At 42.0% G+C, this 131,121-nt stretch overlaps 3 protein-coding genes and 1 pseudogene across 13 annotated transcripts; 3 read left to right on the plus strand and 1 right to left on the minus strand.

Annotated features, from left to right (window-relative positions):
* Nucleotides 1–3,895: 3,895 nt before the first annotated feature.
* On the plus strand, nt 3,896–27,342 carry GEMIN2 (gem nuclear organelle associated protein 2). Of its 10 annotated transcripts, XR_013396248.1 has the most exons (11): nt 3,896–4,094; nt 4,449–4,533; nt 7,911–8,000; nt 8,436–8,495; nt 12,555–12,668; nt 15,137–15,181; nt 18,399–18,467; nt 19,499–19,620; nt 22,127–22,237; nt 23,767–23,825; nt 26,846–27,342. XR_013396248.1 is itself a non-coding variant. In XM_077940937.1 (10 exons), exons 1-9 carry the CDS (start codon nt 3,958–3,960, stop codon nt 22,191–22,193), a joined length of 789 nt encoding a protein of 262 aa, XP_077797063.1. In that variant the 5' UTR covers nt 3,896–3,957; the 3' UTR covers nt 22,194–22,237; nt 26,846–27,342. The 10 variants fall into 10 exon arrangements, 8 of the variants coding, with proteins under 8 accessions (XP_077797063.1, XP_001092707.1, XP_014999087.1 ...); XR_013396249.1 differs by lacking the exon at nt 15,137–15,181; XM_077940937.1 differs by lacking the exon at nt 23,767–23,825.
* Nucleotides 27,343–39,589: 12,247 nt separating this feature from the next.
* On the minus strand, nt 39,590–63,030 carry TRAPPC6B (trafficking protein particle complex subunit 6B). Of its 2 annotated transcripts, NM_001261238.1 has the most exon segments (6): nt 42,520–42,796; nt 44,460–44,553; nt 46,924–47,007; nt 51,074–51,191; nt 52,250–52,317; nt 62,651–62,992. In NM_001261238.1, coding segments are annotated over 6 exon segments (477 nt in total). In that variant the 5' UTR covers nt 62,732–62,992; the 3' UTR covers nt 42,520–42,764.
* Nucleotides 63,031–68,703: 5,673 nt separating this feature from the next.
* Nucleotides 68,704–76,318, plus strand: PNN (pinin, desmosome associated protein). The gene is made up of 9 exons (XM_002805022.4): nt 68,704–68,847; nt 69,523–69,594; nt 69,975–70,043; nt 70,849–70,921; nt 71,029–71,123; nt 71,277–71,352; nt 72,535–72,690; nt 72,768–72,906; nt 73,880–76,318. Exons 1-9 carry the CDS (start codon nt 68,735–68,737, stop codon nt 75,244–75,246), a joined length of 2,160 nt encoding a protein of 719 aa, XP_002805068.3. The 5' UTR covers nt 68,704–68,734; the 3' UTR covers nt 75,247–76,318.
* Nucleotides 76,319–112,514: 36,196 nt separating this feature from the next.
* On the plus strand, nt 112,515–112,987 carry LOC100426297 (transmembrane protein 92 pseudogene; annotated as a pseudogene).
* The last annotated feature ends 18,134 nt before the right edge of the window (nt 112,988–131,121 follow it).

Here is a 131,121-nt window from a genome sequence, read left to right on the forward strand (position 1 = left end):
AGATGGCAGTGTACTAAGACTAGGAAGCAAACTGGATCTCTCTGCATTTAATCTTCATTGCCTCTCTCTAATTTATGGTCAGTGGGTCATAAAGACTCACAGGAACCTTCCCTGGGACTTTTTTTGTTGTTTTTTTGTTTTGTTTTTGCTAATCTTTACTCAGCTGTATCTTGTACAGCATAGAGATTTAGAGCAATGGCTTGGTGCTGAGGATAGAATCTCAATTCCATTACTTCCTTGTATGATCTGGGTATGTTGCACAGTTTCTTCACCTGCAAATGAAGATAACAATAGTAACTACCACTTAAATTGCATGTATTGTGAAGATTAAACGAGATAATCCATGTGAAAGATTTATCCCTGAGAAAGAGAAAAACAGCGCCAGAGAGCTGGAATGTGGCAAAACCCTGTGTCTCCTAAAAATACAAAAATCAGCCAGGCGTGGTGGCCTCAGAAGGCTGAGGCACAAGACTCGCTCAAACACAGGAGAGGCGGAGGTTGCAGTGAGCAGAGATCACAACTGCACTGCAGCCTGGGCAACAGGCGACAGAACAAGATTGTGTCTCAAAAAAAAAAAAAAGAAAAAATCCCACCTGGAACGCCTCTTAAAATGTCAGTTTCTTAGCCCCACACCCCATCAGCAGAAACAGAAGCTCTGGAAGAAAGAGCTATAAAATACAGGACTCTATATTTTAAATAATTTCTTCCAGATTTTTTTTTCTTTTTCTTTTTTCTTTTTTTTTTTTTTGGAGACAGTCTCACTCTGTCGCCCAGGCTGGAGTACAGTGGCGCTATCTCGGCTCACTGCAACCTCTACCTTCTGGGATCAAGCAATTCTCCCATCTCAGCCTCCGAAGTAGCTAGGATTACAGGCACATGCCACCATGCCCAGCTAATTTTTTGTATTTTTAGGAGAGACGTGGGGCGGGGGGCTCTCACCATGTTGGCCATGCTGATCTCGAACTCCTGACTTCAAGTGATCCGCCTGCCTTGGCCTCCCAAAGTGCTGGGATTACAGGCTTGAGCCACCACGCCCAGCCAGATGATTCTTATACACACTAACATTTGAGAATAACTGAGCTCCTTAAAGGGACAGAAAACACAGAGACATGGGAGACTGAAGCAGGTAGATCATCTGAGATCAGGAGTTGAAGAACAGCCTGACCGACATGGCAAAACCCATCTCTACTAAAAATACAAAAATTAGCCGGGCATGGTGGCGGGTGCCTGTAATCCCAGCTCCTCAGGAGGCTGAGGCAGGAGAATCGCTTGAACCTGGGAGGCAGAGGTTGCAGTGAGCAGTACCACTGCACTCCTGGGCGCCAGAGCGAGACTCCGTCTCAAAAAAAAAAAAAAAGAAAAGAAAAGAAAATACAGAGACAGAGATAAACTGCAGTCAGCTGTGTAAGGTTGACTTAACAGATGCCTCCATATCATCAATAAACAGCCACGTCATCAATAAACACACAACAGAATGTTCTGTTCTCACAATCCTCATGTAACTTCTACAGCTAACCAATTGTGTGAGAAATACTGAAACAAGAATTTTTCCATCATAAACTAAAAACAGGTGATAAATCTCTAAAAACAGGGCACCAGAAGTAGTTCAGTACCTTAGGAATATTTCTTCCTGGGAATAGATGAAATGTTATTGTAGTTTCAGAAGTTCACCTTTCCAAATAGTAAGCATTTTTTCAGAATAACTTCATCAGCCAAATATAGCTTATCTCATGTGTTCCATATTTCACGAAAGCATTAACAAATACTTCGTGCAATTTCTGAAAACTCCGCTCAAAATCTCATTACTAATTCTTTTAAATCAAATTAGATTTGAAGTAGCACGAAGCTATATTATTACCTCTTCTTTTGGAAAATAATTTATTTCCCAGGACAACCTTTGTTCCATTCTCGTATTGTCTCCTTTCTTCCTTAATCCTTGCGTAGTTCTGACACATACTTATGCACAAACTCCAATGTTAACCATTGTTCCACTGGTAGTTAATTCGCAAGGTAACCTTTTCTCCAGAAAAAATTGAGAGAAAATGCTAATAATTTACAGTAAAAAATAAAAATAAAAATATATGTATTTGTGGCCTGGCCCAGTGGCTCACACCTGTAATCCCAGCACTTTGGTAGGCCAAGGTGAGTAGATCACTTGAGTCTAGGAGGTCAAGGCTGGGTAATATTTTATTTTATTTATTTATTTATTTTGAGATGGAGTTTCACTCTTGTTGCCCAGGCTGGAGTGCAATGGCACAATGTCGGCTCACTGCCACCTCCACCTCCTGGATTCAAGCGATTCTTCTGCCTCAGCCTCCCAAGTAGATGGGATTACAGGCGCCCGCCACCATGCCCAGCTAATATTTTGTATTTTTACTAAAGATGGAGTTTCACCATGTTGGCCAGGCTGATCTGGAACTCCTGACCTCAGGTGATCTGCCCAGCTCAGCCTCCCAAAGTGGTTGGGATTACAGCGTGAGCCACCGCGCCTGGCCAAGATTCTTTACAGATGCAAATTTTCCCCCACGAAGAACAGCTTTGCAGGGCCTTTTCAAAATAGGGCAAAGAAACATGTTTTGGGGTAAAATATTTTTTTCTTCTTCTTTGTCTCATAATGTTATGCTGAAGTGAGGTTGAAAAGTAAATCATGATATATAGGGTTAAATAAAACCCATCTGATGAGAATTTATGCTTTGTAGGGCATGACTCCCCAGACCCCTTAGATAGGAATTTGGGCAAAATAAAAAAATCAGTTTAGTCCTCAAGTCACTACTTTTTCATATTTGTCCTTGATTATCACCAAAATGTTGGAGGACAGGAGTATTTCTCCCTATTCTCTTTTAAGTCTGTTTTTCCCAAAACCAGTGAAAATTTGTTAACCAAATAACTGTAGTCTGCAGCCAGGTGTTATCTTTCCCAGTGTCCCAACTGTTTAGTTGCAGTTCCTAAGCATTAAGTACTTAAATAAGCTAAGGACTATCCTCACTTTATCTTCAATTTAGATTTACATCCTGGTTTAAAATCAGTTCCTTGCAAGCTAAAGGCAGTGCTATAAATAAAAAAATTTTTTTAAACCTTCTAAAATAAACATAAATGTTAGAAAATAAAAGTCAATTGCATTCACTCAATTGTATTTGTTTAGAAATAATCAGATATTATACTTGTTTCTTGCACATTCCTGCCTTGTTTCCTCACCTATGAAATGGAGATAATAATACTATCTACCTAACAAGACTGACCTAACATTTTTAATTTCTGGGTGTTAGCATTAGTTTCATTTTTTCACTATTTGTATTTAAACGAAGAGATTTTTCTTTAAAACGAAAATTAAAAAGTGCTGGCTATTCTAGGAGTAATATTCATTCCAAATAAACATACAGTGATCTTTGAAGTGGTCAAGCACTAGAAATTCCTGTAGAAAATTAATTTTTCATTCATTTGGCATCGGATAAATCTAGGTTGGAATTGGTTCTTCCCCTTTGGAAGGTCAGTCCCTGCCCTAAGAAAGCGGAATATTACTACCCACTTCACAAGATTGTTCTAAGAATCAAATGAGAAAATGTGTGTGTTTATTAAGGGTTTAAAAATTTAGAGCTCCATGAATGATAATTACCGTAATATTGTTCATTAATTCAAAAAACATTTCTAAGGATCCCTCACTACTAGAGATGCATAAAAGTTGCTAACCCTCGGCCTTTACCCAGCGTTAGAAAACAAAACAGAGGGTAAAAGACCCAGAAACGCGTTCGAACCAATTCAGCTAGGAATTAAATTCTCAGATCCTTTATTACACCACCGGAGCCTTAACCTTGAGGCAAGCAGCAGTTTGTTCATGCGCAGTTAACGCTCCCTAAACTGCCGCTTGCTCAGCTCCGCGCCTAAGGTGTCTACTTGTGCGCCTGCGCTGTGACCTAGAATGGGCGCAAGCGCTGAGCGGAACTGGCTGGTTTGAAAACCATGGCGTGGGTACCAGCGGAGTCCGCAGTGGAAGAGTTGATGCCTCGGCTATTGCCGGTAGAGCCCTGCGACTTGACGGAAGGTTTCGATCCCTCGGTACCCCCGAGGACGCCTCAGGAATACCTGAGGCGGGTCCAGTGAGTGATTTGGCCCTGGGCGGGTGGGCTGGTCTTCTGCGCTGCCCCTGGGTACAGCCCCCGGTGCTCTATTCCCGTTCCAGTCTCTTGCGAGTTCGGGTCTATTCAGGATTCTGGATTACATCCTAACGTGGGCGAGTTTCTGTTGAACGTGATTGCACGTATCAAGATGTGTGCTCTTAGATTTGTTTTCGATCCAGATAATTTCAGAAATATATTGTTTAGTTCCTCAATTGGAAGTCTGAATTTTTTTTCTAATTTCACAATGAACTGTGGAAGTGGATCGCTCGTTTTACTACACCTGAGCAAAGCACAATAGAAATTTAATTTCTCGCGTTTATTACTTATTTGTAGGATCGAAGCAGCTCAATGTCCAGATGTTGTGGTAGCTCAAATTGACCCAAAGAAGTTGAAAAGGAAGCAAAGTGTGAATATTTCTGTGAGTTTTATTAACCGTCTGGAGCTTACCCCCAATCCCCCAGTTAAAAGACTAACGCTCCCTATAGTATCCAACAGTATCAATTATGATGTAAGATTTGACTACTCGCTGCAAAGTTAGACATTCGCTTGTACTTTTTCCTCCAGAAACACAATTGGCATTTACTGCCTCTAAAGAGGCTTTCTGTAACTCTAGCCTTTGTGGAGGCTTGCCCATCTTACTTCAGGGACATTATCCAGTCCTTTCAAAGGAGTCTTTAAATGGGTTACTTATGCTATCTTTTTTCTTTTTGCTTGTTTGTTTGTTTATAGAGAGTGAGTCTCTGTTGCCAGCAGGTCTGGAACTCCTGGCCTCAAGGGATCCTCCCACCTCTGCCACCCAAAGCATTGGGATCACAGGCATGAGCCACCTCGCCTGACCCCTTTATTTTTAAGGAACCTTTTTCCAGTTATTGGATTGGTGTTTAATCTTAGTTTAATATAATTTAATCTGAATTTGACTAAATTTCACTTTTTTTAATAGAAACCCAGATGTCTTACACATTTTTTTTTTTTTTTTTTTTTTTTTTTTGAGACAGAGTTTCACTCTTGTTGCCCAGGCTGCAATGCAGTGGTGCGATCTCGGCTCACTGCAACCTCTGCCTTCCGGTTTCAAGCGATTACCCTGCCTCAGCCTCCTGAGTAACTGGGATTACAGGCGCTCGCCACCACACCCGGCTAATTTTTGCATTTTTAGTAGAGACGGGGTTTCACCGTGTTGGTCAGTCTGGTCTCGAACTCGTGACCTCGTGATTTGCCCACCTCTGCCTCCCAAACTGCTGGGATTACAGGTGTGAGCCACCATACCCGGCCTTACTTTTATAGCTATGTGCACACTCTGGACATTTTCATTTATCCAGCACATCTTTAATTAAGCAGAGTACAGTGCCGGGCCCTGGGAATACAACAGAGGATAAGACAAAAACGGTTCTTACCCTTGTAGAGTTTACATACTCTCCTGAGGAAGACAGAGAGTAAACAAGCGAACAAATAATTACATATTGTGATTATTGCTATGAAGAAAATAAGCATATATAATAATACATGACAGAACTACTGTAGATAGAGGAATCATAAAAGGACTCTCTTTTTCCCTTTTTTTTTTTTTTTTGAGTCTCTATTTTTCACCTAGGCTGGAGTACAGTGGCACGATCTCAGTTCATCACAACCTCCGCCTCCCAGGTTCAAGAGCTTCTCCTGCCTCAGCCTCCTAAGTAGCTGGGATTACAGGTGTGTGCCACCACACCCGGCTAATTTTTGTATTTTTAGTAGAGACGTGGTTTTACCATGTTGGCCAGGCTGGTCTCGAACTCCTGACCTGAAGTGATCTGCCTGCCTCCACCTCCTAAAGTGCTGGAATTACAGGTGTGAGCCACCACACCTGGCCAGCAAAGGTCTCTCTAAGGAGGTGCTATTTAACCTAAGCTCAAAGGAGAGTGGCATTTTATTTTATTTATTTATTTTTTCTTTGAGACAGAGTCTCTGAGTCTCACTCTGTCACCCAGGCTGGAGTGCAGTGGTGCAATCTCAGCTCACTGCAACCTCCGCCTCCTGGGTTCACACCATTCTCCTGCCTCAGCCTCCCAAGTAGCTGGAACTACAGGTGCCTGGAAGAGTGGCATTTTAACTAGTTGATAGTAATTTCCTTTTCATGTTCAAAGTAGTTGTTCTAACTGATATTTGTAATCAGGAAATTTTAATTCAGACACTATAATTTTTCTTATAATTCCTCTTCAGGATTTTTTAGTTGATGGACATTTAATGGAACAGAATGTCTTAATATACCTAATTTGATGGATTGATTGATTGATTGAGACAAGGTCTCGCTTTGTTGCATAGGCCAGAGTACAGTGCCATGATCATAGCTCACTGCAGCCTCGAGCTCGTGGGCTCAAGCCATCCTCCCACCTCAGTCTCCCCAGTAGCTGAGACGACAGGCATGTGCCACAGTGCCCAGCTAATTGTATTTTTTGTAGAGACGGGGTCTTGATATGTTGCTCAGGCTATACGTGCTGTTTTAGAAAATAGAAGTATGGTTGGGCACAGTGGCTCACGCCTGTAATCCCAGCACTTTGGGAGGCCAAGGCAGGCGGATCACAGGAGTTCGGGAGTTCAGGACCAGCCTGACCAACATGGAGAAACCCCGTCTCTACTAAAAATACAAAATTAGCCGGGTGTGGTGGCACACGCCTGTAATCCCAGCTACTCGAGAGGCTGAGGCAGGAGAATTGCTTGAACCCGGGAGACAGAGATTGTGGTGAGCCGAGATGACGCCATTGCGCTCCAGCCTGGGCAACAAGAGCAAAACTCCGTCTCAAAAAAAGAAAACAGAAGTAGGCAATTTAAAGTTAAATGTCTTTAAGTACATCTTGCCCATACCAAAGTTCTTATTTTTTATTTTATTGATATATAATAATCATACATAATTTCATGCTTTATCATGTGGGCAAAATAATAATTGTACATATTTATGGAGTACATGTGATATTTTGAAACATGCATACAATGTATAATAATCAGAGTAATTAGGATATCTATCACCTCATTTATCATTTCTTTGTTTTGGGAACATTCAAATCTTCTAGCTGTTTTGAAATATACAATAAATTACTGTTAACTGTAGTCACTCTACTGTGCTGTTGAACATGAGAACTCATTCATTCTCTCTAACTGTATTTCATACCAGAATTCTTTATTTGGGGTATATCTCTCTTTTTGTTTCTGTTTTGCTATTCTAGAAAGGCAGGTAGGACTAGATATATCCTCCAGGCTCCTGTCATTTAGATTTTATAGACACTCCAACTATAAACCTTTCCAGATTTCTCTGATTAAGGTGACTTAAGACTCTTTCTCTAATGTTTTTAACTGGAATATAAATAGTAAAGTGAAATGCCTACTTTTTTACATCTGCAAAAAGTAGTTTATTTTCTTGTATAATCTTTTTTTTTTTTTTTTTTGAGACGGAGTCTCACTCAGTCGCCCAGGCTGGAGTGCAGTGGCACCATCTTGGCTCACTGCAAGCGCCGCCTCCTGGGTTCACGCCATTCTCCTGAGTAGCTGGGACTACAGGCGCCCACCACTATGCCCGGCTAATTTTTTTGTATTTTCAGTAGAGACAGGGTTTCACTGTGTTAACCAGGATGGTCTTGATCTCCTGACCTTGTGATCCGCCTGTCTCGGCCTCCCAAAGTGCTGGGATTACAGGCGTGAGCCACCATGCCCGGCCTTTGTATAATCTTTATTATATACTTTATCTTGGTTTTATTTTGCTTTGCAGAGGCATGAGATTCTAGTTTTGACACTACTGTTGATCCTAATATTTGTGAACTTGATCTCTAGCTTTCAGGATGCCAACCCGCCCCTGAAGGTTATTCCCCAACACTTCAATGGCAACAGCAACAAGTGGCACAGTTTTCAACTGTTCGACAGGTAAGTGTCATATTTAATCTGATTAAGCCCCTGTTGGATTTATTTCTGTTCTTAGACTGTAGCTGGAAAAATAAAATTTATGATCCTAAAGTATACAGAATATTCATGAATTACTAAATTATTATTATAATCATTAGACATACAGTTTGAAATATTTTCTAAGTTTTGTTTATTTTTATTTATCTATTTATTTCAGTAGTTTTGGGGAACAGGTGGTTTTTGGTTTCATGGATAAGTTCTTTAGTGGTGATTTCTGAGATTTTGGTGCACTCGTCACCCAAGCAGTGTACTCTGTACCTAATATGTGGTTTTTTATATCTCACCCCTCCCACCTTTCCCATTTTCCAAGTTTTAGATGGTTACAATTTTGTGCAGAAACTGATTTCAGTTATCCATTTTTTGAGGAGTACCGCCTAATGTCTTTTCTTCCTTTAGAATGTGAACAAACATAGAAGTCACTGGAAATCACAACAGTTGGATAGTAATGTGACCATGGTATGTAAGTTTCTCAGTTTTAAGTTGTACGATGCATACCTGATTGAAAGGATCTATATTTACTTCCAGTCTTTAAAGATTCACTTGCCTAGTCAGTTATTTTCATTCTCTTCAATATACCATTAATAGTAACAATTCCATTACGTTAGTAACCTGGAAAGTATGATTTTCATGACAATTTTTTTTTTTTTTTTTTTGAGACAGGGTCTTGCTCTATCTCTCAGGCTGGAGTGCAGTTGCACAATCATGACTCACTGCAGCCTAGACCTCCTGGGCTCAAGTGATCCTCCCACCTCAGCCTTCCAAGTAGGTTGAACTTAAGGCGCGTACCACCGTGCCCAGCTGATTTTTTAAATTTTTTATAGAGACAAGGTCTCCCTGTGTTACCCAGGCTGGTCTCTTGCTCCTGAGCTCAAGTGATCCTCCTGCCCTAGCCTCCCCGAGGGCTGGATTACAGGCATGAGCTACTGTACCCAGCCTTTCATGTCAATTTTAATTCATAATATCTTGGGGGAATTTGGATAGGTGACTGTTAAGCTTCCACAAGTTTTTAAGGATTCTTCTAGACATTTACTTTCTAGGAAATAAATACATTTTCAATATTTACAAAAAAATTGAATAAAGACTTAATGTATTTTCCTGATGAGGTGATGGTGGCATGCAGTAAACTCACATTTGCAGAATTTGTGAATGAATGGATTCTGCTTCTGCTTAATGTGATGAGTCTGCATCACAATTCCAGTGACACATAAGTGAAACTTGTCATGTATATTGTCATGCATATGTCCTTCATTTTATCAGTTTAGATATAATTTTTTTTTTTTTTTTTTGAGACGGAGTCTCACGCTGTTGCCCAGGCTGGAGTGCAGTGGCGCAATCTCGGCTCACTGCAAGCTCCGCCTCCTGGGTTCACGCCATTCTCCTGCCTCAGCCTCCTGAGTAGCTAGGACTACAGGCGCCCGCCACGGCGCCCGGCTAATTTTTTGTATTTTTAGTAGAGACGGGGTTTCACTGTGGTCTCGATCTCCTGACCTTGTGATCCGCCCGCCTCGGCCTCCCAAAGTGCTGGGATTACAGGCTTGAGCCACCGCGCCCGGCCTAGATATAATTTTAAGCTCTTTAGTAGATATATCAGGACTACCAAATGAAAAAAGGAGTTGGAAGGATGATACATTGTCTCAGGACAGTAGTTTTTAACCTTTTAGGGGATTTCATATTCCTTCATAGAATCTAATGAAAGCTATTTATGTTCAGAGGGAAAAAAAATGCACCTGTGCACAAAATTTTAGTTTCAGGTAGTTCATAGATTTTAGATTTTAGAAGCTTCCTTTAGGCGGTGCTTCCTGATATCTTTTACATGGTGACACATTAGAATAAATGACTGCTTGCATATTCTTCCTGAAACTAGCCGAAAGCTGAGAGATTCAGTATATGGCATCTCTGTATGCTTCTGCATACCATTTGGAAGCTCTGCTCCAGCAAAAGCGTGAAGGGAAGTAACTTATCATTTGCCAAAGGTCACTTAACTCGCAAAAGGTATAGCTAGTTCTTCTATCAAAGAAGCATGGGCACATAAACACACAAAAGGTATGCTTAGGGTTCAAACCCAAGTTGGTCTGTCTCTAAAGCCTGTGTACCTTTGACTAGGCAATGGTGCCTTCCTAGTACCAAGGATGTATGTATGTAGTTGGGACAGGGCTAGGTAGGTAAATATATTTTTTTCTCACTTAGTGGAAGGGCTTTTGGGTACATGTCCACTATCTAAAAAAGAAGCCACATCAGTAACATGACTTGATAAAATTTTGTCAAAAATGGAAATGACCTAACATAATTGCTTCAGTAAACTATGGTCCGTCAGAACAGTGGAATATTAAAGTACACTCTGAGCCAGGCACAGTGGTTCATGCCTGTAATCCCAGCACTTTGAGAGGCTGAGGCAGGCAGATCACCTGAGCTCAGGAGTTCAAGACCAGCCTGGGCAACATGGCAAAACCCTGTCTCTATTTAAATTATTTAAAAAATGAAGTACACTCTGATGGCAACTGTGTGAAAACATAAACATTTGTTTATTAATTGATATAAGTAAGCATGTACTATATTTAATAATTAGGATATTGAGTACTAACTGAAACAGAAACAGTTTCTGACCTGATGGAATGATAGGAAAAAGTAGATACCTTATTCCAAGACAAGACAATAGGGTTTAACTTTGTAGTGGTCTCATGTTCATCATGAGGTTTTATTTTATTTTATTTTATTTTTTATTTTATTTATTTTTTTGAGATGGAGTTTTGCTCTCATTGCCCAGTCTGGAGTGCTATGGCACAATCTTGGCTCACTGCAACTTCTGCCTCTCGAGTTCAAGCAGTTCTCCTGCCTCAGCCTCCCAAGTAGCTGGGATTACAGGCACCCGCCACTACACCCAGCTAATTTTTCTATTTTTAGGAGAGATGGGGTTTCACCAGATTGCCAGGCTAGTCTCGAACTCCTGACCTCAGATGATTCATCCTAAAGATTTAATGAAAGCTACTTATCCCTGGGTGGGGATAATACACCTATGCAGAGTAATGTGCAAGGTGATATGTACAAATAAAAGTTGTTTTGTTAAGAAGGTTATATTGAACTGAATGCTTCTCCCAACTAGTCCTGAATTTTCTGTCTGGCAGCATGAGTAGATCTGTTTCTTCTTTGATTGGACAGCCCTTCAGATATGTGAAATATGTAATCACATCTCTTTACATGGGATAAACATCCTTCATTCTATTAAGCATTCTTGGTGCATTTTTCCTCCATACTTATTGCTGTCTTTATCATCCTCTTTTGGACACACCTTTGTCTGTCAGTGTCCATTAAAGTCTTGTCCAAACTAAACACATCTTGGCTGGGCACTGTTGCTCACACTTGTAATCCCAGCACTTTGGGAAGCCAAAGCAGAAGAATTGCTTGAGGCCGGGAGTTTGAGACCAGTCTGGGCAACATAGTGAGACAACTATCTCTACAAAAAAAAATTAAAAATTATCAGGCATGGTGGCGCGTGCCTGTAGTCCCAGCTACTCAAGAGGCTGAGGTGGCAGAATTGTTTGAACCCAGGAGATTCAGGCTGCAATGAACTGTAATCACACTTCTGCACTCCAACTTGGGCGACATAGCAAGACCCTGTCTCAAAAAATGTAATAATAAGAAAAAGCAACATATCCCACATATTTTGTAGCCACTTAGGCACTATGTTTGTCAGGGCTGCCATAACAGACTAGGTGGTTTAAACCACAGAAATGTATTTATTTTCTCACAGTCTTGAAGGCTGAAAGTCCAAGAACAAGGTGGCAGCAAGGTTGGTCTCTCTTTTTTTTTTTTTTTGAGGCAGAGTTTCGCTCTTGTTGCCCAGGCTAGAGTGCAATGACACAATCTCGGCTCACTGCAGCCTCCGCCTCTCGGGTTCAAACGATTCTCCTGCCTCAGCCTCTGGGTAGCTGGGATTACAGGTGTGTGCCACCACATCCGGCAAATTTTTTTGTGTGTATTTTTAGTAGAGGTGGGGTTTCGCCATGTTGGCCAGGCTGGTCTTGAACTCCTGACTTCATGTGATCCGCCTGCCTCAGCCTCCCAAAGTGCTGGGATTACAGGCATGAACCACCACACCCGGCCTCATTTTGGTCTCTTCTGAGGCTTTTCTCCTTGGCTTGCATAGGGCCACTTTCACCATGTCTTCTCACGTGGTCTTTCCTCTATGTGTGGGAGTCCCTGGTGTCTCTTTGTGAGTCCAAATTTCCTCTTAAAAGGACACTAGTAAGATTGGATTAGGGCTCACCCTAATGGCCTCAATTTAAATTAATCACTTCTTTAAAGGCCCTGTCTCCAAATACAGTCACATTCTGAGGTACTGGAGTTTAGGGTTTTAACATACAAATTTTGGGGACAGAGATTCTCCCCATAACTGGCACCCTATCTTTGGGTTGAGGTAATGGGAATATGGAAGGCCTTAACTTCTTTTTTTTTTTTTACTGTTCAGTGTAAAAATTAATACACAGGAATAAATCAGTTTTCTTTTTTTTCTTTTAGCCAAAATCTGAAGATGAAGAAGGCTGGAAGAAATTTTGTCTGGGTGAAAAGTTATGTGCTGACGGGGCTGTTGGACCAGCCACAAATGAAAGTCCTGGAATAGATTATGTACAAGTAAGGGCTGTGTGGATAAACAGAACAAAAAGCGTTTTAATTTTGGTGCATCACTTAATATAAGGGGTCAGCAAACTCTACCCTGGGCCAAGTCCAGTTCATGGCCTTTTTTATATCCATGAGCTAAGGATTGTTTTTAGGTTTTTAAAGAGTTGTAAAAAAGAAACAAATAATATGTGGCTGAGACTTTATGTGGCCTGCAAAGCCTAAAATATTTGCTGTCTAACTCTTGATAGAAAATGTTTGGCAACCCAGACTTAGTTTATTAGCTCTTCAACCTAACAAAGCAGCTTAGTTTCTGAAACAGTTTACTGTGACTTTTTTTAGGTTGGCTTCATATCCCTTATGTTTGACTTGGTAATCATTTTATGAGTTGGATAAGATTCAGGGTGTTTTAAAATGACAAGGCATCAGGCAAACAGTGTTATGAGTAGCCAGGGAAAAAATGGAAATTGACACAATTAGGTGCTTTAAAATGCATAATCACATAATATCATTTCATGGGCCTGTAAAAAAGTAAATAATATATTCTAAAGATGAAATTTTAAGGATATCTTTAAATTCATGTGGCTGTAGTCATAAGTTATGTAGCCAACTCATTGTCCTTCAGGATTTACCTGCCCCCAAGTTTGCAGGTGTTCCTTTAAAATCCAGTGTATGCCTCTGCATTAGCGCTTACTCCCTATAGCATGTCGTTCTCTTCGGTTCAACAGGTATTTATTATTTGCTATATGGTGCCACATTGTGTTTTTCCCATTTAAAACTAATTTTTCCCAAAAATGTAAAGAGCCCCAAGAATCAATAAAAAGACCAAGAATCACCCCTCCCCTGCCCAAGAAAAAACAGCCAAAGGATATAGATACCTCACAGAAAGGAAATAAAATTATTCTTATATGACAAGATGCCAAAAATCACTTGTAATAGAAGTATAACATAACTATGCCAAGGTGCTATTTTTCAGGTAACATATTGGCAATGAAAGTTTGATACACCATATTGACAAGAGCTGGGAAAACAAGCACTCTTAGACATGGTACAGTAGTGTAAATAGACTCAAATCTTAGGGAAGTTAATTTGATACACTTTCTATGTAACCAATTGATCTTTTGGATGATATCCTTAATATATGCTACATTTCAAAAATAGTTTATATATATATATATATATATTTTTTTTTTTTTTTTTTTTTTGAGACAGGGTCTTCTGTCATCCAGGCTGGAGTACAGTAGTGCAGTCATGACTCATTACAGCTTCAACCTTCTGGGCTCAAGCAATCGTCCCACGTCAGCCTTCCACGTAGCAGGGGCAGCACGCACCCACCACCACACCCAGCTAATATTTAAATTTTTTGTAGCAATAAATTTTTTAATTTTTTAAGATAAAAATTTTTAATTTTTTTAAAAAAATTTTTGTAGAGAGAAGTTTTCGCCATGTTGCCAGGTTGGCCTGGAACTCCTGGGCTTAGGTAATCCTCCTGCTGGGATTACAGGCATGAGCCACCATGGCTGGCCAAAAATGGTTTTTAATTTAATAAGGAAATAAAACTTACTTATTTAGCTTATTTTCAGAGAATACATACTAATAAAATACACCGTGTTTAAAAAAACCCTTAAGAAAGTAAGCGTTTAATGTATATCCTCTTAAGTTTCTCACAAATCAGTGGTATTTTAATAATTAGGAATCACAGCCTCAGACTCCAAAGTAGACTTTTAAAAATTGAATCAAATTAGGTTTGAAAAATGTCATTCTAATTCAAATGTCCTTAATTCTTGAAAATGTTAGCTTTAGCTGAAGATTTTGAAATGGTGTGTACAACATATTAATGTCATCAATATGTTACAGTTTTATTGAATATACTTAATAAGTTTTTTCAAGTACTATCATTTAACAAAATTTTAGTCTTTAACATTTTAGTTACTAAATCATACTTTATTTAAAAATTTACATATTCAGGCCAGGTGAGGTGGCTCATGCCTGTAATCACAGCACTTTGGGAGGCCCTGGCAGTTAGATCACTTGAGCTCAGGAGTTCCAGACAAACCTGGGCAACATGGCAAAACGTCATCTCTACCAAAAATACAAAAAAATTAGGTGGGCATGGTGACATGCACCTGTGGCCCTAGCTACTAGTGAGGCTGAGGTGGGAGCATCACTTGAGCCCAGGAAGCGGAGGTTGCAGTGAGCCAAGATCGCGCCACCACACTCCAGTCTGGGTGACAGAGTGAGACCTCATGTTAAAAAAAAAAAAATTACATATTCAAATTTTAAGACATTATTTTCTTCCACATTACCAACATAGTAGTTTCCGGAATGTCTTACTGTAATGGACAACGAAAGAATTTTCTTTTATTTGTTCTTTGTTTCTAAACAACAGTGTGGCAAGAAATTCACCAGTTTGGGGGAAAAAAAAAAAGAAGCTTTTCTTTATAATACCATTTAGTAAATTTCAGTCTCATTTTTTCTTTCAGATTGGTTTTCCTCCCTTGCTTAGTATTGTTAGCAGAATGAATCAGGTAAAATTAATAATAAAGATATATGCATTATTTCATTTGCATTGTGTGTGAAAGTATTTGAATTATTAATACATTTACTGAATTCTTATAGTATGCAAGACTTTGTCCTAAGCTCTGTAATGGTTCTTATTTAATCCTTACTACAACCCTCTATGGGGAGTTGTTGATATCTACTTTTTATAGATGAGGAAACTGCATTTGAGGTTAAGTAACTTGCAGGTGGTTTTTCAGCAAGTAAATGGCAGTACTGGGATTCAGTGCCAGGTAGATCTAACTCCAGAGCTCATGCTCTGTCTTAATCATGGTGCTAGAGTATTAATTTCTGTAGATTTCAGTTATAAATCTTAGATTCTGGGATTTGAATTAAATACAAGGTCCCTGACTTACAATGGTTCAGTTTAGGATTTTTTTTTTTCTCCACCATGCCTGGCTAATTTTTGTATTTTTAGTAGAGACAGGGTTTTACCATGTTGGCCACGTTGGTCTTGAACTCCTGGCCTCAAGTGATCCGCCCACCTTAGCCTCCCAAAGCGCTGGGATTACAGGCATGAGCCACCATGCCCAGCCAATTTAGGAATTTTCAACTTTACAATGTGTTTATCAGCACATAACCCCATTGCAAGTTCAGGGGCATCTGTACTAAGGTTAGATTGTTATTTCTAGTTCTAGATGTCCTGTACATTCTATTAAGATTGAAATATGGGCTGGGCCCAGTGGTTCACTCCTGTAATCCCAGCACTTTGTGGGGCTGAGGTGGGTAGATCATGAGGTCAGGAGTTTGAGACCAGACTGGCCAACATAGTGAAACCCTGTCTCTACTAAAAATACAAAAATTAGCTGGGCGTGGAGGCGCACACCTGTAATCCCAGCTACTTGGGAGGCTGAGGCAGGAGAATCGCTTGAACCTGGGAGGTGGATGTTGCAGTGAGCCAAGATCGCGCCATTGCACTCCAGCCTGGGCAACAGGACGAGACTCTCAAAAAAAAAAAAAAAAAAAAAAAGATTGAAATACATAATTTCTTGGACCAAAAGGGGAGAATTATGGAGTTTGGTTCTTTAGTGTTTTAGGAGCAAGGACTCTATTACTCATTTTAAAAGCAAATAAAAATTTAATTTTATCTTCACATAGCATTGGGTACCTTTGGAAGCCTATTTTTTTTTTTTTTTTTTTTTTGGCAGGGTCTCATTCTGTTGCCCATGCTGGAGTACAGTGGTGTGATCTTAGCTCACTGCAGTCTTGTACTCTGGGGGTCAGGCAATCCTCCCACCTCAGCCTCCTGGTAGCTGGGACCACAGGCGTGTGCTACCATGCCTGGCTAATTTTGTTTGTTTATTTTTGGTAGAGACAGGTCTCACTGTGTTGCCCAGGCTGGTCTGGAACTCCTGAGCTCAAGCTATCCCCATACCTCAGCCTCCCAAAGTGCTGGGAATACAGGTGTGAACCACTGGGCCCAGCCTGTTGGCCATATTTTTTTTGTGGGCTATATTCTATTGGAAATAATACACAGGTTGACAGTTTTACTTAATCATTTGCATTAAGATATTGTAGCAGTCATACTAAAGTCCATCAGTGTCATTTTTGTTGTAACCATCAACTGTATTTGAATAAACCAGAGAATATTTTCAAGAGTTTGATAAATCCATCTGTATAGTTTAAAAACATCTTTCTCCAGCTAATTTTTTCTTCAGATGTGTACTTTGATTTAATTTGGATTTGGAAATAAACTAATGGTTTGTTTTTTTTGAGACGGAGTCTCTCTCTGTCGCCAGGCTGGAGTGCAGTGGCACGATCTCGGCTCACTGCAACCTCCACCTCCCGGGTTCAAGCAATTCCCCTGCCTCAACCTCCCTAGTAGCTAGGACTACAGGTGCACACCACATGCCCAGCTATTTTTTGAATTTTAGTAGAGACAGGGTTTTACCATGTTGGCCAGGATGGTCTCGATTTCCTGACCTCGTGATCCACCTGCCTCGGCCTCCAAAAGTGCTGGTATTACAGGCGTGAGCCACCACGCCTGGCCAACTGATGGTATTTTTATAGATACATCTTTTTTTTGAGACAGAGTGTCGCTCTTTTGCCCAGGCTGGAGTGAAGTGGCGGGATCTCAGCTCACTGCAACCTCCACCTCCTGGGTTCAAGCAGTTCTCCTGTTTCAGCCTCCCGAGTAGCTGGGATTACAGATGCCTGCCACCATGGCTGGCTAATTTTTGTATTTTTAGTAGAGATGGGGTTTTGCCATGTTGGCCAGGCTGGTCTCAAACTCCTCGCCTCGGGTGTGCCATTGTAACAGGCCTTTTTTTTTTTTTTTTTTTTTGAGACAGAGTCTCACTCTGTTACCCAGGCTAGAGCGCAGTGGCACAGCCTCGGCTCACTGCAACCTCCGCCTCCCGGGTTCAAGGGATTCCCCGGCCTCAGCCTCGCGAGTAGCTCGGACTACATTCACTCACCACCACACCCGGCTAATTGTTGTATTTTCAGTAGAGACAGGGTTTCATCATGTTGGCCAGGCTGGTCTCAAACTGACCTCAAGTGATCCACCTGCCTCGGCCTCCCAAAGTGCTGAGATTACTGGCATGAGCCACTGAGCCTGGCCACAAATACATTTTTTTTTAACCTTGTGAAGTCTTTCAAGTAGTTACAAACTAAATTATTAATAGTTACAAACTAAATCCTGGGATTTAAACCAAGGTGTTAGTTGATATTTGAAAGTGTGAAAATATTTGTTTTAAAAGCCTCACTGGAGCCAGGTGCCGTGGCTCACACCTGTGATCCCAGCACTTTGGGAGGCTGAGGCAGGCGGATCACCTGAGGTCGGGAGTTCCAGACCAGTCTGACCAACATGGAGAAACCCCGTCTCTACTAAAAATACAAAAATTAGCCAGACATGGTGGCGCACGCATGTAATCCTAGCTACTCAGGAGGCTCAGGCAGGAGAATTGCTTGAACCCAGGAGGTGGAGATTGCAGTGAGCCAAGATCGCGCCACTACACTCCAGCCTGGGCAACAGAGGGAGACTCCATCTCAAAAAAAAAGCCTCATGGGATAAGCCATCTAATCAAACTAATTAGAGTCAAAAGAATTAGCTTTCTTTGAAAATTTAAAGAATGAGGCCATTTTTAACATCGGAGTTGCTTTCTAAAGAAACTTAATGAAACTCATGTTCAATTTGTGTTTTATTATTAATACAACTCTTCTCCACCCCCTCCTTTTTTTTAGGCAACAGTAACTAGTGTCTTGGAATATCTGAGTAATTGGTTTGGAGAAAGAGACTTTACTCCGGAATTGGTAGTATTGCATGTTTTTCTTTTCATAATGTAGGCAAAAATTAGATGTTTTGGGTCAACTATGAGCCACATATACAGTGGTGCTACCATAGGATTATAATATCGTATTTTTACTGCACTTTTTTTTTTTTTTTGAGACAAGGTCTCGCTCTGTTACCCAGAGTGCAGTATTGCGATCATAGCTCACTGCAACCTTGATCTCCCCAGCTCAAGCAATCCTCCTGCCTCAACCTCCTGAGTAGCTGGTACTACAGGTGCACACAGCCACGCCCAGCTTTTTTTTTTTTTTTAAACTAGAGACAAGCTCTCACTATGTTGCCCAGGCTGGTCTTGAACTTAGTCCAAATGATCCTCCTCGGCCTCCCAAAATGCTGGGAATTACAGGCATGAGCCACCATGCGTGGCCTTTTGTGTTTTTTAAATAGAGATGAGGTCTCACTATGTTCCCCAGGCTGATCTCAAACTCCTAGGCTCAAGTGTTCCTCCCATCTTGGCCTCCCAAACTGTTTGGATTACAAGTATGAGCCACTGAACCCGGCTCCTTTCCAGTGTTTAAATATGTTTAGATGTGGCCAGGCACAGTGGCTCATGCCTGTAATCCCAACTACTAGGGAGGCTGAGGCAGGAGAATCACCTAAGGCCAGGGAGGTTGAGGCTGCAGTGAGCTATGATTGTGCCACTGCACTCTAGCCTGAGTGACAGAGTGACACCCTATCTTAAAAAATATATGTTTTTTTTGGATGCACAAATGTTTACCATTATGTTACAGTTGCCTACAGTATTCAGTACAGTAATGTGCTATATAAGTTTGTAGCCTAGGCGCAATTGGCTATGCAATATAGTCTAGGTGTATAGTAGACTATACCATCTAGGTTTGTGTAAGTACACTCTGTGATGTTAATCCAGGGACAAAAATCACCTAACAACACATTTCTCCGAATATATCCCCCTTCATTAAGTGACGCATGACTATACTTATATATGAGATATGATGCTACAGTATTTATTTATTTTTTATTTATTTGTTTTGAGATGGAATCTCCCTCTGTCACCCAGGCTGGAGTACATTGGCGCGATCTTGGCTCACTGCAGCCTCTGCCTCCTGGTTTCAAGCGATTCTCCTGCCTCAACCTTCCAAGTAGCTGGGATTACAGGTGCCTGCCACTATACCCGGCTAATTTTTGTATTTTTGTAGAGACAGGCTTTCTCCATGTTGGCCAGACTGGTCTTGAACTCGTGACCTCAGGTGATCTGCCCATCTCCACCTCTCAAAGTGCTGGGAGTACAGGCGTGAGCCACTGTGCCCAGCCAATGTTTACATTTATATATGTGTATGTGTGTGTGTATATATATATATATATGTATAATCTGAACTATGCTTGTTTGTAGTCAAACACTAGAATGTAAATCAATATACTACTTCCTTCTTTGAGAAAAAGTCAATGAAAGAGTTGATATATATCCTGGTACAAGGTACAAACTCCTTATCTTGTTGCAGACAAGTGTAGAGAATATTTAATATCCGAATGCTAGCTTTACATAGTAAATGTATCCCTTAAAATTTGAGTCAAGTTGAAACATATAATTTTTTTTTTTTTTTTTTTTGAGACGGAGTCTTGCTCTGTCACCCAGGCTGGAGTGCAGTGGCCGGATCTCAGCTCACTGCAAGCTCCTCCTCTCGGGTTCACGCCATTCTCCTGCCTCAGCCTCCCGAGTAGCTGGGACTACAGGCACCCGCCACTTCGCCCGGCTAGTTTTTTGTATTTTTTTAGTAGAGACGGGGTTTCACCGTATTAGCCAGGATGGTCTCGATCTCCTGACCTCATGATCCACCCGTCTCGGCCTCCCAAAGTGCTGGGATTACAGGCTTGAGCCACCGCGCCCGGCCCTATAATTTTTTTTTTATAGAAGAAGAATTCCACAATTTGTAAAAGAAACCTGGATTTGAATCTTCTTGTGTAAGAAAGTCTTAACTATTGATTTGGGTTTGCCCGAGGAAACCATCTTAGTGTGTTGTATAAATTGCTATTTAAATTTTGTCCTAATATTTTTTAGGTTTCCCCAAAGTGATATGTTGCTCAGAATAAATGAAGTTGTATATAGTACTGGTGGAAATACAAATTTGGTATAACCTTTCCAGGATACAATCCGGTGATCATATCTGAAAAACCTTGATGAATATACATACCCTTTGTCACCATTTTACTTGCAATACTTAATAAACTTTCCCCATGTTGTTAAATGAGATTAAACAAGGAGATGTTATTAAATACTCTCAACCAGACACTTAACATTCCCTTGTTAATCCCATTTAACTACATGGGATGGCTGAGTGGGGTGGCTCACTCCTTCAATTCCAGCACTTAGGGAGGCTGAGGCAGGTGGATCACTTGAGGTCAGGAGTTTGACACCAGCCTGGCCAACATGGTGAAACCCCCATCTCTACTAAAAATACAAAAATTAGCTGGGCATGGTGGCAGTCACCTGTTGTCCCAGCTACGCAGGAGGCTGAGGCAGGGGGATTCCTTGAACCTGGGAGACATAGGTTACAGTGAGCCGAGATGGCACCACTGCACTCCAGCCTGGGTGGCAGAGTGAGACTCCATCTCAAAAAAAAAAAAAAAAAAAAAGACAAAAACAACATGGTAAACATTTTATTATGTATTATAAATAAAAAAGATGGCTACAAGATGATATTACAACTGATGAAACTGTATTGAAAACAGTTGTACAGCCGGGCACAGTGGCTCACGCCTGTAATCCTGCCACTTTGGGAGGCTGAGGCAAGCGGATCACTTGAGGTCAGGAGTTCGAGACCAGCCTGAACAACACGGTGAAACCTCATCTCTATTAAAAATACAAAATTAGCCGGGTGTGGTGGTGCATGCCTGTAATTCCAGGTACTTGGGATGCTGAGACAGGACCCAGGAGGCGGAGGTTGCAGTGAGCCGAGATCACACCATTGCACTCCAGCCTGGGCAACAAGAGCGAAACTCCGTCTCAAAAAAAAAAGAAAGTCATACATACAAATAGGAAAAACAAGAACATTTTAAAAGTGAGTCAAAGTTTTATCCGGAATGTTGGGATTGCAGGTTTGTTTTTTCTTGTCCTTGTGGTATTCTTCACAGTTTTTCTGCATCAAATATGTGTTCATTTTGTAACTGAAAACCCCATTTTAAAAGGGAGTGAGGATACATTCAGCCTGTAATAGTATTTATAGAAGTGTCAAAAGATTATTTCATCTGTGGTATAGTTTGTATGTCCCCAGAGGACAAAATTATACAATTATAAAATGATTTATATATCTGTCCATACAGAACAAAGAAAAAATCTTAATTTTTTTCAAGTATTTATATTCATCTTAATGTAGTTTTCTGCTTACAAATAAGAACTTCCTGTCATAAGGAATATCTGAAACAAACTCTTTGGAGATCAGGGAATATTTTGAGGTATCCAGTGTCCTGTGTCTGTAATTATAGGATACAAGAGATAACACCTGGCTCTCCAAATGAGGCTTTGTTATCTATACCCAAATATAATATAGTTAAATGTTCTATGAATTTATTCATAGCAGATAATCAGGCATAACATTGGACATTTAAAAAATAAACTTCTGGTTCAGTATTTGTCTAAATGTTACTTTTTTGAATTTTTTTTTAGGGCAGATGGCTTTATGCTTTATTGGCTTGTCTTGAAAAACCTTTATTACCTGAGGCTCATTCACTGATTCGGCAGCTTGCAAGAAGGTGCTCCGAAGTGAGGCTCTTAGTGGTAAGTTGCAACTTACTGTTTAAAATTAAAAGCACCCACCAATTTATATGGTGGTAAAGAAGGAGTTCAGTGAAATAAGAAAACACATGGAATATTTTATTGGTTGCAATTAGATTTGTAAGCCCAAAATAATAGTAGCTTAAATAATATGGAAATGTTTTCTGACATAAAGAAAGTCTGGGCTGGGTGTGGTGGCTCATACCTGTAGTCCCAGCACTTTGGGAGGCTGAGGTGGGTGGATCACCTGAGGTCAGGAGTTTGAGACCAACCTGGCCAACATGGTGAAACCCCATCTCTACTAAAAATACAAAATTTAGCCAGGCGTGGTGGTGGGTGCTTGTCATCCTAGCTACTCAGGAGGTTGAGGCAGGAGAATTGTTTGAACCCAGGAGGCGGAGGTTGCAGTGAGCTGAGATCGCACCACTGCACTCCAGCCTGGATAACAGAGTGAGACTCTGTCTCCAAAAAAAAAGTAGGTAAAAAAATTAGATTTTTACTAAGATGGCAGTAACCTAGACCTTTGAGTTTTGTCATATGTGGCTTTCATCCTCATGCTTATCTCATGATCCAAGATGGCTGCTGTAGCTTCAGCCATTTTTTTTTTTTGAGATGGAGTCTTGCTCTGTCACCGAGGCTGGAGTACAATGGTGCGGTCTCAGCTCACTGCAACCTCCACTTCCCAGGTTCAAGCGATTCTCCTGCCTCAGCCCCTGGAGTAGCTGAGATTACAGGCGCCCACCACCATGCCTGGCTAATTTTTGTATTTTCAGTAGAGACATGGTTTCACCATGTTGGCCAGGCTGGTCTCGAACTGCTGACCTCAGGTGATCTACCCATGTCAGCCTCCCAAAGTGCTGGGATTACAGGCATGAGCTATCACGCCTGGCATATATATATTCAGTAATGAATACATATAAGAACAATAAGAATCCTGTGTCTTGACTATACAGTGATGAATATATATACATTATATATACACATATATATTCTATATATCCTCACATATATTGTATGCATTACATAGAAACAAGAATCCTGTGTCTTGACTGCAGTGATGAATATATATTCATAGATGTATTATTTTAATATATATTTATTATATATGAATATATATTCACTATAGTTAAGGCACAATATATTAATATATTATGTATTACATATTAATATATGATACATATATGAATATATATATATATTCATCACTGTACAGTTAAGACATAGGATTCTTATTGTTCCTCTAGTAGGAACCAGGGAAAAATTTCCCCCAAGTTATCCCCCTTAGATTCCTCAACTTTTTTTTTTTTTCCCTATTCAGAATCTTGATTTAAAAGATAGTCTTAGATGTTTCTCAAGGAATCATTAACTCCACAGTTTTCTCCTTTTTCTTTGAGGGCTCCTGTTTCCACATGATGATTACTGTCATATAATAAAGTTTTCATGTTTCATGTTTTACATCTTCATAGGAAATTTATTTCAAAAATAATAGGAACAGACAATATTTAAATTTTTCTTTTTTTTTTTTTTTTTAGGATAGCAAAGATGATGAGAGGGTTCCTGCTTTGAATTTATTAATCTGCTTGGTTAGCAGGTATAGTTAATCCTTGGCTTCTTTGTTATTTGTATATCAGTGAGGTCAGTGAGGGTAGGATATATTTATTACATTTGTTTTTTGTTTGTTTTTATTGAGACCGGGTCTCCCTCTGTTGCTATAGTTAGGGTGCAGTGGCACAATCACAGCTCACTACAGCTTTAACTTCCTGGGCTCCAGCAATCCTCCCACCTCAGCCTCCTGAGTAGCTAGGACCACAATCAAGCACTACCACACCCAACTAATTAAAAAAATTGTTTGTAGAGACAGGGTCTCACTATGTTGCCCAGGCTGGTCTCAAAACTCCTGGGCTCAAGTGATCTTCACACCTAAACCTCCCAAAGTGCTGGGATTACAGGCGTAAAGCCACTGCACTCAGCCTGCATTTTTTTTTAATTGCCTGTGTCCTGTGTTCATTTTCAGTTGTGGCGTATTTTTATTTAGTATCTGTTTGATTTCATTTCTTACATAGAAATTCTTCTTGGAATTTATTTGAAAACTTTTTTTGTTGTTTTGTTTTGAGACAGAGTCTCACTCTTTTGCCCAGCCTGGAGTGCAATGGCACCATCTCAGCTCACTACAACCTTCACCTCCCAGGTTCAAGCGATTCTCCCGCCTCAGCCCCCCAAGTAGCTGGGATTACAGGCACCCACCACCATGCCCGGTTAATTTTTGTATTTTTGTGGAGATGGGGTTTCACCATATTGGCCAGGCAATAAAACACACACATATTTATTTTAGGTCTCCTCCTGGACATATTTTTGTTGCATAGATCAGTGTTTTTATTCCAATGCCAGTACCTTTTTAAAGCTTTGTAATATACTTAAATATCGGGAAGGCAAGTAATCTTGTTTCCATATTTTCACATATTCAATATCTAGTTTCTTGATCTACAATAATTATGCTGCTGATGATAATTAATATTTACTGAGCAATTTGTGCCAAGCATTTTTCTTATTGAGGAACCCATTTAATCCTCCTGAGGTGGGTACTGTTACCAGCTTACAGATGAGGAAACCATGGCAGAGACAGGTTAAATAACATTACTACCGTCACAAAGCTAGCAAGTGTTAGAGTTAGGATCCAAACCCAGGCAACTTTGACTCCGGAGCTAAGCTTTTAACTATGCTGATCACAAATGAAGCTAATACCTGCCTCATCTGTTGGTAGCAGCAGTTAAATGGGATGATATAACATTGCCCTAGTTACTTGATGTGTAGTATCTCTACTCTTTACAACAGCTCAGAGTTGTGTTTTTTTGTTGTTTCTGTTTTAATAAATTTTTTCCTTTCAGCTCTGTTGGATTTGATTTTTTTGCTTTTACAGATAATGACACAGATTCAGAAAGGTTAAGTAATTGGTGGCTCAGCAAACCAGTAATTAATGAAACCTGAGACAAGTATAGTTTCTGACTATCTCAATTGAGATTTTACAGTACTATGCAATTATGAAAGCAAAAACATTCAAGTGTATTTTTTGCCCTCAAAAAGTTAGATAAAAATGGAAAAACTTCTAGACTACAAAAGGTTCTGAAGGTAACACTTTACAAAAGAGGACATAAAGACTTGAAAGTTTAGGGAAAAAAGGACCGGGCATGGTGGCTCATGCCTGTAATCCCACCACTTTGGGAGGCTGAGGCTGGTGGATCATCTGAGGTGAGGAGTTCAAGACTAGCCTGGCCAACATGGTGAAACCCTGTCTCTACTAAAAATAAAAAATTAGCCGGGCCTGGTGGTGCATGCCTATAATCCCAGCTACTCAAGATGCTGAGGCAGGAGAATCACTTGAACCTGGGAGGCAGAGGTTGCAGTGAGCCGAGATCATGCCATTGCACTCCAGCCTGGGCAACAAGAATGAAACTCCATCTCAAAAAAAAAGAAAAAAAAAAAAAAGAAAGATCACACCTGTAATCCCAGTGCTTTGGGAGGTCAAGGTGGGAGGACTGCTTGAGTCCGGGGGTTCAAGAATGCAGTGAGCCATGACAGAATTTGATTAGTGATTTTCCTTTTTATTTAATCTTGTAATTACATAAAATAGTTACCTTGCCAAAGTTAAAATTGTAATTCAGGGTACATTTGGAGTATTTTAGCATCCATCTTTATCCTCATTATCCTCTTTTCTTCTTTCTCCTCTAGTTAACCATTTTATTACTAATTTTTGTTTTATCTTTTCATTCATTGTTTCTTTTTAAAAGTATAAGTAGGCCAGGTGTGGTGGCTCATGCCTGTAATCCCAGCACTTTGAGAGACTGAGGCTGGAGAATTGTTTGAGCCCAGGAGTTCAAGACCAGTCTGGGCAGTGAGCCAGGATCATGCCACTGCAGTCTGGCCTGAGTGACAGAGTAAGACCTTGTCTCAAAAAAAAAAAAAAAAAAGGCCGGGCGCGGTGGCTCAAGCCTGTAATCCCAGCACTTTGGGAGGCCGAGACGGGCGGATCACGAGGTCAGGAGATCGAGACCATCCTGGCTAACACGGTGAAACCCCGTCTCTGCTAAAAAATACAAAGAACTAGCCGGGCGCGGTGGCGGGCGCCTGTAGTCCCAACTACTCGGGAGGCTGAGGCAGGAGAATGGCGTGAACCCGGGAGGCGGAGCTTGCAGTGAGCTGAGATCCGGCCACTGCACTCCAGCCTGGGTGGCAGAGCCAGACTCTGTCTCAAAAAAAAAAAAAAAAAAAAGGAAAAGAAAAATATAAACAAACATGTATATTTGCAATCCTACACATACTCACATAAGGTAGGTAGCATCCAGAACAGTGTGTTCTGTACTTCGTTTTTTTCACTTAATAAATCCTGGAAATCATACTTTAGCAGTATAAATATTTTCCTCATACTTTAGCAGTATATTTCCCTTGTTTCCCTTTTTATGGCTTCATAATTTTCCACTGTGTAAACATACCATAGCTTATTTAACCAGTCTCTTATTGATGGACGTTTGGGTTGCTTGTGGTCTTTTGCCTGTTAAAAATAGTGCTACAGTTAATATCTTTATACACAAATTGTTTTTGTTTTTTTTTTACTAGGTATTTTGACCAACGTGATTTAGCTGATGAGCCATCTTGATGTAGCTGATCTCTCAGGGATAGAAGATATTTCTCATGAAGGCAGCCTAACTCTGAGGAAAGCAGTGCCAATTCAAGTACAGATTGCAACACATCTTCAACACTATGTGAAGGGTTCACATCTTAACCTATGCAATTCAGATTGATACTCAGAATATAGGTTGTATTGATTTGAATATCTGAAATATCAATGGAAAATCCCACTCAATTTTTGATAAACAGTTTGAACAGTTTTCTGTAATCAAGCAGCTTGCATAGAAATTGTATGATGAAATTTTACATAGGTTCTTGGTGCTGTTTTGTTCTTTTTTTGGTTTTTGTTGTTTTGTTATTTCTTTATATACATAGAAAATTTTATTGAAAATATGTTTTGGTTACTAAAATTTTATTTGAGTCCTAACAAAAGACAATGGATGGCCTTAGCATCAGAATTAAAATAATCTGGATTAAATGGCAAATGTGTTCATAGTCAGCAATAAAATTAATCAAACAGTACTTCTTTTTTTTTTTTTGAGACGGAGTCTCACTCTGTCACCCAGGCTGGAGTGCAGTGGCAGGATCTCAGCTCCCTGCAACCTCTGCCTCCCAGGTTCAAGTGATTAGTGATTCTCCTGCCCCAGGCTCCTGAGTAGCTGAGTCTACGGGCACCCGCCACCACACCTGGCTAAGTTTTGTGTAGAAACAGGGTTTCACCATGTTGACCAGGCTGCTCTCAAACTCCTGACCTCAGGTGATCCGCCCGCCTCAGCCTCCCAAAGTGCTGGGATTATAGGCATGAGCCACCATGCCTGGCCTCAATACTTTTATTTTTAAATGCTTTATTGCACAAACAGAACTTTATCTAACAAATCATTTTCAAAAATACTCTAACAGGTCAACTGTTTTAATTTGTTTATATCACTTATAATTTATCTATTTCTGTATCAGGTAGGAATGTTTTCTGCTTTAAGTAACACAAAAGATCCAAGTGGCAATGGTTCTTCAAATAGGGGTTTATTTTTCTCAGATAACAAGAAGTCTAAAGGAGCTGGCCACTGGCATTGGTTTAGTGACTCAGTGATATCAAGGTCTCAGATTCCTTTAGCCTTTCCGTCATGGAAATAAGATGGCCATTGCAGTTCAAGCCAATGTGACTGCTGTATTGAAGACAAAAAGAAGGGGAAGCAGGGCCTTCCACATCTGATCCTTTCCTCATAAATGTAAAACCTTTTCTAGAAATTTAGATCAGACTTGTGTTCATCTACTAGCCGTAAATGTACAACATGATCACCCCTTGTTCCCAGGAAAGTGGGAAAATGAAATTGTAAGCCTTTCCAATCTCACTAATGGAAGGTGGGAAAGCAAAATGGGGATTGGGAATTACCATGGATGAGACAACCAACAGTTTTGCCACTAGTTATAATTAGAACAGAAGTCATTTTATATTTGAATCTTTTCTGTAATGTCTTCATAAAGCTCACTTTATTATTATTTTTGTTTGTTTTTGAGACGAGTCTCACTCTGTCACCCAGGCTGGAGTGCAGTGATGCAATCTCGGCTCACTGCAACCTCTGCCTCCTGGATTCAAGTGATTCTCCCGCCTCAGCCTCGTGAGTAGCTGGGACTACAGGCATGCACCACCACACCCAGCTAAATTTTTTGTGTTTTTAGTAGAGACAGGGTTTCACCATGTTGGTCAGGCTGGTCTCAGATTCCTGACCTCAAATGATCCGCCCACCTTTGCCTCCCAAAGTGTTGGGATTACAAGCATGAGCCACTGTGCGCGGCCCATAAAGCTCACTATAAAATTGCAGTCCTAAGTACTTAAAAATTTTCTCATTGTTGGATATCTAATTTTATTTTCAGTGCTAACCTAATATAAAAAAATACTACACTGATATCTTCATGTACGCAACTTTTTCTTTTTTCAAACTTTTTTTCTTTAATCAAAAGTTCCCAAAAGTAGACAAGCCATAAGAGTCTATCAGTTAATACTGCATTTGAAAACTTGGCTAAACTGAGGTTTCTAAAATTGTTTTTGTTTCTCATATAATTCTGGTGTGAGAAGTTCAGGATGGTGCAGCAGCTTTACAATGTCTTAAATATTCTGGGCTCCATCCAGATTTCTCTTTCATCATTTTAGTATGCAGTTTTCATCTTTTCAGTTATGAAGTATGGTTTCTTTATCTCTTGCCTCACATCTACACTCCAGGGAGGGAAATGGCACCACCCCTTCTTGTTGTTTGTATCTGGGGAGCACAGCATTTTAAGAAACCCTCAACTTAATATCTCATTGGCCAGAATTATGACATATGACCAGCCCTAATTGTAAAGAATGCTGGAAGATGTACCTGGACACATTGCTACTCCTAACAAAAGTGGGGTTCTGTTTTAAAAGGGGAGAGTAGATATTGGGTAGGCAGGCAGCAGTCTACTATAAAGGGTTTAGATTACCAACCTGTACCACAGCTAGCTGTGTTATAGCCTCACATTTTTTGCTGATATGATGCTTGGGGTAGGGTTTGGGGAGTGAGTTGGGGATTGCTTTAATAGAAGTTAAGTGTCAATTGTTTTAATTTACATTTCTCTCATAACGTGGCTGGGCATACACTTGGGCATTCTACTTATAGAGAATAAAATTACTGAGAACTAGATAACATTAAGAAAAAGGTGGCTGGGTGCAGTGGCTCACACCTGTAATCCCAGCACTTTGGGAGGCCAAGGCGGGTGGATCACGAGGTCAGGAGTTCAAGACCAGCCTGGCCAACATGGTGAAACCCTGTCTCTACTAAAAATACAGTTAGCTGGGCGTGGTGGTGCATGCCTGTAATCCTAGCCATTCAGGAGGCTGAGGCAGGAGAATTGCTTGAACCTGGGAAGTGGAAGTTGCAGTGAGCCGAGATTGCGCCACTGTACTCCAGCCTGGATGACAGAGCAAGACTCTATCTCAGAAAAAAAAAAAAGGCAATTTTGCATGTGCAATAGACAAGAGGTGTAAAAAATTTTGGCCGAGGGTGGTGGCTCATGCCTGTAATCCCAGCACTTTGGGAGGCCGGGGCGGATGGATCACCTGAGGTCAGAAGTTCAAGACTAGCTTGGACATTTCACAACATGGTGAAACCCCATTTCTACTAAAAATACAAAAAAAATTAGCCAGGCATGGTGGCAGACGCCTGTAATCCCAGCTACTCAGAAGGCTGAGGCAGAATCACTTGAACCCGGGAGGCAGAGGTGGCGGTGAGCCAAGATCACACCACTGCACTCTAGCCTGGGCAACAGAGCAAGACTCCCATCTCAAAAAAAAAAAATTAATCACACCTCTACTAGCAAGCTGGAGGATCTCTAATAGTTAACCAAGAAACCATTCTTATAATGACTTACCTTGCATAAAGCCATTTTTCAGGAGGGTAGAGACAAATAGAAATAAACATTTTATTCATTTATTTATGTATTTATTTATTTTTGATATAGAGTCTTGCTCTGTTGCCCAGGCTGGAGTGCAATGGTGTGATCTTGGCTCACTGCAACCTCCGCCTCCTGAGTAACTGAGATTACAGGTGCCCATCACCATGCCTGGCTAAGTTTTATATTTTTAGTAGAGACAGGGTTTCACCATGTTGTTCAGTCTGGTCTTGAACTCCTGACCTCAGGTGATCCGCCCACCTCAGCCTCCTAAAGTGCTGGTATTATAAGCGTGAGCCACTGTGCCTGGCCAGAGATGAACATTTTAAACCAGAGAAGCAGATATTTTAAACCAAAAGGTCTTAAGGTCTTTACCAGCTGCACCTGTTGACTTCCTGTAGCTTCAGGGCTATCCCTCTACCCCTACCCAGTTCCCAGCCTAGGGCACTGTATTAGTCTGTTTTCACACTGCTGATAAAGAAATACCCGGGACTGGGCAATTTACAAAAAAAAGAGGTTTGATTGGACTTACGGTTCCACGTGATCGGGGAAGTCTTACAATCAGGCAAAAGGCACTTCCTACACGGCAGCAGCAAGAGAGAATGAGGAAGGGCTGGGCATGGTGGTGCACACCTATAATCCCAGGTGTGAGCCTGGGATTTGGGAGGCCAAGGCGGGTGGATCACCTGTGGTCAGGAGTTCAAGACCAGCCTGACCAACATAGTGAAGCCTCTACAAAAAATACAAAAAAATTAGCCATGCATGGTGGTGCACGCCTGTAATTCCAGCTACTCAGGAGGCTGAGGCAGGAGAATCGCTTGAACTTGGGAGGTGGAGGTTGTGGTGAGCCAAGATCGGGCCATTACACTGCAGCCTGGGTGAGGAGCAAAAATCTGTCTCAAAAAAAAACAAAAACAAAAAAAAAATGAAGAAGCAAAAGCAGAAACCCCTGATAAACCCATCAGATCTCATGAGAATGGCACAGGAAAGAACAGCCTCCATGGTTCAGTTACCTCCCCCTGGGTCCCTCCCACAACACGTGGTAATAATGGGAAATACAGTTCAAGTTGAGATTTGGGTGAGGACACAGCCAAACCATATCATTCCACTCCCCTGGCCCCTCCAAATCTCATGTCCTCACATTTCAAAACCAATCATGTCTTCCCAACAGTTCCCCAAAGTATTAACTCATTTCAGCATTAACCTAAAAGTCCACACTCCAAAGTCTCATCTGAGACAAGGCAAGTCCCTTCCCTCTATGAGCCTGTAAAATCAAAAGCAAGTTAGTGACTTTTTAGATACAATGGGGTTACAGGCATTGGGTAAATACAGCCATTCCAAATGGGATAAATTGTCCAAAACAAAGGGGCTGTGGGCCCCATGCAAGTCCAAAATCCAGTGCGTCAGTCAAATCTTAAAATGATCCCCTTTCACTTCATGTCTCAAATCCAGATCACAGTGATGCCAAGAGCTGGGTTCCCATGGTCTTGGGCAGCTCCACCCCTGTGGCTTTGCAGGGTACAGCCTCCCTCCTGGCTGCTTTCACAGGCTGGGTTGTGTGTCTGTGGCTTTTCCAGGTACATGGTGCAATGGTAGGTGAATCTACCATTCTGGGGTCTGGAGGATGGTCACCCTCTTCTCACAGCTCCACTAGATGATACCCCAGTAGGGACGCTATGTGGGGGCTCCAACCCCACATTTCCCTTCCATACTACCCCAGCACAGGTACTCCATGAGGGCCCCACGCCTACAGCAAACTTGTCTGGGTATCCATACATTTCCATACATCTTCTGAAATCTTGGTGGAGGTTCCCAAACCTCAGTTCTTGACTCCTGTGCACCCGCAGGCTCAACACCACATGGAAAGTGCCAAGGTTTGGGGCTTCCACCTCTGAAGCCACAGCCTGAGCTATACATTGGCCCCTTTCAGCCACGGCTGGAGCGGCTTGCACAAAAGGACCAAGCCCCTAGGCTGCACATAGCTCGGGGACCCTGGGCCTGGCCCACAAAACCACTTTTTCCTCCTGGACCTCTGGGTCTGTGATGGGAGGGGCTGCTATAAAGGTCTCTGACATGGCCTGGAGACATTTTCCCCATGGTCTTGAGGATTATCATTAGGCTCCTTGCTACTTATGCAAATTTCTGCAGCTGGCTTGAACTTCTCCCCAGAAAATGGGTTTTTCTTTTCTATCATAGTCAGGCTGCAAATTTTCTGAACTTGAATGCTCTGTTGCCCTTTTAAAACTGAGTGACTTTAGCAGTACCCAAGTCACCTCTTGAATGTTTTGCTGCTCAGAAATTTCTTTAGCCGGCTGGGCACAGTGGCTCACGCCTGTAATCTCAGCACTTTGGGAGGCCAAGGCAGGCGGATCACAAGGTCAGGAAATCGAGACCTTCCTGGCTAATACAGTGAAACACTGTCTCTACTAAAAAAATACAAAAAAAATTAGCCAGGCATGGTGAGTGCCTGTAGTCCCAGCTACTCAGGAGACTGAGGCAGAAGAATGGCATGAACCTGGGAGGCAGAGCTTGCAGTGAGCCGAGATAGCACCACCGCACTCCAGCCTGGGTGACAGAGTGAGACTCTGTCTCAAAAGAAAAAAAAGAAAAAGAAAAAGAAATTTCTTCAGCCGACCAGGTGCGGGTGCAGTGGCTCACGCCTGTAATCCCAGCACTTTGGGAGTCCAAGGCGAGTGGATCACTTGAAGTTAGGAGTTTGAGACCAGCCTGGCCCACATGGTGAAACCCTGTCTCTACAAAAAAATATAAAAATTAGCTGGGCAAGGTGGTGTGTGCCTGTAATCCCAGCTACTTGGGAGGCTGAGTCAGGAGAATCACTTGAACCTGGGAGGCAGAGGTTGCAGTGAGCCGAAATCGTGCCACTGCACTCCAGCCTGGGTGATAGAGCAAGACTGTGTCTTAAAAAAAAAAAAAAAAAAAAAAAAAAAGATTCTTCAGCCAGATACCCTAAATCCTGTCTCACAAGTTCAAAGTTCCACAAATCTCTAACGCAAGAGCAAAATGCCACCAGTTTCTTTGCTAAAACACAACAGCCACCTTTGCTCCAGTTCCCCAGGAGTTCCTCATCTCCATCTGAGACCACCTCAGCCTGGATTTTATTGTCCATATTGCTATCAGCATTTTGGGCAAAGCCATTCAACAAGTCTCTAGGAAGTTCCAAACTTTCCCACATTTTCCTGTCTTCTTCTGAGCCCTTCAATCTGTTCCAATCTCTGCTTGTTACCCAGTTCCAAAGTCGCTTCCACATTTTCAGGTATCTTTTCAGCAACGCCCCACTCTACTGGTACCAATTTACTGCATTAGTCCGTTTTCACACTGCTAGTAAAGACATACCCAAGACTGGGCAATTTACAAAAGAAAGAGGTTTAATTTGACTTACAGTTCCACGTGGCTGGGGAAGGTCTCACAATCATGGCAGAGGGCAAAAGGCACTTCTTACATGGCAGCAGGAAGAGAGAATGAGGAAGAAGCAAAAGTGGAAACCCCTCATAAACCCATCAGATCTCATGAGACTTACTCACTATCACGAGAATAGCTGGGAAAGACTGGCCTCCATGATTCAATTACCTCCACCTGGGTCCCTCACACAACATGTGGGAATTCTGGGAGATATAATTCAAGTTGAGATTTGGGTGGGGGTACAGCCAAACCATATCAGGCACCCTGTGGAATCCCAGGACTCCAAAAAAGTTTAAAAATCACTAGTTTTATCACGTTTTCCCACTCCAGATAAAAAATCTGTATTGGGGAAATGATTATTTTAAAATCCCAAATAGGCCAGGCACAGTGGCTCATGCCTGTAATCCCAGCACTTTGGAGGGCGAGGCAGGTGGATCACCTGAGGTCATGAGTTCGAGACCAGCCTGGCCAACATGGTGAAACCCCATCTCCACTAAAAGTACAAAAAATTAGCCAGGCATGTGGTAGGAGCCTGTAATCCCAGCTACTCGGGAGGCTGAGGCCAGAGAATCACTTGAACCAGGGAGGCAGAGGTTGCAGTGAGCCAAGGTCGCGTCACTGCACTCCACCCTGGGCAATAAGAGTGAAACTTCCTCTCAAAAGAATAAAAATAAAATGAAAATCCAAAATAATACAGAAACTTAATGTCAAAAATTCCAGAGAATTGGCTGGGCATGGTGGCTCATGGCCTGTAATCCCTGCACTTTGGGAGGCCGAGGCAGGTGGATCACCTGAGGTTGGGAGTTCAAGACTGGCCTGACCAACATGAAGAAACCCCATCTCTACCAAAAATACAAAATTAGCAGGGTGTGATGGCGCATGCCTGTAATCCCAGCTACTCAGGAGGCTGAGACAGGAGAATCGCTTGAACCCAGGAGGCGGAGTTTGTGGTGAGCCGAGATTGTGCCATTGCACTCCAGCCTGGGCAACAAGAGCGAAACTCCATCTTAAAAAGAAAAAAAGAAAAATTCAAGAGAACTACTGTATAATTTACTTCTAATTTTCAATCTTTTTGATACTATGTATATATTCATTATATACACTTAAATATTACATGTGCAGTATCCTGTAGCAAATTTTTTTCTCTTAATATACCAGTTAACATCTTTCCATGTAAATTCATGTAAATCTATTTCATCCTTTTTAACAGCTGCACAGAATTTCCTTGTATGTTAGCATCATAATTTTTTTTCTTTCTTTTTTTTTGAATTGGAGTAAGTATCACTCTGTCGCCCAGGCTGGAGTGCAGTGGCATAATCTCGGCTCACTGTAACCTCTGCCTCCCGGGTTCAAGCAACTCTCCTGCTGGGACTACATGTGTGTGCCACCACGCCCGGCTAATTTTTTATTTTTAGTAGAGACGGGGTTTCACCATATTGGCCAGGTTGGTCTCGAACTCCTGATCTTGTGATCCACCCGCCTCAGCCTCCCAAAGTGCTAGGATTACAGGCATGAGCCACCGCGCCTGGCTGTTAGCATCATAATTTAATGAAGTACCATCAATGGACACTTAACCAAATAGTGAAAATCCTTATACATACAAGTTCTCATACTCATTTACTTACTTAGGTTAACTTTGTAGAAGTGGAATTGCTGAATTAAAGTGTGTTTTAAAGTTATATGTGCATTTTTAAAATGCAAATATTTGGCTGGGAGTGGTGGCTCACGCCTGTATCCCAGCTCTTTGGGAGGCCAAGGCAGGTGGATCACTCGAGCCCAGGAGTTCGAGACTGGCCTGGGCAACATAGGGAGACCCGTCTCTATTACTACAAAAAAAAATTGCCAATATTCGTTTATGTGGTATGCACTGTAAATAATTTTCCTTATTTTTTAAAATTGTGCTTTCTGCAATACAAACTTTTTGTTGTCATTTTGTTATTGTGGTTAAAAAAACATGAAATCTGGCTGGGCGTGGTGGCTTACACCTATAATCCCAGCACTTTGGAAGGCTGAGGCAGGTGAATCACCTGAGGTCAGGAGTTGGAGACTAGGCTGGTTAACATGGTGAAACCCCGTCTCTACTAAAAATAACGAAAAAAAAAAAATTAGCTGGGCGTGGTGGCAGGCACCTGTAATCCCAGCTACTCTGGAGGCTGAGGCCGGAGAATCGCTTGAACCTAGGAGGCAGAGGTTGCAGTGAGCCAAGATCGCACCACCGCACTCCAGCCTGGGCAACAGGAGCAAGACTCCTTCCCCCCGCCGAAAAAAAGAAGAAAAAGAAATCCAAATCCACCCCCAACAAATGTTTTAGGTGTAAAATATAGTCTTGTTACCTATATGCATATTGTTGTACAGATCTCTAGAACTTTTTCAACTTACATGACTGAAACTCTATACCCACTGAACAAACTGTCATTTTTTCCTCCCATTATCCTTGCGTAATCACTATTCTACTTTCTGCTTCTGAGTTTGACTGCTTCAGATACCTCATATAAGTGAAATGATGTGCTATTTGCTCTTCTGTAACTGGCTTATTTCATTTAGCAAAATGTCCTCAAGATTCATCCACGCCTATGATTTTTTTTTTTTTTTTTTTTGAGACAGAATCTCCGTCACCCAGGCTAGAGTGCAGTGACGCAATCTCGGCTCACTGCAACCTCCGCCACCCAGAGTTCAAGTGATTCTTGTGCCTCAGCCTCCCAAGTAGCTGGGACTACAGGCACATGCCACCACACTCAGCTAACTGTTTTGTATTTTTTAGTAGAGACAGGTTTTCGCCATGTTGGCCAGGCTGGTCTCGAACTCCTGACCTCAGGTGATCCACCCGCCTCTGCCTCCCAAAGTGCTGGGATTACAGGCATGAGTCACCGCACCCAATGAAACATCTCTTTTAAGGTTGAATAGTATTCCAATCTATGTATATATCACATTTTCGTTATCCATTTATCCATTCATCCTTAAAGGTTTTCACCTCTTGGCTATTGTGAATGTTGCAATGAACACAAGTGAAAGGACCCCTTCGAGATCGTAATTTCAATTCTTTTGGATAAAAGCTGTTTCATCCTGGCTGAACCTGAGGCTACAGTCACCCCAAAAGAGACAGCAGAGGAATTGCCATAAGGGACTGCCCCAAAACATCTGGAAAGAAGACTGGCTGGAATTCCAAAGAAAGAAGCACTAAACATCAGTGATCAGTCCAAGGGAACTTATGTATAGAGGAGGCTGCGGTATCTCCTTGCTGGGACTGGCAAGATAAGGGATTTTCTTTCTCCCTGGGTATGTTCAACCTGTGAATGGACACGATGACGGGGTCAGGGTATAAAGTTTATAGGAGGGCTTAAGAAATTTGGCTCAGGGTTGGAGCTAGTTCCTTTCAGGGTTTTGGGCAACAATCTGAGAAACTTTTATCAGTGCCTGGGAATGTTCAAAGCCTTGGCTTGGGTTCAAGCCTGCAGGGCAAAACAAGCAGCTGGCCAGGACACACAATGGTTAAAAACCTTGTGTTTCTGAGTCAGGACAGAGAAAAGGTGAAGGAAACTGAGAGAGCCAACATACCCCCAAGTGGGACTGTTGGATCTTACAGTTCTACTGTTAATTTTTTAAGGAACCTCCATACTGTATTCTACAGCAGCCGTATCATTTTACATTCCCACTAACAGTGCACAAGGATTCAGATTTCTCCACATCCTCACGAATATATATTTTTGAGTTGTTGTGTCTTTGTGTAGCCCAGGCTGGAGTGCAATGATACTATCACAGTTCACTGGAGCTTCAACCTCCCATGCTCATGAAGTCCTCCAGGCTCAAAAAAACCTCTTGCCTCAGCCTCCCAAGAAGCTGGGAGTACATGCTTCGCTAACTTTTTTTTTAAGAGATGAGCTCTTGCTACATTCCCCAGATTGGTCTCCTGAGCTCAACCAGTCCTCCCATCTTGGCCTCCCAAAGTGCTTGGCTAACAAGTGTGAATCACTGCACCCAGCCTGCTTGGCCTCTTCTGCCCTCCTGTATACTTGACTGATGGATTGAGACAGAGTCTCACTTGTTGCCCAGGCTGGAGTGCAGTGGTGAGATCTCGGCTCACTGCAACCTCCACCTCCCTGGTACAAGTGATTCTCCTGCCTCAGCCTCCTAAGTAGCTAGGATTACAGGCACCAGCCACCACACCTGGCTAATTTTTGTATTTTTAGTAGAGACAGGATTTCATCATATTGGCCAGGCTGGTCTCAAACTCCTGACCTCAGGTGATCCGCCCACCTCAGCCTCCCAAAGTGCTGGGATTACAGGTGCGAGCAACCTCACCACCATATATTTTAAATCATCTCTAGGCCAGGTGCGGTGGCTCACACCTGTAATCCCAGCACTTTGGGAGGCTGAGGTGGGCCGATCACCTGAGGTCAGGAGTTTGAGACCAGCCTGACCAACACGGGGAAACCCCGTCTCTACTAAAAATACAAAAAAATTAGCTGGGTGTGGTGGCGCATGCCTGTAATCCCAGCTACTTGGGGAGTCTGAGGCAGAAGAATCACTTGAGCCCAGGAGGCGGAGGTTGCAGTGAGCTGCGATTGCACCATTGCACTCCAGCCTGGGCAACAAGAGCAAAACTCTGCCACAAAAAAAAAAACAAAAAACAAAAAACAAAAAAAACAAAAAAACCTCTAGATTACTTATACCTGACATGTGATCAATACAGAGAGGAAAAAAATTACTTATACAAGCACACTGTAAATGCTATGTAAATCATTGTTACGCTGTAGTTTTAAAATGTGTTTTATATTGTCTGGGTTTTTTTGTTTTGTTTTTTGGAAACAGTCTCACTCTGTCACCCAGGCTGGAGTACAGTGGCACGATCTCGGCTCACAGCAACCTCCACCTCCAGGGTTCAAGCGATTCGCCTGCCTCAGCCTCCTGGGTAGCTGGGACTACAGGCATGTGCCACCACACCTAACTAATATTTGTATTTTTAGTAGAGACAGGGTTTTGCCATGTTGGCCAGGCTCGTTTTGAACTCCTGATCTCAGGTGATCCACCCACTTCAGCCTCCCAAAGTGCTAGGATTACAGGCATGAGCCCAGACTTGTCTTTGTTTTTTTGTTGTTGTTGTTGTTTTCAAATAGTTCAAAAACAAGGTTAGTTGAATTCTTGGTTGAACCGTCAGATAGAAAGGGCCGAGTGTATATGGTTTGCAAATATTTTCTTCCATCCCTAAGTTGCCTTTTCACTGTCCTTTCTGTGCATCTTTTTAGTTTGATGTAGTCCCACTCATCTATTTCTGCTTTGGTTGCCTGTGCTTTTGTTCTTATCCAAGAGATCGTTGCCAAGACCATCATTATGAAGCTTTTCCCCTATGTTTTCTGCTAGGATTGTATAGTTTCAGATTTTACTTTTAAATCTTCAATCCATTTTGATTTTTTTTTTTTTTTTTTTTTTTGGAGTCAGAGTCTTGCTGTGTTGCCTAGGCTGGAGTGCAGTGGCTCCATCTTGGCTCACTGAAACCTCCAACTCCCGGGTTCTAGCAATTCTCCTGCCTCAGCCTCCCAAGTAGCTAGGACTACAGGCACCCGCCGCCACACCCAGCTAATTTTTGTAATTTTTTTGGTAGAGACAGGGTTTCACTATTTGTCCAGGCTGGTCTTGAACTCCTGACCTCATGATCTGCTCACCTCGGCCTCCCGAAGTGCTGGGATTACAGGTTTGAGCCACCACACCCGGCCTTAAGTTGATTTCTATGTACAGCATTAAGGCAAGGATCCAATTTCACTCTTTTGCATATGGATGTCCAGTTTTCCCAACACTATTTATTGAAGAGATTTTACTACATTTCTTTTTGTTTTACAATTTTCCTTTATGATTTCCTACATTTGTGTGTTAGGCCTTCTCGACCACAAAATCACAAAAGTATTATCATGTTTTCTTTAGTACTTTATTGTTTTACATGTGAACCTTTAAGTTTCTCCCCACCTACTCCCACAGAAGAAGGGATATTCAATTGTCCCATACTATCTTTTGAATAACCTAACTCTCCCTTTGTTTCTACTAAGAGAGGTTTCTTTTTGGCTACAAGTTAACAATATACATACACCCAAAGCGAACGGAACAATATAAAGAATATCTCATATAACAAAAAGTCCACAGGTAAAGCAGTTCCAAGATTGGTTAATTCAGAAGCACAATTCAGGTGCTTTCTATCTACATCCCGCTATCCTTAGTGTGATAGCTTTCATCTCCATACTTGTCCTTTCATGGCCATCAGAAGGCCATTGCAGATTAGCTTGAAACATCCATATCACATATCTTCACTGAGAAGCAGAAAAGGGATGCCGGCAAATCGCTATCTTGTATCAGTTGTTAAGAGCAACAGAAAATTTCTTATTCAAAGTCTTCAGACTTCCTTCATCTTATTAGCCGAAATTCCATCAAATGATCAGGCAAGCCAATACCATGATTGGCACAGAATCTAATCAACACTCACCCTCTCTGGACTAGGGAAGCACCCTGTTCTACAGCACAAGGCAGCCATACAGAGTTTTAGACCAAAAACAAACAAACAAACAAACAAACAAACAAACATGGGGCTTTGTCAGCAAGGAAGGGAGAATGAAACGGCTGATGGGTAGGCATATGAATGTCTAACAAACCAACTTATCTGAACCCACCTTTTTCACACACACAATTCCCACACCTGTTTTATTTTGAAGTTCTCTACTGTGTTCTATTTTGATCTTCCGTGTCATTAGCTATTCCTGGGTCCTTATGACTTTTAACTTAATAAACTTTATATATGTATATTTGGTAGGAACTTTCCTAAATTTTTTCAAAATTAAAATTTTTTCCCCAAAATATGTGAGAATTAGGATTGTAGTCATGCATTGCTTAGCAAAGGGGATACATTCTGAGAAATGCATCATCATTAGGAGATTTTAAAACTGTACAATCACAGAGTGTACTACACAAACTTAGATGGTATGATCTACTATACACCTAGGCTATGACCTATTGCTCCTAGGCTACAAACCTGTACAGCATATTATTGTAGTGAACACTGTAGGACACTGTAACACAATGGTAAATACTTGCATATCTAAACATAAAGAAGGTACAGTAAAAATACAGTATTGTAATCTTATGGAACCACCACCATATATGTGGTCGGTCATTGACTGAAACATCATTATAGGGCACATAGCTAGAATTTAATAAATCAAGTTAAACAAATATCTTTGTAATACTGTACCCTTCTATGAAAGGAAAATGGTATGCCTCTAACTTGAGTTTTCTTTAATGTTCTAAAGTACATTTTTATAGTTTTTATTTCATGTTTTTAATATAATGTTTGGTTTAGTCAGTCTTCTTAATCTGCCATTTCTATGGCAGAGTATCCACTGAAACATCTTGTTTGGTGTGTCAGTCACCCCCTTCTGCATAGTTCCCTGTCACACAAATACATGCAAAAGGGTAATAAATAAATGGGAAACAAAGTATAGTTTTAGTAATCAAAACATGCAAGGTTCTAACAAAAGCTGGAGATATCTGCTTATGCCAAATAATTTAAGTAAGAGAAAGTAAGTAGAAGAGGTGGTAAGAAAGATATATCAGATGAGCATTGACCCCAAACCACTAAGATGATATGGTCCAAAAAATGTCAGAATGACTAATCCAATTATCTACCTCTCTGCTCAGCTGGAAGAGTAAAGAAGGGGATAAAGATGTTAGATCCTTTACCAGGACTTCCACGCATGGGGAGAGAAGCTGAAAGTCAAAACTGTAACAGGAATAAATACAAAAATTCTTTCCAAACATACCTAATATTCTTTGGCCCTAGAGTCACTGAATTCACATTTAAACTAATCTATTATTTCATTTTGATCATATTAATGGCGCTCTGAAGGAATGAAACATATTGAAGCAAAATTAAATTTATAAACAATTTAGGCAGTCATATATGTATTTATATATACACACATGGCCGGGCACGGTGGCTCAAGCCTGTAATCCCAGCACTTTGGGAGGCCGAGACGGGCGGATCACAAGGTCAGGAGATCGAGACCATCCTGTCTAACACGGTGAAACCCCGTCTCTACTAAAAAAAAAATACAAAAAACGAGCCGGGCGAGGTGGCGGGCGCCTGTAGTCCCAGCTACTCGGGAGGCTGAGGCAGGAGAATGGCGTGAACCCGAGAGGCGGAGCTTGCAGTGAGCTGAGATCCGGCCACTGCACTCCAGCCTGGGTGACAAAGCAAGACTCTGTCTCAAAAAAAAAAAAAACAAAAAAACAATATATATACACACATACAATGTATATATGAAATCCTTATACAGGTGTAAAAATTCTTAATAAATTATAAGCAGTAAAATAAAAAAATTTAGTATGTTTGCTTTTTAAAATAAAAACTTGTTCATTCTTATCACAAATAATTCTGTTGGTACATAATTTTCTCTCATGCTAATTCAACAAACCCTGAGCTTTGTTTCTCCATCTATGGCTAAATACATATCACTCTAACCAAATAAAAAGGTTTAAAATGCCGGGCGCGGTGGCTCACGCCTGTAATCCCAACACTTTGGGAGGCCGAGACGGGCGGATCACGAGGTCAGGAGATCAAGACCATCCTGGCTAACACGGTGAAACCCCGTCTCTACTACAAAATACAAAAAACTAGCCGGGCGAGGTGGCGGGCGCCTATAGTCCCAGCTACTCGGGAGGCTGAGGCAGGAGAATGGCGTGAACCCGAGAGGAGGAGCTTGCAGTGAGCTGAGATCCGGCCACTGCACTCCAGCCTGGTGACAGAGCGAGACTCCGTCTCAAAAAAAAAAAAAAAAAAAAAAGGTTTAAAATAAGGGTCCTACATCTTGGTGTCTGGTTATTTGAAATCAGGTTTTCATTTTGAATAGTTTTGGTTAAGTATATGTCATGGCAGGATGTCCCTTTATCTCCTTTGAGTTGATCTGTGTTAAACTGATAAAAATACATGCTTACTCCTGCACAAACATCAAACAATGTAATTAAATCATCACTACTTGAAATACTTTTACACGAATAATTTATCTCTTTACACTGTTGAAGCCTTGCATTTCAGTATGTTCTACAGCTTCTGTATCATCACCTGAAATTTGCCTAAAAAAAAAAAATACAAGTAATTATTTGATTTTTAGATACAAAGAAAACAAGTCTAAACATCAATTTTCTGTTCCATATAGGAAATAGTTTCAGTCAAGAAATCTGCTATGTCAAAAACCTTTTCACATTCTTCATAATATTCAATAAAGTCAATTCTATTTTTTCTTTTCTTTTTGAGATGGATTCTTGCTCTGTCGCCCATGATGGACTGCAGTGGCACAATCTTGGCTCACTGCAACCTGCACCTCCCAGGTTCAAGTGATTCTCCTGCCTCAGCCTCCTGAGTAGCTGGGACTACAGGCGTCCGCCACCATGCCCAGCTAATTTTTGTATTTTCAGTAGAGACAGGGTTTCACCCTATTGGCCAGGCTGGTCTCAAACTCCTGACCTCGTGATAAGCCCATCTCGGCCTCCCAAAGTGCTGAGATTACAGGTATGAGCCACCACGCCCAGCCAGTCAATTCTATTTTTATGGGATGATTATATGGTTTGTGAGTAAGCACTTTTGTTTCTCTTTATGAATCCTACATTTGGGTACAGTATTTCATTGCTAATGATCATTGTAAATGTAAAGGAAATACAATAAAGCTCAAGGCCTCTCGGTTGGTAGCTCTGATGAAAAGATCTTTAGGGAGACATTTAGTGATAAAAGAGTATCTGGTTTTACTTAGCTGTATATAATAGGTGTATCCTAAACAATTGTTTAAAAATAGCATTTTCAATGTTCTAGGGAAATCTGCTATCTTAAAACAGTGCAGGAGATATTCAGAAGAATATCTTTAAAAAAATTAAAGTTTAAAGGCCGGGCGCGGTGGCTCAAGCCTGTAATCCCAGCACTTTGGGAGGCCGAGACGGGCGGATCACAAGGTCAGGAGATCGAGACCATCCTGGCTAACACGGTGAAACCTCGTCTCTATTAAGAAATACAAAAAACTAAAAGGCCGGGCGCGGTGGCTCAAGCCTGTAATCCCAGCACTTTGGGAGGCCGAGGCGGGCGGATCACAAGGTCAGGAGATCGAGACCACAGTGAAACCCCGTCTCTACTAAAAATACAAAAAATTGGCCGGGCGCGGTGGCGGGCGCCTGTAGTCCCAGCTACTCAGGAGGCTGAGGCAGGAGAATGGCGGGAACCCGGGAGGCGGAGCTTGCAGTGAGCCGAGATCGCGCCACTGCACTCCAGCCTGGGCAACAGCGTGAGACTCCGTCTCAAAAAAAAAAAAAAAAAAGAAATACAAAAAACTAGCCGGGCGAGGTAGTGGGCGCCTGTAGTCCCAGCTACTCGGGAGGCTGAGGCAGGAGAATGGCGTGAACCTGGGAGGCGGGGCTTGCAGTGAGCTGAGATCCGGCCACTGCACTCCAGCCTGGGTGACAGAGCGAGACTCCGTCTCAAAAAAAAAAAAAAAAAAAAAAATTAAAGTTTAAATAACTTTAGAAGAGTTAAAAATCATCCCTTAAATTGTCTTATAAATTTGGATTTCTTTAGTCCATTATTCAAAAATTACTGAGTATGAATATAGTATGCTACATATTACTAAATGTTACATTGATAAAACTAAAATGAAAGTTTCAGCATTTTAAATTTCCTCTCAGTTAAATTAAAAAAAAAAAGACCTGAAAACAAATTACTAAAACATCTGTAAGAAAAGTGAATTCAACTTACAAGCAGGCATTGAAGACACTTCAGCTGTTACAATACTTTTTATTCCCAAGTTTGATAAGCCACCTCTGATTAAGCCACATGTAAATGCTAAATACTAAAAGGAAAAAAAAATCATTAAAAATAGTAAGGATTTACTAAAATAGTAAAGCTATTGATAAATACAACATTACATGACTTATCATCAGTAGGTCATTCCTGTTTTAAAAAAGGAGTTTGGAAGATTGTTTAAGTTACTGAAAAATATTGATAGATTTCACAGCTCCCCGGAAACTAACACATGGACATAGGACTTAAGACTTCAGCTCAGCCAATTAAGCACTCCAGTCCAGGACTGTGAATCTAGAGTCACTGACAAAAACAAGCCAGAAACAGATAGGAATTCATTCTGGAGGCAGTAAAGGTAGTTTGTGTCTACAGTCCATGCTGCCCACAGCATTATAAGTAGATACATTCTGTGGAGTGACTTGGCTATCTTAATGGCTGCCTTAAAACTCCCCCGGTTATTGCCTATTTTTTGAGCTTATCAATTGTGTTAGCTTACAAGCAGAATTTCTTTCCTTTATTTACAACCAAGAATCTTGACTTGTTCAAGACTTATAGCTTGCCACAACAAAGAATTATCTGGTTGAAAGTATCAACAGTTTGGATGCTGAGAAATCCTGTCATATAGAAACAAAGAAAGGGAATAGGGCTGAGCTACAACACCAAAAGTCATGACAAGAACTGGATTGAAAAACTAGCAATTCAAGGAATTTTTGATTACCCACATCTATACTGCATGATGTTCAACATACTACATTATCTATGAATAATATAAATATATATATTTAAATAAATACAATATATATATTTAAATAAATATAAATAATATAAAATATTATCTTACAAATAATATACATAAATGGGTACTAATAAGTAACTAGATCTGAGCCATGAAATTTTAAGCTGGAAGAGGTCTTAGAGATTGTTTATCCCAAGAGTTCTTAATCTGGGATTTGTGACCCCTATGAAAATAAAAACCATGCATATGTGTGTATTTATGGGGAAAGGTGTTCCAATTCTCAAAGATGTCCATAACTCAAAATAGTTAGAAATCACTGAATTGGTCCAACTTACTCTTTTCACAGCTGAAGAAACCAAGATCCCAAAAAGTTAAGTGAGAACCAGAAACATTAAGTTAGATGTTAGTAAAAAAGAGAAAATACGCCAGGCGTGACCCGCAATCCCAGCACTTTGGGAGGCTTTTGTAATCACGCCTGCAATCATAGCACTTTGGGAGGCTGAGGCAGGCGGATCATGAGGTCAGGAGTTCGAGACTAGCTTGGCCAATATGGTGAAACCCCGACTCTACTAAAGATACAAAAAATTAGCCAGGCATGGTGGCGCACACCTGTAATCCCAGCTACTCAGGAGGCTGAGGCAGGAGAATCACTTGAACCCAGGAGGCGGAGGTTGCAGTGAGCTGAGATGGCACCACTGCAGTCCAGCCTGGGCGGGAGGGCTTCATCCAAAAAAAAAAAAAAAAAAAGCAGAAAATACACACATTAACCATAAAAATGTAGTTAGAGCCTGGATACCCCAAAAATATAGAAAATAGGCAATCAGGCCAGATGCGGTGGCTCACACCTGTAATCCCAACACACTGGGAAGCCGAGGTGAGGTGATCACTTGAGCCCAGGAATTCAAGACGAGCCTGGACAACACAGTGGGATCCCATCTCTACTGAAATTTTGTTAAAAATTAGCCAGGCATGGTGGCCCATACCTGCAATCCTACCTCCTTGGGTGACTGAAGTGGGAGGATCATTTAAGCCCGGGGAGGTTAAGGTCAAGATAGGTCATGATTGCACCACTATACTCCAGCCTGGATGACAGAGCAAGACCTTATCTTAAAAAAAAAAAAAAAGAAGTGATCTACCACACATCTACATGTCACAGTCATTTATAGTGTTTCTTTTTCTGAGATGGAGTTTCGCTCTTGTACCCCAGACTGGAGAGCAATGATGGCATGATCTCGGCTCACTGCAACTTCTGCCTCCCAGGTTCAAGTGATTCTCCTGCCTCGGCCTCCCGAGTACCTGGCATTGCAGGCACTCGCCACAATGCTCAGCTAATTTTCATAGTGTTGGTGGAGACGGGGTTTCACCATGTGGGCCAAGCTGGTCTTGAACTCCTGACCTCACGTAATCCACCTGCCTTGGCCTCCCAAAGTGCTGGGATTACAGGTGTGAGCCATCGCGCCCGGCCAGTGTTTCTTTAATTGGTCACTCTATGACTATTTAGCTACAGTTTAGTGTTATTGTAACATGTCTCTCATTTCACAGAAAACTCTTTAAACAAAAAAACAACACCTTAAAACATACTTTTAATTCAATAGTCTGTTATGATTAGCATTGTACTTTTCCCTGTAGTCCTACTATTAACAGAAACCCCAATTATTATTAATTAATTATTCCACTAAATACCTTAGATGCATGTTCTAAATACTGTTTTCCTGCAGACATCTGAGTAAGCAGGCGAAATTTGTTGTCCTGAAGTACATAGATGCCCTGTTCCAAAAATAGAAAAAATATCCAAAGTCAATGTAGCTAGCAATCCTTAAAATTATTTTATTCTTATGAAACAATGTAAGAGTTTTTTAAAGTTATTAAAAGTCTCCTTCCCATTGGCCAAATTTTCTTTTTCTGTTCTTGGGAGAGAGGGTCTCCTCTGTCACCCAGGGTAGAATGCAGTGGCATAATTATGCCTCACTGCAGCCTCCAACTCCCAGACTCAGTCGATCCTCCCACTGCAGGCTCCCAAGTAGCTGGGACTACAGGCGTGTACCACCAAGCCCTGCTAATTTTTATATTTTTCTGTAGAGATAGGGTTTCGCCATGTTGCCTAGGCTGGTCTCAAAACTCTTGGGCTTAAGCAATCTGCCCACCTTGACCTCCCAAAGTGCTGGGATTGCAGGCATGAGACCACATGCCCGGCCTGGTCAAATTTTGTTTAAATGAAGGAGTTTTGCAATGTTCAAGCTGAAGAGTTGCAAGTTCAGTATTTTCACAACACTAATATCTACTGAACGGTTTTATACACTAAAGATACAAAGACTATATGAGACATAGTCCCTATCCTTAAAAACTCAGAGTCTAGTATGATAGAATCATTAATATATGTCCATATGAAATAAGCTATTGGTTTGTTTGTATATTTATTTATTTAGACATGAGCTCTCACTTTATTGCCTAGGCTGGAGTGTGGTGGTACAATCACAGCTCACTGCACCCTTAAACAAAACCTGGGTGTTTGAGCAATTCTCTTGCCTCAGTCTCCCGAGTAGCTGGGACCACAGGCACACACCACCACACCTGGCTAGTTTTATCAATTTTTTGTAGAAAGGGGGTCTCCCTATGTTGCCTAGACTGGTCTTGAACTCCAGGGCTCAAGTAATCCTCCTGCCTCAGCCTCCCAAAGTGCTGAAATCACAGGTATGAGTCACCACGCTTGACCTAATTTTTATTTTTATTTATTTAATTTTTTGAGACAGAGTTACGCTCTTGTTGCCCAGGCTGGAGTGCAATGGCTCAATCTCAGCTCACTGCAACCTCCACCTCCTGGGTTCAAGTGATTCTCCTGCTTCAGCCTCCCAAGTAGCTGGGATTACAGGCATGTGCCACGACACCCAACTAATTTTGTATTTTTAGTAGAGACGGGGTTTCTCCATGTTGGCAGGGCTGGTCTTGAACTCCCAACCCCAGGTGATCTGCCTGCCTCAACCTCCCAAAGTGCTGGAATTACAGGCGTGAGCCACCGCACCCGGATTTATTTATTTATTTATTTATTTACTTATTTATTTGAGACAGAGTCTTGCTCTGTCGCCCAGGCTGGAGTGGAGAGGCATGACCTAGGCTCACTGCTACCTCTGCCTCCCGGGTTCAAGCAATTCTCCTTCCTCAGCCTCCCGAGTGGCTGGGACAATAAGCGTGTGCCACCATGCCTGGCTAATTTTTGCATTTTCAGTAGAGACAGGGTTTCACCACGTTGGCCAGGCTGGTCTCAAACTCCTCACCTCAGGTGATCTGCCCACCTCAGCCTCCCAAAGTGCTGGGGTTACAGGGGTGAGCCACCGCACCCAGCCTTATCTAAATCATGTCTAGAAAGTACAAATTCAAGAGTCATTTCTTCCTATTAGCATTTCCCATAATTCCAAGCTAAAGTTGGTACAAAATGAATTCTAGGCCAGGCACAGTGGCTCACACGTGTAATCCCAGCACTCTGGGAGGCCAAGGCAGGAGGATCCATTGAGCACAGGAGTTTGAGACCAGTCTGGACAACATAGTGAGACGTTGTCTCTAATTAAAAATAAATAAATAAATAAATAAATAATCCTATTGAGAGTACCAGATACATTTCTTTAATTTTTTACTTAATCAAAATTCCAAATCTACTCTAAGTATTTCCTTGAGTTCATAAAATAAAATCTAATGAAGCTGGGAGTGGTGGTACACGCCTATAATCCCAGCTATGCAAGAGGCTGAGGCCAAAGAATTACTTGAGTCCAGGAGCTCAAGACCAGTCTGGGCAACATAGCGAGACTCTGTCTCCCTTTTAAAATTTTAATAAATACATTGTCTTCTATGTAATCTATTAATTTTGTAAGAAAATCTTTTAAGAGTAGAAAATACGACAGCAGTAATAATCCAGGAGTTACTTAAGAGTAAAATATGCTCACAAATTAGACTTTAGAAATGACTGTAAAGAATCTCTTCCTGCTACCCAAGATGCCCAAAGGAAAGGCCAACGGGAAAGAGGTGGCTCCAGCCCTTGCTGTCATGAGGAAACAGGAGGCCAAGAAAGTGGTGAATCCTGGTCAGGTGTGGTGGCTCACATCTGTACTCCCAGCATATTGGGGGGCTGAGGCAGGTGGATCACTTGAGGTCAGGAGTTCGAGACCAGCCTGGCCAGCATGGTGAAATCCCATTTCTACTAGAAATACAAAAATTAGCTGGAGTGGTGGCACATGCCTATAGTCCCAGTTACTTAGGAGCCTGAGGCAGAATGGCTTGAACCCAGGAGACGGAGGTTGCGGTGAGCCGAGATCGCGCCATTGCACTCTAGCCTGGGCAACAGCGCAACACTTCGTCTCAAAAAAAAAAGAAAAGAAAAAGTGGTGAATCCCCTGTATGAGAAAAGGCCTAAGAATTCTGGCACTGGCCGGGCGCGGTGGCTCAAGCCTGTAATCCCAGCACTTTGGGAGGCCGAGACGGGCGGATCACGAGGTCAGGAGATCGAGACCATCCTGGCTAACACGGTGAAACCCCATCTCTACTAAAAAATACAAAAAACTAGCCGGGCGAGGTGGCGGGCGCCTGTAGTCCCAGCTACTCGGGAGGCTGAGGCAGGAGAATGGTCTAAACCCGGGAGGCGGAGCTTGCAGTGAGCTGAGATCCGGCCACTGCACCCCAGCCTGGGCGACAGAGCAAGACTCTGTCTCAAAAAAAAAAAAAAAAAAAAAAAAAAAGAATTCTGGCATTGGACAGGACATCCACCCAAAACGGACCTCACTCGCTTTGTGAAATGGCCCCGCTATACCAGGTTGCAGCGGCACAAAGTCATCCTCTTGTAAGCAGTCGAAAACGCCTCCTACAATTAACCAGTTCACCCAGGCCCTGCACCGCCAAACAGCTACTTATCTGTTTAAGCTGTCCCACAAGTACAAAGACAAAGCAAGAAAATAAGCAGAGGCTATTGGCCTGGGCTGAAAAGAAAGCTGCAGGCAAAGGGGATGTCCCCACTAAGAGACCACTTGTCCTCCAAGCGGGAGTTTAACACCATCACCACCTTGAAGGAGAACAAGAAGGCTCAGCTGGTGGTGACTGTACACTATGTGGATCCCATCAAGGTGGCTGTCTTCCTGCCTGCTTTGTGTTGTACAATGGGGGTCCCTTCCTGCATTATCAAGGGGAAGGCAAGACTGGTACGTCTAGTCCACAAGAAGACCTGCACCACTGTCGCCTTTACACAGATTAACTCGGAGGACAATGGAGCTTAGGTTCAGCGGGTGGAAGCTATCAGGACCAACTACAACGACAGACACGATGAGATCAGCTGTCACTAGAGAGGCAATGTCTTGGGTCCCAAGTCTGTGGCTTGAATTGCCAAGCAGGAAAAGGCAAAGGCTAAAGAACCTGCCACCAAACTGGGTTAAATATACACTGTTGAGTTTTCTGTATATAAAAATAATTAAAATAATACAAATTCTTCAAAAAAAAAGAAATGACTCTAAAGACATAAAGGTGATATATTTGTGGTTCTGCATATTATTACCACTAATGAACAGTAACTAAGGAACCAAATACTAAAAGCTATTATCATCCTGACTTTTGCTACTTTAAAAAACTTAACATAGCATATAATTGGGTGAAAGGAACAGCTATCATTACTGATAACTGTCCCTTTGTCTTTATTCAGTTCACACTACTGGAAGAAAAAAACTAATAACTTATTAATAACATAAAAATACTTCAAAGTTAACCAGAAATTATTTTAGGTTTTAAATAAGTCACTAAAATACGATATTTATATTAAGTTAAAGGACTTTAAAATATAGGCCTTAATTAATTTAATTACCTGATGATTTGTCCTTAGATTGTCGATTTGTTTCTTGAATACCGTAGTCCAAAAATCTTTACAAATGAACTTCATGATATCTAACTCATCCTTGAACCTTGCAGTATCTTTTGTAAACCTAAAAAGATCAACTGGAAGTAATACAGTATTTATCCTCCAAAAAAAGCAAGAGGGACTAATTATTAACTAATTTCCAAATGCCAGAACAGCACTGAACATTTACTGGGTTATTCTTAATTTTAATTATTTTTTGAGACAGGGTCTGGCTCTGTTGCCCAGGTTAGAGTGCAGCAGCATGATCTCGGCTCATTGCAATGTCTATCTCCCTCCCAGACTCAAGCCATCCTCACACCTCAGCCTCCCTCGAAGCTGAGACCACAGGCACATGTCACCATGCCCAGCTAATCTGTATATTTTTGTAGAGACGGGGTCCTACTTTGTTGCCCTGGCTGGTCTCAAACTCCTGAGCTCAAGCAATTCTTGGCCTCCCAAAGTGCTGGGATTACAGGCATGAGTCACCACACCTGGCTGAACATTTATTAACACTCATAAAGTCATAAGCACCACGCAACGTGATCCTATCTCAATGGATTCACATTACGTTATATAAATTATGAGGCCTCAAATTAGTCTAAACATTATAGCCAAAATTTCAGGTGCAATGCATTCTAGCACATCAAAAAAACCACAAAAGAACAAAGAGCTGAGCATTATCATGACATTGTTATATAAAATATACTCAGAGTTTAACTATTCAGGTAGTGAGAAAGAAATACTAAAAAAAAATTGATCTATAAGTTCAAAGATAATTACACACATAAACATAGACTATAGTTATTTCAATCCTATGTACATAAAAATTCAATGCAGGTTAAAGAACCCAGTAGATCTTAAGTTAAAAATGCAGTAAGATTTTAGATAGCTGTTTCAATACCTTCAGGAAGAAAGTCTAAAATACATAACACATATATTTTCTTTAATCATTAAAATAAAATTTGAATAAACGAGTTAAAATGGCATTGGATCTAAAAATAAATTTTAATTTTTGAAGTAAAGAGAAGAAATAACATTCAGGAATTAAAATTAAAATATTCCAAGTTTTATGCAATCTTTTGAAATAGATTATCTTTGTTTATAACCTACCTGCAAGAAAATTTTCAAATCCAACCTGCTCACCTTTCTATCAATCCTTGTCCCACTCGAAACCCCATGTTTTCCAGCTTAGTAATACATCGTCCGTTTTCCTGTTTTAAAAAAGAATAGTTTTAAATACTTTTAGAATGCTAGGATGTTAGTGTTCAGAAATTGTTTTACAATATTGGTTAAAAATATTAATGTAAACATTTATAATTTTTTCCCTGAGACATTTTAAGAAAAAGTGAATTATATGGTTGATTTTATTTATTTTACTTTAATTTTACTAACTTTACTTTTTACTATTTTTTGATAAACAAATTAATTCATAATTTAGTTAACATATACATAATTAACCTAAAAACTTCAATAGAAGGATACATTTTTAAAATTTATTTTATTTTGAGATGGAGTCTCACTCTGTCGCCCAGGCTGCAGTACAGTGGGGTCATCTCGGTTCACTGTAACCTCCACCTACAGGGTTCAAGTGATTCTCCTGCCTCAGGTTCCCAAGTAGCTGGAATTATAAGCACCCACCACCATGTCTGGCTAATTTTTGTATTTTTAGTAGAGAAAATACAAAAATACAAAATGTTGGCCATGCTGGTCTCAAACTCCTGACCTCAAGTGATCCACCTGCCTCGGCCTCCTAATGCGGGGATTACAGGCATGAAGCCACCGCACCCAGATAGAAAGACACATTTTAAAACCACTTGGAAAGCCATCTCTATAGAAGTGATTTTCCCAGGATAGTAACCAGATGTAGCCTAACCCAACACCATCTTAACTGGCAGAGGTTCAATGGGTTGAAGCTTTGTGCTCCTCCCTGACACCAAGTTTTTTAATACAAACAAATCCCTCAAGCTTCGGTGGCTCATGCCTGTAATCCCAGCACTTTGGGAGGCCAAGGCAGGAGGATCACTTGAGCTCAGTGGCTCAAGATCAGCCTGGGCAACATAGCAAGACCACATCTCTACTAAAAATAAAAATAGTTGGGCATGGTAGCATGTGCCATTTTGGAGGCTGACACAGGAGGATTGCTTGAGTCCAAGAAGTTGAGGCTGCAGTGAGCCATGATCATGTCATTGCACTCCAGCCTGGGCAACAGGTTGAGCAAGGGACCCTGTCTCAGAAAAAAAAAAAAAAAAAGAGAGAAGAGAAAGAAAAGAATTTCACTATTGTTTCTTCTTAGGAGAAAACTCCAACCTTATGAGACCAACCACAACACAATGAAAAGTTGCACTAACTACTTCAGAATATTAGTAACAGCAGATGTTGGTACGAATAACTGGTATTTATTCTAGAGTCCTTATAAATAAAATCCCACAGTTAGCATTTGCATTATCAGCTAGAGAGTTAGTTAACATGTAGTAGAATGAGGACTTACACAAGGTGTAATACACAGCATTTTACTACTACGAAAACAAATGCAGTCCAGTTAGGAGAAAACCAAGTGGATTCTAAGTTATACATATCTTAATGACAAGACTCCCCACCATTTGTGAATGTAAAACAATTTTTAAATGTTGACACTACAATATTTAAAATAGCTATCATAAATGTACATAACGTATTCCATGCTAGGTTTTTGTTTGTTTGTTTAAGGAAACTGTAAGTTATACTGTGGTTAAGGCGTGTATCTTCACTCTTGAAAAGGCCCACATTCTATCACAGTAATGTATGGTCAGACTTAGCCCCAAATGTTAAACACCTGGATCAAGACATAACCAGTTATATTGTGAAAGGAACCTATATACATTTATCAACTCTAGTTCCTTAATAGGTACCTAACAAGTCATTAACATACAGAAACATGCATCATGAAAACCAAGAAATACCACCCATCCCTTCTGCATATCAGCAATTTGTCACTCCTGAGCAACAGTGCTTATATCACTGAGGTCTATGAATAGTCACTTTTCACATTCATCCCAAGAGACAGAATGACCTTTTTTTTGTTGTTTTTTTTCTGAGACGGAGTCTCACTCAGTCGCCCAGGCTGGAGTGCACTGGTGCGATCTCGGCTCACTGCAAGCTCCGCCTCCTGGGTTCACGCCATTCTCCTGCCTCAGCCTCCCAAGTAGCTGGGACTACAGGCGCCCGCCGCCACGCCCGGCTAATTTTTTGCATTTTTAGTAAAGACAGGGTTTCACCATGTTAGCCAGGATGGTCTCGACCTCCTGACCTCATGATCCGCCCGCCTCAGCCTCCCAAAGTGCTGGGATTACAGGCATGAGCCACTGTGCCTGGCCTGAGACAGAATGACTTAAGCACAAATGCAACATATTATAATTTCTCACCAAAAAGTCACAAATTAAACCAAAATATTTTACACAATTTATATAAAATGCCTTAAAATCTGCCTTCATTTAAGCTCGCTCTCTCCATATCTGGCGAGTCAACTGGATGTCTTTGGGTATGAGAGCCACCTCTCTTACTGTAGACGGCACACAAATTAGCATCTTCAAATCAACCCACCAGGTATACTTCACTAGCCTCCTGCAGCGCCCCAGTGACTGTGCTCTGAAACCTCAAGTTGGTTTTGAAATCCTGGGTGATCTCTCTCACCAACCTCTGGAAAGGCAGCTTCTAGATGAGAAGTTAGGTCAATTTCTGATGAGAATCTCTGGAAGTACCGCAGTCCCAGGCTGATAGCGATGAGGTTTCTTCACCGGACTGGTAGAGGGGACACTTTTTATCTGGCAGCGTTAATAACCTGCTGTTAGGAGGAGGGGTTCCCACCAGTGGAATTACAAGCAGTTGATTTGGTTTGGGCCATTTGCTTTTACCTAACGTCAAAGTTTTAGGTCACTTCTTCAATCGCCACACTGCTTCTGCTGCCCAAGGAAAAACCACAGTGTCCAAGCAAAGAATAGATGTTCCTCCAACAAAGGACCAAACTGCTATTTACTTATTTATTTTACAGGTCTTGCTCTGACACCCAGGCTGCAGTGCAGTGGCGAGATCATGGTTCATTGAAGCTTTAAATTCCTGGGCTCAAGCAATCCTCCCACCTCAGTCTCCCAAGTAGCTAGGATTACAGGCACATCATCATGCCTGGCTATTTTTTTTTTTTTTTTTTCTTTTTAAGAGATGAGGTCTCACTATATTACCCAGGCTGGTCTCAAAGTCCTGACCTCAAGATATCCTCCTAGCTTGGCCTCCCAAAGCAGTGGGAATACAGATGTGAGCCACATCATTTTCACAAGGTAACAGGGAACTACTGCTTATCATTGATTTTCAGAAATCAAATCCTCTTTCTAATTACTCCTCGTCTCCCTCTTATCCCCATTTCAATCATTCTTCTCTCCTAGGTTATAAAACCTGGTATCACCTGATGTTCTTCCCTGAGTCAAATCCTTTTTACGTTCATTAAGTTCTATTGTTCCTTGCTTCAAAATGTCTCAGAATCATCCAGGCTTCCCAGTTCTCAGTGTCTTAGCTGATTACCACACTTTGCCTTAAATCATGAGATTGCTTTGCTCTTCCTTTGACAATCTCATTCAGTCTTAAGGCTTTAAATACTACCTCTATGCTGAACACATCCAAATCCTATGGATGACTGATGGACTGTCCTCTACAATCCAGACCCCATACCTCTCTGGCCTCAACCTTCTGCAGACTCACTCTGTGCTGTCCCTTAAACATGCCAGGTACATTCCAGGGGCTTTTGCATCACCTCTTCCTCCAGATATTCACACAACCAACTCCCTCACTTCCTTTGAGTCTACTCTCATGTCACCATCTTAGGCTCATTTTAACCATCTTCTTTAAAAGGGCAACATCATACCCCTTTGGCAACTCGCTATCCTAGTGATCTTAAAAACGTGTTGGCCGGGTGCAGTGGCTCACACCTGTAATCCGAACATTTGGAAGGCTGAGGTGGGCGGATGACGAAGTCAGGAGATCGAGACCATCCTGGCTAACACAGTGAAACCTCATCTCTACTAAAAATACAAAAAATTAACCAGGCATGGTGGCACATTCCTGTAGTCCCAGCTAGTCAGGAGGCTGAGGCAGGAGAATCGCTTGAACCCAGGAGGCAGAGATTGTAGTGAGCCAAGATCGTGCCACTGCACTCCAGTCTGGGTGACAGGGCAAGACTCCATCTCAAAAAAAAAAAAAAGACCAGCAACATCAGCATCACATGGGAACTTGCTAAAAATGCAAATTCTCTAGTCCCACTCCCAACTTACTTAATCCGAAATTCTGGGTATGGAGCCACTAATCAGCTTTAACGAGCCTTCTAAAAATTGATTTGACGCTCAGTCCCACTTCCTTGCTTAATTTGTCTCCACAGAATTTCTTTCACCATTTAATATACTATACATTTTACTATTTTATATTGCCCATGTGCCCCTTGCTCCCCTCTCTGCTAAAATAAAGCTCCAAAAAGGCAGGGATTTTTGTATATTTTGAAGCCTGTTTGTCTCCCACTAAGGAAACCATAGGCCTTATTATTCACTAAACTTTCTTCTAAGGAACCATGCACTCTGTTTATGGTGCTGTGACTACTAAAACTGTATTTCTAGAAGACTTTATTGGGCATAGACATCTAGTGGTCCCAAAGGACCTTTGAAGTATGCATATTCAACATGATATTCATTTTATTAATGTCTTCTGCCTGCTCTGCCTCCAAAATTCCCTAAATTCATTAATGGCATGACCATTCACCTAGTTACTCTAACCAGAAAACTTCCATTTTCTTCACCCCTGAGGTCCCAACCCCTACATACACTATAGTCCAGTGGAGCCTACCTTTTTCAAGCTTTTCAAAATTCACCTTCTCTCTCTACCCTTACTTCTTCAGTAAGGCCTTATCATTTCTCTCCTGGTTTTTAGCTATAGCCTTCCAACTGGTCTTGTCTCATTTTTTCCTACTTTGTGTCATCTTCTATATTTCTGGTAGTATAATTTCTACCAAAGTAGATTTCTGGAAAAAAAATCACGTTATTCCCAGCTGGGCATGGTGGCTCACGCCTGTAATCCTAGCATTTTGGGAGGCCGAGGCGGGCGGATCACCTGAGGTCGTGAGTTCAAGACCAGCCTGACCAACATGGAAAAACTCCATCTCTACTAAAAATACAAAAATTAGCCAGGCATGGTGGCACATGCCTGTAATCCCAGCTACTCGGGAGGCTAAGGCAGGAGAACTGCTTGAACCCAGGAGGCGGAGGTTGTAGTGAGCCGAGATCACTCCATTGCACTCCAGCCTGGGCAATAATAGCAAAACTCCGTATTAAAAAAAAAAAAATCATGTTATTCTCTACTGGAATTTCAGCACCTGCTCCCCTTTCTTCAAAATAAAGTCCAGGCCTGACGTAGTGGCTCATGCCTGCAAATCCCAGTACATTGGGAGGCCAAGGCAAGCGGATTGCTTGAGCTTAGGAGTTTGAGGGCAGCCTGGGCTACATGTGAAACCTCATCTTTACAAAAAATACAAAAATTAGGTGAGCATGGTGGCATGCACCTATAGTCCCAGCTACTTGGGAGGCTGAGGTAGGAGGATGGCTTGATTGCAGGAGGCAGAGGTTGCAGTGAGCCAAGATCCAACCACTGAACTCTAGACCAGGCAATAGAGGCAGATCCGGTCTCAAAACAAACCAACAAACAAACAAAAAATAAAGTCCAAACTCCTTAGCATGGCATCATGGTATATGCTTTCCTTAAAGACCTCTGGCTAGTTAACCAAAATTCATTAACATCCATATATTCACAAACATCTTTCCCTTCTACCACTCTGAAATTTCTGCAGCAACTCCAGAGTGCCATATTCTCTTCTGTCTCCATGCCTTTGTATGTGCTATTCCATAGACTTCACATTCTTTAAATTCTGCTCAAGTATTACATTCTCCCAGATGCCTTCCCTGAAACTTCCTTAGGCCCTATGCTGTCATAAAACTCTGTACATACATCTATTACTATACGTATCACTATCTTCGGTTTTTCTGCTATTCTCCACACTTCTTCTCGAACATGCTTAGGATGACGCCAGGCGCGGTGCTCATGCCTATAATCCCAGCACTGTAGGCAGGAGGGTCACTTGAGACTAGGAGTCTGAGACCAGCATGAGCAACATAGCAAGACTCTGTTTCTATAAAAAATTTTGTTTTAATTAGCTGGACACGGTACCATGCCCATAGCCCTAGCTATTTGGGAGGATCACTTAAGCCCAGGAGGTCATGGCTGCAGTGAGCCAAAGTCCCAACACTGCATTCCAGCCTGCATGACAGAGAAAGACCTTGTCTCTCTCCCCACTTTTTTTTTTTTTTTTTTTTTAGACACAGTCTTGCTCTGTCGCCCAGGTTGGAGTGCAGCTCAACGCAACCTCTGCCTCCTGGGTTTAAGCGATTCTTCTGCCTCAGCCTCCCGAGTAGCTGGCCCTACAGGCGCACACCACCACGCCCAGGTATTTTTTGTATTTTTAGTAGAGATGGAGTTTCACCATGTTGGCCAGGCTGGCCTCGAACTCCTAACCTCGTGATCTGCCTGCCTTGGCCTCCCAAAGTGCTAGTATTGCTAGTATTACAGGCATGAGCCACCTCATCCAGCCTCTCTTTTTAAAAAAATAGAGACATTGTTTCACTACATTGCCCACTTTGGTTTCCAACTCCTGGGCTCAAGTAATTCTCCCACCTCAGCCTCCCAAAGTGCTGGGATTACAGGTGTGAGCCACCACACTCACCCAGATACTTTGTCTCTTTAAAAAAAAAAAAAAAGTTCAGCTAGAATAAGTGTCTGTAAATCATGATGCTCTTTGTGGAATAATTCGCTCTGTAGAATCACCTAGGAACATATGTATTACCAGGAACTACTGAAACCACCTTTGCAAAGATTGTAACTGTAAGTAAAAGAGATCTCACCTAATCAACTCCATCTTGCCTTTAACCTCCAAACTGCCCTTGGTCATTCCTGGATGCAGCCCAAGCTAACTTTGGGAGAAATTTAGTTTATAGTGTAACCTTAAAGCAAGAAGGATAATAGCCCTTCCCGAAACTAAATCACCTTTGCAAAACTAAAGAAAGACTATAAGGTTAGGATTATGAGAGGGGCCTGAATTCCGCTAAAATGTAGGTAGTTAAATGATAACCAGACATTATTCTGGAAGTCACAGATTTGTAACTTCCCCAATTACTCCTGTAAATAATTATCACTATTGTAGAACCTAAAAAAGGCCTTTTGAGATGTCTTTTCAGACTTTTGCATTTCGGATGACTCCAACTGGTCCTCTGGCCCCCACCTCTGTAACGGCATCCCCAACCAACCAGCAGCACCCATTCCCTAGTCCCCAGCCTGTCAAACTGTCCTTGATAAACCCTAAACTCTGTATGTTTGGGGAGGCTGATTTGAGCAATAATAAAACTCTGCTCTCCGATTTAGCCAGCTCTACATAAACTCCTTATTGCAATTCTCCTGTCTTGATAGATCAGCTCTATCTGGGCAGCGGCGAAGAAGAACCCATTGGGCAGTTACAACATGCTTATATACACTCTCTCAAATCCTATGATGACATGAGCTTTTGAATTAAGCCCTACTACATATTTTTTGATTTTGCTACTTGTTCATGCACTTTTGAGTAGGCACCAAATTTTTAAGAAAAAATCAACTTGAGAACATTTTATCCACTAACCTTTTAAAATCCTTTCACCATAAATTGAGAAATGCCCAATTAGTCCACTTTAAGAGAATTCCTCTTTAAGAATAGTTTGATAAACATTGATTTGGAGGGTTAGAACACTGTTTCTTTCTTTTATCTCACCTCAAATCTTACGGAAGTTTATTTTGCTATACTGAAAATCTGTAAAACTTTATTTCACTTAAAAAAACTTTTGATAATTAAAAAAAAAAGACACATAATCCTGTTAGCGAGAAATGGATTTTATAGGTCTTTTCAGACATAAACAGCATGGTTTTTACAGATATTTTTATGTCTGGAAAAATCTCTAAAAATCACTTCTGGATGACAGGATTATGTATCTTTTACATTTTTTATGATGAAAAATTTCAAGCACACTCAAAGTAGGGACACTAATATGAATCCTCATATACCCGTATTTCAGTATGGGTTCTGATTATGAAGACTACCACATAACTATTATTTATATAATTTTTGCTTATTATGTACTTTCAATTTTCCCCCCACCATAAATACATTGCAGTAGAAAAAGAAAGTTATTTTTAGCTTAAATGATTCAAAACTATGAACTTCCTTTCTCTTATATGATTAGTCCATCTCTTAAAATTATCAGGCCTGAGTAGAACAGCTCTGTTCATTTTAATAAGGATTAACCCACTGGGGGAAAAAAAAAGAAAGGCATTTTAAAAAGAAGAAAAAATATTATTCTAGACAAGAGTCAGAAGAGGGCCAGGTGCAGTGGCTTACTCCTGTAATCCCAGCACTTTGGGAGGCCAAGGCGGGCAGATTACCTGAGGTCAGAAGTTCAAGAACAGCCTGGTCAACATGGTGAAACTCTACTGAAAATACAAAAAAATTAGTCAGGCATGGTGGCCGGCACCTGTAATTCCAGATATTCAGGAGGCTGAAGCAGGAGAATCACTGGAACCCAGGAGGCGGAGGTTGCAGTGAGCTGAGATCACACCACTGCACTCCAGCCTGGGAGACAAAAGCAAAACTCTATCTCAAAAAAAAAAAAAAAAAAAGAGAAGAGGAAAGGTAAGAAGGGAGGGGAGAATGAAGAGAACTGAATACACAAGTGGTTGGGGGGACCGGGGGGTTATAACAAAAAAGTAAAAGGGGTGTGTTAACTGTTCTAGAGGGAAAAGGAAGGCTAGCTTTGCACAAACAGTAAACACTGATGTCAATAATAAAGTCAGAAGTTTGTAACTTGAAAAAAATCTCTATTATAGATGTGTCATTTGAATAAGAATAGAATTTGCTTCATTTCCAATAACGTTCCAAATGTATCCTGCCTATCCTTCTTGTGGGTAAACTGGCAGTATCTTTTTCTGGATGTCATACAGGTACCTCAAAAGTTCAAGCTGCCCCGAAATAACTCATTATCTTACCTCCTTATTTTTTTATTCTCCTTTAATCCCTTTTCTGATTAATAGCACCACCATCCAAACCAGCTGCTCAAGCTAAAACCTGACAATAATTTGCAACTCCCACTCCCATCTTTAAACAAGACCTACAGAATTCCACTTTCTACCTCTCAAATCTGTTACCTGCTTTTCTCACTATCCCTGTCTTAATTCAGATCATCATCATCTCCTGCAGTGACTCCCGTAATAAAGGATTTTCCCCCTACAAGGATCTTCCCTATCTAGCCCAAACACTGGATTACTTTTCTAAAATGCAAATGATCCACATCATTCCCTTCCTCAAAAATATTCCCTTGAAAAGATCCGAATTCTTTAATTACACAGAGCTTTCTAACTTCACCTCTCAATTCTTCTTACTCTCCCTCTATTCAGTCTAGTCACAAAGAAATGCTTAAGTGTCTTTAAATCCACCACTCTTTCGTACCTCTACGTCTTTATCTTTGCCTAGGATACATTTCCTATCCCCACTCTCCACCCATTTTTTATCAATAGCATTAAAGAAAGGGCTCCTGACTTGAGCACGACTTTGGACTATTTCTAAAATCCGTTACAACTCCATGATTCTACCAGCCAATACTCAAGTGTTAACTACTCCTTAAATCACTATTCCCTAAAGACTGTGAGGCAGAAGTTTTATTTTATTTATCTAGCAGTGTCAGCAGCGACAGGCCCACAATGACTGAATAAGGATTCCCACATATTAGAAGTAACCGCTACATACTATCACATTTCGGATTAAGTTAGATTAAAAAAAAAAAAAAGTAATCTCTACAACTCTACAAGGATGGGGCCATTGTTCCATTCACTACTACATCCCTGGCACCTAGAACTAGCTCTGACATAACGGGCACTAAATAAATACTTTCTGAAATAATTAATTTGTGTTCCCTAATTATCCTAACGCCTGCAAACCTTCCCCTGCAAACTCAACCTTCATTAGGCTTCAGTTCTCAAATTGTGTGGAGTTGCACTGAGCATTAGGAATGAGGAAGGAAGGACAGGTCTGTCCAGTGCAAGGCTGAAGTGCTGGAGGTGCCAGCAAAACTAAGTAGGGGTGTCAAAATCAGCTCTGCAGTTAACCCTCCCGTAAACAATGGCAGGGACAACACTAAAAGTACCAAAATCTGTGGGGTGTAAGACAAACGTACGGAAGTAGACAAAAAGGAATCAAATGGAAGATACGAAAGAGAAAACGATGAAAGATGACGGTTCAAAGGAGACAACTGACAGGTTCCAGGGTTTAGGATACCTGGAGGTGGACCATTTTCTGTACACCTCGGGAGGCATCGGGTGGCATGGGACAGGGGTTGAAGGAAAGCACTGAGGGCAAACAAGGTGTGTCACCGCAAAAGGACCGCAAGGACGTGTGGCAGCACTCACCACCTCCCCCTGCTCCGCGGACTTGTACACTCCAGACACCATCTCATTATGGAGAAGCAAAAACAACGCCTCATCCGCCATTTCCTGCTAATTCTTCCAAGCTCCGAGTTTTGGCTCCCGCTTGAGCTGGTCTGGGGATTCCGGCTAGCGCCTTGAGCTACCTGGCCGGCGCCGCGACTCCGTCAGGCCGCCATTCTGTCCCTGTGGCTAAGAGACCGAGGTATTCACACAGCTTCCCAAAGGCTGGTACTGAAGTGAGTCTGGTACTGGAGACAGCCCACACTCCGGGGCTACCAAGTGCTAGGGGCCGAACGAAAAGTTTGACACGAGCTCTAACCCAAGCGAACCAGCTAAGATGCGATCTGGCCGCTGGGCGGGGGCAAAAAAAAAAAAAAAAAAACCAACTTCCGGTCCCCTCTACCCCGGCATTTGGCCAGCTCTATGATCACTGAGTTCCTCTCTCCCAAGCCCAAAGAGGCCAGCGCCCGGAAATGAGGAAGGTTCCCCTCCCACCACGATGTCCGGGGCCGACCAAGATAAGACTTAGAGAGCTTCCGCCTGGCCCTGGCACGGTGGCTCACGCCTGTAATCCCAGCATTTTGGGAGGCCGAGGCTGGTGGATCACCTGAAGTGGGAAGTTCAGACCAGCCTGAAAACCCCGTCTCTACTAAAAAAACAAAATTAGCCGGGCCTGGTGGTGCATGCCTGTAATCCCAGCTACAGGCATGCGCCTGGCATGAGTCTGAGGCAGGAAAATCGCTTGAACCCGGCAGGCGGACGTTGCGGTGAGCTGATATCGCGCCACTGTCCCCCAGCCTGGGCAACAAAAGTGAAACTCTGCCTCAAAAAAAAAAAAAAAAAAAAAAAAGAGCTCCCGCGGCCACCTTCGTGTTAATTAGCAATAGAAGTTAAAAAAATTCACAAGAATTTCTACTGGCTTCATCAAAAGCATTCACTTCTCGCCATGTTCTTCAAATATGAAAAGTTGTAAAAAGTTTAAAATATCATAAATTTTCAGAGTTCAAATTTTTTAAATATTGAGAAGTTATCCCAATTCCTATTGAATTAAGCCCGGGTATACAAAAAGAATTAGAGCCATTTTGACCACCAGGAATTTTCCTGTTAGTGGGGTGCAACGGACAAGGGAAGTGGAGCAAGCGAAAAACAAGATACACTTGAACCGGAAAATACAGACTAATCAGAGGATTAGGTGAAAAGTGCTACAGAATTCAGAAAAGCGATGTCACTGCAGGATGGAGTTCCTAATCATTTACAGCAGTGTGAGACAGCTGTAGGAATTGTCTCACTGCATATGCAAATAAATATACATGCTACATCATAGTATGTACATCTTAAATTTAGCAAATTCAACATTAAGCATGTTGCTTAGCCTGTGATTAGTTCTTTCCTTGGTAATTCACAAAACAAATTTTTTTCCCCAATTATCCCAGTTGTTTTCCCCCAAATTAACATTTTGGGTTTTCTCAAATTGTTTTTTTTGTTTTTTTTTGTTTTTTTTTTGAGACGGAGTCTCGCTCTGCCGCCCAGGCTGGAGTGCAGTGGCCGGATCTCAGCTCACTGCAAGCTCCGCCTCCCGGGTTCACGCCATTCTCCTGCCTCAGCCTCCCGAGTAGCTGGGACTACAGGCGCCGCCACCTCGCCCGGCTAGTTTTTTGTATTTTTTAAAGTAGAGACGGGGTTCACCGTGTCAGCCAGGATGGTCTCGATTTCCTGACCTCGTGATCCGCCCGTCTCGGCCTCCCAAAGTGCTGGGATTACAGGCTTGAGCCACCGCGCCCGGCCTCAAATTGTTAACAATAACTTCTCAACTTTTCATGCCTGAGCCGGGCGCCGTGGCTCATGCCTGTACATTCCAGCACTTTGGGAGGCGGAGGCCTGGGGAGGATCACGAGGTCATGAGTTTGAGAGCAGCCTGGCCAACATGGTGAAATCCCGTCTCTACTAAAAATACAAAAATTAGCCGGGCTTGGGGGCAGGTGCCTGTAATCCCAGCTACTCGGGAGGCTGAGGCGGGAGAATCACTTGAACCCGGGAGGCGCAGGTTGCAGTAAGCAGAGACTGTGCCACTACACTCCAGCCTGGGCGACACAGCAAGACTTCATCTCAAAAGCAAAACACACACACACACACAAACTCTTCATGCCCTTTCACAGGAATTTAAGATCATGTTCCAAAATTTTAATTGTGGTAGGTTTTTTTAAAAACACGTCCCTTCTAATATTTGAATCAGTTTATTCCATTCATCACATAAATCCAGTATAAAACTTCCACGTAAGCCTTTGAAAACACTAAATTGTCTAATTTTGAGGAGTATTTTGCAACAGTAATCTTAATTTTTCCAGCACTAAATTTTCCCTTATGTGAAATCAGGTCCTTTATGTGTAGATTACATTCTTGCCCTCATCACTACCACCAAGAAAAAGGTGTCCAAGTTCACCACACAAGTCAAAAAGTAAGTAATTGGCCAATTTGTCAAGGTTGACTTCTCCAACCACAATAACGTGAGGCTTTTAAAGTATGTTTTTGGATAGAAAGGAAACTGATAATAAGGACCCACTAACTATTGAACACAACATCCTACTGATCCTTCTTCATAAAGTTAAATTGCCAAGGCTCCTAGGAATAGATCCTATGGAAGCAAGGAGAGAGGGAGAGAGAGAGTGTGTGTGTGTGCGTGTGTGTGTCACAGAGACATTTTTGCTCTTATTGCCCAGGCTGGAGTGCAATGGCACCATCTCAGCTCACTGCAACCCCCACCTCCCGGGTTTAAGTGATTCTCCTGCCTCAGCCTCCCAAGTAGCTGGGATTACAGGCATGCACCACCACGCCCAGCTAATTTTGTATTTATAGTAGAGACGGGGTTTCTCCCTGTTGGTCAGGCTGGTCTTAAACTCCCGACCTCAGGTGATCCACCCTCCTTGGCCTCTCAAACTGCTGGGATTACAGATGTGAGCCACTGTGGCCGGCTGTGTGTGTTTTGTTTTGTTTGAGGCAGAGTCTCACTGTTGCCCAGGCCAGAGTGCAGTGGCAAGATCTTGGCTCACTGCATGCAACCTCCAGCTCCCGGGCTCAAGCAATTCTGCCTCAGCCTCCCAAGCAGCTAAGACTACAGGCGCTTGCCACCATGCAGGACTAATTTTGTATTTTTAGTAGAGACAGGGTTTTATCATGTTGGCCAGGCTCGTCTCAAACTCCCAACCTCAAGTGATCCGTCCACCAAGACCTCCCAAAATCCTGGGATTACCAGTCCAACCATACATGGAAACATTCTTACACTTGCTGAATAGGCTCTACTATTATCACACTCTCATGCCTCAGGTACTGCCTAAGGTTGAACACAGATCTGTAATAAGATCAATAAGGCTAAGTATGCTCACAATCAGAATTAAATAATTGTCAATCTTCTTCCCTGTTATTCATCTCTACATTTTTTTCCTTCTATAGTACTTTCTGCTTTCTAACATGCTATACAATTTATTTATTTATTTACTTATTTATTTATTTTTGAGATAGAGTCTCACTCTGCTGCCCAGGCTGGAGTGTAGTGGCACAATCTCGGCTCACTGCAACCTTCACCTTCCAGGTTCAAGCCATTCTCCTGCCTCAGCCTCCCGAGTAGCTGGGACTACAGGTGTGTGCCACCACACCCAACTAATTTTGTATTTTCAGTAGAGACGGGGTTTTGTCATGTTGGCCAGGCTGGTCTTGAGCTCCTGACCTCAGATGATCAACCCACCTCAGCCTCCCAAAGTGCTGGGATTACAGGTGCGAGCCACCATGCCCAGCCAATGTACTTATGTTTATAATCTGTATCCACAATTCCTCCCGTGAAGCTTTTTCAGAGATAACTTTTTTTTTAGAGACGGGTCATGCTCTGTAGCCCAGGCTAGAATGCAGTGGTGTGATGACAGCTCACCGCAGTCTCAAACTCCTGGACTCAAACAATCATCCCGCCTTAGCCTCCCCAGTACAATTTTTTAAATTTTTATTTTGAGAGACAGGATTCTTGCTATGTTGCCCAGGCTGGTCTTAACTCCTGGGCTATAGCGATCCTCCCACCTCAGTCTCCCAAGTATCTGGGATTACAGGCACAATCCACTGGACCTGCTCAGAGATCTTTATTGTACACTGGTATACCCAAGTGCCTAGAATAGCACCTGGCACATAGTGGGCACTCAGTAAGTATTTGTTGAACTAATGAATGATCATTGCTCTTCTGGAAGCCTACAAAATCCACAGAAGCAGGAATCACAACTATCTTGTTCTAGGCTTTATTTTCAAACCCTAGCTTACTGCTGATACACAATGGAAGCTCTAAAAGATGACTGGATTAAAGTGGTAGCTTGAGTTAATTAATATACCGGGCCCACTAATGCTTTGTACAAGGAAGATAGATGCCTGGCTGAGATTATTTATTAACAATGCTTTGTTTCTGTGGGAAAGTGTTTTGGTTTTTTTGTTTGTTTGGGACACAGTCTCACTCTGTCACACAGGCTAGAGTGCAGTGGTGCAATCTCGGCTCACTGCAACCTCCTCATCCGGGGCTCAAGCTATCCTCCTGACTCAGCCTCCCGAGTAGCTGGGATTACAGGCGTGCACCACCACTCCCGGCTAATTTTTGCATTTTTAGTAAAGGCGGGGTTTCAACATGTTGGCCAGGCTGGTCTCCAGCTCCTGGCCTCAAGTTATCCACCTGCCTCAGCCTCCCAAAATGCTGGGATTACGGACATGAGTCACTGTGCCTGGCCTGTGAAAAAACTGTTTTCTGAGCTTCCATTTGTGTATACATATGTTTATAGAACAAAACTGGTTCCCACACTGGCAGTGCAGGTAGGGCAGAACCAGAAGCAGGACAACACACACAGACACCACTAACAATAGGGCCGCTCCCTTAGGCCTGGTCTTAACCAGCTCTAGGCCAGGTGAAGAGGCTAACTCAACCATGACTGCCTGTCTCGCTATTGCTTTCTTTTCTCTAGTACAGATGCTCAGGGTCTAATCAGAGACTGATTCTCAACTGGCGCGACCAAGGGACAGTTATATTATCTCCAGTCTCAATTTCCTTATCAGTAATAACAGGCATTTTTATCCACACTTTTAGTTTGTGAGGAATAAGGCACGTAGAGGGTTTCACAGAGGGTCGGGAACAAGATCAACCCCTAACCAATGTTAGTCATTATGATTAATGACTTTTCCTAGTTTTTATTTTTGTCTTCCTTCTGCTCACTTTAGCCTAATCAGGGTGGGCGTGGTGACTCAAGCCTGTATTCCCAGCACTCTGGGAGGTAGAGGCGGGCGGATCACCTGAGGTCAGGAGTTCGAGACCAGACTGCCCAACATGGTGGAATCCGGTCTCTAATAATACAAAAATTAGCCAGGCGTGTTGGCAAGCGCCTGTAGTCCCAGGTACTCGGGAGACTGAGGCAGGAGAATCGCTTGAACCTGGGAGGCGAAGGTTGCAGTGAGCCGAGATGGTGTCACTGCACTCCAGCCTGGGCGACAGAGCGAGACTCCGTATGAAAAAAAAAAAAAAATTAACCTAATAGAGGAAAGCACGCGCCCACCCCCTCTCTGAGCATGCGCACCAACAGAATAGCCGCGCCCTTTTCTAATTAAACCATTAACCAAGGTGAGGGTAAGGAAGAAAAGGAGGCTTGGCTAAGTCCCACCCTGATGTGATCAGGTTAAAACTGTGTAAGGCACATTACATCATAGGTTAAAAGGCCTGGAAAACTCCGCGCTCTCCTTGCCAGAACTGCAGGCTTGCGGGCCAAGTCTCTGAGAACTCAGGGATTGTGAAACCCGCCCCGGCTCTGCGCTAGCAGCGGGATCCAGGCACCCGCAGCTAATTGGGGAGGGAGGTGACTGCCTGGCTGACTTTTCATTGGCCCAGAGTCACAAAGGCTGCAGGTTCTTCCCCCTTCCGGTCGCTGAGTGGTTGAGGCCGGAAAACAACGCTCATCGTCATTGGCTGAGCCCGGCTGTCAGTCCTTTCGCGTCTCGGCGGCGCGGCACAGCCCGGCGCGGCCTGTAAAGCAGTCTCAGGCCTGCTGCAGGGAGAAGATGGCGGTCGCAGTGAGAACTTTGCAGGAACAGCTAGAAAAGGCCAAAGAGAGCCTTAAGAACGTGGATGAGAATATTCGCAAGCTCACCGGGCGGGATCCGAATGACGTGAGGTAAGGGCTTAACGGGAACTCGGAGCTCGGAGAGGCAGCCCTCTGGTCGGGGTGAATTGGGGGCGGGGAGGGCGGCCAGCCTTCAGAAGGCTGGAACCTCGAGGCCTGTTCGCGGGGCGGCGGGTAAAACCATGTTCTCGCCGAGGTGGAAAAGCCCCAGGCCCCCATCGTAGAGCGCTGGTCTCAGGTTCCTGAGAAAGGAGAGCGAGTCCTGGATACGCCGGCATGGTTTCTCAGGCCTGTGAGAAGACCCAGACTACTGATTCCCGCCCTCGGCCCTGCAGGCCCGGAACTGCAGCACAAAGCCCCTTCCCGCTCTGGCGGGCACCCGGCCCAGGGCTGGCCCCGAGACCCTGCCGGGACGCCACTAGCCACTTCACCCCAACCTCTTGCCCACGTGCAGCTTCCTCGGGGATGGCGGGATGGGGACCTGATTCAGGCTTTTCAATGTGTGGGGGCATCGAGGTGATTATAATTTCTGTGATACAGGTCCTGGAGAAACGAGGAAGTTAAATGAAATAGTACGTCCTGTCCTGTTTCAGACACTTGGGTTTATTTGAAACTATCTTTTTGGAACTTTTGCGATTTTCTCCTTGGATCCATATCTCTGAAAGTAATTGGTGCAACTATGTGTGTCTGCATATGATCTTGCACTGATTTGTAAATCTCTTACAGGCCCATCCAAGCCAGATTGCTGGCCCTTTCTGGTCCTGGTGGAGGTAGAGGACGTGGTAGTTTATTACTGAGGTAAGATTTCCTTTGGACTTTACTCATGCTGAAACTACTGGTACTTTACTTACAAATATATTGGCTTGCACAAAACCTGTGATAAAATCGATAACCCAGTGTTTGTTGTCTTTGTTTAATGCTTGTGATAGACTAGGTTTCCGTATAAATACAGTTATCCTGAAAAACTGGAGGTCGAAGAATATATTAAGTGTACCAATTTTGAGTGAACTTAATTCTTATAGTTTAAAGTAACACTAAAAGCATTTTGGGAATGAATGCCCATTTAAGGCTACTTTAGTTGGAAAGGTTTTTAAAATTTCAACCATATTCTCTTGTCAAATGGAAATACCGTTTATCTTGTATTTCAAGTGCTTTATGTTGAACATTTTAAATTTCAGGCGTGGATTCTCAGATAGTGGAGGAGGACCCCCAGCCAAACAGAGAGACCTTGAAGGGGCAGTCAGTAGGTAGGTCTGTAAAAAGATTCCTGAAGTCTTCTTTAGTTTCTGATGTACAACACAAATACAAATATTTATTAATAATAATGCTGTTTGAGTAATATTACAATTGAGTAGTGTGCCACTTCCCCCCCCTCACAAGTTCTCTTGGTATTTGATTGAACTGAGTCAGTTCTCTCAAAACACAGTTCTGCACTCATGATAACCCACAGTTTATCAAAATAAAGGTCAGGTGAAGAGTAAATTTGGAAAAATTGTCAATTAGTACCATTTTTTTCTGACTTGTAATTGAAATACTTAACCAGTTTGAAATACTTAGAAAATACAGGAGAGCAGAGTTAGTTTGGGTGTTAGTTCACATGTTGTATTCTTTCTCTGCTGGAGGAAAGAATAAAATGGAATGGAGACTTGATAGAACAAAGCTTCTGGAAATGAGTCCTAGAAAGAGAGGGCATTTGCCTTTGGTGTGCAGTTACATAAATACCTCTGGTCATTTAAATTAATTTCTGGCCAGGTACAGTGGCTTATCCCTGTAATCCCAGCACTTTGGGAAGCCAAGGCCAGCAGATCACTTGAGCCCAGGAGTTCCAGACCAGCCTAGGTACATGGTGAAATCACATCCCTACAAAAAGTACAAAAAAGTTACCCAGGCATGCTGGCTCACGCCTGTAGTCCCAGCTTGGGAGGATGAGGCAAGAGGATCACTTGAACCTGGGAGGTCGAGGCTGCAGTGAACTGTGGTGGCACCACTGCACTTCAGCCTGGATGGTATAGTGAAACACTGTCTCAAAAAAAGTAATTTTGTCTATGACAGGCTGGGTGGGGAGCGTCGGACCAGAAGAGAATCACGCCAGGAAAGCGACCCAGAGGATGATGATGTTAAAAAGGTATTGAGATTGAAGGAACTTAAACGAATGTAGTACCTTCACTTTACTACATTTGAAAGCACACCACTCATATGCTAGTTAATTACTGAGATTTTCTTTTTCTGCAGCCAGCATTGCAGTCTTCAGTTGTAGCTACCTCCAAAGAGCGCACGCGTAGAGACCTTATCCAGGATCAAAATATGGATGAAAAGGGAAAGCAAAGGTATTTCCCTGGGGGAAAAAAACTCTTGTGAAATAATGCAGTTATAAGGAAAATTAAGGGATTGTTCAAGTGTCCTGTAGTGTTTCTTAGAAAATGATGGGTTTAAATGAAATGGATCCTGTTGACAGTAAATTTTCTTATTCTGTTCTTTAGGAACCGGCGAATATTTGGCTTGTTGATGGGTACCCTTCAAAAATTTAAACAAGAATCCACTGTTGCTACTGAAAGGGTATTTATCCAAGTTTTGTTTTGCATCATGTATTTAAGTTATCAAAGTAGTAGATTAATTTTTTTTTAAGCCTTAAAGCTGTTTTAAGACTTAATTGTAAACCTAAAATAAAGCCAAATGAAAACTTGGTTTAACTTTTTATAGAACAGCCTTACTTAAACATTGTGTTGCAATATGACAGTTGTTGATATCATAGCTAATAGCCTTGAAATTTAGGTATGTGGAAAAAAAAGCCTCAGTCTCCATTTCATTAAAGACAAATTGCAGTCAGTACCAAGTGCTAAGTTCTAATTAGTTGGTATCCTGAATTGAAAATGTGAAGCGGCCGGGCGCAGTGGCTCACGCCTGTAATCCCAGCACTTTGGGAGGCTGAGGCGGGTGGATCACCTGAGGTCAGGAGTTAGAGACCAGCCTGGCCAACATAGTGAAACCATGTCTCTAGTAAAAATACGAAATTTAGCCGCGTGTGGTGGCATGCACCTGTAATCTCAGCTATTTGGGAGGTGGAGGCAGGGGAATCACTTAAACCCTGGAGGTGAGGTTGCAGTGAGCCAGGATCGCGCCATTGCACTCCAGCCTGGGCAACCGGCGCAAAACTCCATCTCAAAAAAAGAAAAAATGTGACACATGTGCAGATACCTTTTTTTTTTTTTTTTTTTTTTTTGGGTAGAGATGGGGTTTCATCAAGTTGCCCAGGCTGGGCTGAGCTCAAAGCAGTCCATCCACCTCAGCCTCCCAGAGTGCTGGGATGACAGGTGTGAGCCACCATGCCCGGCCTGCAGATACCTTTACATAGTAAAAAAAAAAAAAAAAATTTGAATCGGAGTTTGGCTCTTCTTGCCCATGCTGGAGTGCAGTGGCGTGATCTCAGCTCCCTGCAGCCTCCGCCTCCAGGGTTCAAGTGATTCTCCTGCTTCAGCCTCCCAAGTAGCTGGGATTATAGGTGGGCATGACCATGCCCGCTAATATTTTTGTGTTTTTAGTAGAGATGGTGTTTCACCGTGTTGGTCAGGCTGGTCTCAAACTCCTGACTTCAGATGATCTACCTACCTCTGATGTTTCACATAATTAGTATGTGTAATAACTTTTTATTATAATTGAACTGAAATCATATATACCTTGTGTGTATTTCTTGTAACTGTTTCAACACATAAGTATTAAAGCAGGGTACTTAACTTTTAGCAAAAGCGGCGCCAGGAAATTGAACAAAAACTTGAAGTTCAGGCAGAAGAAGAAAGAAAGCAGGTTGAAAATGAAAGGAGAGAACTGTTTGAAGAGAGGCGTGCTAAACAGACAGAACTGCGGCTTTTGGAACAGAAAGTTGAGCTTGCGCAGCTGGTGAGTGGTAATTTCGAATTCTAAGATTGGTAATCCTTTATGTTTACAAAAGCACTGACCTTTTACCTTTTCTTTAGCAAGAAGAATGGAATGAACATAATGCCAAAATAATTAAATATATAAGAACTAAGACAAAGCCCCATTTGTTTTATATTCCTGGAAGAATGTGTCCAGCTACCCAAAAATTAATAGAAGAGTCACAGAGAAAAATGAATGGTAAGTGTGTGAAGAGGTCCATTGAATTGTTCATAGCGGGTAAGGTAGTATGTTCATACGCACAAGTTTGTTTTCTAAAATACTTATGATTCAGTGATTGGTTTGCTGTGTTTGGTTTTTTAAAAAAAATAAGATATAAGATATTCTAGGCCGGGCACTGTGGTTCACGCCTGTAATCCCAGCACTTTGGGAGGCCAAAGCAGGCCAATCACGAGGTCAGGAGATCGAGACCATCCTGGTTAACACAGTGAAACCCCGTCTCTAGTCTCTACTAAAAATACAAAAAAAAAATTAGCTGGGCATGGTGGTAGAAGCCTGTAATTCTAGCTACTTGGCAGGCTGAGGCAGGAGAATCACTTGAACCTGGGAGGCAGAAGTTGCAGTGAGCCAAGATCGCGCCACTGAACCTCCAGCCTGGGCAACAGATCTAGACTCCGTCTCAAAAAAAAAAAGATACATTCTGAGATGCTGGTGAGTTTGTAGTATAGGAATATTTGTATCATGGAGTTTAATGTGAAAGTTATAGACAGTGCTTATGCATCTGTATTCCTTAAGCATTTGTGTATAATTTTTTTTTGCATGCTACTCTTATTCTGATAAAATGCTAAGAAGACAAATGTGAAAACCAACAGTTTCTAGATGGAACACACATGGAAGGATAGACACTGCTAAGATGATGATTTGTCTCTTTGGGATCAGAAAAATTAATACATAAAGATTAATCTGTTTTATCAGTTAGAAAATGTCTAGTTCTGTCTGCCACTAATTTCTAGTATGTAGATTTCCCATGGATCTTTGCTTTTATAATTTTATGTCAGTTTGTGATTACTTAATTGCCATAGTAGTATTTTGTCATAACTCTACAAAAACAAATCCAGATGAAGCTTAATGACAATTTGTGACCAGTTGTAAAATTGTGGCTTTGAATTTTGTTAATCGGTAAATTTTACACATGTAAATTTTTATTCTTTAGCTTTATTTGAAGGTAGACGCATCGAATTTGCAGAACAAATAAATAAAATGGAGGCTAGGCCTAGAAGACAATCAATGAAGGAAAAAGAGCATCAGGTGGTGCGTAATGAAGAACAGAAGGCGGAACAAGAAGAGGGTAAGGTGGCTCAGCGAGAGGAAGAGTTGGAGGAGACAGGTAATCAGCACAATGATGTAGAAATAGAGGAAGCAGGAGAGGAAGAGGAAAAGGAAATAGCAATTGTTCATAGTGATGCAGAGAAAGAACAGGAGGAGGAAGAACAAAAACAGGAAATTGAGGTTAAGATGGAGGAGGAAACTGAGGTAAGGGAAAGTGAGAAGCAGCAGGATAGTCAGCCTGAAGAAGTTATGGATGTGCTAGAGATGGTTGAGAATGTCAAGCATGTAATTGCTGACCAGGAGGTAATGGAAACTAATCGAGTTGAAAGTGTAGAGCCTTCAGAAAATGAAGCTAGCAAAGAATTGGAACCAGAAATGGAATTTGAAATTGAGCCAGATAAAGAATGTAAATCCCTTTCTCCTGGGAAAGAGAATGTCAGTGCTTTAGACATGGAAAAGGAGTCTGAGGAAAAAGAAGAAAAAGAATCTGAGCCCCAACCTGAGCCTGTGGCTCAGACTCAGCCTCAGCCTCAGCCCCAGCCCCAGCCTCAGCTTCAATCTCAGTCCCAACCAGTACTCCAGTCCCAGCCTCCCTCTCAGCCTGAGAATTTGTCATTAGCTGTTTTGCAGCCAACACCCCAAGTTACTCAGGAGCAAGGGCATTTACTACCTGAGAGGAAGGAGTTTCCTGTAGAGTCTGTAAAAGTCACTGAGGTACCAGTAGAGCCAGTCTTGACAGTACATCCAGAGAGCAAGAGCAAAACCAAAACTAGGAGCAGAAGTAGAGGTCGAGCTAGAAATAAAACAAGCAAGAGTAGAAGTCGAAGCAGTAGCAGTAGTAGTTCTAGTAGCAGTTCAACCAGTAGCAGCAGTGGAAGTAGTTCTAGCAGTGGAAGTAGTAGCAGTCGTAGTAGTTCCAGTAGCAGCTCCAGTACAAGTGGCAGCAGCAGCAGAGATAGTAGCAGCAGCACTAGTAGTAGTAGTGAGAGTAGAAGTCGGAGTAGGGGCCGGGGACATAATAGAGATAGAAAGCACAGAAGGAGCGTGGATCGCAAGAGAAGGGATACTTCAGGACTAGAAAGAAGTCACAAATCTTCAAAAGGTGGTAGTAGTAGAGATACAAAAGGATCAAAGGATAAGAATTCCCGGTCTGACAGAAAGAGGTCTATATCAGAGAGTAGTCGATCAGGCAAAAGATCTTCAAGAAGTGAAAGAGACCGAAAATCAGACAGGAAAGACAAAAGGCGTTAATGGAAGAAGCCAGGCTTTCTTAGCCATTCTTTGCAGCAGAAGATTTCTTGATATAAAAGGATTACCTGTCCTTGTAAGGAGGATGCTGCCTTAAGAATTGCATGTTGTAAAAAATCTTTTTGGAAAATACAGACTGTTTGTTTACCAGACATTCTTGTACTTTTTGCATAATTTTGTAAGAGTTATTTATCAAAATTATGTGAGGTTCCAAAATATGTAAAAATGATAATAATAAAAAAAGATTAACATCCCTTGTCATCTTTTTTAAATATCCTATACTCTTCAGTAAGAATCTGTATATTTTAATAGGCAAATCTTTAAGTCTGTTCCCTTCTAATTCTGTATCATACATTGCTTTTGTAGAAATAAATGTGTGCTTATTTCATTATTTTTGGGATGTCCTCGTTGACACTTGTATAATAAATATCCTCTTTATCATTTTCAGCTTTTAACACTAGATACTGCACGTGATTAGAATGTTTTTGAAGGTTTCCTCGTTTTTATTTGCCTTGGACAATTTTGAATTGTCAGAGTCAGAGCTTTGCAGCTTTGAGGGGGAACAGTTCTCTTTAAAATCATTTGCTATTTTCTAATCTCCCTTGTTATTTTAATCTAAGCATTTTCCCCCGTTTCTCATTTTAACCATATGTTTGGTAGATAACTTTAAACAGTATGATCTGGTTGGCATTTTCTTCCTGATCATGGGAGCGTCATTCTTTTGTCTTCATGGTTACTTGTGTGATATACATCTGTTAAAGAAAATCCACTTCTTTCTAGGGGAGGGAGGTAGAAAAGTACCTTTCAAACTTGGTTTTTGAGTTTGTGTCTTGTCTTAACTTTTGTGTTGGCTCTAACTGAAACATGCCGATATGTTTTCAACAATTTTGTTTAAGGAAGTATTGTATGGAAGTCCACAAAATGAAGGAAGTTCATCTAGGTTTTAATATGTAAGCAAGATAACACACAAGTGTACCAAGTTATTATTAACTTTGTTGTTTTACAAATTTGTATGAACTTGGAGTATCTGTTGCCCATTACTATACATGTGCAAATAAATGTGGCTTAGACTTGCGTGACTGCTTAAGACTAGTACTTGTATTAACTTTCTGATGCTTTATACAAGAGAGCACTTAAATTGCAAATGACCTTTTTTGAGTTTAACATTGTAGCTTTAGCCTTGACTTTGAATATTCATTATGCCTTCCCTTGACAAGTAAATGGTTACAGTGAAAATGTGAAGAAGTATCTCCAGTTAGTTTTTGTGTGTATATAACTCACTTGTGTAAGTGGATGTGTTAAAAGATCTTTTAAAAATCCTTTTATTGGAATAATAATTAAAACAGTAAATGCATAGAGCTTTGCAGAGCAATCTGTATCCGTGAGCCAGTTTCACCATTAGTATCTTCATCTGTGGCTTATCCAGCAAAATGTTTCATTTCCTGTGTTCCCTGGCAGGAAAGAGGTTGGTAAATAGTGAATTAAAGGGATGATCATAAAATTTAACCTGGTTAAAAAGCACCTTATTTGATGACTGTTTGTGTGCACTAAAATCCTTTGTACAAATTAAGTTTTGTCCACTCATTTGTACCTGGAAAATCTGAACAGTATTCATGTTCATGTTGCTTATAGAAAAGACTAGTATTGGCTTGAAGGTCTACTATTGGAGGGGTAGTAATGGGGGTATAATGAATGCTTGAGGGGAAAGGAGTAATTTTCAATAATTTCAGCTAAGTGCTACTGATCATAGTATATGAAAGGAATTTTTATATGGAATGCTTGATGGATTTGCATGTCATCCTTGTGCAGGGGCCATTTTAATCTGTTTCTTTTTTTTTTCCTCAGAGACAGGGTCTTACTCTGTCACCCAGGCTGGAGTGCAGTGGCACAAACCATCTGACTGCAGCCTTGACCTGCTGGGCTCAAGGGATCCTCCCACCTCAGCCTACCAAGTACCTGGGACTACAGGTGTGCACCACCATGCCCAGTTAATTTTTTATTTTTTGTAGAGACAGGATCTCACTATGTTGCCCAGGCTGGTCTCGAACTCTTTGGCTCAAACGATACTCCTGCCTTGGCCTCTGAAAGTGCTAGGATTACAGGCATGAGCCACCACTTTTGGCCTGTGTTGTTCCAATTTTAGTATGTGCTGCTGAAGTGAGCACAGGAATTTTAATAACAGATTGTACTAACATTTTCAAGTGGTATGCATTTTTAGGTTGGAAGGTTTAAGTTTTAAAATATAAGATTATATATTTTTTCGTTTCCAATCAATGCTTTATCCTTGAACTAAAATTTTATGGAACTTGATGTTTAGAGAACCATGGAATTGTTCACTTGAAAAGACACAAGGAATAAGTTAGAATATAAAAGTAATGACAGTTGCCCAGGGGGAAAAGACATGCAGTAGTCTTCCTACTGGAGATTATAAACTAGTGTTCATGGTTGAGTGCAGTGGCCTGTAATTCCCAACACTTTGGGAGGCTGAGGTGGGAATGTTGCTTGAGCCCAGGAGCTGAAGACCAGCCTGGGCAACATGGCAAAAACCTGTCTACAAAAAGAAAAACTAGCTGAGTGTGGTGGCATGAGCCTGAGTCCCAGCTACTCTGGAGGCTGAGGCAGGAGGATTGCTTGAGCCCAGGAGGTTGAGGTGCAGTAGCTATGATCACACTACTGCACTCCAGCCTGGGTGACAGATCACACTACTGCACTCCAGCCTGGGTGACAGAGTGAGACCTTGTCTAAAAAATAAAAAAAAAAAACCCAAATAGTGTTTATGGAAAACTTAGGAGCTGAAAGGGGATAGAGATGGCGAGTTAGGACTGCAATCAGTTTAGAGCTGTATTAGGAAAGAAGCTGGGTGCTATGGCTCACACCTGTAGTCCCAGCAATTTGGGAGGCTGAGGCTAGAGGATGGATGGCTTGAAGCCAGGAGTTCAACACTGGCCTGAGCATCAGCAAGACCCTATCTCTACAAAAAAAAAAATTTAGCCAGGTGTGTGCCTGTGGTTCTAGCTACTTGGGGGGCTGAGGTGGGAGGATTGCTTGAACCCAGGAGTTAGAGGTTATAGTGAGCTTTGATGGTGCCACTGCATTCCATAGTGGTGACAGACTGTCTCAAAAAAAAAAAAAAATCGGCAGGGACATCTAAGGGTCTTTTAAGGAAACATGTTTTAAGATACCAAGGTTTGGATAACCACCAAAAGAAAGATAGTTTGAACTTCAATGAGTTGTATTTCCAATCTAGGGTCCTTCTACACACTATCTAGAATGATAACGATTTACATGATTACTCAGGTAATTTGGGCAAAGCAAAATCCACCACACCAATAATGTATTGACAAAAATTCAAAAGGGAAAAGGGTAGTGATTACATGGGTCAATGCTATTAGAGTCAGTCATTAAGATGTAGGTTTAAAGTACATAAATAAGAATTTCTGGGCCGGGCACGGTGGCTCACGCCTGTAATCCCAGCACTTTGGGAGGCGGAGGTGGGTGGATCACGAGGTCAGGAGATTGAGACCATCCTGGCTAACAGTGAAACCCCATCTCTACTAAAAATACAAAAAAAATTGGCTGGGCCTGGTGGCGAGCACCTGTAGTCCCAGCTACTTGGGAGGCTGAGGCAGGAGAATGGTGTGAACTGGGGAGGTGGAGCTTGCAATGAGCTGAGATGGCGCCACTGCACTCCAGCCTGAGTGACAAGAGTTTTGCTGTTTCCCAGGCTGGAGTGCAATGGCGTGATCTCGGCTCACTGCAACCTCTGCCTCCCAGGTTCAGGAATTTCTTTTATGGCTACTATTGTGTAAAAAATTTTTTATGACTAGTCAAACTTTAAAATCTCTTCTGAAATCCAACTGGACAAATCCAACCCATTTTTACTTTTTGAGGTTAAAATGAATGCCATTAAATCACATAGCCCAGGAAACGTAGCTATGTATTTGGTTCGATACCACTGCTCTAGTAAGCCAGTGGGGTAGAGACTACAACTAGGTAAAAATAAACAAGAGGAATCATCTGAGAATGTTTTTCTTACGCCTTTCTTTGTCTCACCTAGCGTGATTTTTTTTTTTTTTTTTTTTTAAATAGAGATGGGGATCTTGCCCTGTTGCCCAGGCTGGTTTCAAACTCCCGAGCTCAAGCGATCTTCCCATTTTGGCCACCCTAAGTGCTAAGATTACAGGTGTGAGCTACCATGTCCAACCAATCTTTTTCAAAAAAGGAACTTAAATAATGATACTAAAAAAATATGATGCTCAAATGCCTGCAACTCTGCTTTCCATGGCCAGTTGACTACCCTATTCAAATTTGTAACAGCTACCACTCCTTGCCATGACTGTCCCAAAATCTTTGGTGTTTTTTTCCGTAACAATTAGCACTGTATTTTGTAGTACTTCTGCTTATTGTCTGCTTCCTAATAGAATGCAAGCTCCATGAAAATGGGAATTTTTAATTTCTCCCCCCCACCGCATTGTATTACACAAACCGAAAATACTACCTGTGCAAAACAGGTTTTCAGTATTATGAATGAATTATGACAGGTCTATAACATGGCTTAAGTGACTTGGTCTCTGTCTTTCCCACTTTCTTTCCTCTCTTCCAGCACATCCAAATATGTTTGTTTGAATCAATGAGCCAAGTCAGATCCTGAAATGTGTCTTCATTTTCTTCCAAATAATGGAGACAACAGTTTCTGTGACATTTTTTGTAAATATTTTGTGTGCTGTGCAGCTAAAGGGTGACCAGAGTGCTGCTTTTACATAATAGATCTGAAAAGGAGTATGGAGACATCAAAATTATTTGGGGGCTCTTTGTCAAATTACTCAGCCTTTTTGGATATTTCAGATATAGCCCAACCCTTTAAGGATCTTTGTTGTCTTAGTGAACTAATGTTACCTCTTTAAATATGTTATATATTTCTGTTTTGATGGATGAAGAACAAAGTTATCTAGGAACTGAGATTATAGGATGAAGAACAAAGTTATGTAGGAACTGAGATTATATAATGAAGATTAAAAGGGCTTTTGTTTCTCTTCTAATTTCTTATTTATGTGAATTTAGTTGCCTTACATACCCTCAGACTTATTTTTAATCCAGGTACCCACTCCCTCAAATCACACTCCTTTTGTCCAGTTTTCTGTATTAAGACCTGCCATTTGTGATGTTCTGGACTCTACATCAAATAATCCTGACCTTTCCAAAAATTTGCTTTTTGACAGCCAGCATGTTAACTATAAGGAATGGTCTTTGATTGTGGAATTCAGTGTCCCCTGGTGCTCCAGAGTGAAATAGGGGTGAGTGGGGAACAGACCACAAAATAAATGCACCCTTCAAATTTAAGTTTTCTGTTAATGCTTGTTGGGCCTTTGTTCTCACAGCCCTGTGTATGTGCTTCTGTTTATAGGTACATATCCACAGAGCAGTATGTTCAAGGCTGCTGACCTTTGTGTTAGAAATGCAAAATGCTAGGCTTGGTATCATGGCTCACACCTGTAATCCCAGCACTTTGGGAGGCCGAGGCAGGCAGATCACCTGAAGTCAGGAGTTTGAGACCAGCCTGGCCAACATAGTAAAACCCTGTCTCTACAAAAATGGAAAAATTAGTCTGGTGTGGAACCTGCCTGTACTCCCAGCTACTTGGGAGGCTAAGGCAGGAGACTCGAACCTGGGAGGTGGAGGTTGCAGTGAGCCGAGATTGTGTCACCACAATGCCCACTCCAACCTGGGCAATAGAGTGAGACTCCGTCTCAAAAAAAAAAAAAAAAAAAGAAATACAAAATGCTGTTCTCATGCAAATGATGTGATAATTGGGTCACCAGGGAAGGCTTTGCAGGTGAAGTGACCTGGAAGAATAAAGAAAAGCTATTTAATAGCTCTTGAGCATATGTTGTATTCCAGGTACTGTTCTCATTACTGAGTTACGACAGTGAACAAAACAAAAATTTCTGCCTTCATAGAGCCTACATTTGCAGGAGGGACAGAAAAGCGCCAAATGAGAGTGGTAAATGTTAAAGAGAGAAAGGGAAGGAAGGTTAGGAGTACTGAAGTGGGATGGCTTTGCAGTTTTAGGTAGGATGGTCAATGCCTCGCTGAGGTGACATTTAGAGATCAGATAGGTAAAGACGCAGGCCATTTGGATATCTGAGGGAAGAGAATTCCAAGCAAAGGAATAATAAGACGTCCTTTCAATAAACAGTAAAGAGCCCTGTGGCTGGAGCAGTGTATGCGAGGGAGGAAAATGGTAAAGTAATTCAGAGAGGTAATAGTCAATGAAAATGGCTGAGGATTTGCTACAACTGGAGAAACACAACAAGCCCATGGTCTTGAACCCAAGTTGGATAAATATTGACAACCAAAATAAGTGACTGAGGCCTAAGTCTTAGTCATCGAGGTTTATTGAGCTAGCTTGAGGGCATGCCCGGCGGAAAAAAAATCTTGTAAAAACTTGTTTCACGGATGTATCTGGCTGTTTTTTTCCCAAGAGGTTCTCAGGAGGTTTAGTATTTATACATTTTCCTTTAAACGTCTGAGGAGGGTGAGGATGGCAGTGAGATGAATGATTACAGACTTATGAGACTTTAGTTAGTGCCCAGTAAATCTGCATTTTACATAAGGTGAGGTGAACATTTGAAGAAACAGGAATAGAGGAAGCAGAGGGGTGAAGGACTGATTAATCTTGTCTTTGTTCTCTACCTGGGGAGATAAGCTAGTAATTGACATTATCAATGTGGAGTCTTGAAAGGGCTGCTTTCTGGTTCGCCCTTGGGGAGGAAAGCCTAATGGCAGTTGGTGAGGGAGTAGGTATAATGAGGCATGTTGGACCTCTCATCCCCTCATAGCTGCGAACTCAGTTTCCCAGGTTTCTCTGGGGTCCCCTTGGCTAAGAGGGAGTCCATTCAGCTGGGGACTTAGAATTTTATTTTTATTTCTCAGTATAAAAACCACAGTGGGCCAGGTGTGGTGACTCTCATGCCTGTAATCCTAGCACTTTGTGGGGCTGAGGTGGGCAGATCGCTTGAGCCCCAGGGGTTCGAGACCAGCCTGGGCAACGTGGCGAAAACTGCCTCTACAAAAAATAAAATTAGCTGAGCATGGTGGCAGGCACCTGTAGTCCTAGCTACTCCGGAGATGGAGGTGGGAGGATCACCTGTGCCTGGGAGGTTGAGGCTGTGGTGAGCTGTGATTGTGCCACTGCACTCCAGCCTGGGTGACAGAATGAGACCGGGTCTCAAAAAAATAAGTAATTTTTTAAAAAACCATACTTGGGCACATCATAATAAAACTTTTGAAAACCAAATAAAATCCCAGATGTATGAGAATTTCTAATTATCTTTTTATTATCTATTTCTAGCTTAATTCCACTTTCATTAAAGAGCATTCTCTGTATAGTTTCAATCACTTAAAATTTGTTGAGAGTTGCTGTTGGGCCCTGCATATGATTAAGTTTGGAAACTATAGGCGTGTGGCCCTGAGAAAAAAGTTGATTCTTTAGCTATTATATGCAGTTTAGTTTGTGCCAATTAGGTCAATTTTATTACTCGTATTATTTACATCTTTTATATCCTTACCAAGTCTTTGTGGGCTTGTTCTATCACATACCAAGGGAAGAATGTTAAAATCTCCCACTGTGATTTGTGGATTTATCTTTCTCCTTTATATTTTTCTTTTTCTTTTTTCTTTTTTTTTTTTTTTTTGAGATGGAGCCTAGTTCTCTCACCCAGGCTGGAGTGCAGTGGCACCATCTTGGCTCACTGCAACCTCCGCCTCCTGGGCTCAAGTGATTCTCCTGCCTCAGCCTCCTGAGTAACTGGGATTACAGGCACCTGCCACCATGCCCAGCTAATTTTTGTATTTTTAGTAGAGACGGGGTTTCACTGTGTTGGCCAGCCTGGCCTCGAACTCCTGACCTTGCAATCCACCTGCCTCTGCCTCTCAAAGTGCTGGGATTACAAGCATGAGCCACCACACCCGGCCTCTCTTTTCTATTTTTGTTTTACATATTTTGAGGTTATTATAGTAGGTGCATATACATTTAAAATTGCTTCATCTTCCTTATGATTTAATCCTTTTGGAATTTTCAGATGTCTGTATTTCAAACAAGGCTTTTGTCTTAAAATCTACTTTGCCTGCCATTAGTATAGCTACTTAACCTTTCTTTGGGATAATGTTGGTATGATTTATCTTTTCCTATCCTTTTACTTTCAAGCTTTCTGTAATCCTTTTATTTAACAATGTGTCTTATAAGCAGGTTTAAAAAAAAAAAAAAATTAGGACAGCCTTTGTCTTGGCATAGTCTGCTTAAGTTTATTGACACATTTAGGTTCAAATCGACCATTTTACTAATTGCCTTTTTTTTTTTTTTGGAGACGGGAGTCTTATTGTCACCCAGGTTGGAGTGCAGTGGTGCAATCTTGGCTCACTGCAGTCTCCACCTCCCGGGCTCAAGTGATTCTTCTGCCACAGCCTCCTAAGTAGCTGGGACCACAGGCCTGCACCATCACACCTGGCTAATTTTTTGTATTTTTGGTAGAGACAGGATTTCGCCATGTTGGCCAGGCTGGTCTCAAACTCCTGAGCTCAAGCGATCCAGTTAAATAGATCTACTCACCTCATCCTCCCAAAGGGTTGGGATTAGAGGCGTGAGCTACCGAGCCCCAGCTAATTGCCCTCACCCCCGCCTTTTTTTTTGTTTTGCCTATTTTGTGTATCTTTTTCTTCCTTTGAGCTGGATGAATAATTATTAATCTGTTATCCCCCTCTATTAACTCGATACTTCTGCATTCTTTTACTGTTGCTTCAGTGGTTTTCAGTTTTCCTAGAATTTATAACACACATCCATGCATGATGCAAGACCCTTAGAACATTTTACGCCATTTATAGTACTTTTTCTATGTAGTTTGTCTACTTATATTTTAAGTCTCACAATACATTATTATTGATTTATACAACATTCAGTATTCATTTATTGAATACTGCTTTTTAACATTGCTTTTCATACCTTCTTACATCTGTGGATCTTGCTCTGTTGCCCAGGCTGGAATGCCGTGGTGCAATCTCGGCTTGCTGCAGCCTTGACCTCCTGGGCTTGAGGATCCCAAAGTGTTGGGATTACAGGCGTGAGCCACCACACCTGGCCACTTATGATTTATTTATTGTAAGAACATTCAAAATCCTTTCTTCTAGCTATTTGAAATTTACAATGCAGCCTGGGGAACTGGGAAAAACCCCAGCTCTACAAAACACACACACACAAATTAGCCGGGCATAGAGGCATGCACCTGTCATCCCAGCTACTCGGGAGGCTGGGGTGGGAGGATCACTTGAGCCCAGGAGGTAGAGGTTGCAGTGAGCCGAGATTGTGCCATTGCACTCCAGCCTGGGCGACAGAGTGATACCCTGTCTCAAAACAAAAAGCAAATAACAAAACAATGCGTTATTGTTAGCTATAGTCACCCTACTATACAAGAGTACCAGAACTTAGTCCTCCTATTTAACTGTAACATTGTACCCATTGACCAACCTCCTTCCATTTACACCTTCCTCCTATTCTCCCCAGTCTCTGGTAACCACTATTCTATTCTCAATTTCTATGAGATCAGTTTGGTTTAGATTCAACATACGAGTGAATGAGGTCATGTGTTGTCTGTCTTTCTGTTCTTGGCTTATTTCATTTAATATACTGTTTTCCAGGCTCATCAATGTTGTCGCAATTGACAGGATTTTATTCCTTTTTAATGCCTGAATAGTATTCCATTGCTCATACATGCCACATTTTCTTAGCCTGAAGAACATCTTTTAGAATTTCCATTAATGTGGATCTTCTGGTGATATTATCTCAGTTTTTGTTTGTCATAAAATTACTTCACCTACCTTTGTGGAGGATATATTTGTTCAGTGTGGAGTTCTATTGGTGAGTATTTTCTTTCTGCGATTTGAATTATTGTTTTAATTATCTGTTTTCTGCATTCTATCATTTGTGTTGAGAAGCCACATGACAGTCTCCTTTGAAGGTAATTCAAACCTTTTCCCTGAAGGGAGATGGAGGCAGGGAGTAGATTAAATACTCCAGTCCAGAAGATTTCATTAATTAATTTTATCAATTTATACAAATTCTTCCAGAGAATAGAGGAAAAGGGATCACTTCTTAGCTTATTTAATGAGGTGTATGTGACCCTGATAGCAGGAGGTCACAAAGATATCACAAGAAAGGGAAAATTACATGGTAACCTCACATATATATATGTAAAAATCTTACACAAAATATTAGAAGATTTAAGTCCAGCCATATATGAAAAGGATACACAATCGTGTAATATGGAACACTTTCCCCTTGAGATTGGGAACAAAATAAGATATCCACTATTCCTGCATGTATTCAACATTTTACTGGATGAAACATCTTAGTGCAATAAGGCAAGAAGATGAAATGGATGGGAGGAAGATTGGAAAGGAAAAACGAAAACTGTCTATGCAGAAGACCATAAAAGATAGAAATTTTAAAAGAAATAGGTAGAAGAATGTACCAGGCTCAATCCTTGGAAGATTCACTATAATAAAGATGTTAGCTGGGTGTGGTGGTTCACTCCTGTAATCCCAGCACTTTGGGAGACTGAGGCGGGCAGATCACGAGGTCAGGAGATCGAGACCATCCTGGCTAACACGGTGAAACCCCGTCTCTACTAAAAAAATACAAAAAACTAGCCGGGCATGGTGGCAGACGCCTGTAGTCCCAGCTACTCAGGAGGCTGAGGCAGGAGAATGGCGTGAACCCGGGAGGCAGAGCTTGCAGTGAGCTGAGATCCGGCCACTGCACTCCAGCCTGGGCGACAGAGCAAGATTCCGTCTCAAAAAAAAAAAAAAAGCTGTTAATATTCATCAGGTTGTTCTTCAGATTCAATACAATTCCAGTAGAGATTTCAGCAGTATGTGTAGGAAGAGGGAGGTGAGGTACGAGAAAATGGATAAGCTGCTTCTAAAATGTGTATAGGAACAGAAAAGGTAAAGAACTAAAACAACCTTGAAGAAAAAAGTGAAGACTTTCTCTAGCAGACAGCAAGACTTTTAGACCAGATGCAGTGGCTCATACCTGTAATCCCTGCACTTTGGGAAGCTGAGGCTGGAGGATCGCTTGAGACCAGGAGTTCAGGACTAGCCTGGGCAACACAGTGAGACACCTCTACAAAAATTTAAAAAAAAAAAAAAAAAGCTGGGTGTAGTGGCACACTCCTGTGTGTAGTCCCAGCTATTTGGGAGGCTGAGGTGGGAGGATCACTTGAACTTGGGAATTCAAGGCTGCAGTGAATGGTGATTGTGCCACAGTACTCCAGCCTGGGCAACAGAGCAAAACCCTGTCTCAAAACAACAACAAAAACCCCCATTCTTTAATATAAACAAATAAAAACATGATTATTCCAGCTATCCCCTTTTCTGTTACTGCAGATTTTTTCATGAAGAAGGGGGGAAATTTCAATGGAGGATTTTTTTTTTTTTTTAACGTTGTTGGTGGAGGGTGGGGGAGAAGAGAGTAGAGGATATAGTGTGGCCTTTGAAAGATTGTAATGTACTTGCCATAACTAGTGCTCTTTAAACTTGTTCTTCAAAATACCTCTTACATGTAGAGGAAAAAAATGCCTCCAAATGTAGAAAAAGGATGAGCTCAACCACAAAACTTCTTTGTTTTTTGAAGGTTCGGGTTTTATTTAAAAATTCACTCTAATTTGTTTCTGCAAAGACTCCTTTATCTCATCTTCTGCCTCTAATTTGACAAAAGTTTCCTTGGGATCTCAGAAATAATTTTAAGAAGATTTTGGCTGGGCACGGTGGCTCACCCCTGTAATCCCAGCACTTTAGGAGGCCAAGGAGGGCAGATCACGAGGTCAGGAGATGGAGACCATCCTGGCTAACATGGTGAAACCCTGTCTCTACTAAAAATACAAAAAATTAACTGGGCGTGGTGGCGGGCGCCTGTAGTCCCAGCTACTTGGGAGGCTGAGGCAGGAGAATGGCGTGAACCCGGGAGGCAGAGCTTGCAGTGAGCTAAGATCGGGCCACTGCACTCCAGCCTGGGTGACAGAGCAAGACTCCATCTCAAAAAAAAAAAAAAAAGATTTTATTTTTACATTTTACCCAATTTTGAATGTTTTTAGCGGGATGGTTTATGTAAGTGTCTAGTTTGTCATATTACTGGAAATAGAATCCAACATAATTCAATAAATATTTATTAAGTACTTATTATATATCAGGCTTTAGTCTAGGTTTAGGGACACGATATTGGGGGAAAAAAATTATGCCCTCATGGGGCTTACATTCTTTTTTTTTTTTTTTTTGAGACGGAGTCTCGCTGTGTCACCCAGGCTGGAGTGCAGTGGCCAGATCTCAGCTCACTGCAAGCTCCGCCTCCCGGGTTCACGCCATTCTCCTGCCTCAGCCTCCCGAGTAGCTGGGACTACAGGCGCCTGCCACCTCGCCCGGCTAAGTTTTTGTATTTTTAGTAGAGACGGGGTTTCACCGTGTTAGCCAGGATGGTCTCGATCTCCTGACCTCGTGATCCGCCCGTCTCGGCCTCCCAAAGTGCTGGGATTACAGGCTTGAGCCACCGCGCCCGGCCGGGGCTTACATTCTTAACCAACATCTCTCCAAATACTGCTTGTGTCCCATTCTCTCTTTTCTCCTTGAATTCAGCTTAGACATGTTATATCTCAATCTAAGTATTTTTGAATCTATCTTTCACATTTCTATGTCTCTCTATTCTGAATTCTATATAATTTCTTTATATAAATTTTCTAGTTCATTAATTTATGTCATAGAATTGCATGTGTTTCCCCTCAGTGAATATTCAAACCACTGTTTATAAAGATAAATATTCAAACCACTGTTATTTTATTTTGTTTACATATATTTGTGTACACACCTCTTCACATATGGAATCTGCCATTTAATCCCAGCACTGTGGGAGGACGAGGCGGGCAGATTACCTAAGGTCAGGGGTTTGAGACCAGCCTGGCCCATATGGTAAAACCCCATCTCTACTAAAAATAGAAAAATTAAGCCAGGTGTGGTGGCGCATGCCTGTAGTCCCAGCTACTTGGAAGGCTGAGGTGGGAGAATCACTTGAACTCAGGAGGTGGAGGTTGCAGTGAGCCAGGATCATGCCACTGCACTCCAGCCTGGGCAACAGATAGAGACCACGTCTCAAAAAAAAAAACAAAAACAAACAAGCAAAAACCCTCCAATTAAAAATATGGAAAACTCTTTAGAAGCAAAAGTTTTGATAAGAGGTATTCTTGGAAAATGTTACACAAGCTGGGTGTACATTTCAAGTGCACAGTAGCCTCAGTGCCAGCTACTACTCCTGAAGTTTTGCTTGTAGTAGGTTTGGCTGAAACTATGCATTTTTCCTGTTAACTCCAAGTTCACTGAACATTTCATGTATCTTGTTAAAAATGTATTTTCTTTGCAAATTAATGTCTTCTCAGTTATCATAAATTTAAATATGACAAAGACAGAATAAGCAAAATAAGTCAATACAATTTGTAATTCACCTTCTAATACCATCATGTTGGGGGTTAGAATTTCAACATATGAATTTGGGAGAGACACAGATATTCAGACCATAGCAAAGTCGTAATTCATTAGTATGTAATTTTCTCAAACAGAATTCACTTTATCTCTATTTGTCATCCAGTTAAAACATATTTTACTATGTATTATTTCAGACAAGAAAAAATAGCCAAAATTATAGCAAACACTTATGAACTTATTATCCAGTGAAAGAAATAAAATGTGATAAAAAAATTAAAGTCTCCTCTAATTTTAGTTAGTGTGTTCCTCATTTCCCTTCCCCCAACCACCCAGAGTCAATTACGTTTTCTTAAGTCTATATTAAGTCCATCACTTTATAATGTCTTTCAATAAGAGCACTTTTCTCATCTTGCCTATCATTTTGTGACCCAAAATTAATCAATCTCAGAGCTTAACCAAATTTTCTCCAATATTGTGTGAGCTTCACCTTTACTCTCCCGCAATTTTTTTTGCGGGAGAGCTGGGAGAGACAGAGTTTTGCTCTTGTCTCCCAGGCTGAAGTGCAATGGTGAGAGCTTGGCTCACTGCAACCTCTGCCTCCTGGGTTCAAGCGATTCTCCTGCCTCAGCCTCCCAAATAGCTGAGATTTCCGCCACCACTCCTGGCTAATTTTTTTTTTTTTTTTTTTTTTTTTTTTGAGACGGAGTCTCACTCTTTCACCCAGTCTGGAGTGCAGTGGCGCGATCTTGGCTTACTGCAACCTCGCCGCCTGGGTTCAAGCGATTCTTCTGCCTCAGCCTCCCAAGTAGCTGGGATTACAAGCGCCTGCCACCGCACCTGGCTAATTTTTGAAGTTTTAGTAGAGACGGGATTTCACCATCTTGGCCAGGCTGGTCTTGAACTCCTGACCTCATGATCCACCCGCCTCAGCCTCCCGAAGTGCTGGGATTACAGGCGTGAGGCACCGCGTCCGGCCCACTCCTGGCTAATTTTTGTATTTTTAGTAGAGATGGGGGTTTCACCATGTTGGCCAGGCTGGTCTCAAACTCCGGACCTCAAGCGTTCCACCCACCTCGGCCTCCCAAAGTGCTGGGATTACAGGCATTAGCCACCTCACCTGGCCTAATCTCAAGCAATTTTGAAACTGACCTTAAAAGCAAGTTTGAAGCAGTTATTTCTGGAGATTTTCTTTTAAATCATGTATGCTTTTGCTTTAAAAAATGTTTTGGTTGGGTGTGGTGGCTCATGTCTGTAATCTCAGCACTTTGGGAGGCCAAGTCGAGGTGATCGCTTGAGTTCAGGAGTTGAGACTAGCGTGGGCAACATAGCGACACCCTATCTCTTAAAAAAAAAAAAAAAATTAGCCAGGTGTGGTGGTGTGCACCTGTAGTCCCAGCTACCTGGAAGGCTGAGGTGGGAGGATTGCTTGAGCCCAGAAGGTCAAGGCAGCAGTGAGCCATGGTCGTGCCACTGCATTCCAGCCTGGGTGACAGAGCAAGACCCTGTCTCAAAAAATTTTTTTAAATTGTTTTGTATAAAATAAAAACTATAAAATAGATAATCACTTTCAATTTCTTTTTTTTTTTTTTTTTTTTTTTTTTGAGACAGAGTCTCGCTCTGTAGCCCAGGCTGGAGTGCAGTGGCCGGATCTCAGCTCACTGCAAGCTCCGCCTCCCGGGTTCACGCCATTCTCCGGCCTCAGCCTCCCGAGTAGCTGGGACTACAGGCACCCGCCACCTCGCCCGGCTAGTTTTTTTTTTTTGGTATTTCTTAGTAGAGACGGGGTTTCACCGCGTTATCCAGGATGGTCTCGATCTCCTGACCTCGTGATCCACCCGTCTCAGCCTCCCAAAGTGCTGGGATTACAGGCTTGAGCCACCGCGCCCGGCCCACTTTCAATTTCATTCTCCAGAAATAACTGCCATTTATACTTTAGGGAACATTTTCCCAGACAGCTCTATATTTTCAAATATATATATTTAATACACAAATACAAACACATACACACAGGTGCCTACATGTATACCTATATATATTCACAACACACACAATTTTAAAATAGAATTATCCTATGTTTGTAGTTGCAGTTTTAACTCACTGTCAAATACAACTTTATATAACAACGACTGTATATATAATGTATAATAATACACATTTTTAAGGTCTTGCTTTATCACCCAGACTGGAGTGCAGTGGCACAATCATAGCTCACTGCAGCCTCAAATTCCTGGGCTCAAGCAATCCTCCCACCTCAGCCTCCCAAGTAGCTGGGACTATAGGCACACCATTACACCTCATGAATTTTTTTTAGAGAGACAGAGTCTTCTAATGTTGCCTAGGTTGGTCTCTAACTCCTGTCCTCAAGTGATGTTCCCACCTTGGCCTCCCAAAGGGCTGGGATTACAGATGGGAACCACCAAACCCGGCCTGTCTCTTATTTTTAATGGCTGCACAGTTTTTCACTGAATGATATAGTGTACTTTAATCAGTATCTCTGATGGAAAGGGGTAATAGTTTTTGAAATCCATTTTTTACCCTCTTCCTTTGGTTATTAGATAGTCTCCAAGCTGGAGACATGCTGCTTACGTACAAACTACATTTCTCATTGGCTCATTCAGCTAGGCATGGCCATTATGTGATGTGAGTGGAAGTTATGCGGAAACTTCCAGGTCAGGTTCTACTTTCTTTCCCTTTTACCAACTGTAGCATGTGTTTGGTAGTGGTAAGGATGGACCACATATAGGAGGAAAATGGAGTAAAGTGACAGAAAGAATCTGGATGATCTTGTGAAACATACCCATTGTACTTCCTCTCCTGATTGCAATTTTGTGTGAAAAATGCATTTGTCTTGTTGAAGACAAGGTTATTTGTTCTCTTTGAAAGCAAACAAACATTATATAACTAACAATACTTTAGAGATGGACTTCTGAGTTGTTTACAGTTTTTCTTTTTTTGAGATGGAGTTTTGCTCTTGTTGCCCAGGCTGGAGTGCAATGACGCGATCTTGGCTCACCGCAACCTGTGCCTCCCAGGTTCAAGCGATTCTCCTGCCTCAGCCTCCCCAGTAGCTGGGATTACAGGCGTGTGCCACCACACTTGGCTAATTTTGTATTTTTAGTAGAGATGGGGTTTCCTCCTGTTGGTCATGTTGGTCTCAAACTCCCAACCTCAGGTGATCTGCCCACCTCCGCCTCCCAAAGTGCTGGGATTACAGGTGTGAGCCACCACGCAGGCCTACAATTTTTCAATATTACAAGTAATTCCAGTGCATATATCTCTTCCCATGTGTAATATTATATCCTTAGAGTAAATTCATATATGTATTTACTGTATGGTCAATAAGACATTTCAAATATATTGGAAATTTATACACATTTATACATTTATACTGCTACCGACTATAAAGGAGGTTGCCTTTTTTCCCCATATCCTTACCAACATGGATTTTGTCAACTTTATTTATTTGAGGTTGAAAAGAGCAAGCTCATAAAGTAATTCTGTACTCTTCTACGTTTCTTTCTTTCTTTTTTTTTTTCGTTTTGAGACATAATTGTGATCTTGTTGCCCAGGCTGGAGTGCAGTGGCACAGTCTCGGCTCACGGCAACCTCAGCCTCCCGGGTTCAAGCAATTCTTCTGCCTCAGCCTCCCAAGTAGCTGGGATTACAGGCGCCTGTCAACACACCCAGCTAATTTTGTTTTTTTTTTTTTTTTTTTTTTTTTTTTTTTTTTTGAGACGGAGTCTCGCTGTGTCTCCCAGGCTGGAGTGCAGTGGCGTGATCTCGGCTCACTGCAAGCTCCGCCTTCCGGGTTCATGCCATTCTCCCGCCTCAGCCTCCTGAGTAGCTGAGACTACAGGCGCCCGCCATCGCGCCCGGCTAATTTTTTGTATTTTTAGTAGAGACGGGGTTTCACCGTGTTAGCCAGGATAGTCTCGATCTCCTGACCTCGTGATCCACCCGCCTCGGCCTCCCAAAGTGCTGGGATTACAGGCTTGAGCCACCGCACCCGGCCTGTATTTTTTTTTTTTTTTGAAAGGGAGTCTCGCTCTGTCGCCCAGGCTGGAGTGCAGCGGCCGGATCTCAGCTCACTGGAAGCTCTGCCTCCCGGGTTCACGCCATTCTGCCTCAGCCTCCCGAGTAGCTGGGACTACAGGCGCCTGCCACCATGCCCGGCTAGTTTTTTTTTTTGGTATTTTTTAGTAGAGATAGGGTTTCGCCATGTTAGCCAGGATGGTCTCGCTCTCCTGACCTCGTGATCCGCCCGTCTCGGCCTCCCAAAGTGCTGGGATTACAGGCTTGAGCCACCGCACCCGGCCCTGATTTTGTATTTTTAGTAGAGACAGGGTTTCACCATGTTGGCCAGGCTGTTCTTGAACTCCTGACCTCAGGTGATCCATCCGCCTCGGCCTCCTAGAGTGCTGGGATTGCAGGCGTGAGCCACTGTGCCCGGCCTTCTACATTTCTTTAATAAAGAGTCAAACGTGTTTTCTAGCACATTTGTAGTTTTTTAACATTTAACTGTTAATATATCTGAAATGTATTTAGTTGTTTAAAAAAGGTAAGAATGGCTGGGCGCGGTGGCTCACGCCTATAATCCCAGCACCTTGAGAGAAGGGTGGATCACCTGAGGCTGGGAGTTCGAGACCAGCCTGACCAATATGGAGAAACCCCGTCTCTACTAAAAATACAAAATTAGCCGTGCGTGGTGGTGCCCGCTTGTAATCCCAGCAACTCTGGAGGCTGAGGCAGGAGAATCGCTTGAACCCGGGAGGCGGAGGTTTGCAGTGAGCTGAGATGGCGCCATTGCACTCTAGCCTGGATGACAAGAGCAAAACTCCGTCTCAAAAAAACAAAAACAAAAACAAAAAAAAACAGGTACGAATCAACTTTATTTTTTTCAAGTTGTTGTTAGCTCTTCCAGTATAATTTATTGAATAATCTTTGTCTACCTCCCTGAATTAAAATGCAACCATATAGCAAATTACCATATATTATTGGGTCTATTTAATTGAAGGCTGTATTAATTTTTTTTTTTTTTTTTGAGACGGAGTCTGGCTCTATCGCCCAGGCTGGAGGGCAGTGGCGCCATCTTGGCTCACTGCAAGCTTTGCCTCCCGGGTTCACGCCATTCTCCTGCCTCAGCCTCCCGAGTAGCTGGGACTGCAGGCACCCCCCACCACACCCGGCTAATTTTTTGTGTTTTTAGTAGAGATGGGATTTCATGGTGTTAACCAGGATGGTCTCAATCTCCTGACCTCGTGATCCACCAGCTTCGGCCTCCCAAAGTGCTAGGATTACAGGCGTGAGCCACCACGCCTGGCTATGTATTTATTTTTAATGAAAACTTTACAATCATTTTTCAAGTTCCCCAAAAAGTTAAAATTTCATTGTGATTATATTGCCTTTATAAGTTAATGTAATCAACATCTTTAGAATATTGACTCTAAACAGAAACAAGTATAATTCTGCGTTTATTCTATCATCTATATTCTGCAGTAACATTTCATAGTTTTCTTCATCAGGTCTTGTACATTTTTATTAAGTTTAGTCCTAGAGTGTTTTTTGCTAAAACAAATTATTTGCTATTGTGAACAGGATTTTTTTATTTTTATTGCATTTCCACCAATTCATTGCTTATGTATAGGAAATTTAAAAATGTTTTTCCAGTTTGCAGGAAGCTCCTTTGTCTGCCTCTTGTCTACAGTGGAAACTCCTGTGACTAACTTCTGAGCTATGCTTGATTGGATCAAGTTAAAGAAAAAGTGAGGCACTTCTCCAGGAAGACAAGCAAATTTCTTTTTGTGGTTGGACTTATAAAATGTTGGAATAGTAAGTCTGTCTTTGTCCACTCTGGCTGCTATAACAAAATACCATGAACCAGGTAGCTTATAAACAACAGAAACTTCTCACAGTTCTGGAACCTGGGAAGTCCAAGAACAAGACAAGATTAGGTGTCTGATAAGGGCCTGCTTCCTCATAAATGGCACCTTCTTGCTGTGACCTCACATAATATAAGGGATGAGGAGTCTCTCTTGGCCCTCTTTTATAATGTCACGAATCCACTCAAAGACCTCACTTTCTAGTACCATCAACCCTGGGGGCTAGGATTTCAACATATGAATTTGGTGGGGGAGTGGGACACAGATATTCAGATAATAGCAAAGTCTTAATTCATTAATATGTAATTTTTCGCCTGGTGCAGTGGCTCACACCTGTAATTCCAACACTTCCAGAGGCTGAGGCAGGTGGATCACTTAAGCCCAGGAGTTCGAGATCAGTCTGGGTAAAATGGCAAAACCCCATGTCTACAAAAAATACAAAAATTAGTCAGGCATGGTGGTGCCCCTGGAGTCCTTCCTGAGGTAGGAAGATCACCTGAGTCCAGGAGGTGGAGGTTGCATTGAATCATGATGGTGCCACTGCACTCCAGTCTGGAAGACAGAGCAAGGCTGTCTAAAAAAAAAAGAAAAAAAAAGTGTGTAGCACCCCATTAGTTAAAAAATAAATAAATATATAAAATATGTAATTTTCTCCCCGAAACTGTTACCAAAAATGTTCTGTTGACTTATCCTGTTATATCAGGCAATATTCACAATTCAGTCCAATTCCATAACCTTAAAAAACACGTTTATTGATTTTTTTTTTTTTTTTAATTTTATGAGACAGGATCTTCCTCAGTCTCCCAGGCTGGAGTGCAGTGGCAGGATCACGGTTCACTACAGCCTCAACATCCTGGCTCAGCCTTCCAAGTAGCTGGGACTACAGCTGCATGTCACCTCGCCCAGCTAATTTTATTTTATTTTTTGTAGAGACAGGGATCTCACCATGTTGCTCAGGCTGGTCTCGAACCCATGAGCTCAAGTGATCTTCCTGCCTTGGCCTTCCAAAGTGCTGGGACTACTGACATGAATCACCACGACTGGCCAAAAACCACTTTTTTTTTTTTTTTTTTTTTGAGACAGAGTCTCGCTCTGTCGCCCAGGCTGGAGTGCAGTGGCCGGATCTCAGCTCACTGCAAGCTCCGCCTCCTGGGTTTACGCCTTTCTCCTGCCTCAGCCTCCCGAATAGCTGGGACTACAGGCGCCCGCCACCTGGCCTGGCTAGTTTTTTGTATTTTTTAGTAGAGACGGGGTTTCACCGTGTTAGCCAGGATGGTCTCGATCTCCTGACCTCGTGATCCGCCCATCTCGGCCTCCCAAAGTGCCGGGATTACAGACTTGAGCCACCGCGCCCGGCCAAAAACCACTTTTATTGTTAAAAGTTTTAAACACACGAAGGTAGAAAGAATGTTATAATGAACCTCTATGTACCTATCACTCAGCTTTAACAATGATCAACTCTGCCTGGTGCCGTGGCTCATGCCTGTAATCCCAGCACTTTGGGAGGAAGAGGTGGGTGGATCACGAGTTCAGGAGTTCAAGACCAGCCTGGTGGTGGCTCATGCCTGTAATCCCAGCACTTTGGGAGGAAGAGGCGGGTGGATCACCAGGTCAGGAGTTCAAGACCAGCCTGGCCAAGATGGTGAAACCCTGTCTCTACTAAAAATACAAAAAAATTAGCTGGATGCAGTGGCAAGCGCCTGTAATCCCAATTACTCGGGAGGCTGAGGCAGGAGAATCGCTTGAACTCAGGGGGCGAGGTTGGAGTGAGCTGAGATCGTGCAACTGCACTCCAGCCTGGGTGACAGAGTAAGACTCCATTTCAGAAAAAAAATAAAAAATTATCAACTCATTGCTATTTTTGTTTCAATGATCCACATATTCCTCACCACATACACCCTTATTCTCTGCCACTTGAATCATTTCCAAAACTTTGTGATGGCGTGGGTTTCCTTACCCACTGGGGCAACTAGCCTCTTTTCACAATGTCTATTTGATCATGAGGACAGTCACATATTATTATGCCATATAATAGGAATACCTTGGTCCCACCCCTCCTTTCTTTTTTGTTCATTTCTTTCTCTACTGAGTGGCAGCAAGCCTGAGGCACTGGATATTGTGCTACTTTTTTAGTTTAGCAATCTATAGATGACACTATGAACAGATCCTGACTTGGTAGATGGGTTCATTTGAACACCTCCTAGTTAAATAGCAAGGGGGAGGGGACAAACTGAATGCCAAACATCCCCATTCCCATCCTGCACATCAGAAGAGAAGGGGGAAGAGATGATTGACACTACTATGAGCTCTGTGTGCTACCTCCCACCTCCTTGAGTTAGATTTATAGAAGCCTTACAAAGAGATTATTGGACTCAAAGATGTCAGTTTTCTGAAAATAGAATATAAAAGTACTCAGTGCCATTTTTATTCTCAGCTGTAAGTTCTGTCAGGAAATATGTGGAAGACAAGAAAGATACTGCTTGACACATCTATCACCATGTTACACATATAAACTCAAGAAATGCAGGAAATGGCTCCATTGCTGCACTGCTGTTCTGCCTTGCAAGAGAGCTCTGGCACAGAATGTGGGTCCAGAGACCTGGCTCTGCTTGCAGTAGCTCCCCCTTGCCCTATTTCATTCTGCAGGGCCACCAAGGCCCTGGGACACTGCAAGTGCTAAAGCTACAGACCATTTGGTTGCAACGTGGAGTCCCTCAGGTGTATAGACTCTCTCTCTCTTTTTTTTTTTTGGAGGCGAAGTTTCGCTCTTGTTGCCCTGGCAGGAACACAATGACACGATCTCAGCTCGCTGCAACCTCTGCCTCCTGGGTTCAACCAATTCCCCTGCCTCAGCCTCACAAGTAGCAGGGATTACAGGTGTCCGCCACGATGCCCAACTAATTTTTGTATATTTAGTAAAGATAGGGTTTCACCATGTTGACCAGGCTGGTCTTGAACTCCTGACCTCAGATGATCCACCCGCCTCGGTCTCCCAAAATGCTGGGATTACAGGCGTGAGTCACTGCGCCTGGGCTAGACTCTCTTTTTAAAGATTAACTGGAGATCATCATGGCAGATGGGAGGCAGAACTAGACTGCAGCTCTGACTCTGATGGACACAGTGGTGTGCGGAGGCTCACACCATGAATTTTAGCTTCAGATCAACTGTAAGAACAGACCACTAATCTTGAGAGGACCCACAGACCCTCTGACAGAAGCAGACTGCTCCTTCAGTACCCGGGAGACACCCCAAATATTGTGAGAGCCCAAACTACAAAAGTGGGAAAAGTAGATCCTCCTGTCCCAAACACACACCCTCTCTGGAGAAATTGATGGACTGTTTGCAGGAGAAGTTTCTGCTCTTACCTGGAGCTGAGTCAATTAGAGAGCCCAGTGAAATACAGGCATAGAGGAAGCAGCAGGAAAGGCCCTGGGAACTTGCTGGGTCCCCAGCATGCCATTCCTGCCTGAAACCACAGGGATCTATCAGGAGAGTGGGCAGAAGAGTGAGGGACACCACCACAGGGAGAACGAAGTGTCCAGCTGAACTTTGTGACAATTCGAGCCTGGTGAGAAGCCTCCTGGCCAGAACTCAGGGGAGGGCGCAGATCGGTGTGCAGACTCCACAGACGGGGGAAGAACTAAAGCCCTTTTCTTTTGCAGCTGGGAGGAGGGTAGCCTGGGGCAAGTTCTCAAGCCCGGCTCACCCACTGCCCAGAAATAGACTTGAAGCTATTAGGGGGTGCATAGTGGGAGTGAGACTAGCTCTTCAGTTTGTGTGGGAAGTGGGTAAGGCCTGTGACTGTGCTTTCCCCCACTTCTCTGACAAACTGCATGACTCAGCAGAGGCAGCTATAATCCTCCTAGGTACACAACGCCATTGACCTGGGAACCTTACCCCATCCCCTACAGCAGCCACAGCAAGACCTGCCCAAGAATAGTCTGAGCTCAGACACACCTAGCCCTGCCCCCACCTGATGGGCCTTCCCTATCCACTCTGGTAGCTGAAGACAAAGGGCATATAATCTTGGGAGTTCAAGGGTCCCACCCACCACTGGTTCCTCTCCATACTACCATAGTTGATGTTTTCTGGAAAGCACCACCTCCTGGCAGGAGGCCAACCAGCACAAAAATAGAGCATTAAATCACCAAAGCTAAGAACCCTCACAGAGCCCACTGCGCTCCCCTGCCACTTCCACCAGAACAGGCACTGGCATCTACTCTGTGCAGACAACTCCCAGTACCAGCCCAGAGCCGGGTAGACGTGCTGGGTGGCTAGACCCAGAAGAGAGACAATCATCACTGCAGTTTGGCTCACAGGAAGCCACATCCATAGGAGAAGGGGAAAGTACTACATCAAGGGAACAACACCCCGTGGTTCACAGGAAGCCACATCCATAGAAAAAGGGGAGATCCGTGGGACAAAAGAATCTGAACAACAGGCTTCAGCCTTCGACCCTCCCTCTGACAGAACCTATCCAAACGAGAAGGAACCAGAAAACCAACCCTGGTAATATGACAAAAAAAAAAAGGCTCTTTAACACCCCCCAAATAATCATAGTAGCTCACCAGCAGTAGATCCAAACCAAGAAGAGAGCCCTGATTTACCGAAAAAGAATACAGGAGCTTAGTTATTAAGCTAATCAGGGAGGCACCAGAGAAAGGTGAAGCCCAGGGCAAAGAAATCCAGAAAACAGTACAAGAAGTGAAGAGAGAAATATTCAGGGAAATAGACAGCATAAAGAAAAAACAATCAAAACTTCAGGAAACACTGGACACACTTATAGAACTGCAAAATGCTCTGGAAAGTCTCAGCAACAGAATTGAACAAGTAGAAGAAAGAAATTCAGAGTTCGAAGACAAGGTCTAACAAAGACAAAGAAAAAAGAATAAGAAAACATGAGGCTGGGCACAGTGGCTCACGCCTGTAATCCCAACACTTTGGGAGAGGTCACAAGGTCAGGAGATTGAGACCAGCCTGGCCAACAGGGTGAAACCCCATCTCTACTAAAGATACAAAAATTAGCTGAGTGTGATGGTGCGTGCCTGTAATCCCAACACTTTGGGAGAGGTCACAAGGTCAGGAGATTGAGACCAGCCTGGCCAACAGGGTGAAACCCCATCTCTACTAAAGATACAAAAATTAGCTGAGTGTGATGGTGTGTGCCTGTAATCCCAGCTACTCAGGAGGCTGAGGCAGGAGAATCGTTTGAACCAGGGTGTCGGAGGTTGCAGTGAGCCGAGATGGTGCCATTGCACTGCAGCCTGGCGACAGAGTGAGACTCCATCTCAAAAAAAAAAAAAAAAGAAAGAAGAAAATATGAACAAAACCTCCAAGAAGTCTGGGATTATGTGAAATGACCAAACCTAAGAATAATTGGTGTTTTGAGACTAGCCTGGCCAACATGGTGAAACCCTGTCTCTACTAAAAGTACACAAAATTAGCCGGGCGTGGTGGCACGTGCCTGTAGTCCCAGCTACTCAGGAGGCTGAGGTAGAAGAATTGCTTGAACCCGGGAGGCAGAGGTTGCAGTGAGTTGAGACTGTGCCACTGCACAACAGCCTGGGTGACAGAGCGAGACTCTGTCTCAAAAAAAAAAAAAAAAAGAATAATCGGTGTTGCTGAAGAAGAAAATTCTAAAACCTTGGAAAATATATTTGGGGGAATAATTTAGGAAAAGTTCTCCAAACTTGCTAGAGACCTAGACATCCAAAAACAAGAAGCACAAAGAACACCTAAGAAATTCATCACAAAAAGAACATCACCTAGGCACACTGTCATCAGGTTGTCATCAGGTTATCTAAAGTTAATACAAAGGAAAAAATCGTAAGAGCTGTGAGACAGAAGCACCAGGTAACCTATAAAGGAAAACCTATCAGATTCACAGCAGATTTCTCAGCAGAAACCCTACAAACTAGAAGGGTTTGGGGCCCTATCTTCGGATTCCTCAAACAAAACAATTATCAGCCAAGAATTTTGTATCTAGCAAAACTAAGCATCGCATATGATAGAAAGATACAGTCTAGGCCGGGCGCGGTGGCTCAAGCCTGTAATCCCAGCACTTTGGGAGGCCGAGACGGGCGGATCACAAGGTCAGGAGATCGAGACCATCCTGGCTAACACGGTGAAACCCCATCTCTACTAAAAAATCCAAAAACGTAGCCGGGCTAGGTGGCGGGCGCCTGTAGTCCCAGCTGCTTGGAAGGCTGAGGCAGGAGAATGGCGTAAACCCAGGAGGCGGAGCTTGCAGTGAGCTGAGATCCGGCCACTGCACTCCAGCCTGGGCGACAGAGCGAGACTCTGTCTCAAAAAAAAAAAAAAAAAAAAAAATACAGTCTATTTCATACAAACAAATGCTGAGATAATTTGCCCCTACCAAGCCACCACTACAAGAACTGCTAAAAGGAGCTCTGTATCTTAAAACAGGCCAGGGGCAGTGGCTCATGCCTGTAATCCCAGGACTTTGGGAGGCCAAGGAGGGTGGATCACCTGAGGTCAGGAGTTCAAGACTAGCCTGGGCAACATGGTGAAACCCCATCTCTACTAAAAATACAAAAATTAGCCAGGTGTGGTGGTGGGCCCCTGTAATTCCAGCTACTTGGGAGTCTGAGGCAGGAGAATAACTGGAACCTGGGAGGCAGAGGTTGCAGTGAACCAAGATTGCACCATTGTACTCCAGTCTGGGAGACAGATTGAAACTCTGTCTCAAAAAAAAAAAAAAAAAAAAAAAAAAAATCTTAAAACAAATCCTGGAAACACATCAAAACACAACCTCTTTAAAGCACAAATCACACAGGACCTATAAAACAAAAATACAAGTTAAAAGGCAAAAACCAATACCAAAAAACCCAAGGTACACAGGCAACAAATAGCACAATGAATGCAATGGTACCTCACATTTCAATATTAACATTGAATGTAAATGGCCTAAATGCTCCACTTAAAAGATATAGAACTGCAGAATGGATGAGAACTCACCAACCATCTGCTGCCTTTAGTAGACTCACCTAACACATAAGGACTCACATAAACTTAGAGTAAAGGGATGGAAAAAGGGATTTCTTGCAAGTGGACACCCAAAGCAAGCAGGGGTAGCTATTCTTACGTCAGACAAAACAAACTTTAAAGCAATAGCAGTTAAAAGAGACAAAGAGGGACATTATATAATGGTAAAAGGCCTTGTCCAAAAGGAAAATATCATAATCCTAAACATATATGCACCTAACAGTGGAGCTCCCAAATTTATAAAACAATTATTAATAGACCTAAGAAATGAGATAGACAGCAACACAATAATAGTGGGGGACTTCAGTACTCCACTGACAGCACTAGATGGGTCATCAAGACAGAAAGTCAACAAAGAAACAGTGAATTTAAACTATACCTTGGAACAAATGGACTGATCAGATATATATAGAACATTTCATCCAACAATCAGAGAATACACATTCTATTCAACAGCACATGGAACTTTCTCCAAGATAGACCATATGATAGGCCATAAAATGAGCCTCAATAAATTTAAGAAATTGAAATTATATCAAGCACTCTTTCAGACCACGGTGGAATAAAACTGGAAATCATCTCTAAAAGGAACCTTCAAAACCATGCAAATACATGGGAATTAAATAACCTGCTCCTGAACGAGCATTGGGTCAAAAATGAAATCAAGATGGAAATTAAAAAATTCTTCAAACTGAGTGACAATAATGATACAACCTATCAAAACCTCTGGGATACAGCAAAGGCAGTGCTAAGAGGAAAGTTCATAGCCCTAAATGCTTACATCAAAAAGACTGAATGAGCACAAACTGACATTCTAAGGTCATACCTCAAGGAACTAGAGAAACAAGAACAAACCAAACCCAAACCCAGCAGAAGAAAGGAAATAAGATCAGAGTAGAACTAAATGAAATTGAAACAAAAAAATTGCAAAAGCTAAATGAAACAAAAAACTGGTTATTTGAAAAGATAAATAAGGCCGGGCACGGTGGCTCAAGCCTGTAATCCCAGCACTTTGGGAGGCCGAGACGGGCGGATCACGAGGTCAGGAGATCGAGACCATCCTGGCTAACACGGTGAAACCCCGTCTCTACTAAAAAATACAAAAAAACTAGCCGGGCGAGGTGGCGGGTGCCTGTAGTCCCAGCTACTCGGGAGGCTGAGGCAGGAGAATGGCGTAAACCTGGGAGGCGGAGCTTGCAGTGAGCTGAGAGCCAGCCACTGCACTCCAGCTTGGGCCAGAAAACGAGACTCCGTCTCAAAAAAAAAAAAAAAAAAAAAAAAAAAAAAAAAAAAAAGAAAAGATAAAGAAAATTGATAGAGTGTTAACAAGCTTAACCAAGAAAAGAGGAGAGAAAATCCACCAAATAACCTCATTAAGAAATGAAACAGGAGATATTACAATGTACACCACTAAAATACAAAAGAGCATTCAAGGCTACTATGAACACCTTTACACACGTAAACTAGAAAACCTAGAAAAGATGGATAAATTCCTGGAAAAGTACAACCCTCCTAGCTTAAATCAGGAAGAATTAGATGTCCTGAACAGACCAATAACAAGCAGCAAGATTGAAATGGTAATTTAATAATTACCAACAAAGAAAAAGTTCAGGACCAGATGAATTCACAGCAGAATTCTACCAGATATTCAAAGAAGAATTGGTACCAATCCTGTTGACACTATTCCACAAGACAGAGAAAGAAGGAACCTTCCCTAGTTCATTCTATGAAGCCAGCATCACCCTAATACCAAAATCAGGAAAGGACATAATCAAAAAAGAAAACTACAGACTGATAACCTTGATGAACATAGATGCTAAAATCTTTAACAAAATACTAGCTAACTGAATCCAACAACACATAAAAAAGATAATCCACTATAATCAAGTGGGTTTCTTACCAGGGATGCAGGGATGGTTTAACATATGCAAGCCAACAAATGTGATACACCACATAAACATAATTAAAAACAAAAATCACATGATCATCTCAATACATGCAGAAAAAGCATTTGACAAAATCCAGAATCCCTTTATGATTAAAACCCTCAGCAAAATCAGCATACAAGGGACATACCTTAATGTAATAAAAGCCATCTATGACATACCCACAACCAACATAATACTGAATGGGGAAAAGTTTAAAGTATTCCCTCTAAGAATGGGAACAAGACAAGGATGCTCACTCTCACCACTCCTCTCCAATACAGTACTAGAAGTCCTAGCCAGAGCAATCAGACAAGAGAAAGAAATAAAGGGCATCCAAATTGGTAAAGAGGAAGTCAAATTGTCCCTGTTTGCTGACAATATGATCTTTGACCTTGCAAACCCTAAGGAGTCTTCCAGAAAACTCCTAGAACTGATAGAAGAATTCAGCAAAGTTTCCGGATATGAGATTAATGTACACAAATTAGCAGCTCTTCTATACACCAACAGCAACCAAGTGGAAAGTCAAATCAAGAACTCACCCCTGGCCGGGCGCAGTGGCTCAAGCCTGTAATCCCAGCACTTTGGGAGGCCGAGATGGGCGGATCACGAGGTCAGTAGATCGAGACCATCCTGGCTAACACGGTGAAACCCCCTCTCTACTAAAAAAAATACAAAAAACTAGCTGGGCATGGTGGCAGACGCCTGTAGTCCCAGCTACTCCGGAGGCTGAGGCAGGAGAATGGCGTGAACCCGGGAGGCAGAGCTTGCAGTGAGCTGAGATCCAGCCACTGCACTCCAGCCTGGGCGACAGAGCGGGACTCTGTTTCAAAAAAAAAAAAAAAAAAGAACTCACTCCTTTAGAATGGCTGCAAAAAAAGAAAAATAAAATAAGATATACCTAACAAATGAGTCAAAAGTCCTCTACAAGGGAAACAAAACACTGTTGAAATAAATCATAGACAACACAAACAAATGGAAACATGTCCCATGCTCATGGATGGGTAGAATAAATATTGTAAAAATGACCATACTACCAAAAGCAATTTACGAATTCAACACAATCCCTGTTAAAATACCACCATCATTCTTCACAGAGTTAGAAAAAACAATTCTAAAATTCATATGGAACCAAAAAAGAGTCCGCATAGCCAAAGCAAGACTAAGCAAAAATAACAAATCTGGAGGCATCACACTACCTGATTTCAAACTATACTATAAGGTTATTGTCACCAAAACAGTGTGGTACTGGTACAAAAATAGGCACATAGACCAATGGAACAGAATAGAGAACCCAGAAATAAACCCAAATACTTATAGCCAACTGATCTTCGACAAAGCACACAAAAACATAAAGTAGGGAAAGGACACCCTGTTCAACAAATGGTGCTGGGATAATTGGTTAGCCACATGTCTGAGAATGAAAATGGATCCTTATCTCTCACCTTATACAAAAATCAACTCAAGATGGATTAAGGGCTTAAACCTAAAACCTGAAACTATAAAAATTCTAGAAGATGACATTGGAAAAACCCTTGTAGACATTGGTTTAGGCAAGGATTTCATGACCAAAAGCACAAAAGGAAATGCAATAAAAACAAAGGGAAATAGCTGGGATGTAATTAAACTAAAGAGCTTTTACATAGCAAATGGAACAGTCATCAGAATAAACATACAACCCAGAGAGTGGGAGAAAATCTTCACAATCTCTACATCTGACAAAAGACTAATAACCAGAATCTACAACAAACTCAAATCAGTAAGAAAAAAAACAATTGCATCAAAAAATGGGCTAAGGACATGAATAGACTATTCTCAAAAGACGTAATAAAAACCACCTATGACAAACTCAAAGCCAACATAATATGCAAATGGCCAACAAACATATGAAAAAACGCTCAACATCACTAATGATCAGGGAAATGCAAATCAAAACCACAACGTGATGCCACCTGACTCCTGTAAGAATGTCCATGATAAAAAAATCAAGAAACGGTAGATGTTGGTGTGGATGCGGGGATCAGGGAACATGTCTACGCTGCTGGTGAGAATGTAAACTAGTCTAGCCATTGTGGAAAACAGTGTGGAGATTCCTTAAAGAACTAATAATAGAACTACCATTTGATCCAGCAATCCCACTACTGGGTATCTACCCAGAGGAAAGAAAGTCACTAATAGAAAAAGATATTTGCACATGCATGTTTATAGCAGCACAATTCACAATTGCAAAATCGTGGAACCAACCAAATTGCCCATCAATCAACAAGTGGATAAAGAAACTACGGTGTGTGTATATACACACACACACACACACACACACACACATATATACACACACACACACACATACCACAAGCAAGGGCGCTAGTACAACTATTGGGATTGTATGGACACAGGGATTAACTTAGAGGAGTTCACACTAGCCAAATTTAGGACAATTTGGACCTCAAAAAAAAATATCTGCAATGTATTAAAACATAACACATATACAAATCCATGTGTTCTGCAAACAAAAAGTCATCTTTAGAGGTTTCTAGGATATCAACTAATTCTGAAAATTGATAAAGGAGGAGAATTAAGTACCTTCCTTTCCCATATGAACTATATTTCAGAGTAACCAAGATATAGGTAAGGAAATAATCTTACTGATGAAATAAATACAACTGGTAAATGTAGAAGGGATGATAGTATTAGAAAGATACGGCCAGGCACGGTGGCTCATGCCTGTAATCCCAAAATTTTGGGAGGCCAAGGAAAGTGGATTGCTTGAGATCAGGAGTTTGAGACCAGCTGGGATAACATGGCGAAAATCCCATAATACAAAAATTAGCTGGGCATGGTGGCACACACCTGTGGCCACAGCTACTTGGGAAGCTGAGGTGGGAGGATGACTGGAGGCCAGGAAGTTGAGGCTGCAGTGATCTGTGATCACAGCACTTACTCCAGCCTGGATGACAGAGCAAGACCCTGTCTCAAAAAATAAATAAAAGAAAAGAAAGTATTAGAAAGATATCATTCTGGAGCTCCTAATTAATAAATTTAGGCAGAAAACATCCATTGGCTGTTGAAACCATTAGGTGATAGGTTGATGGGGAACTTTACAATGGGCAGATTACTTTGCAAATGCATAAATCTATTAATCAATCTTAACTCCACTAAAAGTTTAGAACCAGATATTATGCACTTTTTAATGTGATGCAGTAGCAAGTACCCAGCATCATATATTGTCCCTGAAGTTGAATCTCAACCTAATTGAGCTTCTAAGACTTAATAGTTTATGAAAAAATAAGGATGGAGGATAGAAAAACATGTTAATGACAACACAACGATGCAATCAGTCAAATTCAGAATGTGGCAAATTCTATAGGGCAAATGTCCTAGGTTCTTCAACAAATGAAATTGAATAAAAAGGGGCACCACGATCAAGATAAAGAACATACCCATCATCCCCCAATCCTTTAATGACCCTTATAATCCCTCTATTCCACCCTTCCCCACATTTCCCCCACTTCTGTCTCCCCTCCCCTCCACACCCTTCCCCACATTTCCCCCACTTCTGTCTCCCCTCCCCTCCACACCCTTCTCCACATTTCCCCCACTTCTGTCTCCCCTCCCCTCCACACTGCTTCCCCACTCCAATTCAAGGTGATCACTGATCTGCTTTTGGCCACTATACGTTGCTTTAGATTTCCTAGAAATTTACATAAATGGAATCATGCAATATGTGTACTCTATTTTGTCTGACTTCTTCACTTGAGAATTTTGAGATTTATTCATGCTGTAGCATACTTATTCTTTTTATTGCTGAGTAGTATTTCACTGTATAGCTATACCACAGTTTGCTTATCCATTTACCTATTGGTAGACATTTGAGTTTTTTCCTAGTTTTTGGCTATTAAAAATAAAACTGCTAGGAACAACCAAAAAAAAAAATAAGAAAGAAAAGAAAAGAAAAAAGGGTGGAGGGAGAAGAAAGAACTATTACAGATTTAAAGACACTTAAGAAACATGTAAATATCAACCAAATGCAATATCTGGATCTTGTTTTACTTGTTTTTAGTACTGTTTAAACAAATCAACTGTACAAGGATATTTTTGAGACAACTGGGAAAATTATACACAGTCTAGGAATTTGAAGGAATTGTTAAATTTTAAATTTAAATTAAAAAAATTAAAATCCTAAATTTATTTTTTTTAAATTTATTTTTTGAGACAGAGTTGCGTTCTTGTTGCCCAAGCTGGAGTGCAATGGCACAATCTCAGCTCACTGCAACCTCAGCCTCCCAGATTCAAGTGATTCTCCTGCCTCAGCCTCCCAAGTAGCTGAGATTACATGTGCCACCACGCCCAGCTAATTTTTTTATATTTTTAGTAGAAACCGGGTTTCACCACATTAGCCAGGCTGATCTCAAACTCCTGACCTCAGGTGATCCACCCACCTCAGCCTCCCAAAGTGCTAGGATTACAGACGTGAGCCACCATGCCTGGCTCTAAATTTAAATTTAAAAATTAAAATTTAAATTCTTAAGGAATTGTTAAATTGTTAAATAAGGGATTGTTACTTTTTAAAAATGTGTTAACACTATTGTATCTATGTTTTATAAAAAGTCCTCATCTGTTAGAATTACAGTCTAAATGTACATGGCTGGAATTACATAACATTTGGGATTTGCTTTAACATCTAGCCCTTGGAAAAGACTGAATGGAGGAAATAAGTGAAATAACAATGACAAAATACTGGTCATTGTTGAAGCTGAATGATGGATACATCAAGCTCATTATATCATTCTATGCATCACATTTCTATATTTTTGCTTGTGTTTGAAAATGTTTATAACAAAAAGTTAAAAAAAAAAAAAAAGTCCTTGCTCAGCCACATGGTTTATCTTTCAGGGCTGACTCCCTTGTGGAAGTCAGGTGAGCAGTTGCCAGCACGGGTGCCAAAAGGTGTCTCAGAAGACTTTCCTCCTTATAATAAAAACTCTATCTACCACATCTCCAAGCCACCCAAATAAACACACATTGGCTCTCCTCAATCTCCAGCTTGCTGATTTGAGAATACTGGGACTTCTTAGCCTCCGTAATTACATGAACCAATTCCCTACAACAAATCTCTTCTCATACCTAGAGGCACAATTGACACAAACAAAATTTTTAAAAAATAAGTCTCTTCATATATATATATACACACACATATATAGACACACACATACATGCACACATCCCGTTGGTTTCTGTTTCTCTGTAGGACCTGACTAATACAGATTAACTTCTTTGTTAGGTATCCCTTTATTAGCTGGGCAGCTTAAGGGAACATCATTGTATCTGTCATAAATCTTTACGATTTCAGGTTGTTTCATTTTCCTTGTTTCCATAGGTTTGGATGTTGAATGTTTTTAAACCCCGACCCATACACTCAGTTGAAAATAAGAATGAAAAATTAGTTCACATTAGAACAATAATCAGGTGAGAGTAGGGGAGAGGATGTTGAAACATGCCCCATTGAGAATGGCAAAGAAAGTTTCATGAGCGTGGCTGAATTCACGCTTTGTTGGGGTATCACCGAGAGGTCCATGTCCTTGTTGGGGAATTTTGGGATCTGAGACGCTCTTCCTCTGTGCCAGAAGCAGAACTGTGTTGTCATTATTCCTGGGCAGACAGGAAGATGAAAATTTCCTCCTCTCTTCTCAATTTTAATTTTAATTTAATTTATTTATTTATTTATTTTGAGACGGAGTTTCGCTCTTGTTGCCCAGGCTGGAGTGCAATGGGGCGGCATCTCTGCTCACCACAACCTCCGCCTCTGGGATTCAAGCGATTCTCCTGCCTCAGCCACCCAAATAGCTGGGATTATAGGCATGCGCCACCACACCCGGTTCATTTTTTTTTTTTTTTTTTTTTGAGACGGAGTCTCACGCTGTCGCCCAGGCTGGAGTGCAGTAGCCGGATCTCAGCTCACTGCAAGCTCCGCCTCCCGGGTTTGCGCCATTCTCCTGCCTCATCCTCCCCAGTAGCTGGGACTACAGGCGCCCGCCACCTCGCCCGGCTAGTTTTTTGTATTTTTTAGTAGAGACGGGGTTTCACTGTGTTAGCCAGGATGGTCTTGATCTCCTGACCTCGTGATCCGCCCGTCTCGGCCTCCCAAAGTGCTGGGATTACAGGCTTGAGCCACCGCGCCCGGCCCATTTTGTATTTTTAGTAGAGACCGGGTTTCTCCATGTTGGCTATATTGGTCTTGAACTCTGACCTCAGGTGATCCGCCCTCCTCCGCCTCTCAAAGTGCTGGGATTACAGGCCTGAGCCTCCGCTCCCAGCCTTATTTAGTTTTTTGAGATGGAATCTTGCTCTATTGCCCAGGATAGAGTGCGGTGGTGCCGTTTTGGCTCACTGCAACCTCCCCTTCCTGGGTTCAAGCAATTCTAGTGCCTCCGCTTCCTGAGTAGGTGGGATTACAGGCGCCTGCCATCACGCTCTGCTAATTTTTGTATTTTTAGTAGACATGGGGTTTCACCATGTTGGTCGGACTGGTCTCAAACTCCTGACCTCAAGTAATCCGCCTGCCAAAGTGCTGGGATTACAGGCGTGAGCCACCGCGCCCAGTGTCTCCCAATTTGCAATTAAGTGGAAACACGAAATTATTTCTGGCCAACAGAAGTAAACAGAAGAGGCTGGGTGCAGTGGCTGACTCCTGCGATCCCAGCACTTTGGGAGGCTGAGGCGGGGGGATCACTTGAGACTCAGGAGTTCGACACCAGCCTGGCCAAGGTGGCGAAACATTGTCTCTACTAAAAACACAAAGATAATTAGCTGGGTGTGGTGGCACGCACCTGTAATCCCAGCTACTGGGGCAGCAGAATCATTTGAACCGGGAGGAGAAGGTTGCAGTGAACCAAGATGGCACAACTGCACTGCAGCCTGGGTGACAGAGCGAGACTCCTTATTTGGAAAAAAAAAAAAAAAAAAAGGAAACAGGAGTAATATAAATTATACACCACTTCCGGGTTCCAGGCCTGGTCTTTTTTTTTTTTTTTTTTTTGAGACAAGGTCTCCCTCTATGTCCCCAGACTGGAGAGTAGTGGCGCAATCTCGGCTCACTGCAACCTCCTTCTCCCAGGTTCAAGCCATTCCCATGCCTCAGCCTCTCAACTAGCTGGGATTACAGGCACATGCCACCACGCCCGGCTAACTTCTGCATTTTTTGTAGAGACGGGGTTTCGCCGCCTTGGCCAGGCGGGTCTCAAACTCCTGACTTCAAGTGATCCGCCCACCTTGGCCTCCCAAAGTGCTGGGATTACAGGCGTGAGCCACCGGGTCCCCAGCCAGGCCTAGTTTTTAACTGAGTTCTTTAGTTCTCTTTGCCTGCCATGGTGACCTTGGATAACTCAACTTCCGGATGGTTTCGCTACCGGTTAGTTGCTTAAAGGACAGTTCACATCAGACTGCAGTGTGAATAAGAAACAAACTTTCATTGTGTTAAGCCATTGAGATTTATGGGTTATTTGCAATCTTAGCTAATGAATTACCTTGATAAATACACACTGTGGGGATAATGCTGTATTAACTCCTGCTTTGTGTAACCTCCTTAAGTATCCATATTTGCCATTAAGGAAGTTTTATATTCTGTAACTGTTGGTGGATTTCCATATATCATAACACCATCACTCAGTGTTGGCCATTTGGTAAACAAAATGTATCATGCAGCTTGATTAGTTTTGGTAGTTTATCAGATTTGTAGGAAACAATGGTTTCTCTTGTATTCAAAAGTAAAGAAACTCCGGTTCATAAGGTGGCAAACTCCCTTTTCAGAAACCTCACTGTGTGAACAACGGTGGAGTCTTCCAGTGCTTCCACTGCAGTAAGTCAGCATTAGCAATGTGACCTAAGTGTAATCTTCACCCTCCACTGCACTACACTCTCCTCACTTCCATGTGAGGGGAGCACTGAGACCACTGCGGTCTGATACTATATAAGTATCAACTGTTTCCAGCCATCACTGTAGACATATAATTTTTCTGCTTTTTGATATTTAAGATTATAGAGCAGGGAATATTAAGACCGTGCTTATTTTGCTTGTGAGTAGTATGATTTTCCAAAATCCCCAAATCATATTGGTTATTTTGAGACTTCAAATCCACTCCCATTCCCACTCCCTCCCCTATGTTGGCATACACTATTTTAGAAGCAGAACTTAAGTTTTAGAGGAGGCGCTGGCAATTTGGAATATGAAAGAATGTGGCTGGTTTTACCTTGGTTGTTCTTGAATGGCTATTCTTATCCGAGTGAGGCAAACCCAGCATGGGTAGGCACCCTGGAAGTGGACAAAATAAACCTGTGCTTGTGTCAATTTGTATCTCCTCATGCTGTTTCCTATATGTCTTCCTTGAGAAAAACTGAGAAAATTGACCGGACTCTTGTTTTGTTTTGTTTTTGAGACAGGGTCTTGCTCTGTCATCTAGGCTGGAGTGCAGTGGCACAATCTCGGCTCACTGCAGCCTTGACCTCTTGGGCTCAGGTGATCCTCCTGTCTCAGCCTCCTGAGTAGCTGGGACCACAGACACATGACACCATGCCCAGCTAATTTTTTGTTTTCTGTAGCGATGGGGTCTCCCGATGTCGCCCAGGCTGAGACTTTACAAAAAAAAAAGAAAATATCTGGCCGGGTGCGGTGGCTCACGCCTGTATACCCAGCACCTTGGGAGGCCAAGGCGGGTGGCTCACTTGTCAGGAGTTCGAGACCAGTCTGGCCAGCATCGTGAACCCTGTCTTTACTACAAATACAAAAATTAGGCATAGTGGCATGCACCAGTAATCCCAGCCACTTGGGAGGTTGAGGCAGGAGAATGACTTGAACCAGGGAGGCGTGGAGGTTGCAGTGAACCATGATCTTGCCACTGGACTCCAGCCTGGGCAAGACTCCATCTCAAAAAAAAAAAAAGAAAAAATGTCTGGGGTCCCCGGCCTCATGACCACCTTGCTGCTCATCCTGGTCGCTGGCCCCCAAAAGGTTGCAGCCAAATGTGGTCTCTCCTTTGCCTGCCCCAAAGGATTCAAATGCTGTGGCGACAGCTGCTGCTAGGAAAATGTGTTCTTCCCTGGCCCCTTGAGGATCTTCGTCATCATATTCCTGATCATCCTGTCCCTCTTGTGCATCTGTGACTGGCTAAGCACTACTGTCCCAGCTGCAGAGACCCAGACCCAGATGCCCTGATGGATTGCCGAGGACCCCGGGAACTGCCCTCCATCATCCCCCTAGAGAGGGTCAGAGCATCCCTCTCTGCGCCCCCACCCTCCTACAGTGAGGTGATTCTGAAGCCTACCTGGGGCCCAACTTCCACAGAGCCACCCCCTCACTACGGCTTCAGGCCTGAAGAATATACCGGGGATTAGAGGGCCATTGACAACCCGGCCTTCTGAGTCACCTCCGGCCTAGAATCTTGCCATCAGCAACCTCCTCCCCAGTGCCTCCTGGATCAAGATAGAGACTGCTGGCACCCCAGGAATGTCCCTGCCCATCCTGCCGTGTCTCTGTTCATTCTTGGATTTAACTTATGGCTTTTTCTGCCTCTGTTCCCAACCCAGCTGCCTCTGTTGTCCTGAGGGTCAGGCTGGAGTGACAGTATCTGCCCACCCCCCAACCCAAGAAAGAGGCTGCTGGAAGGAAAATGCCAACCATTGGAGGTGCCCAACAGCAGAATGGGCTACTCCGAGGGGTAGTAAAAGCCCCATTTCTGGAGTTATGCAAATCTTGACTGGACAGTCAGCTCTGAGATTTTATCAGGGCACTTCTATACCTGTGGGAGACTGGACTGGATGAGCTCTGAGCCAGCTTCCAATCTTACTTGAATAGAGAACTCACTGTACCCACCCCCAACACGTGGTAAACACACATCCTCACTGAAAACAAAAAAATCTCTGATCTATGTGAAATACTTTATAAACTATAAAGCCACTAAAAACACTAGCTCTTCCACTTTCAATGAATTGACTGCTAAACCTATGTAGAAAGTCACTTCATTCAGTTGCTTAAGTGTACATTTTGCAACTCTTCTTATCCTGAAGAGTATACTAGAAAGCTATATTGTTCAAGTTGCTCTGTGGTTGCTTTAATGCTCATACGAAAAAAAAATTAATGACTAATATGAGCATTTGGTTAACACATTTTTTAAGACTTGAAATGTTGCTGCCATGTTCTGTACCTGTGCTATTCAATATGGTAGCCACTAGCCACATGTGACTATCGAGCCTCTGAATTGTGGCTTGTTTGATTAAATAATTGATTTTTAAATTTTATTTGATTTAAAAAAAACGTAAGTTTAAATAACCATGTAGATAACACAAATATAGAAGGCTTCTGTAGTATAAAAAGTACTATTGGATAGCACTATTCTACACAAAATCCTCATAAATATTAGTTATTATTTAGGACTATGCCATCTGATATGTAGCTGTTGGTTACATGTAGCCATTGAACACCTGAAATGTGGTTATTCTGAATTGAGAAATGCTGTCAATATAAAATACATTAGATTTCAAAGGCATAGCACGAAAAAATGAAAATATGTAAAATGTCATAATAATTTTTATATTGATCATCATAGTAGGTAGAATAATGGCCCACTGAAGATCTCCATGTACACATCTTGAAAACCTGTGAATATGTTTCATATGTTACATGGCGAAGGGGAATTAAGGCTGTAGAAGGAATTAAGGTTGCTAATCAGCTGACCTTATAACAGTGAGAATATGCTGGATTATCTGGGTAGGCCCAATACAACTACAAGGGTCCTTAACAGTAGAAAAGGAGATGTGACTACAGAAAAAAGACATAGAGGCTGGCCATCATGGCTCACACCTGTAATCCCAATACTTTGGGAAGTCGAGGTGGAAGGATCACTTGAGCCCAGATGTTTGAGACCTTGTCTCTACAAAAAAATTTTTTTAATTAGTTAGGCGTGGGGCTGGGCGCAGTGGCTCACGCCTGTAACCCCAGCACTTTGGGAGGCTGAGGTGGGCGGATCGTGAGGTCAGGAGATCGAGACCATCGTGGCTAACATGGTGAAACCCCATCCCTACTAAAAATACAAAAAATTGTAGTCCCAGCTCCTCAGGAGGCTGAGGCAGGAGAATGGCATGAACCCAGGAGGCGGAGCTTGCAGCGAGCCAAGATCATGCCACTGTCCTCCAGTCTGGGCAACAGAGCGAGACTCTGTCTCAAAAAAAAAAAAAAATAGCTGGGCATGGTGGTGCCCACATGTAGTCCCAGCTTCTCAGCAGACTGAAGTGAGAGTATCACTTGAGCCCAGAAGTTTGAGGCTGCAGTGAGCCGTGATTGTGTCACTGCACTCCAGCCTGGGTGACAGGACAGACCCTGCCTCAAAAAAAGAAAAAAGATGCAGAGATGCAACATTATTGGCTTTGAAGATAGAAGAAGGGGGCCTCTAAGAAGCTGAAAAATACAAGGTAATATATTCTCCCCTAGAACTTTAGAATAGAATGCAGTCCTGCTAACACTTTGGTTTTTGCCCATTGAGCTCTTTATTGGACTTCTGACCTATATAAATATGAATGAACAAATGAATGGGCCATGCATGGTGGCTCATGCCTGTAATTCCAGCACTTTGGGAGGCCCAGGCAAGTGGATCACTTCAGACCAAAGAGTTTAAGACCAGCCTGGGCAACATGGTGAGATCTTGTCTCTACCAAAAAAAAAAAAAAAAAAAAAGAAAACATTAGCCAGGCATGGTGGCGCATGCCTATACTTGGGAGGCTTGAGACGGGAGGATCGCTTGAGCCTGGGAGATTGAGGCTGCAGTGAGCCATGATCATGCCATTGCACTCCAGCCTGGGCAACAGTGTGAGACCCTGTCTCCGAAACAACAAACTAAAATAAAAAAGCCCAAATAAATCAACAAAATAAATAAGTTTGTTTTAAGATACTGTTAGTAATTTGTTACAGCAGCAAATAGATGATGAATACGATAATATTAAATAATATCTTATATATAGTGACTTAAGTAAAATATAATGTTGAAGTTGATTTCACCTGTTTCTTTTTACTTTAAAAAATATGGCTATTGGGAGGCCGAGGCGGATGGATCACGAAATCAGGAGATTGAGACCATCCTGGCTAACACAGTGAAACCCCGTCTCTGCTAAAAAACATAAAAAATTAGCTGGGCGTGGTGGCAGGTGCCTGTAGTCCCAGCTACTCGGGAGGCTGAGGCAGGAGAATGGCGTGAACCCGGGAGGCGGAGCTTACAGTGAGCTGAGATTGCACCACTGCACTCCAGCCTGGGCAACAGAGCAAGACCCTGTATGCCCCACCAAAAAATATGGCTACTAACTCATATGTTCATCACAGCACTATTCACAATAGCAAAGACATGGGATCAACCTAGGTATCCATTAAAGGTGGAGTGAATAAAGAAAATGTGGTACATATACACCATGGAATACTACACAGCCATAAAAAAGAGTGAAATCATGGCCTTTGTAGCAACATAGATGCAGCTGGAGGCCATTATCCTAAATGAATTAATACAGGAACAAAAACTCAAATATCACATGTTCTCATATATAAGTAAGAGCCACTACTTATGGGTATATATGAACATAAAGGTGGCAACAATAGACACTGGGGACTACTAGAGGGAGGAAAGAAGGAAGTGGGTGTATTAGTCTGTTCTCATGCTGCTGATAGAGACACACCCGAGAATGAGTAATTTATAAAGAAAAAAGGTTTAATTAACTCACAGTTCAGCACAGCTGGGAAGGCCTCAGGAAACTTACAATCTTGGCAGAAGGGGAAGCAAACATGTTCTTTTCACATGGCAGCAGCAAGGGGAAGTGCCAAGCAAAAGGGTTTAAGCCCCTTATAAAACCATCAGATGTCATGATAACTCACTCACTATCATGAGGACAGCATGAGAGTTAGCGCCCCCATGATTAAATTACCTCCTACTGGGTCCCTCCCATGACACGTGGGGATTATGGGAACTACAGTTCAAGATGAAATTTGGGTGGGACACAGCCCAACCATATCAGGAGTCAAGGGCTGAAAAACTACCTATTGGATACTGTGCTCACTATCTACCCCAAACCTCAGCATCATGCAATATACCCATGTGAGAAACCTGCACCTGTACTCCCAAATCTAAAATAAAAGTTGAAGTTATTTTTTAAAATAGCAGAGAAAAATTCCCCAGTGGTATGTTCCTAAGTTGTACAGCCAAAATTTATTATTAAAAAAATTAACATGAAAAAAACCTGTATGCAAATGTTTGTAGGGGCTTTATCCATCATCACCCAAAACTGAAAATAACTCAAAAGTCCATCAACTAGAGAATGGATGAACAACCTGTTATATATCCATACAAATGGACTATAACTCAACAATAAAAAGGAACAAACACACACAAAGTAAAATGTGGCTACTAGAAAATTACATATGTGGCTCACTCTGTCACTCTCTTTTTTTGTTGTTTTTGTTTTTTCTTTAGAGACAGGGTCTTGCTGTGTCATCCAGGATGGCGTGCAGTGGCGCAATCATAGCTCACTGCAGCCTCGATCTGCTAAGCTCAGGCAATCCTCCCACCTCAGCCTCTCATCATTCTCTATTTCTATTGGACAATGCTGATTTAGAACTTTTTGGCTTGATCATTTTGTGTTGGAGCAAAAGCAAAATTACTTTTTGAGAAGATTCTTGGGCTGTTTCCAAGTGCTCTTTTGGCTTACTTTCAAGGTAGAGTTGGGAAGTGACTTTCTATTTAGTCATTTGACCTCTTGAACTCCTTACCTTTCATAAGATAATATCAGTCTTACCTCTACTCTGCTGAAGAGTTGAAAGTATATGATTCAGCACTTAACAGGCCATATAGAAAGTTACAGTCTACATATTGTCAGTGAACATGACCTCAGACTCACAGTTGTTTGTTCAGTATTTATCAATGTGAACAAAACAAAATCACAGTTTAATGTTCATTTAAAGAAGTCATGGCCAGGCACAGCGGCTCATGCCTGTAATGCCAGCACTTTGGGAGGCCTAGGTGGGTAGATCACTTGAGGTCAGGAGTTCAAGACCAGCCTGGCCAACATGGTGAAATGCAAAAATTGCAAAAAAAAAAAAAAATTCCAACTACTTGGGAGGCTGAGGCAGAAGAATCGTTTGAATCTGGGAGGCAGAGGTTGCAGTGAGCTGAGATCGCACCACTGCACTCCAGCCTGGGCACACCGTGAGACTCCATCTCAAAAAAAAAAACAAAAACAAAGTCCTGATAACTGCTGAAATTACAGAGGCAAAGATAAGTGTTTCACACCTTTGGCAGTCCTAGTTCAGAAATAATGGTAGATATTTGCATAAAACCATGCTATAGAGATTTTGTGGTAGAAGCATTTCCTCCTGGGCACACGTATTTTTTTAGCCTTTCTTGCAGTTAGACTATAGCCACATGATAGGGTTCTATCTAGTGGGAGTTGGCAGAGGGAATGTACTTTCAGACCTGACCATAAAATTCCATGCATGATTGTCTACACATCCTGTTTTGCTTCTGTGATGACCTCAGAGGCCACATGCTGAAGATGGCAAAGTCACAAAATGGAAGGACTCCAGATCCCTGAGTTACCAAAGGAAAGAAAGTCAACAAGGAAAGTTACGTGACTGACTTTGTGAGTGAGAAGTAAGCCACTGCTGTTTTAAGTCACAGAGATTTTGTTGTTTGTTATCACAGCATATCTTCGCTTACCCTAACTAATATATTTCTATTTAAAAATGACTCAGGTTGGGTGTGGTGGCTCATGCCTGTAATCCTAGCACTTTGGGAGGCCGAGGTAGGCGGATCACTGGAGGTCAGGAGTTTGAGACCAGCCTGGCCAACACAGTGAAACCCTGTCTCTACTAAAAATACGAAAATTAGCCAGGTGTGGTGGCGCATGCATGTAATCCCAGCTACTTGGGAGGCCAAGGCAGGAGAATTGCAAGAACCCAGGAGGTGGAGGTTGCAGTAAGTCAACCTTGCACCACTGCACTCTAGCCTGGATGACAGAGCAAGACTCCATCTCAAAAAAAAAAAAAAAAAAAAAAAAAAACACTTTTAGAGCTGGGCGCCTAAAATTACATGCCTGTAATCCCAGCACTTTGGGAGACTGAGGCGGGTGGATTGCTTGAGCCCAGGAGTTCGAGACCAGCCTGGGCAATATGACGAAACCCTGTCTCCACTAAAAATACATAAAATTGGTGGGCCGTGGTGGTGCATGCTTGTACTCCCAGCTATTTGGGGAGCTGAGGCACGATAATTGCTTGAACCCGGGAGGTGGAGGTTGCAGTGAGCCGAGAACATGCCACTGTACTCCAGCCTGCACTGCAAAGCAAGACTCGGTCTCAAATAAATAAATAAGACTTTTAGGCTGCAAACAGAGGCTCACATCTGTAATTCCAGCACTTTGGGAGTCTGAGGTGGGTGGATCTCTTGAATCCAGGAGTTTGAGGCCAGTCTGGGTAACATGGTGAAACCCTTTCTCTGTCATAAAAATATGAAAATTAGCTGGGCGTGGTGGCACATGCCTGTAGTCCCAACTACTCAGGAGGCTGAAGTGAGAGGATCACTTGGGCACAGGAGGTGCAGGCTGCAATGAGCCAAGATTGCAAAACTGCACTACTGCCTGGGCAACAAAGCCAGACTCTGTCTCAAAAAAATAAAAAATAAATAAATAAAAGTAAAAGTAAAAAATAAATAAATAAATGGTTTTTTTAGGAGTTGTTTAATTCTGGAACTCACAGGTAAATTTATCTTTAATTACTTTTTTTTTTTTTTTTGAGGTAGCTTCTCATTCTGTTGCCCAGGCATGGAATGCAGTAGCACAATCATGGCTCACCACAGCCTTGACCTCCCAGGCTCAAGTGATCCTCCCACCTCAGCCTCCAAGTAGCTGGAACTACAGCCATGTGCCACCACACATGGCTAATTTTTTATTTTTTGTAGGGATGGGGTCTTGCTATGTTGCCCAGGCTGGTCTCAAACTCCTGAGCTCAAACCATCTGGCCTGCCTTGGCCTCCCAAAGTGCTAGGATTACAGGCCTCAGCCACTGTCCAATTACTCATAATTGTTATAATTTGCAAAGTACATATGCCCATCATCCAACAAGTAAACAGTTCTTGAAATATATCTAATGCAAAAATATGGAAAGGGCTCATATGTCCTTGGGAGCTGGTGTGATGCTTCATAAATTCATATTAGAGAGGATCAATCAATTTTGTTATAGTTCTGTGAAGTAGTAGTTTAGTACTCTACCTCAAATGGAATACTTACAAATTCCAAACAAACAAAAACAAACAAAAAGACAGCTCTTTTCCTGTTTCTATTTATAATTTCAGGGTCTTAGCATTTTCCCAAAGAGAAAGTGCTTCTTTAACTAAATTTTGATTATCTCGCCGGGCGCGGTGGCTCAAGCCTGTAATCCCAGCACTTTGGGAGGCCGAGACGGGTGGATCATGAGGTCAGGAGATCGAGACCATCCTGGCTAACACGGTGAAACCCCGTCTCTACTAAAAAATACAAAAACCTAGCCGGCCGAGGTGGCGGGCACCTGTAGTCCCAGCTACTTGGGAGGCTGAGGCAGGAGAATGGCGTGAACCCGGGAGGCGGAGCTTGCAGTGAGCCGAGATCTGGCCACTGCACTCCAGCCTGGGTGACAGAGCGAGACTCTGTCTCAAAAAAAAAAAAAAAAAAAAAAAAAAATTTTGATTATCTCTAACTGCGCTCCCAGATTCTTCGGGGTAGCCACACTGTTAAATCAGAGCATTTCTGGATATTTTGGAAGCTTGAACAATAAAGGCAAATCTTCTGTGTTCTTTTTGCTTTGTTTATTGTTTTCATTGTTTTACATATCTATTCTTCAACCAATAAGAATTTTAACTATAAATCAAAGCTGACTCTATTACTGCAGCTTTCCATAGTCTATAAAGTATTTACACTATGACAAATTGATGAGTCTATTCTTTAAAAATTCTTTTAGAAATACATGAATATTACTACATATTCTGTGGTGAAAAAAAAAAAAACCACACAAATAAAACTCATTTCTACATTTTTATCACCTGACTATAGTGATATCAAATGACATTTCATCTGGAATCCTAGGTTCATACCAATGCCACCAGTGCTTCACAAAACCAAACTTATGCTTTTTTGAAGGGGAAGGTGGGAATAAAGGCTGTGAAGAATGATAATCAAACAGAAGTCATCTGTACAGTAATGAGTTACTTGCCCAAGACTTTAGAGGGATATCTTCATACTTTGTCTTGCTGAGCTGAGTCGCGGAATCATGCACTTCACAGCTGTATACTAGTGGCAATATCATGGTCTTCAGTTGTGATGTTGTTGTTGTTGTGGTTTTTTTTTTTTTGAGACAGTCTTCCTCTGTCGCCCAGGCTGGAGTGCAGTGGCGCCATCTCGGCTCACTGAACCTTCCCCTTCCAGGTTAAAGCGATTTTCATGCTTCAGCCTCCGGAGTAGCTGGGACTGCAGGCATGCACCACCATGCCCAGCTAATTTTTTTGTATTTTTAGTAGAGATGGGGTTTCACCATCTTGGCCAGGCTAGTCTCGAACTCCTGACCTCAGGTGATCTGCCTGCTTCGGTCTCCCAAAGTGCTGGGATTACAGGACAGTTGTGCCGTTTCTAATAATGCACATGTTTAAAAACGTAAGAGGACTAATCACAAGGGCTTTTAATCCTGAAAGTACAAAATTTCTACCCTGTGGCCTTTGGGAATGAGATCTTGAAAAAAAAGTATTGGAAGTTGTAATAGAATCAAACCTAGGCATAATATGTAATGGTTATAACATGAATTTTGACTTCTCTGATTATTTGCAGAAAATTTTAAGCCCTAGCCAATTTCCCTTGCTCCCAGGGATACCTTCAAGCTGATTCTTCTTGTCATCAGTTTGCGTTTCTACAGAGAAATAAAAAATTCATTTAAATATAAGTTTAAGAAAAATGTTACTAGAAAAGTAAGGACAGTTATTTCTCAGGATTTCATCTATGTTCCAAATCCAAATATAAATGAATCAATTATTTTTATTGTTAATGAGGTTAACTGAGAGTTAATATTGATGCTTTTCCAGTTGTAGAAGACTGCTAAATCCAGAGGGAAAACTTGTGTAGAAGAAAAAAAATTACTAGGAATAGTAAAGTTAATATAATAGTGGAGACCCTTTGGAGTCTCCTTCAGAGATATTAAAGTGAGTATCAGTGTTGAAGTGAACAAGAACATAATTAACAAGCTTTTATTTATTTATTTATTTTTTGAGACGGAGTTTCGCTCTGTCGCCCAGGCTGGAGTGCAGTGGGGGATCTCAGCTCACTGCAAGCTCCCCCTCCCGGGTTTACGCCATTCTCCTGCCTCAGCCTCCCGAGTAGCTGGGACTACAGGCGTCCGCCACCTCGCCCGGCTAGTTTTTTGTATTTTTTAGTAGAGACGGGGTTTCACCGTGTTAGCCAGGATGGTCTCGATCTCCTGACCTCGTGATCCGCCCGTCTCGGCCTCCCAAAGTGCTGGGATTACAGGCTTGAGCCACCGCGCCCGGCCTAACAAGCTTTTAAATTTATATGTAGGAAGGGAATTTGTTATTCTTTTTTTTTTTTTTTTTTTTTGAGACGCAGTCTCGCTCTGTCGCCCAGGCTGGAGTGCAGTGGTGTGATCTCGGCTCACTGCAAGTTCCTCCTACCAGGTTCACACCATTCTCCTGCCTCAGCCTCCAGAGTAGCTGGGACTACAGGCACCCGCCACCATGCTCCGCTACTTTTTTGTATTTTTAGTAGAGACGGGGTTTCACCGTGTTAGCCAGGATGGTCTCGATCTCCTGACCTCATGATCCGCCCGTCTTGGCCTCCCAAAGTGCTGGGATTACAGGTGTGAGCCACTGCGCCCGGCCGGGAATTTGTCATTCTTAAACCAACTACAATAATCACAATGTTCAGATAATTCCAGAAACTTCTGACATAGTGTGGTTTGTAAAGAAGAATTTCCAATCTCTTTTTCATCGCATTGTAGGAGATGAAGAAACAAAGCATAATCCCACAGGAACCAGGAAGAAATCATAACTTGTGATATACAGTCAACTGCTCAGATTGGCCAGGATGACATCATGGCATGGATCTCAACTAGCAATCTTGCCCCATGAAAGTTTTCTAAGTCAGTAAAAATTGCCTTGGATCCTGATGATTTCCTATAAAGTAAAATATTACTTGGTGGCGGAAACATATACTTAAGAAGGTTGTTTTGTGATATCTTGTAATGAAAAATGTAGGCTCATACACATAAATGGTAAATAGTGTTTGAAAATATTTTGAGTCTTGGGGAAATGTGAAATAAATTCTTAGATGATAGTAATAAAAAATGCTTGAGGCATTTGTTATGTGATTGCCTTTTATGTAGCTATTGTGAGATGAAGTTGTGGTTACTTCTGAGTGTAAAAGGATGGATGTGTTTAGTAATATAATCAGACTGGGTTTGTGGAGTACATTTTTGTTGGTGGTCAAAGCCTTGGAAAGCATCTTCTCAAATGTTTTTTTGTTATCAGTAGTATCTTGTTAATCGGTAAGAGTTTGATGAATTAAAATATCATACACTCGAGACAAAAAACAATTAAAACTGAGAAATATTCTGTGTTGTTGCAACATAAGAAAGGAGATGAGAAAGCCTATTACCTCATTTAAAAATGATGTCATGCTTATATTTGAGGTTAGAGCATACATTTTGTTGTTGCTTTTAAAACTAGGTAGGCTTGTTTCTAGTGGGTCATTGAGTGTTATCCTGTAGACATAGGTTTAATGGAAGATATTAATAACCATGAGTGCTTGAATAAGGGCACCGCCTGCTCAATCCACTCCATCTCCCTTCTTGTCTGCTCCATGAAGCCACCTGGGGAGGTGAGGCCAGTATTCACAGTCCAGAGCCCTGCTGTACCCTCCCACCTCATTCAGCCCTCACCGGATGCTGCAGAGACTGAGGCTTCTGTTGTTCCTCCCTTCCTCACCTTCCTCTTCTCTCTTCTCTTCCTCACGCTCTTCTGTTCCCTACCCACTGCCCCTCTCTGCTATCACTTCATGAGGAGAAGCCTAGTTGGAGGACAGTTAGGTAAAAGCAGACAGACAGTTACCTGCCAATGTATTAGGACCAGAATGAGTCATGGAAATTATTTTCACGAGAAATAACATTTTAAAAAGCAGTTACTTTGTTTTTAAAATTATTTTATCACATTTGAGGCTTCTAATAATTTGTTTTTATTTTGCATTTTTTTGCACCCTCAATGTCAGATACATGTGATTGATCTGATTCTTCACTAATGACAAAAAGCCAACAAGATACATCTATTTAAGCTTTCTCGCTTTTGAGCTGGTGGAAAGGCTCAAAGGTAACCTTTATTGGAGCATTATATTGCAAAGATGAAGAAACAAATAGTTATTTATTTTGCTTTCAATGATCTTATATATTAAGTTTCTATTCTGCTAAAGGATTAATAAGCCTCATGAAGAGAAGCAGCAAAGTAAGAATTCTCCACATAATTCAGATACGTTTTCAAGTTAAATGTTAACTTTAAAATGACTTTGGGCCAGCCATGGTGGCTCACACCTGTAATCCCAGCACTTTGGGAGGCCAAGGCAGGTGGATCACTTGAGGTCAGGAGTTTGAGACCAGCCTGGCCAACATAGTGAAACCCCATCTCTACTGAAAATACAAAAATTAGCCAGGTGCAGTGGCGCATGCTTGTAATCCCAGCTATTTGGGAGGCTGAGGTGGGAGGATCACTTGAACCTGGGAGGTAGAGGCTGCAGATCATGCCATTGCACTCCAACCTGGGTGACAGAGTGCTCTGTCTCAAAAAAAAAAGAAAAGGAAAAAATATTAAATGAAATGACTTTCAGGCTGGGGCATGGTGGCTCACGCCGGTAATTCCATCACTTTGGGAGGCTAAGGCAGGCGGGTTGCCTGAGGTCAGAAGTTCAAGACCAGCCTGGCCAACATGGTGAAACTCCATCTCTACTAAAATAAAAATTATCTGGACATGGTGGCGTCCACCTGTAGTCTCAGTTACTCAGGAGGCTGAGGTAGGAGAATTGCTTGAACCCGAGAGGAGGAGGTTGCAGTGAGCTGAGATTGTGCCACTGTACTCCAGCCTGGGCAACAGAGTGGGACTTTGCCTCAAAAAAATAAAATAAAATAATGACTTTGAACTGTTCTGTATGGTATAGTGGTAGTGGGCATATGACTATGCATTTGTCAAAACCCATAGAACTGTATACTTATACTTACACCACAAAGAGTTAATTTTACCATATGCAAGTATAAAAAAAATCAACTAGAATGACAGGAAGACCCCAAGATGGAATGTACTTTGAAGCTACAAGAGGCTAAGTAGTTTGCCAAGACTTAGCATGAGTTCACTGGCAGAGGGGTTGTTTATTTCTATGTCCCAGGGAAGTCTGAAGAAGGGGGAGAGAGGAAAAAAAAAAAAAAGAAAAGGGAAAATAATAGTATCAGATCAAGGTTTTTTTAGGGTTTTTTTTTTTTTGTTTTTTTTTTTTTTTTGAGAGAGTTTCACTCTGTCACTGTGGCTGGAGTGCAGTGATGCAATCAGGGCTCACCGCAACCTCCGCCTCCCAGACTCAAGCGATCCTCCCACCTCAGACTCCTGAGTAGCTGGGACTACAGGTAGGTGCCATCATGCCTGGCTAATTTTTATTTATTTTTTATTTTTTATTTTTTTTTGTAGAGGCAGGGTATTGTTATGTTGCTTAGGCTGGTTTTGAACTCCGGGCTCAAGCATTCCTCCTGCCTCCCAAAGGGCTGGGATTACAGGCATTAGCCACTGCGCCAGGCTTTCAAGGTATTTTTATTTTATACATCTTTGAAAGAAATTGATAAAATAAATAATCATAAAGAACTTATCTATTCGTTTTCATGTAGAAATTTTATGCAATACATGCTTTTAAAAATATAATTATTGGCCGGGCGCTGTGGCTCACGCCTGTAATCCCAACGCTTTGGTAGGCCGAGGCGGGAGGATCATGAGGTCACAAGTTCGAGACCAGCCTGGCCAAGATGGTGAAACCCCGTCTCTACTAAAAAATAAAATACAAAAAAATTAGCTGGGCACATTGGTGGGCGCCTGTAATCCCAGCTACTCGGGAGGCTGAGGCAGGAGAATCACTTGAACCTGGGAGGCGGGGGTTGCAATGAGCTGAAATCACGCCACTACACTCTAGCCTGGGTGACACAGCAAGACTCTGTGTCAAAAAAAAATATATATATATATATTTATAAATATATATATAAATAAATATATATATATAAAAAATTATTTTGGGGAGGTGTAAATATTAAATTACTGACTTTTTTTTTCTTAAAGAAACTTGGAAGCACGAGGTATCTAGTACTGTGGACACCAAAAAGGCAAGAGGGAGGAGAGGGTACATAAAAGAGAAAGGGATGGCTACAGGGAATAAAGGAAGATGATTTGGGAGAGAATGGTGTACGAGTATCTTACTTTGGCACATCTGAGTCGTACTTTTTTTTTTTGAGACGGAGTTTCACTCTTGTCATCCAGGTTGGAGTGTAATTGCGTGATCTCAGCTCACTGCAACCTCTGCCTCCCGAGTTTAAGCTCCTCCCTCAGCCTCCTGAGTAACTGGGATTGCAGGTGCGCACCACCATGCCTGATTCATTTTTGTGTTTTTAGTAGAGACGGGGTTTCGCCATGTTGGCGAAGCTGGTATTGAACTCCTGAGCTCAAGTGATCCGCCCACCTCGGCCTCCCAAAGTGCTGGGATTACAGGCATGAGCCACTGCACCCAGCCCATCTGAGTTCTTTATAGACATCTAGGGTATTGATGATTGGGAATTAGTAGGAATATTAAATATTTCTAGGCTGTTGCTCATTCACCTATTTATATACAGGAACCTGTCCAACATCCTTGAAGTATTTGGGAATCCAAAGGCTTTTCATAGCTTTGCATGCTGGGTGTTTGGACTTTTACTGCTACTGCTACTATCAATCCAGTGACAAAGATGAATATGGGAAAAGCTAGATCTGATTGAAAAAAATTAATCAAAAGATATAATTGAATTTTTTTTTTAAATGAGAGAGAGAGCAGTTGAGCTACACAACTCAGTACAGAATTTCATTTAGTCATGAGGCATGACTTCTTGAAAAGGAATGACTTCATTTATTTATTCATGTATGTATTCATTCATTCAGTAAAAAGCTATTGAGTGATATATTTATTAATTTTTTTTTTTTTGAGACAGAGTTTTGCTCTTATTGCTCAGGTTAGAGTGCAGTGGCGCAATCTCGGCTCACTGCAACCTCCGCCTTCCGGTTTCAAGCAATTCTCCTGCCTCAGCCTCCCAAGTTGCTGGGATTAAATGTGCCACCATGTCCAGCTAATTTTTTTGTATTTTTTGTGGAGACAGGGTTTCACAATGTTGGTCAGGCTCGTCTTGAACTGCTGACCTTGTGATCCACCTGGCTCGGCCTCCCAAAGTGTTGGGATTACAGGCGTGAGCCACTACGCCTGGCTCTATTTATTAAGTAATTTAACCTAAGAACCTAAGACACCTAAAGAATAAGTAGGAGTTACCAAAGCAAAAAGAGAACGTTATATGATAAAAACACAAATCATATTGCTCTCTTCCTTAAAACTTCCTATGGCTTCCCATTGTACTTAGAAAAAAACTCACACTGCACACTTCCACAGCAAAAAGACCCTGCATGATTGTGTTCCTCGTGTCTGTGCCTCTTGCTTCATCTCCTATTACTCTTCACTTGCCTTGATGTTTCTTGAATATATAGGCCAAGTTCATTTCTACCTTAAGACAGAGTCGCCCATGCTGGAGTGCAGTGAAGCAATCTCAGCTCAGTGCAACCTCTGCCTCCCAGATTCAAGTGATTCTCCTGCCTCAGCCTCCTGAGTAGCTGGGTTTACAGGCACATGCTCCATGCCCAGCTACTTTTTGTATTTTTTGTATTTTTTTTTTTTTTTTTTAGTAGAGATGAGGTTTCACCATGTTGGCCAGTCTGGTCTCAAACTCCTGACTTCAGATAATCTGCCTGCCTCAGTCTCCCAAAGTGCTGGGATTACAGGCGTGAGCCACCGCGCCTGGCCAAGGCCATTTTTTTCTGACATACTCTAATGTATTTGTATGCCTTCTTTATTTTTGTCTTTAAATCTGGGGTAATGAAGCTTCAGACAATGAAGTATAACCTCCTCATTAATTCTTTCCTCTGCACAGTAATTCTGTCTCCCCAATCCCCCGGTCTTAAGTCAAATGTCACTCCAGCGATGCCTTCCAAGACAACCTTTTCTAAGTAGACGTTTTTCTCCATAATAACTTATCACTACCTGAAGTTATCTCATTTATTTGTTTACTTGTTCTTGTCTGCCTCCCTTCATAAGCATGCAAGGTCTATGAGAGCTGGAACTTTGTCCTGTTCATTCCTATATCTCCAGTCCCTAGAAGAATGCCTGACACATCATAGGCATTCAATAAATAATACCTATCTTAGAAGGTGAGATTTGTATGTGAGATATTAAGCTCACTTGTTCAAAGTTGGTGCTCAACAAACTTTAATTTTCTTTCCTGCCTCTTGATGAGAGTAATCAGTTTGGTTCCCTGATGAGCAAAAATCACACACATATCTTGGATGTAAAGAATGCTGCATACTATTATTCTGAAACAACTTGTAAAGGAATAATGACAGTGTGTGGGGGTATTCTCTTTTTGCTCCCCCTAATCCACTCTTAATTCTGCCATTCTGCTCAGTGTCCCTGGAACACAGACCTTTAGGACTGCTTCGATGGGTTCCATTATTTGCTGGCATTTGGCTGGGTTTGGCAAGTGGGAGGCTGCATCAGGAGGTCAGAAGGTGGGAGCAGGGTGAGGTTATCTTGACTGAGTTCCTTTACTGAAGACTTCAAGTTCCTGTTCGGCCGTCCTCTCCTAAGCTCTCTCCAGTCAGTGGTCACGTTCCTGCCTACCTGGGTATGTTACGTCCTTTGTTGGTTTCCCTTAACCCTGTCCCCACCTTTGTTAATAGTCCTTTTATTAAATTCTCCTAAATCATTGAGGAGTGCTATCCCCTTAAAATTGAATGTCCATCTGTTCCCTGGTAAAATTCTTATTGATACAGACAGAATGGGAAAAAGTGGGAGAATTACAATGTGGTCTTCAACACAAAACAACAAACATAGGAAAAGCCATTGGCCGGGCATGGTGGCTCATGACTGTAATCCCAGTGCTTTGGGAGGCCTAGGTGGGCGGATAACCTGAGGTCAGGAGGCCGAAACCAGCCTAGCCAACATGGCGAAAACCCGTCTCTACTAAAAAAATACGAAAATTAGCAAGACTCTGTCTCAAAACCAACCAACCAAACAAACAAACAAAACAACAACAACAACAACAAAAAGGCAAGCCATGGAGTGACTAGCACAGATGATGCATCAAGTCAAAATGTGCATGTTCTGTCATTTCCTCTTTTTGTGCCTGTGAATCACCAGCTTCTGAGGTTAGGTCCTCTAGAAGCAGATGCTGAGATAGAGTTTGGGGTTCAAAGGAACAAAGCTCTGAAAGGAAGTGGCAGATAGCAGGACTGGGCAGAATGAGAAATCAAATTGCAGTGCAGGCCCTACAAAGACTCAGTCAACCCAACAGGAAGCTCTGGGTGAGAAATGCCCATCAGGTTGTCCCACATGAGGCTGAAATGACTCTGCCTTTGTACTCTCTTGTTTATTCACTAGATTCACTAGATCACCCAGGAAGGGGTGATCTTGGGTAAGGGCATAGGCCAAATGATCCTGAAATGCAGGCTCTATTAGATTTTTTTTTGAAGAATATGAAAATCTTAGCTCTGAGAGAGCAGGCTTCCTACTGATCATTGATTTTGGAAAACAAACTTCCTTTACTTAGGACCTTGAAAGCAAAAGTCCTTCCTTCACTTTAGCTTGCTTAGGAGCTGGGTATTTGTCTCTGCAGGCGCTGGTATAGGTCTCTGCAGCTGAGGCAGGCCCTGACACAGCTGCCAGTGGAGGCTGTTTACTAACTGTACTCCCTGTAGGTGGGCAGAAAGTACTATCTTGGAGAGGGGATGTGGAGGGCCATCTCCACGCCTTCCCCACAAGACTAAAATCTTAATCTCTCCTGGGTCTTATCTCTCACTGCACACACATCATACCATGGGAACTCTTTCCAAAGGCTCTATCCTCATCCACAGTAAAATCCCTCTAGATTAATCAGTTCTCATCATCCCAAGTACCTTCTAATTAAGTTTCCCTGTCTTATAAGTTGCCAGAGTAACAGGCAGGTGTTGAAGAAAATATGTTCCCACTTTAGGAAACCTGAGATACTAAGAGAGAAGACTGTACTATATAGTATCAGAAATAACATCACCAAACAGTAGAAGGACAGCATTCATGATTCTGTCTTTATATTCTCATGGAAAGGGTTGCTCTGTGATTCTATCTCTAGGTACTGAACATGTGTGGCTTTGAGGGTTCATTTTATTATTATTATTATTTTTTTTGAGACAGAGTCTTGCTGTGTCGCCCAGGCTGGAGTGCAGTGACACAGTCATAACTCACTGCAGTTTTGAACTGCTGGATTCAAGAGATCCTCCTGCCTTAGTCTCCCAGGTAGCTAGGACTACAGCATGTGCCACTATGTCTGGCTCATTTAATCTGTCTTTTTTTGTAGAGATGTGGTCTCCCTATGTTGCTCAGGCTGCCCAGGCTGGTCTTGAACTCCTGGGCTCAAGTGATTCTCCTGCCTTGGCTTCTCAAAGTGCTGGGGTTACAGGAATGAGCTGCCATGGCTGGCTGATGATTCATTCTTTAGCATTATGCAATAAGTACTCTTACTCCCCATATGGTTTGTGAAGAATAGTATAGGCCTTCCAAATCAGTATTCCTGGCTGAGTTGTGTTACCATGACACCTTCCTCAGTTTTAACATTTAGCATTACATTTGATGAATTTGATATATTCTGCAAAATGCATCAGCAATTAGATAATATCTGGCTAAGTTAATACGACTATTTTTTACAGTGAAAGTCACACTTTGGTTTCTTTTAACCAAATGCTCTTTTCCCTTTCATGTGCCATCTCCTCATCCAGCTTTGTTAGAGGCAGTTCATCAACATTGTGCTAACACATTTTCAGATATCTGTTAAATTATAACTTAAATAATGATCTGAACATAAAATGAGATAATCTGAATGCATTAAGAAGCAAGAGTGTGGGAGCATTTCTAGTAGGAGCAAATCTCTCCAGACCAGCATCTTAGGCAAAAATTTTTCTCAACTCAAATCTCCCTCAGGCCAATCAATACCAAATTTAGATTTTGCTGGGCTCTTGCTGTTGTTAACTTAGAACATGATTAAGTCAATTACTTCTGAATTTATCTATAAATTCTTTATATTATCTTTAATATTTAATACAAAAACAAGGAGAGTTAAACTACATTAATTACTAAATGTTCTTGATTTAATACTGGAT

Source organism: Macaca mulatta, chromosome 7, assembly GCF_049350105.2.
Source record: "Macaca mulatta isolate MMU2019108-1 chromosome 7, T2T-MMU8v2.0, whole genome shotgun sequence".
NCBI lineage: Eukaryota > Metazoa > Chordata > Mammalia > Primates > Cercopithecidae > Macaca > Macaca mulatta.

What these genes read in the sequence shown, in the direction of transcription:
- GEMIN2 (XM_001092707.5), top strand. Translation starts at nt 3,958, where the DNA reads ATGGCGTGGGTACCAGCGGAGTCCGCAGTGGAAGAGTTGATGCCTCGG. An exon ending in TTGTTAGCAGAATGAATCAG is followed by an intron (nt 15,182 to 18,398) that starts GTAAAATTAATA and finishes CCTTTTTTTTAG; the next exon opens with GCAACAGTAACTAGTGTCTT. An exon ending in GAGACTTTACTCCGGAATTG is followed by an intron (nt 18,468 to 22,126) that starts GTAGTATTGCAT and finishes ATTTTTTTTTAG; the next exon opens with GGCAGATGGCTTTATGCTTT.
- TRAPPC6B (XM_028850246.2), bottom strand. Translation starts at nt 62,731, where the DNA reads ATGGCGGATGAGGCGTTGTTTTTGCTTCTCCATAATGAGATGGTGTCT. An exon ending in GGACAAGGATTGATAGAAAG is followed by an intron (nt 51,192 to 52,249) that starts GTGAGCAGGTTG and finishes TGATCTTTTTAG; the next exon opens with GTTTACAAAAGATACTGCAA. An exon ending in ATCTAAGGACAAATCATCAG is followed by an intron (nt 44,554 to 51,073) that starts GTAATTAAATTA and finishes TTTTCCTTTTAG; the next exon opens with TATTTAGCATTTACATGTGG.
- PNN (XM_002805022.4), top strand. Translation starts at nt 68,735, where the DNA reads ATGGCGGTCGCAGTGAGAACTTTGCAGGAACAGCTAGAAAAGGCCAAA. An exon ending in CGTGGTAGTTTATTACTGAG is followed by an intron (nt 69,595 to 69,974) that starts GTAAGATTTCCT and finishes TTTAAATTTCAG; the next exon opens with GCGTGGATTCTCAGATAGTG. An exon ending in AAGTTGAGCTTGCGCAGCTG is followed by an intron (nt 72,691 to 72,767) that starts GTGAGTGGTAAT and finishes CCTTTTCTTTAG; the next exon opens with CAAGAAGAATGGAATGAACA.